The sequence below is a fragment of the Micropterus salmoides genome, unplaced genomic scaffold, assembly GCF_014851395.1.
Source record: "Micropterus salmoides isolate LMB-PRFRI ecotype aquatic unplaced genomic scaffold, ASM1485139v1 Ms_hic_scaffold_4, whole genome shotgun sequence".
NCBI classification, from domain to species: domain Eukaryota; kingdom Metazoa; phylum Chordata; class Actinopteri; order Centrarchiformes; family Centrarchidae; genus Micropterus; species Micropterus salmoides.
The window spans coordinates 32,202,154-32,345,174 of record NW_024043372.1 but is presented as its reverse complement, the minus strand read 5'-3'; the positions used below and the strand labels follow the sequence as shown (position 1 = coordinate 32,345,174).

General features: G+C 39.6%; 9 protein-coding genes and 2 long non-coding RNA genes across 19 annotated transcripts; 2 read left to right on the top strand and 9 right to left on the bottom strand.

Moving 5' to 3' along the window:
* Positions 1-316: 316 nt before the first annotated feature.
* Positions 317-9,497, bottom strand: LOC119885472 (SRSF protein kinase 3-like). Its single transcript, XM_038695516.1, has 15 exons — positions 9,397-9,497; positions 8,049-8,340; positions 7,861-7,969; positions 7,663-7,750; positions 6,238-6,325; positions 5,874-5,980; positions 5,587-5,752; positions 5,356-5,381; positions 5,183-5,239; positions 2,943-3,303; positions 2,647-2,744; positions 1,415-1,522; positions 1,231-1,300; positions 1,056-1,148; positions 317-785 (listed from the first exon to the last, which is right to left on the bottom strand). The coding sequence occupies exons 2-15, from the start codon at positions 8,278-8,280 to the stop codon at positions 601-603; spliced, it is 1,788 nt and encodes a 595-aa protein (XP_038551444.1). The 5' UTR covers positions 8,281-8,340; positions 9,397-9,497; the 3' UTR covers positions 317-600.
* A 755-nt stretch (positions 9,498-10,252) lies between these two features.
* ccdc120b (coiled-coil domain containing 120b) lies at positions 10,253-24,997 on the bottom strand. Of its 4 annotated transcripts, XM_038697352.1 has the most exons (12): positions 24,705-24,995; positions 21,224-21,346; positions 18,407-18,565; positions 18,222-18,321; positions 17,231-17,361; positions 16,507-16,608; positions 16,291-16,411; positions 16,041-16,100; positions 15,656-15,812; positions 15,426-15,527; positions 14,055-15,092; positions 10,253-12,627 (listed from the first exon to the last, which is right to left on the bottom strand). In XM_038697352.1, the coding sequence occupies exons 4-12, from the start codon at positions 18,268-18,270 to the stop codon at positions 12,531-12,533; spliced, it is 1,857 nt and encodes a 618-aa protein (XP_038553280.1). In that variant the 5' UTR covers positions 18,271-18,321; positions 18,407-18,565; positions 21,224-21,346; positions 24,705-24,995; the 3' UTR covers positions 10,253-12,530. The 4 variants fall into 4 exon arrangements, with proteins under 4 accessions (XP_038553280.1, XP_038553282.1, XP_038553278.1 ...); XM_038697354.1 differs by lacking the exon at positions 21,224-21,346 and having other exon boundaries at positions 15,656-15,809; positions 24,705-24,997; XM_038697350.1 differs by lacking the exon at positions 21,224-21,346.
* A 2,674-nt stretch (positions 24,998-27,671) lies between these two features.
* On the bottom strand, positions 27,672-48,266 carry LOC119886289. Of its 3 annotated transcripts, none has more exons than XM_038696929.1 (17): positions 47,801-48,266; positions 46,713-47,299; positions 46,138-46,278; positions 42,111-42,252; positions 41,743-42,029; positions 41,505-41,587; positions 41,337-41,380; positions 40,407-40,547; positions 40,228-40,308; positions 39,008-39,028; positions 38,811-38,903; positions 34,849-35,010; positions 34,572-34,751; positions 34,114-34,194; positions 33,952-34,029; positions 28,961-29,068; positions 27,672-28,866 (listed from the first exon to the last, which is right to left on the bottom strand). In XM_038696929.1, exons 2-17 carry the CDS (start codon positions 47,090-47,092, stop codon positions 28,393-28,395), a joined length of 2,496 nt encoding a protein of 831 aa, XP_038552857.1. In that variant the 5' UTR covers positions 47,093-47,299; positions 47,801-48,266; the 3' UTR covers positions 27,672-28,392. The 3 variants fall into 3 exon arrangements, with proteins under 3 accessions (XP_038552857.1, XP_038552855.1, XP_038552856.1); XM_038696927.1 differs by having other exon boundaries at positions 33,952-34,032; positions 47,801-48,264; XM_038696928.1 differs by having other exon boundaries at positions 33,952-34,032; positions 47,995-48,264.
* A 2,590-nt stretch (positions 48,267-50,856) lies between these two features.
* Positions 50,857-57,471, bottom strand: cxxc1b (CXXC finger protein 1b). Of its 2 annotated transcripts, none has more exons than XM_038697385.1 (14): positions 57,316-57,471; positions 56,227-56,342; positions 56,021-56,121; positions 55,772-55,905; positions 55,480-55,635; positions 54,952-55,095; positions 54,715-54,822; positions 54,392-54,570; positions 52,362-52,569; positions 52,136-52,246; positions 51,988-52,037; positions 51,812-51,908; positions 51,524-51,676; positions 50,857-51,253 (listed from the first exon to the last, which is right to left on the bottom strand). In XM_038697385.1, the coding sequence occupies exons 1-14, from the start codon at positions 57,316-57,318 to the stop codon at positions 51,107-51,109; spliced, it is 1,707 nt and encodes a 568-aa protein (XP_038553313.1). In that variant the 5' UTR covers positions 57,319-57,471; the 3' UTR covers positions 50,857-51,106. The 2 variants fall into 2 exon arrangements, with proteins under 2 accessions (XP_038553313.1, XP_038553314.1); XM_038697386.1 differs by having other exon boundaries at positions 55,480-55,629.
* Positions 57,472-59,911: 2,440 nt separating this feature from the next.
* On the bottom strand, positions 59,912-68,061 carry tfe3b (transcription factor binding to IGHM enhancer 3b). 2 transcript variants are annotated; one of them, XM_038696181.1, is made up of 9 exons: positions 67,904-68,061; positions 65,456-65,681; positions 65,123-65,347; positions 64,547-64,642; positions 63,677-63,788; positions 63,519-63,575; positions 63,277-63,352; positions 62,930-63,077; positions 59,912-62,124 (listed from the first exon to the last, which is right to left on the bottom strand). In XM_038696181.1, exons 2-9 carry the CDS (start codon positions 65,645-65,647, stop codon positions 61,660-61,662), a joined length of 1,371 nt encoding a protein of 456 aa, XP_038552109.1. In that variant the 5' UTR covers positions 65,648-65,681; positions 67,904-68,061; the 3' UTR covers positions 59,912-61,659. The 2 variants fall into 2 exon arrangements, with proteins under 2 accessions (XP_038552109.1, XP_038552110.1); XM_038696182.1 differs by lacking the exon at positions 67,904-68,061 and adding an exon at positions 67,109-67,275.
* Positions 68,062-68,432: 371 nt separating this feature from the next.
* LOC119885871 (guanine nucleotide-binding protein-like 3-like protein) lies at positions 68,433-75,835 on the bottom strand. The gene is given in 15 exon segments (XM_038696183.1): positions 68,433-68,533; positions 69,118-69,292; positions 69,393-69,559; positions 69,796-69,932; positions 70,023-70,165; positions 70,250-70,426; positions 70,503-70,594; positions 70,679-70,823; positions 70,940-71,043; positions 72,501-72,636; positions 73,041-73,124; positions 73,216-73,332; positions 73,433-73,543; positions 75,618-75,661; positions 75,755-75,835. Coding segments are annotated over 15 exon segments (1,713 nt in total). The 5' UTR covers positions 75,768-75,835; the 3' UTR covers positions 68,433-68,465.
* Positions 75,836-91,512: 15,677 nt separating this feature from the next.
* LOC119886729 (red-sensitive opsin-like) lies at positions 91,513-93,563 on the bottom strand. The gene is made up of 6 exons (XM_038697648.1): positions 93,425-93,563; positions 92,710-93,006; positions 92,431-92,599; positions 92,131-92,296; positions 91,797-92,036; positions 91,513-91,699 (listed from the first exon to the last, which is right to left on the bottom strand). The coding sequence occupies exons 1-6, from the start codon at positions 93,525-93,527 to the stop codon at positions 91,601-91,603; spliced, it is 1,074 nt and encodes a 357-aa protein (XP_038553576.1). The 5' UTR covers positions 93,528-93,563; the 3' UTR covers positions 91,513-91,600.
* Positions 93,564-99,633: 6,070 nt separating this feature from the next.
* Positions 99,634-103,709, top strand: LOC119886608. Of its 2 annotated transcripts, XR_005441524.1 has the most exons (3): positions 99,634-99,796; positions 103,136-103,256; positions 103,369-103,709. It is a non-coding gene; the product is annotated as an uncharacterized LOC119886608 (long non-coding RNA). The 2 variants fall into 2 exon arrangements; XR_005441523.1 differs by having other exon boundaries at positions 99,634-103,256.
* On the bottom strand, positions 103,151-105,020 carry LOC119886606 (red-sensitive opsin-like). Its single transcript, XM_038697453.1, has 6 exons — positions 104,905-105,020; positions 104,221-104,517; positions 103,935-104,103; positions 103,687-103,852; positions 103,353-103,592; positions 103,151-103,249 (listed from the first exon to the last, which is right to left on the bottom strand). Exons 1-6 carry the CDS (start codon positions 105,005-105,007, stop codon positions 103,151-103,153), a joined length of 1,074 nt encoding a protein of 357 aa, XP_038553381.1. The 5' UTR covers positions 105,008-105,020.
* A 6,443-nt stretch (positions 105,021-111,463) lies between these two features.
* Positions 111,464-114,721, top strand: LOC119886680. The gene is made up of 2 exons (XR_005441532.1): positions 111,464-113,038; positions 113,150-114,721. It is a non-coding gene; the product is annotated as an uncharacterized LOC119886680 (long non-coding RNA).
* A 23,018-nt stretch (positions 114,722-137,739) lies between these two features.
* Positions 137,740-140,759, bottom strand: LOC119885632 (blue-sensitive opsin-like). The gene is made up of 5 exons (XM_038695756.1): positions 140,381-140,759; positions 140,110-140,278; positions 139,863-140,028; positions 139,189-139,428; positions 137,740-137,918 (listed from the first exon to the last, which is right to left on the bottom strand). Exons 1-5 carry the CDS (start codon positions 140,757-140,759, stop codon positions 137,817-137,819), a joined length of 1,056 nt encoding a protein of 351 aa, XP_038551684.1. The 3' UTR covers positions 137,740-137,816.
* Positions 140,760-143,021: the final 2,262 nt, after the last annotated feature.

Below are 143,021 nucleotides of genomic sequence, written 5' to 3'. Positions count from 1 at the left end.
ATTTATTGAGTAAAGAATAAGTGGAATTTAATTTTAATTAGCATCAGTGAATTAATGTCATGTAATATGCGGAAATTAAAGGTTTTTTAAAAATGTATTATATTTAAGTTAAGGTTTACTTAAAATTAAATATTATTACCACTACTTAAAAAGTTTGAGGTAATCAGTTTCCACAAATATTTTTTAAGTATTCTGAACTTATCTGGGTTTACAGTGCAGATTGGTTTACCACTATTATTTCACTACTTAAACAAGCATTTCTTCAAGTTAAGGTCAAGTTAAGGTCTTGATTACGGTGACAGAAATAAAAATAAAAACAACCTTATGTCAGTTTATTGAAATTCAAGAATTTTCCAAAGAAAAACTTCTCTTTTGTCATTGATGTGCTTAATTTAGATAAGACTGCCATTAAAAGACCAAGAGACCCAACTGGGAGAAGGGTCGTCCTCAGGCTAAAACATTTTTATGAAAGCTGCACTCGTGATCCCAGCACCAGCCTACTACTGTAGATCCCACAGCTATGCGAGTCCCATGGCATGTGCGATGTGTCCAGGCCTGCTCCTGACCAGAGCTAGTCCACTGGGCTCTGAACTGGTAAGCCTAGGAGGTGATCCAGGGGTGTTTCAGACACTGGGCAGCTGTGGCTCTTTCCTCTGGCAGCAGCTCCAACATGGTCAGCAGAAACGAGCTGAACTGGACGGCTTCCTCCCGCAGCCACTCGTACTTATCCAGCAGGATCTCCAACAAACTCCATGGCTTCAGCTTTGAGATGTGTCGCAATTGTCCTGCACAGGATAAAAAGTCTACTTTTAGTGAATGAAAACTGTTTAAACATTGATGTTAACAAATACATTGTTAACATCAGGTTTTTAACTTATCTTAATTCTTCATGAAACAAAAAGTGTGACAATTTGAGTCACACTATAGGTTGTGACTAAAGACTCCAAATCTCAGATGCAGGCAATTTGCCCATATGATGAGCAAATACTAATTTAAAATAGTAATAAAAATAATAATAAAGATCACTATATTTGTAATAATTTCATGCATTTTACCTTTACGGTTGAAGTATTGTTTGGAATCTTTCCCTGAGAGTGCAAACTGGGAAGGAAGGGGTCCTAGCAGCTCAATGATGTGGGCAATGTGATCTGAAGGAACATGGGCAGATTTTGTATTACAAGCACATTTAGTTTGATCAAGGACAGAAGGGATGCAGCGAACAACACAAACCTTCCTCGCGGGAGAATGTGGCTCCAGATTGGGGGTCGAACAGATAGTCCCCTGTGGCCAGCTCAAAAGCCTAAAGTAACAATAAAATATGGCTGTGTGACAGAAATAGCAATGCAAAATATTTAGAAAAGAGAGCTGGGGGCAAAAAATCAAAAACACCCATCTATGCAGGTGCTCGGCTCACCATGCAGGCCGTGCTCCAGATGTCGGCTGGTGTGCCGTAGTCAGCACCGATCAGAACCTCCACAGAGCGGTACTGACACGTCTGGATGTCTTCAGTGAAGTGTTTGTGCTGATGACAAGAGAGATGAGATTTTAATGTTCCACTATTAAATGACCTCCATCTATGACTGTTAACAACGTTCTGGAAAAAAAGTGTAAATTTTACTACAACATCTTTAACTTAAATGAAATTACAGACTTTTTACTATTAAGTACACATATATGATAATATTAGCACAAATTATGTTGCTGTACAATATTATCTCAATAATTATAATATGTAGTTTTATATAATGCCTTAAAAACATGCCTTTAATTACAGTGAACAAGTAAAACAGATTTCAAATATCTAAGAACCACACATTGATGTGAGGCTGCACTTAATGCGCAGCAGCCTTTGAGTTAAATGCCAACATTGGCATGCTAACATGCTTACAGGGACAATGCTAATATGCAACATGTAACGTTAACCATGTTCACCGCCCCAGTTTAGTGTGTTAGCATGATAGCAAATGTGGCCGATGGGAATTTAAGTCTGTGGGTGTGGTGATGGTGCAATGGATGTGACCCATGCCTTCGGTGTGAGAGACCCAGGTTCAATCCCCCATCCACCTCTGTGTCCCTGAGCAAGACACTTAACCCCTAGTTGCTCCAGAGGCATGCGACCTCTGAAATATATGGCAAATGTAAGTCGCTTTGGATAAAAGCGTCAGCTAAAATTAATAAATGTATTTAAAATGTAAGTTGTTTTATGTCTGTAGCACTACCACTTTCACTGTTTTTGTATTTCTGTGTGCATATGGTGTTGGCTGCGTGTCTCACTGGAAACAGAGTCAAGTCGGATAAAGCATGTACTGTTTGTGGAAAATGGGGCTTTTTATGTGGAAATTTATAAAAAAAACTCTCAACAGGCCCCACCCATTTCTCGCTGAACAGAGTTTTTACTTTATTTTGATTCATCAAATCGTCACTTAGCTTGGTACATAACATATTTTCCAACATCTTGGCCAGTCAGCATTATTCTCACTATGTGTATTTTAATGCAAATAACAAATCAGATTAAAAAATGTTCTATTGTCAGAACAAATTATGCATTATGGATGCAGCCATGATGAATGGATGCACTTGCTGACTAGTTAGAACATGAAACAATTTAGTTGTAATTTTATAAATATTTCAGGTTAGTTTGCTTACCACCCAGCAGGCATTGCCCAGGTCAGCAATCTTGATTTGGATTTTATCCGCATTCTCAGGCTTTAGTAGGTCCAAAAGTACATCTGAGTCACTAACACCTAAAATACACAAAAGAATGTGATGGCTAAGAAGATCAGGATAAACTTGTGTGTAGGCCTACTGATGATGTTAGGTAAGAGTAAGTAAAAATTAACTTGTGTAAACACTCTAACAAAAGGTATAGATTTCCACAGGAAGAGGAACAAACTGCTGACATTGTAGTTCAGGAAAAAAGACACAAATGGTATGAGACTGACCACGGGGAGAAGATGGTGAAGGTGGAGGCGGCTCTTTGTCTGCAGTCTGATGTAATAACACTGATCTAGAGCCAGAGACAGGAGCATCTGTTTTGAGGTCTGGCAATGAGCAGATGGAGTCTCTGTGGCTGTGTGGAGTCGAGACCAGTGCATCTTCCAACAGCAGGGTCTGCCTCCTTAACGTGAGGTTAGGACCTGTGAGCTTAGAGTGACAGGTGGAGCTACCGGTGCTCGAAGTAGCATCAGAGAACGACACATGAAGTTTGTCTTTTCGGTTGTGGTCCGATGCACTCTCCTGTCCACGTCGACTCCTGTCTCTCCTCGTCAGCCTCTTAATTGGGCTCTTGGAGACTTTGCTGGACTAAAGGGGTCCAGTCAGTTGTGGGGAACAATAAGAGTAAAGCAATTCATCTGAAAAGAGCTCAAAGAATTATCACAACTTCTGCAAATCATGAAAATTAAAGCAACCCGGGGTAGGAATTGAAAATGTCTGACTTTGGTGTCCCCCAAGCAGCATAAAAAATATCCAACATAGTATTCACATATTAGAGATGTATTTATTTGTCAGCTAGATGCTTTTACCAACATTTAATACAGCGTTACTGAAATCTTAAAATTATAGCCATGCGTTACCTCACCAACTTTTCATTGTTTTTTCCCAATAGGTGTTTTCTCATGCATATTGTCTGTATTTACCATAAGCATGAGTTTTACATGAAATCCATGTATGAATATCTCAATAATAAATTGTGAAGGTGTTACCCTATACGCTGTAAAACAGTATGTTGCTAACAACAAGCTATACTGAAACCACGACAGTGGTTGTTGGAAGGACATCAAAATCTGTTCAGTTGTGTCCTCTTACAAAAACCTACAACAAGCAACCCCCTGACCCCACCCCCACGCTTTGAGCTATGGAAGCCTGTTAGTAACACAACCAGGGATAGGCAGTATATATGGTACATGTATATCAAATACGTATTTGAAATACAAAATGGCTTCATATTTTGTATCAAAATACTTCAGTGTTTTGTATTTTGTAGTTTAAAAATACTGTGAAATACTCTGTGAGAACTCTACATGATGACATCGTCAAAATGCTGCCTCTGATTGGTGCTTACGCTGTAATTTGCCCGGACGTGTTGAGATCAGAACAGAAAACTGACCTGAAGAAGAAGGTCAAGGCGAGAAACGTGTAAGAAGCCAGCTTTCCATCGATTTTGAGCATAAATTGTTACAAATCTTTACAGTTCCTGTTAAGTAACAGTTTGGTGTTTATTTCAGTAGCCTAGGTTTAATCATTTACCAATTTACGTAATGTTCTAACTATTTGACCTGAGTAGCAGCCCTCACACTTAAAGTCAGCTTGCTACCTTCAGCATCTGTTATGTTTTTGTTAGTATGCACAAACAAAGTGTTTCAGAGTTGTTGTACAAAATTACTTTATAATTCCACGAGGTGGTGTAACTTGTTAAATGCACACACTTGTGCCTTATTGTCATTAACAACGGCAGTAAACAACAGGTTGCCAACCCATCCACGACTCATGTTTTAGTAGCTCATGATACTGTGTAGGCCATTTGTTACCAAACACTAAATTATAACTAAAATAGGATACAATCGGGAATCATTAGCAAACTGTTGGTTAAACATGAAACTGTTGGTTACTTTAAAATGAATATTTAATCTGTTAACTGGTTGCATAATGTCAGATTTATCACATGACTTATGACGCAGAGAAAAGCTGTTGCTCTCAAACACTGGCCACTTAATCAGCTGAGTCAGTGTGCTGGGGAAGGGATAGATCAGACAGGCCGATTGAAGGTTTGCAAAGTGATTTCATGGTACCTTGGATAAGTTTTTTTAGTATTTGGAAATAAAAAGCAGTAGTTTATTTTGATACATGGCATGTCGGCTGTATTTTTTAGTTTATTTTTTATACCCTTAAAATAAGATAATGTTGTATCTTCTTTTAAAATACATTTTGATATACCTATTTGCCCATCCCTGGACACAAAAATACCACAACAGCAAATGTGAGCAAATATTCAACACGAGAGCATGTCACCACGCAAATTATAATCAGGCTATTTCAGTGTTTTTGTCCCTAGTTATTGTAACATATAAGAGCTGTCAAGTGCATAGGCTAGTAAGTATTTCTTTTTTTTCGTCTTTGTAGATGTTGTCAAGATGCAATTAAGAGGCTCAAGTGCAAAAGCAAATCACAACATCCATCTTACCCACTGGCCCAGAGTGTGGAAAACCCCAGTCAGCTTCCCCAACAGGTTGGACAAACTCTTAGGAAGTCATAGCAGATACGCGCAGGTCACAATGCAACCACAACAAAATAAAACTGTCCTAATAAAATGATTGAAATAATAATGGACAGAAGAATACATTTCAAGTTGCACACCTGTTTATCTCTGGAGCGTCTGTTCACTGGCAGGAAGTGTAAACATCAGCAGGGAACAGATGAGCAGATTGTGAAAATAAGTGAAAAGGCAACAGCAGAGTATATTTGCACTTAATCAAGAACACCTCCATCAGTGTGGAACTCGCAGGTGCCTGGGACTCATTTTTCTTTAATAATTGAATGTAGACATTAATGTGACATACATGTGATTGCTAGTGCAGCATCACTAACCCGAGGAGCTGGTGAAAGCAGAGGACACTGGAAGCTGCCACAGCTTGGTGTTGGCTGCCAGGTTTTGAATGTAAACCTCATCCACTCTGAGGAGGATGTTTTCTGGCTTGATGTCTGTGTGGATAATCTTGCATTTAGTGTGCAAGTAATCCAAACCCTGCAGAACCTGTGATAAGGAATGAAAACACAGTCACTGTCACTGCACCCCATGTCAATGAGGAGCATAACTAAAAGCTCAGTCAGTGGTGAAAGGAGGATTTAAGATGGAATAAAGGGTTGCACAGCACCTGTCTGATGATGCTCTTAACGCAGGGCAGGGGGAGGCCAGTGTAGTTAGATTTGACGATCCACCTCAGCAGCTGGTGGCCCAGCACCTCCAGAACCATGCACACATCTGGTGAGCAATTAAGGACCTTGTTTCTTACTGTATAGTTTATAATTATAGTTTAATATTATATAATTTCTGAGGTATTTGGAGAAGATAAACATTTTGACACAATTTCGCCTTAAAGTCCTTCCACTGTTGTATAAGGATGATGTCATCATGGTTGTATGTGTAGGCACACTTAACAGCAGATGATCAGAATACTTGATGGAAAATCAATACCTGCACCACTCAGATTAGGCAATGCTATTATATGTAAAGGATACGCTCTCCGTTCACTCCTGTGATCCTGAAGTCGTCAATGAGGTGCACGATCCTCTCACGCTTTAGATCTTTGGGGTCACTGTCCCTTACCTCATGGTCATATAGTAAACATATTACAGTATAAACAAAAACTGAAATGTATAACAAATAACTTCCTAACATCTTTAAAATGCAATGAAATGGCAACTATTTTGATTGATGATGATGAAAATAATATAAGCCACAGTGAGAGATGGTGGTGGTGTGTATTTAATTATAAAAAAATCATTGCAGATAGGCCGAGCAACTGGTGATATTACAAAACGTGAGAGCTGCCGGAGAGCTTTACACACAATATTATCTAGTATAAAACTCCTGCTATGACATTGACTCAAATTGCATTTTATGCCACCATTAACTCACATATACTGAACAAGGCTGGTCAAAATAAAAGCCCACTCGAAAATGGGAAGTTTTACTGCATTGGGGGGGCCAGGGGGTCGACAAACCAGTCAGTATCTAGTGTGACCACCATTTGCCTCACGCAGTGCAACACATCTCCTTCACATAGAGTTGATCAGGTTGTTGATTGTGGCCTGTGGAATGTTGGTCCACTCCCGTTCAATGGCTGTGCGAAGTTGCAGTCAGGTCGAGACCCCGATGTGGACGATGAGCATGCAGATGACCTTCCATGAGACGGTTCCTGACAGTCTGTGTAGAAATTCTTTGGTTATGCAAACCGATTGCTGCAGCAGCTGTCCGGGTAGCTGGTCTCAGACAATCTTGGAGGTGAAGATGCTGGATGTGGAGGTCCTGGGCTGGTGTGGTTACACGTGGTCTGTGGTTGTGAGGCTGGTTGGATATATTACCAAATTCTCTGAAACACCTTTGGAGACGGCTTATGGTAGAGGAATGAACATTCATTTCACGGGCAACAGCTCTGGTGGACATTCCTGCTGTCAGCATGCCAATTGCACACTCCCTCAAAACTTGCCACATCTGGGACATTGTCCTGTGTGATGGAACTGCATTTTTGAGTGGCCTTTTATTGTGGCCAGCCTAAGGCACACCTGTGCAATACCCATGCTGTCTGATCCGCATCTTGATATGCCGCACCTGTGAGGTGGATGGATTATCTTGGCAAAGGAGAAGTGCTCACCATATCAGATTTGACAGATATGTGAACAACATTTGAGAGAAATAGACCTTTTGTGTACCTAGAGAAAGTCTTAGATCTTTGAGTTCAGCTCATGATGAATGGGGGCAAAAAAGCATTGCGTTTATAATTTTGTTCACTGTATTAGTGAATCTTCTTGCTCCATAACCACCACAATAGAGGTTTTCTGTGCTAACAATACTCTTGTCAGGTCTACTACCTGTATATTGTACTACTGAAAACTATGCACATCTCTAAAAAAGCTTCTTAAAAGCAATGCAGTCACACTGACACATTTTAGAAGTTTGATCTCATCCAGGGCCGTCTCTGTGAATGTCTGAGCACTCTTCACCACCTTCAGAGCCACAAAACACCTCTTCCTGCGTGCAAACAAATATGACAGTTAGCTACTATTATGTTAATTATATCATCACTACATTTTGTTATTAATTTTTATAAGAAAAGTCAAATCGGTCAAACCCGTACTCACACCATATCCCAGCAGAGCCAAACAGTAGAGAAATGACCCCATCCCAACTTTTTAACCACTTGGTAACAGTCAACAAAAATCTCTCCAATCTCTACAGGGTAGTAACCACCTGCAACACAATGTAACGCCAACATCAAGGAAAAGGTCTCAACCAGTGTGTTGGAGTGTGGTGTTGGGGCGCTGCCTACCAATGCCATAGTCGGCAGGATTCTCCTGTTGCTCATCATAAGTTCCCAGAAGCTCAGGGGAATGAGGATGTGTCTGTACAGCTGGAGGACAGTGGGCAGGTTTGCTGCACGGGGAGGAAGGTTTAGGACTCACTGCTGTGTCTGGGGATGTGTGAGGGCTGGGTTTGACAGCTGGATTTGAAGAGCTGGCTGAATGGAGGGCTGATATAGCAGCAGCATATGAGGATGACATGATTACTGTAACCAGAGCCTGATGAGTTTGAGCACAGCTGAAGATGGGCCCAGATGACAGCTACAACAAAAATGCATTTGCATACTTTCAAAAATGGAGTTCTTCAATCATATGTCTCTGAAACAATAGTTCACTAGCTGTTTGTCTCTGGCAGCTAGTTTGTACTTTAAGTCACTGATTGCAAGAAGTTGTTTGCAATGACATTTCAGAGGGGTGAGTGAAATGTATGTTTATTTTTAGCTGGATGAGTGGCATGTCAACGTAAATAGCTCCTGACACTGCCCGGGCCGCAACAGAACTCGTCCCGATATTGCATGGACAACAACAGTGTGGGCACCACAGTTGTAAACATGGACGGCTGGCAAGTCAAATTAATTCAAGTTCATTCAGGGAGATTTGGCTAGAGCTATTGATTTGGTAAGACAGTAATAAGTGATTTAAAAAATACAGTCTTTCAGGCAGCTCTCACTGCACTCAGTAAGTGGTAAGGCAGCTTATTTTTGTGTGGTTGTACACTCTAATGGTACAGATGTCTACAAGAGAACAAGACATCTAACGTCAAATGAAAAATAGAAAATTGCCAAGTATTACAGGTACTTCAAAATAAAAGTCTAAAATTTGTACCAGCAGTACATCAGTCTTGGTTTCCATCATAAAAGTTTATACTGTTTACTGTTATTTCCATTGTACAGTGCATAACAGTTTGCTTGTTTGTTTGAATATGCATTGCTTGACATGCTAAAAATATTCAGTGCACATTTTGCCAGTCTTTTACATTTTTCTCATTGTATTAATAAAAAATCATAGTTCTGAGACAAAACCGTTGAGGAAAATAACGTAGGTTAATAACGTGCAGCTCGTTTTCACACAAGTGCAATATTTAGGTTCATTTGAACCAACTGTTTGATGACTTCCGGTCATTTTTGCTCAGTCAAACAGTTTTATTCTGAAGGTTTTTGCAGGAAGTCTAGTTTATTCTAGTGCTGAGCTATTTAAGTGCAGTACCCTACATGTTGTTGGCATCTCCTAACGATGAGACTTGGTAGTATAACAACTCAGTGAGTCTTATTCGCTCGTAATAAGTACTCAACAACATTAGAGGAGGAGCCTACTTACCCCTGTGTGTGATATATCCAGTTTTAATATCTGCAGCGTGGGAAATAAAATCAGCCTGGCATGAGTACCGCAAAGTCCCCCAGCCCGCGTGCTGTGCTCCTCACTGTGGTCCGTGTGACTGAAAAACACTCATGTCCAGGAATAGCAAGCTGCTGCTTCTGCTGCTGCTTCTGCTGCTGCACTGTGTTTCTAACATTTATCACCATGTTCTATTTCCAGCGGTGGTGACCTTCTCACCACCGCTGGAAATATCCCTTATCTCTTTTATAAAAATTATTTTATCTTTGACTTTCTTCTATAGGAAGAACCACAAAAAGTGCCATAACACGGAAGAGCAGTGTTAACTTCATCTTGTGTAGCAATATAACAGTTACACTGTACAAGATTTTTTTTTTGTGATATTGATCACAAATCATCATGAATCCAAAGAAAATTCATTTTAAACACTTTTTAAACAAGTGCTTCTGAAATTAGATTACCTCTTCTGAAGACTGTATGGGTGAGTACACTATCCCTGTTAGTTTGTTGCACCTGTTGTTATGGAACAACTTAAGACATTTATCATTTTTACTTGTACATAAAGTCCGGTGACATTATATAATTCCCAAAACTGGCCTTTTTCTTCGTAGGTTTTTGTTGGGGGCTTTGTTTGCCTTTATTACAGTGTAGACATGAAAGGATGTTTTTCTGTCAAGAGGCGAGATAACTGAAATTATTATTTTTTTTAATTAAATGTATTAGATGTATTAAAAACAAAAACAGAGTAAAGAATGAGAAACAAAAACACAGAAAACTGTACTGCTTCCACTATTACTGTATGTCTTACTATAAACAAAAAAATCTGAGACATTCTGTGTTGATTTGAACATGACACTTTATTAAGTAGAATGAATGCACAATCTCATACATACAGTATAGGACAGGCCTGTCTAGTCTTATTTCATATAGGCCTGGATATAAAGAGATGAGAGAAACAGAAAACAACTGCACTTAAAAATTAAAATTAAAATATTAAAATATTAACACATCACACTGCTGAAAAAATGTTTTTAACACACATTACCAGTTCTCACACTGATGAGAAAGAGCTACAGTAGATAGCTACAAAATGTTATAGGTTCATAAATAGAATATAGTTTGAATAAATTTGCTTCAGAGCTGAATTTAGCTCATTAATTTTCAACTTACATTACATTTTATGAAAAATACATTTATGACCCCCAGTGCACAGCAGTTTGGTCTTTGATTTTAGGCTTTAACCAGCTGGAAGAAGCAGTATGAAACTGGATACTGAGAGGACGTGAACACACCAGAAGAAACCAGGTAACATTCAACAGTGTGCTACAGTTTGTAACAAAGTAGAAAACAACATCACTTATGACAAACGTAAAGAATTACATTCAAATGAGTCCCAAGATGGCCAAAGATCAAGTACATTAAATGGAAAAAAATACTTTAAAAAAATATGTTAAGTTCTGTTTACACTAAGAGGACTTCAGTTATTATTCAGATTTTTCTGAAGTTTCCATTGTAGAACGCTATCAAGACTCTGGTTGCTAAATTATATCAGAATATATTTCACACATCACTACTCTGATTTTAAAAAATGTAAAGTTTTTACAAACAACACAAAACCATACACATGAAATGAGTTGAAATCATGACAAATACAAAAATCAGCCTGCATGAATTCTCATTACCAAATGTACTGGTGTGAGACCTGCTCACACCGTCATTCAAAACTGCAGCAGCCCTATTCTGTTCACACCACCAATCTCACTTTTTACAACCAATTAAATAGTGCTCACTTGGGGGTGGAATGAGTTGGGCAGGTTATTTTGATTAAATACATATTATGTGGTTAGTTTAAAAATTACATTGTTAGTACGGGAATAGAATATCAGCTTCAAACTCATCAGTACAATCCACACTATATACAGACTAACACTCAGATAGACCTTCAGTAGATGTTGACAAAACTCACTTTTCTTAATGTTTCCCAATTATAAACCCTGTCAAAACATTCCTATTGTCTGTCATCTCTCTTGGAGACACTTTTATAGGGAATTAAGGCTTAAGATGTTCATAAAGTGCTCCATACGACTTTCAAATCCTCCACAACTAAATACAGAAAAACTGATTTGATACGAGTAAATTATTGGCATATAGTCATGTGCTACTGCCATACAGCAGGTCTCACAACAACCCTCAAGTTTACCCTAAAACTGGTCTAATTATTCTGTCAAGGTCAGCACAGAGAAAGCCGCATGTATCAGCCAGCACCGAGCTGAATATAGAAAACAAATTGACAAATCTCAATATATATGACATCATTCCAAGTACCCTAATTTCATGACATCGTGAATTGCTTTCAATTTTTCCTTACAAGATTTTAATGCTAGCATTTCACATTATTAGAAAGTACTTTACTTTTCTCACCAGTGCCTAACCAATGCCTAAAACATTTAGGCACTCCTGCGTGCTACAACAGTACGCTACAGTTCATGGCCCTTCCTGTATCAAACGTGAAAAGTACAAATGGCTGCGAAATTAATGGCGGATGAAGACTGAAGCATGTTTCTGCATTTTACATAGTTTACATAGTAACACACATTCACCGGCATGTACTAATACTTTTGAAATGATGTGAGCTCATATAACATCTTTGTATATCATACGATTAATGAGCAATAAATTACCTCTTTAATATAACTGTTCTTTATATCACAGAAGATACAAAATAGTAATTTAGAGTTGTATATATTCTGTAAAAAATTATATCTCGGGAGACTTTTCAGGGCTATTAGCAAGGATTTTACTGCTCGTGTAGGACCAGAAATATATGAAGTACAGCATGACCAAGTTATTAGATACTGTATAAGTGGGATAAGTTATAACACGGGGAACTTGCCAAGGCCTTTTCACGCTGTACAGCTACAGTTTGTCATTTATTCCAGTCTCTTTCTGCTGAGGTTGCCGTGTTTTGCTTTGCTGTTGAGGTCACATTGTATCAACTTGACTGTGTGACTATGTGAGTCTTAGTGATGTGTGTGTGAGGCTACAGTGTTGTTGCTCATAAAATGTACTGTGTGTGTGTGTGTGTGTGTGTGTGTGTGTGTGTGTGTTCTGCTGCTTCAGACTAAGGTGCCTGGGTCTGCACTGGGTTCCTTTGGGGTCACCTCTTGCATCTGTGGCTGAGGAGTGTCCTGATAGAGAGAGAACTCCATCGACCTGTTGGGGACGAGCAAGACAAATCAATACAGCACTCCACAAACATGAAGCGGGAAGTGGAGGGTAAAACCACAGTAGGGACACATCTTCATGAAATAAAAAGTGTGAATCATGGTCAGAATATAACAGAGCGTGGACTGCTGTCTGTCACAAGCCACTTGAGAAAAATCAAGAAAGCCTATGAATAAGAAAACATGAGTGTTTTTGATCAGGAGACATCCGAGTGCCCGGATGTTGGCATGAGGCAGAAAGATGCAGGTAATGCTGACCACGCAAAATACAAACACAAACAACCACCATTGTAAAAGTCACAGGATGATAGATGGTTGGGAATAGAGTGAGAGTAATAGCACCATCCTCTGCTGGAAGGCTTGCTGCTAACCTCCAGTGAGAAAGATATTTAAAGAGGTCATATTATGCTCATTTTCAGGTTCATAATTTTATTTTGGGGTTGTACCAGAATAAGTTAAAATGGTTTAATTTTCAAAAAAATGTCATACTGCACATTGCTGCAGCACCTTTATTCACCCTGTGTGTTGAACACTCCGTTTTAGCTATCTAGTGAAGCATCTCACTTCTATTTGATCTTTGTCGGGAGTTGCACATGCAAAGTTACTACTGTTAGACTACTAGTCAATCAGAAGCAGAGTAGTGCGGCACATTTATTCTTTCTTTCACTTAACGTAAAAACGTAATGTTTTAACTGTGCACTGTCTCTGCATCCCAGTAATAACTTTACATTCATTGACTGCCTGGAGGGTATCTTATGTTATTTTAGATAGGATATTTTAATTTCATATTTAGGTCATTGAGGGTGTGCCACATTAGCCGCTAGGCGAGTGTTATGACACATGTTACATAGTAACATAGATAGGTTATGGAAGTAAAGTCTGGATTACAATCGAGCTGTTTTCAGGCAGTAATTTCTATGGGAGATGGTGACTCCCTTCTGGGTGGACTTCAGGCCTTTTCACTTTGCAAACTTATTACATGCATAACAATGATATATAACATAATAAAATATAAGGGGAAAAAGCCAAAAAGCATTATATGACCTGTTTAAGTGAATCTCAGTGTTAATACTGAAAGACTGACTGTATGTGCACACACATGCATGTTGGTATTTGCAGTTCAATAAAATGTATCTTTATGCAGAATCTATTCTAAAACATACAAACTGCCCCTTGAAATCAGACAAAAACACATCTCTTAAAAGTGACAGACCTAACCCGAAAACGTTTCTTGTGCTTTGAGTGCAATGTAACATAAAACAATGCACAATAATGAAAGAACATGTTCAGTTCCTTTAGGCTTGTTTGTTTTGCCAGTTATTATGATGTATGAGCGTGAATTCTTTCTCACAACACTGATGATTCCCACCTAGAGACAAACAGGTGTAAAAGAGACAAAGCAACAAGAATACTGACCTTCCATGCAGCGGGTGACCGTGAAAGCTGGCTGACTGGGGCATCTGAGACCTGTGGAGGTTGGCTGGTTCACCTTGAACAGACTGGGCCTGGTGCACTAGAGGGTGGGGGTGCGAGAGGCGAGATATCCCTGCCTCGTGGCCCTTTGAGGCAGCAGGAGGATAGCCGAGGGCGTTCCTCAGGTACCAGTCCCTCAGTCCCTCCAGAGCCAGGGCTTTATGCAAGCTTCGCGTTGAGTCCTCTGGGGTCGGGAGAGAGAACTGTGGGGGTCTGCGGCTGAAGGAGGGGCCAGACAGCTCGGTCTGGTAAGGATGTAGGTTGGGTATGGAGGATGTGGTGGTGCCAGAGGCAGGAAGGGGAGACTCGTACGCTGACAGCAGGATGGCATCCTGGGGATGTTGCTGCAAAGGAATAAAGGGTCCGCAAGATTTGGTTCTGGTGACTTTGACCCTGCGCAGCTCAGCTTGGGACCCTCGGAGGACCATGGGGCTGTAAGGTGGGGCAGCGCTAGGGAGGTGCACCTGGGAATGGGAAAAGCCATTCACATGGGGGGGTGCCGCCGCAGTCGAGGAACGAGGAGAGGACATGTCCTGCCAGATCCTGCCTGTGGACTGGTACAGGTGGTGCTGCATTTGCATCCTCTGCTGTTTCCCCCAGATATAGTCCATCAATAGCTCATTGTAGCCTCCACCAGCCCCTCTGCTGCCCATGGACAGACGCATTTTAGCTTGTTCCACAGAGCCATCAGCATGTCTCTCAGGGCTGCCCAGGTGAATGTGTCGCAGCTTGCCATCAGTCAGTGTCTCTGAGCTCTTGTAGGGCCCTCCTCTGGGAGGCATCCCGTTTCTCGGAGCAGGATCATCAGGGAGGCTCGACCGATCCAGCAGGGCCTCTGAGCTATTACTGCGCCTGGCCCGGGAGCTGTAAGGGCAGCCTCGGCGGTCAGAAGAAGAGCCCTCCTGGGCCAGTGGAATCATATAGGGCACATCCAGACTGCCCGACCACTGCTTCAACCCGTTACCACCCGACGCATCCGACCTAAGGCAGAGATTAGCGTAACAGCTTACATTAGGAGAGGACTCAGAGCAGCTGTGGATGTAGAGAAGTGATTAAAAGTAATTTTCCTCAAAACCATGTTACTGCATTTCACAGAAAATCACTTAAGAAGGGACAGTTTTTATGCTTAAAGACCAAACGATGAGCTCAAGCCCTCCCTGGTAGCTAAATATGACACTAATTGTTGTTCCAGCCCTGACTCTGTGTCTAAATTGAACTAAGCCATTAAGCCATTTCCAACCACTCAGTTATCACAGTGGGAGGGAGCCGTAGCTGTGCTGGATCAGACAGAAGCAGCACTGTATCACAGATTACCTGACGTGAACGCTGATTGGAGCAGTTCGGGCCAAGAGAGGAGTAGCGGGAACACTTCTACCCTCGACGTTAGATGCACTTCTTGGTAAAGAGTGAGTTGGGCTGTGAGAAGTAACACGAGAGGACATGGAAATTTAACATTTATCACCAGTACATGAAAACAATCGTGATTATATGTGTACACACACAGACACATCAAGCAGACAGCCCAGCTTGCAGTATCTAAGTACCTAACAGAGCTTGTTACAGAGTTGCGGCGTGTCCTCATCTCGTAGTAAATCTCAACTGGCGACAACTTCCTGCTGATCCTGTGGTCAGGGCTGCCCACAGTGAGCCGGGGCTGAGACAGAGAGCGCTGGTCAGCAGCCACACTGGGAGAAGACTCTTCTGGGAGAAGAAAAACAAAGACATGATCTTTTCATGAAGCCCACTCACAGATGACAAAAAAAGCTTACTTTCTTTTCCAGCACGACAAGCCAAGTGTGCTATTTTGGTTTACAACTGAAATGTGACTGCGCATTCTTACTCGGTGTCTTAACACCAGACGTGTGAGTGACGTATTTTTAATGTGAAAAATGCTGCAAATACACGACGTGAGTGTTTCATTTGACTCACCATTGTCATGGGATGTTGAATCTGACATGGAGCTTGTACTCTCTGACATGACAGTGTCCTCTGAAAGACAACAAACCATTCAGGTGACAGATGTTACAGCATGAAATTTTTTATCTTTGCAAAACATAAATGCAAAGCTAAGAGTTTTTTTTAAGAAGCATAAAATGTTAATGACAACACAGCTTTGTTTTTATTCACTTGTACTTGTTTTTTTTAAGTAGGTGTGGTTTTTGGTGCTTTGTAATCATACCTGTGTGACACCCCCGATGAACTGTCCTCTTGCTATTTGGGACATTTCGGCCTGATTCTGAGTTTCTGTACAGAGCACCAGTGAAGATGTCTTTCATCTGCTTTCTTTGGGCAGCCTCATCCTGCAGCCAGGGACAGCCAGTCGTGTTAGACCACAAGTACACACAGCGGTACATCTGCTGCGTAAACACAATTGATATTCAAGGTGTTGACTTACCTCTGCCTTGGCATTGGGCGCCAGGCCAAGTCTGCGCTGCACCACTGGGGGTTTCTCTCCCGTCTCCAGAGGGAAAACACGTGGCAACTTCCCAGTCAGCTCCTGCAGAGGACATTCATTAGCCCCCAGTAACTAAAATCCACCTTCTCAGTGGCCTGTCAGCTCTAACGTCTTACATAAAATGGAACCACTTAACAAATTACTTAAAGTTTCAATAAAACCAGCCTTTAAATAGTTGACTGCACTGAAATAGATATGCCAGAAATAATGGTTCTATCATGATTTAGCTCTAAAGCAGAAACAGAATAACTCTGCAGATGAGTAGTGCTTCAAACTGAATTAGCTACACTGAAAACGCAGCTAACTCAGAACAGAACAGAATGAGTCACTATGCATCCAACTGAAAACACAGGGATGTTTTAAACAGCTGTTAATGAAAAGCTGAGGCAGCTGTGGCTTCATTAAGACGTGCTGACAAGTTCTCTGGAGCAATCAAGTGTTATTATGCAGCCATTTTATAAGAGAAAAAAATATCACAGATTCAACAAGTTGCCTCTAAATTTACAGAATGTTAAAAATATGCTATAATCTGCAATATGCCTCTTCTTAGTAAAAACACAAAAAACAACAAACTGCAGTTGTCATCTAACACTTGAGGTGTATGGAGTGAGAATGTTGTACCCTGAGTCACGTATGTTTCAGAAGGGAAGTGAGAGCTACTCACTGCTTCCTGCAAACAGACTTGTTTGAGCTCTCCCACTCTGGTGTTGAGGAGAGCCTCCAGGGCCTGCTTCCTCTCTTGTAGAGCCGCAATCCTCTCAGCCTGCAGCTTGCTGTCCGGGCAGCCTTGAACATCTACACAGCATAGCACATTTTATGTATCAGAAAGACTGAACTAGAGTTAAAGGCCAGCAATATTCTATTTTCGGTTCATCCTACTAACAATACTACTAAGTATTGTCTGTGTATCCAAAGCCTGATGTATATTCCAGTCCCAAAACCATTAAAATCACAACAGTGAGTCACATTGTTGCACTGGGAGACGTGTTTCTTCGTTGCCTTATACATGGAAAATGTAGTTTTGTTGCACATACACCGTCCTGGCTGCTTAAATACTCATTAGAGCACAAATTGTGTTTTCATGCACAGCTAAAAACAGTCCACAAACAAATGCACTACTTACTAGTTTGAGTAAAGTTTACTAACAATGCCAAGCTGTTTCAGTACATTGATGAGAAATAATGAAACTTTATATTCTTGTTTTTAGTAGGAACCAGTTAGCTTGGGGCTGAAAGCCACAGACAGAATAGGAAAGTCAAAACGTTTTGAGAGACGGACTAACACTGTTAGTGTTAGAAAAATATAGAAAATGGCAGACTAAATTAAAAATGCTGTGCTTTAGTTTCTACTGTTTCACAATGGTTGCTTTGTAAAGTGTCTGTTTCTAACAACATGAAGTCTGCTCACAGGCACTGCTACTTGGTGCCCTGATAAGATTATCTGACAGCTGTGGTGACAGCACGTGAACAAACGGCCTTCACACATACAGCTGTTTTTTCAGCTGGCCGTTCCCTTGAGAAAAACACTTTTGTTTTCCTTCTATTTAACTGTCAGGGAAAAACCCCCACAAGCTGATAGATTTGCCAGGCCATTTCAGGCTCGTCCAGACACGAAAATGTCTGTCTTTGCACAGTGAGAAAGTCATTGTTACTCACCAGGAGCCCCCAAACCCATGGATGTGATCAGATGTCCTTTGACCTCCATGTGATGTAATTCTGGGGACTTTACAACTCACGCTCCCAGCAGGGCCCTCACCTGATGAAAAAGAAACAGAGATGTAACTGCTGCTGAGATGCATCAACAATATATATTCAGGCTTAGATGTTTTCTTCTCTCCAACCTTGCCGTATCAGCCATGTGTTTTCTTGAGGTGTAGAGCCAATGGTTGCATTTCTAGCAAGTCAGCAGCAGACGAGCATGGGCCTCTCCTAGATCAGATTACACCAGGTACCATCAGGGGGAGCCACTGCACCTCTGTTTAGGTGTCTAAAGCAGAACCCTTGAAAATGTGGGAAAAAATTACTAACACAACCTAAAAACTACATACAGTGACTTTCCCCTTGCTGAGTATCTAATGATTTATGCAGTAAAGAGAATCTATTGCCAGGAGCAGCTTCACTATAAACCATAAACACATAAAGCCATATTAAAAAAAATGCATTTAGCCGGTATTATGGAACATTTAGAAAATACTGAAAGTTCAAAAAAAGTCGGATCATAACTTAACATGCACCTTAAGGCATTCTGAAAGTGTGTAATACTCTAAAATTAGCTCTCAGATACAATTAGCAACCAATTCATTTGCAAAGAGAAGGAAAAACGAGACAGGATAAGTAAGATTAATAATGTATGGACAGAAATGGAGATGGAGAAACCAAAGTCTCAACAGCCACTAGTACAAAAGAGAGGGAGCCAGAGGAGTAGAGCCCGGAGCAAAGTGATGGAATAAATAACAGAGGTGAGGAAAAAATGCAATGTTCAGTGAAGCTTCCTTTTTGATGCTGTCATAAATATCAAGGTTTACATGAAATTCACTTTGCGTGAAATTATGTTTACTATATTTTATAGCTTCTACATAGCCTATCATATGGTCTGAGATAGTTCTACTGTGAAGAGGGGGGAAACAGTTGCCTAAAATTTAAAAAGATAACCTAAGACAAGAAATGCAGCCTTCACTCGCCTGTAGCAAGTGAGCAATGTTTCATGTGCACTTTTCCCCACATAATGGAGGTTCATTACAAACAAAGCCTCTCCCCTAATACCCAATAGAGACTTCCAAAAATAGCGCTAGCGTTTTCTGCCAAAAGCCTCTCACTTAACGCTGCTCACAAATCGCTGCCATAAACAAGCATCTTGCCAGTCGAGTAAATCATAAAGTGACTCCATTCAACCCACAAATCTAGATGGAAAGCCTCAAGGGCTGAATCAAAATTACCCGTCCAAAGTCTGCTTCTGCCAGCATCACATATTTCAAAACGAAACATTTATCTATCAGTTACTCTGAGCAGCTGTCTCAAAGCTCTGCGCACAACTGACCAGCGTTTTGCATTTTTGGGTCTGGAAGACACAGCGTCCTGTTTTCCTCATTCAAACAACGTAAAGAACGAGGCTCACTTTGTGTAAGGACACGCTTGAAATACTTGTACCGAGCTTGTGTTGGCTCCTGTCCTGGAACTGAACCAGTAACTGCTGTTTGCTCCTGTACGTGTGAAAACCCGCAGCATGCTTGACCTCCCATCGACAGACAAGTAGGAGCCCTTCGCACAAACAAGCGACAGAGTTACGACCGGCGCTCAGACAAAAGCTCATCACATGAATCCTGTTACACAAAACCGAGTCTGCAATTATTGAATTTTAAGTTAATCTAATATACTGAGAAGGACTTTCACCTGGGAATGTATGAGGCAGTGTCATGTCTGTTCTCTGTTGAACAGCAGTAAACCCACTGAGAGAAACACTGAGAGCAGACAGACAGAGACATTTGGTAGCTTATTCATCTGGATGGTCGCTGGGCAGCTGCATACTGGAGCCAAAAGGCTGCCATGCCTCTTAAGAATGGCTTTGTCCAGCAACCAAAACATTTGCTTGGAAACTCGGTGCTGTCCTTTTCACTCACTAAAATGTGCCCTTTATCTCTTTAGAAAACTAACAATCCTTTGACTTGAGCACTCTGGGTTAACTGATGTATCCTTTTTGCTAACTGATATAACACAGTCATTTAAATTATTACAATGTATCTTTTGGAGTAAAAAGTACACAGTTTTCTTACAAATGAAAAGTGAAATTCATTAGAGATAAAAACACACTTTGTTGTCTTCAACACACAGGGTTTTTGCTGCTACAACCCTACTTGGTCTGGAATGACCACTGAGCTAATGTAAACAAAGGTTAGTAAGTGCTGTGTACCTGACATTACTACCAGTTTGCTGACATAATCACTCTACATACTTATAGGGCAACACACACTTGTGACGTGTTGGAATACACTACTGTCCTATTTCCCAGTGTTGCTGCGCAACACCTCTCCAGAAAAACAGCAATTTTATCACGTTCAACACATCCTGAGTGCTGTACCTTAACACCTTATTCTGCGTGTAGCGTTCTGTGTGTGTGCTAGTGGCATCAGCTGACCTATGTGAAATAAGGTGATGCTGCACAAAACAGTTGGTGTGTGCTGCACTTCACACTATGTCTTAGCATTTACCATTATCCCTTAATTATTCGTTGTTTGGCAGAGGTTTCACACCAGGTTACACTTAGGTAGGTTTTACTTTAGTGTAACCTACAGTGCATCCATTTGATGAAAGCTCTTACATTTGCTATTCTGGTATGTCTTTCTGTGGAAAAGTTTTACAACAATAGTTGTTGCTATTTGTTTAGAATAAAGACGAAATTAGAAGCAAATGTTAATAACTAAACAGAGAAACAGAACTGACAGGAAGAAAAAGAAAAAACTGGAAATGTTTAAAAACTGGCAACACAATATGAGCCTCAATTTCTGACATGACACCCCCACCCCCCAAAAAAAGAAATACAAACAAAAAAACACATCATGCCACTACTCCAGGGTTAGCTCAGGTATCACTTTACGACAAGGGCAAATCAATCAACTGCAACAGGTAACCATTAACCAGTATGAGTCTAACAAATAACACACCTGAGGGGATCAGGGTTCTCACTGGCTGAAGTGAAGCGCAAACTGCTTAAACATCTGGTGTACAGATGTGTGCAGAGGTGCAGGTACAACAACACAAGACTGCATCACATTCCAGAGAGAAGCCTGCAGGAGAGATGGCAGGACAATGAAGAATCAGATAAACTGAGTCACAGAGAGCGGCATCAAAAGAGAAACCATAGGAGCAATGAGCACAAGAGATACGAATGCAACACGATCCTCAAACACATGTTGACTTAGCATGTGTAGGGGTATGAGGGACGGGAATTGTGGGAACCATGTTGATTAAAACATGAGCTGCGTGAGAGTGAGCTGCCCCTGTGCAGCGTGCATCACACGAATGCAAATCAGCAAGGAGTTTAATATTCAAGTCCGACAAGCTAAAGCCTGTAAGGTAGGTCCAATCCTACCGTGTCCGCACACAAGGAACTGCACTGCTCTCTCGTCAGCTTAGAAGTCATACATATTAAATTGCAACATTCATAGCAAAGCTAAATTACCACAGCAGCAGTTTTATATGCAGTTTTGTCTTGATACATACGATGCCTCCCAGCCCTAAAAGAGATTCATTCTCTCTGCTGTCTGCTTTTATCTGGCCCAAGAGTCCCGGGAACAGGCTACTGATGTCAACCGCATTTATATAACAGAGGTATTCATGACTTACAGTACCGCTTGTCTTAATATGTAACAGCAGATGTATATGCAACAAGCTTGTATCTGTTGCCAGTGGCAACGGATGCACAAAATGTTTGTGAGTCTCTTTCAGCAGACATTATAGAGCAGCTGAGATGTGAAAGAGCAGCTGAAACATCACCTCCAGCTCTCCACAGACAGGTGAGGCTGGCAGCCCTCATGTTGACTGTTGGTGTTGACACAGCTGTTGCTGTTGTGAACTTACATGGTAACCAGAGCAGAGTTACAACTATACGGCTCCTGCCCGAGGAGTGCGAAGGTCCGGAAAAGGTCTCTGAGGAGTCCAAACTAGACCGAAAGTGTAGTATTGTAATATCCATGATCAAATGTTGCATGGTTGGCTCTCACAATGCCTTCAGTGACATGCCATGACACTTCGGTGTTTTTTCTTGACGCGTCCGACCTCTGAGCCTCGCTTTGTACGAGTAATAACAGTAATGTGACCTTTATCTGCACGCTCTCCCGGCCATTCACCATCACACCCCAACCAAGGATGTTGTATGGCCATTGTTTACTTGTAATGATAAGGATGGGGAATAGAAACGTCAACAGCCAAATGGTTTTAACCTCTGCATAAAAAAAAAAAGATCAGTCAGCTGATTCAGTGCAGAGGATTTACTGAACTACCTCCACATGACCAGCCCAAGCCAAAGAACTGTGGAGGGCTTATGGGAGGTAAGGTGACCCCCCCCCCCCCATGCTAATATGGTCTCTTCTTGTACTCTCTATATCCATGAAATATTGATTTATAACACGCTTATCGGCACACAGCAGCTTAGCTCGGACTCAAAATTTCTCCTTCCCGGCCTTGACACTCACCTTTGCACGTTTGACACAAGTACCGCGGGTGAAACAAAGCAATCTTGGTGATTGGTATCCACCTGGATTCTGCTAAGCTGAGGTGGGGGGAGTAATAAAGAAAGGAATGCGGCTCTAACGCCCGAGGGGATTATTCCTATGCATTTTCCCTTTGCTCTGTAACACCTGGAGGGATTTCTGTACAGTGTGTACTCCAAAGTCGTTTTCATGTTCCACTGTGGCTGTAATCTGCCTTGTTTGGTTTTGGAGGGAGTTCAGGGCTGCTTATGATGTGCAGCCACAGCCATATGCTTACATTCATTACTACACATGCATAACAGCCTGATCTGATTCTTTTGTGCTTTTGTGGCTGTAGAAATGTGGGGGAATCTTATCCGTGACGCTACTGCTCTGGTGTATTTTCGACACTTGATAAGGTCTGGGATTTGATTCCCTGAGCTCACACACTTCACACCAAGACACTTTGCACGAAGCCAAAAGCATATTTTTCATTTTAAATCCAGGCAAATGCACAAGTAACAGGGTTTGCTGAAAGGTCCTGGATCCAGATCAGGGGGCGAGTGTGTGACTTTTCACACACCCCGCTAAACCTGCATGTTTGTCAATCGCTACTGATCCAGATGCTTAAACCATGTCAATCCATGTCTTAAGGGCATTATAAAAGGAACAGTGTCACCTTGATGTTACAAAATAGCAAAAGAATACCATTGTGTTTGCACCAATCTGGGTCAAGGTCCGATTCCATGGTGTTTCAGTGGATTGTAACACTCAAAGTAGCATGAAGAACCACAGGCAGTGCTTTACAGAAAAGTAGAGTGATATCCTACCAATTTGAAGATAACAGTGAACAGAGATGGGAGAAAACAGACACCAACATGTGTCAAAATCCCCCTGAACAAGATTAAACCAAGCATGAATTGTCTCCTAGTTTCAATCTGCAATAAAACAGCTAAACTAAACCTCTTTGCAAATGGCCTAATGGTCCAATAATTCAAACCCCTTGTAAATACAAGAACTTGAAAATAGGAACGATCAGCACTTTAGAAAACGCTTGGCAGCAAAGTGGAAAATCCTCTTCTGAAAACAGAGAGGTGTTTCCCAGATACACCAAAAGGTGGATTAACAGTGAAACACCCTAAAGGCACTGACTGACCCCACACAACCCATTTGGGTGAGTTTTTTCAGATCCAGACAGACATCCGTGTTCAGGAATCTGTTCATAATAGGGCTTTAACACTGCTGCATGAGAACAAGCAGTATTTATAAAATGAGAACAGTGGAACCGATGAGGCCCAGCAGACAGCAGTAGCAGCGTGCTTCTGCCTATTTTGCTCCATAAAGATGCAGTAACAGGGAGAAGTTGTGTATTCCCTAGAAGCATGACACAGATTTTTACTCCTTTACTGCTTCCCGTTTCAATTCACGCAGATGCTGTTGCAATCCCGGCATTTCCTGCCTTTTAATTAATGTGCCACACAAACAATATGTTTACAGGGGATGGAATACAACACACGCGCACATGATGGAGACATTTTGGACTTCAGTTCATGCTGGTCCTTGGTATTTCATTTACAGGCGTGTTATTTAGAGCATAAAAGCATATGTGTTCCCACATTAAGCCCGGCTTCTGGGGCTGCTACAGCAGTCACTCTGCATCTGCATAGTTGTTGTAGACGGCAACGCCGGCTGATAGCGAAATACCGGACTCACTAATAGAAGCAATAACATATCGCAGGTGTGTCACTGACTGACACGATGACAAACCCGGTTTTTACGTTAAGGCACATGCACGTCCAAATAATAAATAAAATAGCACATAACGTATTGCGGTAGGCTATCCTATGTAGGCCAAGCTATTTTCTTTATAGAGAATATAGGTTGTGTTGAAGGCTATTCATTAATACGCCCAGTTAGGATGAGAAGGACATCTTGGAGCAGAATCCTCTCTTACCAGAGAGCATGACCGATGCCTTCCGAGGTCTCCGTGGTCCTCTGTAGCAAAACCAAGCCGAGAAAAAACATTCCTGCGTGAGACCAGAGGGCAAAATCCTCCCAAGAAGAGAGCTTCAATTAATTAAACGTGCGGTAATTCGTAATACACGAAAAAAAGCCCCTCGTTCATGGTGGCTTCGTATCCCAATTGTAATTCAGCAGCAGCCTCGCGACCTCCGCTGTGTCGGAGCCCTGCGCATCTCAGCAGACCTGCTTTCAGAAAGAAGAAAGCTTTCCCTTCTGCGCCGGATGAAAACCCTCTATTTTACACAGCCAACTGACTCAACACTGTCACGGCAATGATGCCCCTCCCAGATGTTACATGCCTTCAATGTGCGCCAGTTAATCCTGACACAAACATTGTTAACCAGTTGTTGCATAGGCACGCGCGCAATAACGCTGAATAGGGAAAAAAACAACAACAAAAATTGGAATTCTTCTCCTAGACTATGAAATTATTCTGCGAGGATCATTTTTAAAACAGTCGGCCTATATTTTCAGTCAATGTGCGGGACCTTCTAATCCAGTCAAAACAGCTAAAACCCACATGTGTATAAAACTAACAGTAGGCTACTATTAGTGAATTGTGACTAATCTAAGATACCATGTCCAAAATGGTGAAAACTAGCCAGTGGGCTAAAAGAACACTGGCACATTTACAGAAATGTTTATGTGTGTTGTCCTTATAAATAAAGATAATTGACTAAATATATCTATTAAATTCAACGAGTAAAGAAGATTATTTGGAAATTTAAAAATTCTATTTAAAAACAACTTAAAAACTTTAACAACTGCTATCCGTAATAGCATTCACAATAAAAGCCTTGTTCAAATGAAACATAAGCTAACTTTTAGTGTTTGATTATTTAACATTAACATTTTAGGCTCAAATGGAGCCTTTCCTTTTGTTTAAAAGAACACCAATGTATAACTACCAATAGGCCTATACATAACAAGCTAATGTATGTCAGTGGTTCTTATACTTTTCAAGGACCCCTAAACTGACACAAGACCAAGGCCCCCATTTGAAAAGATTTTGTCCCAGGGTCCCCCATCTGATAGGATTTTAACTTTTACAATGTTTTATTACAGAAAGTGTATAAAACCCATTAAGTAGTCATACATTCTGTCATTTTGTTACTTATGGATGGAATTATAACAAAAATAAACCATTCCCCTTTTTGCTAGGGACCCCTTGGAAACCCCTCAAGGACCCTTGGGGGTCCCCAGACCCTACTTTGAGAACTACTGCTGGAAATCAACTAAACTGATATGCTCAGATATGCTTCACTTCAAACACACAGACCTTGGTGGACCACAGATAGAAGTCTCTGAAGCAATATAAAATATCAGTTTGGCTTAATTTAAAGGCATTGGCTGTGGTTCCCACTGAATCAGTGCTTAAAATTAAAACCCATAACTCAACCAACAAGTAAAATCACTGTTGATGGTCACTGGAACGTGATCAGGCTCAGTCTACTGTAGTCCCATCACATCATATACTCCAAAAAATAATGGTTATATAGCTAGATATACCCATGAAGTAGCAGCTCTGGTCATATGTATGACTATCACTTAAAACCTGAGTAAGAGAACACTATAACTATTACTACTACTACACTCATTATTCTCAGTGTGTGTGTGTGTGTTTCAGGTGTAGTCAGGGCCAACAGATATATTTAATAACTGCAATTAAAAGCAACTCCGCAAAAAAATGTTTATTTGCACACTGCCTTCAGAAAGACAGACAGACAATGTTTTCATTCCAAGACTAAATAATAATATATATTTTTAAAAGAATATTTAACTGATCCCAAACATTTCAAAATATTCACAGTTACTTGAGGAAACCAAACAAACAAAAATAAAATCTGATATGGAGAGGGGGACGGGAGAAAAACTTACATCATTTAAACTGAATCAATCAAAAGGTTTAAAATACAATACCAACAGAGGTTTCACACACTTCTACCAACCTAATAAAGGTCATCCTATGTGCGTTTTGGCCACATTACCAGTTTCATATGAGGATATAATTATGGAAAATACACTGAACAAGCATACTAAAAGAACTGTACATACTCTGAACTCGGTATTGTTCAGTTTCAAGCATGTCAAATCTGCCAATCAAGCTCATGTCTTGTGAGCCCCAAAACGATGATGAATGTGGAAAAGAATCTCTAGGGTTTCTGCTAGAAATACTGTCTAGGGGAGTAATTTGAAAATAAATGTAATAAAGCTTTTTTACGTTTGTTAGTTGTAAAATGTTAATTTGTTTTTAAATGTGCAGCTTTACTGCATTGAAATTACAGTGCTTTTTAAAAAGTATTCTACCCCCTGCTCATGTCATTTTTAAAACCCTGTGTCAGAGTGGATGTAATTAGACTTCTTACAATGGTAATGTTAGAGAGAACTGACATCTGGACCCCAGGACAGTAACATTACTGATTTTTCACCCATCTGACCACAGAACCCTCATTAACTTGAGTCTCCCACGTCTTCTAGGAGTCATCACAGATGTCCTGAAGTTATGTTTGTTTGTTTTTTTAAAAAGTGGCTTTCTCTTTGCATCTCAGGCATGAAGCTGCAACTGTTAAAGCAACAGTTGTCTGAACACTGTTTCCCAACTCAGCCATGGAGCCATGTAGGTCATCATGACTGACCTTTGGGCTCCATGGGATATTCTGTGTCCTAAAAAAGGTTCTATTATCCTTCTCAATTGGGTTTTTCCAGTTACATTAAGATACACAAGTCATATTAGATACAGGTTATCTATATTCAACCCATTGTAGGAAACCAATTATTTCCCTTCCCCTAATGATTTACGTGTGTCATAGTAAAAGGGGTACTCACCCCCGCCCCTTTTTTGTTTTGCTAGTTTTATTTTTTCCACTAATATTTTATTCAAAAAGCATAAGTCTACAGGGAAGTGAATACATTTTTTTTATATAAAACAGTGAAATCTGTCTAATGAAATCAGGGTCTGGTATACAAGGCATATTTCACAATCTCCTTTTTCCATTCCTGCACCTACCAATTCACTTAAATGCTACGAGTCAAGCAAACACTAAGAAATCCACCACAGCTCCTGCAGTGATCATTTTACATCATTTACTATGAATTATTTTGTCCAAAAGTCTTCTGGTTTACTCTATTAAATAGTGTACACATCATACATGTAGCATGGCAACACTGTTGGCATGTTAAGATGCAGAACATATAACAACATTTTTGGGCTGAAAGAGACATCATTTGGGGTTAAATGACCACTCAAAAAGTGTAGTAACGGTGAGAGGGCGAGGGTCGTAGATTCCTCAAGTAAAGGTGTGAATCAACCAACCGCACACTAACCACACAGTGGACTAACAGAATTCAGCTCTACCCATCCCACTGCCCAAAATCGGACACAACAGTTAGCAGAAAATCCATTCACCAAAAAAACATCTGAGAAGAAACACGTCTGGATTATAATGTCACAGCACCGGGAATGCCTTTGGTGATTCTTCAAATAATCAAATCATACTACTACAGTCCAGAGGTAAATCTGTAAAACATCCTTTATCACCACCAAAAGAAAGACAGAAAGAAAAAGAAGAAAATGGGTGGTCTCCATTGCGGCCACAGATTTCCTTCTCTCTCTGCTGAAGCTAAAGTCCTTGCAGCGCTCTGCAGTTAGTACAGATGTTCACTTTCCTCTTAACCAAGAAATCACATGTTGACGCCCGCTCGAGTATGAGTGGGTCTTCATTCGATAATGGATCTTTGGGGGGCAGTCCCTGGCACACAACGTACTTCTCCAGCCCCAAGAGCAGGTCGACCACCTCAGTCACCGAGGTTAAGCACGCTGGGTGCTTGTCGTACAGCGGGTGGGTGGGGAGCAGCGGCTGCTTTTGGACGGTGACCTGATAGCAGAAGCCTGGGTCGATCAGCACCATGGTGTCAGTCATGCCCGACTGTTTAGAGCACTGGATGAGCTGCAGCTGCGGGCCCTCCACCATTATGGCATACCACAGGATTGGCAGTACAGAGGAGCGCAAAGAGTGGAGCAGTTTCATTAGCTGGTTTTCAATGTCCGCACCACTCCCTGCTGGGTTATCAGCCAAACTGAAGATCTGTGTGATCTGCAGAGAGCGACAGAACGGCAACAAGTGCACAAAAGGTTTAGCATTATTTGTGGCTATTCAGACATCTATAAAGTCTCAGCAGGACACTTACCATGGGCAACTCCTCTTCTTCTTCCTCCTCCTCTTCCTCTTCCTCAACATGCTTCTGACCATCTCTACCTGCGTGGCATTTCTCTGCATTCCATCTGCTGAGCTGGTCCTGGTTTAAGAAGGGTAAACTCATGAGCTCAACTAAGCTAAGCTCATTGTATCAAATCATCTTTAAGCTTCAGTTTAAACATGTGTGTCTATTGTTTGGATTATTAGAACATGGAGCGGGCACTACATGCTCACACTCAGCTGCCAATGTATTACTGTAGGCAGACTGAGCTCAAACTAATACAGTCAAATACAGCAGTCCTGCAATATGACCCACCTTCAGGAAGGTTATAAAGTTCAAGATGTAGTTTTTAGTATTCTGTTTACCTTTATCAGGCATGCGACCGGCAAAGGGCAAAAAAGCAGGAAAATATACTGAGACCACCCGACACCCCGATTAAACTGGCGGCGGAGCGAACATAGAAGGTAAAGCAGGAACCATGACAGTAAATTATTTAATGGATGTGTTGCAGTGGGAATCAAAGACAAGGGTCTAATCCACTGCCCCATCGCAACCTCTATAATAATTATTATTTTGTATTAATTTTTACCAAACTTCAACAGCTAAATGTGCAACATGAAACATGAAATAATTGAGTCTATAACTAAATAATGTAACTACTAACTTTCAAATTAGTTCAGTTGAAGTTAATAGATGATTTTTAATGAATAAGAGACAGCAGCAAAGGTTGTTGCCTGTTTAAGACCTGGTGGCCTGACTGTTAAAGAAACACTTATATTCTTCAGGAAACTCAAACAGCTGATCAGTCTCTATCTGTTGATAGACTGTAGGAAAAAGTTTGGCATTTCAACTCTAGCAGCGGGCGGGCGTGTGCGTGAGACGACAACGACCGCGACGGTTTAACGGGATCGCGCCAGTCACACAGAAGCCATTGCCATGGTTACCTCGCGAAGCACTTGTTTGCCTGTCTGTTGATGAGGAGCGCGGAGCGACCCGTGTAAAAAGGCCTTATATAGCCTAAACCTTGTCACAACCATTCACAAGAAATTAATTAATAACGTGCCAAAGCCTTTAACATAAGGACGACTTAAAAAGCAACCATTCACACAGCAAAGTGTATAGGCTACATGAGTGATCAATAGACAACAAGACATAGCTTCTAACAAGCAATAATCAAAACATTCCCAATTTATCTGATCCTTATTGTCAACTCAGTGTTGGGCAAGTTCCTCAGAAATAATATTACCTACTAGTTACTTAGCATAGGCTATAGACCTACTGCTTAGAAAAGTAATATTAGCTACTCTACTCAGGCCCACTACTGGGTGATGGCCTAATATAACGCCACTCTCTCCCAATGAGTCCAAGCATCACTGGCAGCAGCGGCCGGAGTTTCTCTCGGAGTTTCACGTTGCTGTGTTGCTTCAGCTGATGCTTCAATTAGCCTAAGTATAAATGTAGAACTGTTCGTGGCTGAAAACTTTTGCTGGTCGCACAAAGTGTACAACGGGCGACAATGTTCTTTGCATCTATGACTGTGACACAGTAATGGCAATGACGTTACTTACAGCTGTCGAAAATACCAGTTGTCCTTTAGCTTCTTGGCTAACAGCTGACTTTAACAACATAAGGTCCGGTGCCGCTGAGCTGCAGCGCGGTCATGTCAGGGATGATGCGTTCAGTAGCGCACCGTTACTTGGATTAGTAACTGTAATAATACAACTGTTTTGGAAATAGTAATCCGTTACATTACTCTTTACTGGGATAAGTAATTTTGCAGTAGGCCTACTGCTGCCCAACATGTTACATACCACTGATGCGTGAGAGCGCCTGTGGTACATACTGCGCAGGTGTGGAATTGGCAGCTGAGCGTAAACGAACATCCTTGATACTTAGAAAGGAAGAAAACTTCACACACGTCAACCTAGATCCTTTCCATTTCACTAATCCAGGTTCTCTTTTTTTATTTTTATTATTATTATTATTATTATTATTACAGATCTGCGTGATTCACGTGCATCACATTTTCAGGTCGGAAAATCCGGAATTCCGGATTAATCCGTAAAAATCACATCCCTGCTTTATTGATATAAATGGGGTGGACAAAATATTGAACACCTCTCAGTGTAGCACAACATAATTCAGCAACACTAGAAATCATAACCTTCAAGGTGACCATACAGTTCAGTCAAAACCTCTTTAAAATAGTTTAATTTTAACCTTCATGAAAGGACAATTTACTGCAGGGCTTTCATAGAAGACTGCATTAGCTTTGGTTAGGTGTACCTAATAAACTGGCAACTGAATATATGTCAGCATATTATATCATATTAAATAATTCTTTAGTGTATAGGAAGATGTTTGCAAATATGTGACGAGCTGACATTTGCCATCTTGTATCAACAATAAGCTACGTCATAGATTGCTAAAGCTTGGCATCTCAGCAGCCACTGAGGTAACAGAAGAGTAACCAGCTTAGATGTGCAACAGCTGACTTGGGCATGAAGCATTGCAGAGATTCAAGTTATGGGACAGCAGTCAGAACAGAAAGAGAATGAAGAGCAGAGAAGATCGAGATGATTTACAGGCATTTGCTAGCCACTGAGCAGCAAGCAAGCAGGGGCTTAATCAGCATGAAGTGGGTTTGGTATTGGGCGAGGTTGGATCTTTGGCCAATAGATTTTTTGTTGCTCAATTTAAAATCCCCAAACTAAGTGTCTTTATATGTGCCTCATCAGCATTCAAGACACAGTATACGTGACACAAATACTAAACCATCAGTACTTGCAATAGAACCAGTAAAATGAGGCTTAATTCACAGACTTCCTGCACACCATACTAAACAACATAAAGACAGCAGCACAATTTTGGAGAAATGTGTATAAAGTTATGCACAAGACATCTATTGCAGAGTATTTTTATATGATGGAATGGTGCAGCCTGAAAACAAAGCATGTAGTCTTGGGCTTACATATGTCACTCATTTTTACATTTAGCTTCAAAGACAAAATGCCAGCAAACAGATACAGAATATGCATGACAGTCCCCCTGAACTCAACTACTTAAAAGGTGGGGTGCGATTCTAATCCAATACACGTCTTTGTTAAGGTGAATATGTAAGGTGGTATGTGTGTGTGAGCGAGGAAAAAAAAATCTGATGTGTGTACACAGCCCTGGCTCTGTAAATGGGAAAACAAACAATGTGGCTCGGACCGAGCCATACAACACTGTTCTAACCGTGCCCACCATGATTTTTGTTTCAGGTAATGTTAAATTGACTTGCTCTTCCTTTCTAGACATGCTGTTGTTGTGATGTCTGAAGCAATTTTCCTGGCTCTGGGAAACCGTCTCGTCTCTCTGCACGTTAGCTTCGCAGCACTAACTGTAGTGAAAGGTTTGCTAGACCAAAAACTAGCTAATGTTAGTTACATTACTGTATTGCTGTTCGCGCCATATAATGGTATTGGATTTCTCCAGAATAGCGCACCTCACCTTTCAGCGTCGGCCGATGGCCGTGCTGTTCAGACTACACAACTTGCCGTCTTGTGACGGGAGTCTTGAAGTTGTTGTGGCGTTCACACTACGACTGATGACTGATAGTAGACAGGGGGTCACACACTACACGAGTGACAGCGGCTGTGTCACCCGAAGGCTGGTCTCCAAACCACAAGAAAACACATGTGAAATGTGAAACGGAAAATGAAGCGAACCTTCACATTAAACAGCTGTTGTTTGTCATTATAAAGATAGCATTTATAAAGACAAAGAATCTGGGTGAAAGAATGGATTAGCACATGCAGGTAGCAGGAACTGTCTGAGCTACAGAGAGGTGAGTAAAAAATGTTCTGCAGTGAAAAGTAACTGCCTGCTCTGCCAGCTGCCTGCCCTCATTGGCTGGATGTGGACATCGAGTCGGCCGACTCCCCGAGATATTTGGCTGGCTGGCGTCTGCGATGTGCCCGACATGCGTCTGGGAGCCGTTTTGATGTGTCGTTGAGTAGTTCACACATAACGACATGCGACCGCCGATCGATCGCCGATTTACCTCTGATCCCAGCCTGACGGTCGCCGAGCTCACCGACCGGCAAATCGGCCTAAAAATTGTGTAGTGTGAACTTGGCTTAAGGCTCAAAAAACGCAGTGACTGACTGTGTCATGACGCATCAGATATTGACCACGAGAACGAATTAAAGAAAAGCTCAGAAGAGAGGGGTGTCAGGCAAACAGCCTCGCAGTGATTTGCATCTGTGTTGTGGAGATTAAATTATCATTTGGGGGTGGCCTGGTGTCAAGTGGTTAAGATGCGTACCATATAATTGAAAACATACCCAGTGTGATTTTGTCCGGCTTAGTTGCATGTCATACATCCTCTTTATGTCTCCTGTCTGTTTCCACCTACTGTCAAACTGTTCAATGGAAAATAAATGCCCCGAAAAACTGTCACACTTAAGTTCTGTCGCATCGACATGCCAACAAGAGAGCATAGGAGGGGGGGAGGAGCAGCACTCCAACTTGAGACAAGACAACACAAATAGACACAAGCGTACCCATGCAAAAAGATTCATCAACCATGAATGGAACATTTGGGTACAGATTGCATTGCCATAGATTGGTTAACATCCTGGTCAAACAGAGTTGGAACCAGGCCTGAATTCATCACACTGAGCCACAGACCAAAGAACAGCATGACCACGGGTTCAGAAGGAAACGGACATTAAGGTAACAGGAGTGTAAACAGGATGCCAAGATGACTCATGATCAGTCAGGTTTAGTGCTAATAAGCATTGGGCAGCAAGAATGTGCACACAATCAGCCAGAAAACTGCAACTACCTACTAAAGAGCGGTGGGACACCTCAAGCAAAAGGCTCCTGAACTTGAAACATAGAGACACTACTAGCAATCACAAAATGCATTTTTGACCTAATGGAGAAAAATAGTGCATTATTACTAAAACAAATATGAAGGAAGAATGTAAACTTACTAGTTCAGAGCTGTGGTGGCTGATGTGAGAGATTCTGTCAAGGAGTCCGTTCCGCTGGTCGAAATCCAACTGATTCAACTGCTGAAAGACAAAGTCAAGTTGACATTCTGCTTGGTGAGCTAAGCGGTGACGTGACATGTAGATAATAATCTGTTTTCAAACCTGCATAGATGATTGGTGGTGTCTTAAATTCAGCTCATAGGGATATTTACTACCACTGGGAGGCTCGGAGCTCCAGTTCATCTACAACAGAGAAACATAAGCACCGTAAATAAAATTAAATAAAACAGAAATTCTACCTTAACTTTCTAGTATAAATGAGTTTTCAGGGGCGGCTGTGAAGACGGTGGTTCGATCCCCGGCTCCCCATGTCTGCATACCGAAGTATCCTCGGGCAAGATTCTGAACCCCCAATGTGTATTTCTGTTTCTGATGGCAGAGGCACCTTAGCCTCAGTGTGTGAATGTGATCTGAAAGACTAGAAAGGTGCTAAGAAGCACAGACCATTCACCATTTGTTGAGATTTTATCTGCAGGAGAATGCAACTGTCTTCAACACTACCGCTGCATGCAAAAAGAAAACATAAGAAGAAGTGAAGGCCAAAGGCTGTGGTAACTCACTGCTTGAAAGTTGCTGTCATCATCTTCATTGTCAGTGAAGTCTAAGCCAGACTGCGATCCTTTGTTTTTCTTTAAATTTGACTTTCGGCTATATGTGTAGTGAGGTCTAGGCCTGCCGGGCAGCATCGAGCCATCTGGCCCATAGTCACCTTGTCCCATCTGGAAAGGCAGCAAGTGTCTCTGACAAAAATAAGCAGAGAGATATTTCACAACTACAACACTACTTCATCATTAATGCAAGAAACAACAAATTAGTTCAGAATTGGTAGGATCTTACCATCGCCTGTCTCTGACACTGACGTAGTCGACACTTCTGCCTCTTCTTGTTACTGCCTCCAAACTTGGGTTTGTCTATACAGAAATCGCATGTGCCACAGTCTTTCCTGCAGAGACAGGCTTTACATTCTCCACAGGATCGTCGCTTCCGCTTCTTATGCCACTGAAAAAAAGAATAAGAGAATTTAGCACAGAACCCCTCGAAAACGAGAGGGTGCATCAGAGGGGTTTATCCTAATAAATAAATTTGAATTAAATACAGCAGGGCATTATGTAACAATCAAATGATTTACATGTTTGAAATATATAGGTGGAAGGGGCGTTATAGTGAAATGTTGTCTGTTATCAAATTTAAAACCCTTCAAAATAAGTCTTCTAAACCTTTGAAAAAAATGGAATTCAAGTATATGATACAGAGGAAAGACCACACACGCACACGGGGAAATTAAGAATGCCAAACAATCTCTTTGAGTTAAAGCAACGTCATGTAAGATTGTTTTTTTTGGTGCAACTTGGTGCCCCAACCGTTCAAGACGGTCTAACTGCAGACCTCCACTGTGAAGTCGCTTCCGGTGCAGGCTCCACTGTCAGGACAGGAAATACACTCAAAAAATACAAAATAAAACTGTGCGATTTGACAGGAAACGCATTCAAAAATTATAAATTAAATGATGTAGACACTTATGGGAGAAGGGATTTTGTCGCTGACTTCTATTTAATTAATCATTCAACATTGTAAGGGAAAACTAGTAGGCTAATTCCTTAAATATAGCATACTGATTTGAGCCTATTCTACTTAGCACTTAACATGCCAGTGTAGCAACAAAGCAAACTGTATGTCGTTTCAATAATTTAACTAATAACAGTATATATTTTTTATTTTTTATTTTTATAGGCACTATTTATTTATTCTGTGAAAATAACTCCGTCTAGCTTAACGTTAACTCCGTCCATAAAGCTAGCCAAATCAATTCACAGAAAAACAGGACGTCATTGATTAAGAGTGTAACTTAGCCTCTGTTCCAGTCTTCTTAAAACAAATAAATAAATAAATAAAAAACACCACACACTTCTCATTAATAATCTCCCTTTGAGGTGTAATATACTATGGCATTTTACTCAGCTGAATTGCTGAACTGTGGGCACTGGACTACAGTTATAATCTGAGTTTTGTGGGGGTCTGTAATATAACGAATGCTACTGGCAGATAATAAATAATTAAATAATAGCTTGAGCCGAGACAGACAGAGAGACTTTTATTGCTCATTACATGGTCCAACACTTTTCTCACACAAACCGCAGCCCCAGATGTCTGCGATACTGCAACAAAGTTTAAGTTTCAAAAGCCTGAAATAAACCAACAAAGACTACTGCTCAAGGAGACACCGCAAATACGCCCTTTATGGTATCATATTAATTATTAGTCATTATGACATTTATGCGGTGTGCAGCATTTGGAAAACTTGTTTATTTTAGTGTTTATCTTATTAATGTAAATAATAACTTGAATGAAAATAAATTTGTGATTAAAAATAATGGTTGCTGGTAAATTCATTAGTGACCCCCACAGACGCGTGATTTTACTGTTTCCATAAGAGCTCAGACCCTCCTTATGGGAGCTGAACTCCCACGTAACTAGAACCCTGCTGGACTCTATGGACTACCAAACTGTAACATCTGTAAAAATGAACACACATGCAATACAACATGTATACCTGTATCGATAGTTCTGTAAATATCCTAAATATCCACTTCTTAAAAATGAATAGAGACACTTCCACTTTACTGTAAGACGTGCAGAGTAGCGAAACAACCGAGAATGCATCACGTTACGTCCTGCAGGGGACGTAAAAAAAACAGTTTATTTATGGTTATTTCCTGTCCTGACAGTGGAGCTGACTTGAGAGTGGAGCCTGCAGCGGAAGCGACTCCACAGCGGAGGTCTGCAGTTAGACCCCTCAATTCAGAGTGAAATTCACCGCTGTTGTTCAACATCCAGTAAGTGCCCAACACAGGACATAATAATATTACTTCCTGAAACTTGGGTGGCAAGCTAGCCAACAAAGCTAGACAGCAACCAACGTAAGAGCACTTAAAGTATCGTTACTAATGCCCAAGAGTGTTATCTAGTAGGGCTGGACGATATGGCCAAAAATGTTATCACCATGTCATACCAAATGTCAAATCATTATTTCTTTCAAGTTTAAAGGCTGATTTTAGCTCCTGAGTGAAAATTAAAGAAACCAGATGATTAATTGTGTGGTTAAACTTTTCTTTATGGTCAGAACGTGACAAACACTTGATGCCAGACAGTGGATCAACTCATATCTCTGAGGTAGAACATTCAAAACCATTATGATAAAATCTTTTTTTCAAAAAATATGATTATTAATTATTTTTCAGCCCCTTTTCCTCAACAAAATAAATGTCTTAATAGAAAAATTAAGTGCTAATTCATTTGTGGTCCAAATGAACTCAATCAAACATTTATTGACACTATATTGAACATTTGTTATTGTTATTGAGGAAAATTGTATTGCGATAATTATCATTATTGTTTTATTGCCAAGCCCTATTATCTAGTAAGTTTGCTAACATCAACTAAAGATTTATGGCTAGAACCTCTGATTCTGAACCTCTTTTTTGACAACTTTGCTGACACAGCCAAACATTAAGCAAGCGCAACACAAGACACAGCAAGCCAGCTAATACATTACTACCAACAGCAAGAGGGCCAGCTTACGCCAACGAGTAACAGCCTCGATATTTACTCTTGGTCACTCTCATTTTTTTTCTTCCTCTCTTTCTTCGATAATGTCTTCTTTGGTCTCTTCGCAGCCTCTGCCATAATATCCATACTGAGAATCCCGAGCTACCTTCTTCCAAAGAACTTAAGATTGTACTTTATATACTTTTTGCTTCTTCTCATAGCTTGCGTGCTAAAGAGATTTGTTGGTGTGATGTGGCACTGTAAAGCATTACGCTGTCGTCACGATACAAATCCTGCCCGGGATTTCAATCTTACACAGTGCCAAAGCAAGTGTACCCGGCCTGGAATAACAACGACAGTGATGCTATTCACCTATTACAAGTCAGTGAACCATCAAAAGTATTTGAAGCTGTTAATTTAAGATAAAATGACTACATAATGTTGCTTTTATGTGACAAATGTAACATAAGTTTTTTTTCGATGAGACAGTAAGTGTGTTTCCATCCGTCTGATTTTATGCGCATTGTCCATTTGTTCCACTGAAGACACAAAAACATCAGCTGTGTGGGGCGATGAGGAGACTGTACCTTCCTCACATTAACACATGAAACAAATATGAATGCCATCACATTTTCCACATTGTTTTCCATCATTTCAGGTTGGCTGGCGCTCTTTTTATCATGGCCAAAAGCCACGTTTCGACCAAAGGAACTATACCCCAGAAATAGGAACCTTTGGAGGAACTCACTGCGTTTCCACCAAAGGGACCAGGGTCTTACAGCGAACAGCTCATGGAGTTTTGCTAAATACTGAGTCCGAATTTGTTGTTTTAAGTTTTCATCAGTTAGGAAGTTTTTACACAGAGCCGAAGTCGGTCTCCTCTTCTCCAAAACAAGCGGAACAGCTGATTACAGCAGGTAATAAAGCTTGTTAAACATCAAGTTCCTCCGACGCTCAGGCGGACACAGACGTGAGTGCAGCTGATCTGCATCTCTTGTCTAATTTGCTTAATCTTAGCAGGTCTTTAGACCACGGTGGAAACGCACACAACAATGGGCTGAAGTTCCTTGAAAAGAGATCCACGTACTTTTGGTGGAAACCTGGCTATACAGAGCAAACAAACAAACAGCAAAAAGGTGCTTCAGATGTGCTTTGACAAGTTTCTATGAATGTTTTCATAAAAGTCACCGTTGACAAATAGATAATGTTTGAGTCTGTCACTTTAGGCAATCACATTTTTTTTTTAAACTCACATCGTCGTCATCGTCCGTCGACATGTCATCCTCATCATCAACGTCCACATTAACTGAGAAGTTCTCTGTGTCGCTGCTTTTGAGACTCGGGTGCTGTGTGAATAAAATAGTCAGTGAGAGCAGGAAAAGGCCACAGCAGTAATATTGGAAATTATAAATGCAGACACATAATTTGGTCTCGTACTATGAAACGTTACCTGTGAGTCTGTAACTTCACTCTGTAAAATAAAATTGCTGTTGTTAGAACTTACATGAATTCAATGAATCATTTGGTGTTAAAAGCCACGATGCATGATTACACTGTTGACACTGCAATTACAACCCGTGCCATACAGTGTGCACAGTCTGTATTTAAATGTGGACAATTTGGAACGAGTGAAACAAGTCTGACCGCGACTGTAAAACACATTTTTGGCCTACAGTCATTTTATACAAAAGATTTGCACTTCTATAAACAGCCAACAATGAATATTAACTTAAAGAGGTCATATTATGCTTTTTGGCTTTTTCTCTCTCCTTTATTGAGTTATATACCTTTTTTTGTGCATATAATAGGTTTGCAAAGTGAAAAAGCCCAAAGTCCAGCCCAAAGGGAGTTCCCAGCTCCCACAGAAAACTCTACTCTGAACTGCCTGAAAATAGCTGGTTTGTAGTCTAGCCATTTCCCTTTGATCCCTGTGATGACACAGCAAAAGACATGCCCTCAAAAACAACGGTGGAAAAACTCTCTGAGCTGCAGTACACAGTGACAAGACGTCTGCCTGCTGCCTCTCTTCTGCCTTCCAAACATTAACTACCCTCCAGGCAGTCAGTGGAAAATAAAGTTGTTACTATGGCGTAGAGACAGAGCTCACGTAACACTTGGATGAAACTAACAACTATGGATGAAAGAAACATTTGTTATAGATTAATAACTCACCACTCTGAAACTCTTGCTCCAGTCCATGTTGCTAAGCTGGTCAGGGGATATACAGCTGCACCGAAGCCGTGTTTCCCAGCTTCTCACGACCTGCCCTACTCTGCTTCTGACTGGCTAGTAGTCCTTAAGTAGGAACTGCGCATGTACAATTCCCAACAAAGATCTTGTAGAGGTAAGATGTATCGCTCCATAGCTAAAACAAAGCGTTCAACACAGAGGGTGAAAAGAGGAGCTGCAGCAATGTGCAGTTTGACAAGAAAATATGGTGTTTTTTGAAAATTAAAATATGTAAACCTGTTCTGGTACAACCCCTAGATAAAATTTTGTACCTGAAAAAGAGCATAATATGACCTCTTTAATAACCAAGCAGTGGAAATCATGCTTGAAAAGCTTTAAATATGCCTTCGAAAGAATTGTTATTATAACCGGTGGGAAGATCTACAAGTAAAAATGTACCAAGACATGTACATTTGAGCGGATTATACAAGCTTTTATTACCTGGAAACTCATGCTGTCATCATATGGTTCAGTAATGTCATTATACGGCCTCTGCTGCATGAAGCCTCCACTTCCAGGGCCCTGATGGAACACACATGGTGGAAAAAGCCCGAATGCAAAAGTGACATAACAAACAAAAGGCATTAAAATAAATAACTGTCGTGTTCCTGGCAGCTTACCTTGCGAATAGGACATATACATTTCCGTTTCCGGCATATGCGTTTCCGAGACTCGGGGCTCTGCAGTCCATGCTTGCAGTTTGCACACTGCCCGCAGTTCACTGTGTTGTGGCATCCCACGCACTGTCCACAAGGAATCCACTACAGGTGACATGAACACAAACAGAAAAGCAGATTTGTTTATTCTAATGTACATGTCTCATTTGTAGGGCTGTATATAACGATTCTTTTTCAATTTGATTAATCTAACGACTAATTTTGTGTATACCAAAGAAAAAAAGTTGCCTATTACTCGATTAACATACCAATTTATCCTAAATAAATATCAAAAACATGTCCAATCAATATTTTATTCATGTGTTGAGATAATAACAACAGACATTAATTAGGCTACTTGACTTCAAACTTTAAATGTTTCTGACATGGATTTATTTCAATATTGAGTAATCCAGTATGATAAGCAAATGTATTTCTGCTTCAGTGTGGGTCAAAGAAAACAACTGAAACGATTCACAGACTCTGCAGACAGTCACAGATTGTGTGTAATGTTAGAATCAGCTGTTATTCTCTCTCATATATAGCTGTTAAATAAACAGAAAATATGAAACGGCCGAACGTTAGATGACACACGGTGTAATGTTCTGTTACCATGACGGTTTATTTGTGTCTCTAAGAGAGAGGGAGTGGAATACGTTGCACATTAATCCTGCCAATATAATTAACAGTTAATTCATAATCTTTATCTTCTCTTAATTATAATACTTAACATACATTGTTTCTAATTGTTGGCTACATGATAAATAGAAGGCTTCAAATAGAACCCGTGATCGGACCAATACTGCTTCCGAGCCTTGACTAAAGATTTGTCTAGTGAACGAGGATAAAAGGTAGCTCTCGATTCACACAGCGCACTGATAGACAACACTTTACCTTTCTGAAACGAATCATCGGATGCTCTTTTGTCTTCGAGGCAGCTGAAATTCAAAACAAATAAACGTAGGATGAGTACACCTTTGTAAAATAATTTTCACGATTTTTGTCCTGGTTTGTTTTTGCCTCAGAACCATTCAGACATTTCACACTCAAAAACCAACATACCCCAACAGGTGGGACAGCAGGGCCTCTTCCTTTGTTTGTCATACCATGTGCCTGTGAAGGAAATATTACATTTGGCACAGACCCTGCAGAAGAAAGTGATAATGCTCAGCCCATGTGCATATAACAACATTTCACCACAAACAAACCCTTTTGACTGAATGGAAATACTCAACTGTTTTATTTATTACAGTTCCATTATTGAAAATTGAACTATGAACTGAAGTAATAATGGACTCACAGAGTGCTGTCTTCTGACCCAATTTCTCCATTTATGGAGGGAAGCAGGGCCGGCCTGGATGACGAGGGAAGGGGAATTTTAATTTTATCTTCGGCATGTGGATCCTCTTTGCGAGACTCTTGGTTTTGAGTTCCCATTGTACTGTGCATGGACACATATGTCTGGTTGGAGTGGAGGTTTTTGGGCCCCAGATTGAGGGTGAGTCTGTGGTGGGAGTCTGGGGTGTCAGCTCCATCCCCTCTGTCAATCCAGCTGGACTCTGAGGAAGAACGCTCCCGGATCTTTCTCTGATGGACGACAAAGTGAGGAAAACTAACTGCTGAGACCGTCACATCTTAAATCTTTAAACTGCTAAAAGAGGTCAATACCTTCGCTCTGCTTCGAACTCTTATGGGTGGTGCTTCGCCATCGAGGAACTTTCCGGTCTTGTACTCAAAGGTTGACAAGTCAAGAAACCCCTCCATCACTGAAATCAGTTCTACTCTGCTTCTCACTCGATCACCCCTCGGACTGCGGAGAAAAATAGCGATAACAAAAAAGGCTGGATGTCACCCGCTAAAACTATAACATCCAGTCACATGCTTCAGCATCTTCAGTCCTAATGGCAGTTAGGAAAAAAAATGCATTTATTCATCTATTTCTGAAATTATCAGCACGAGGAATGTGTTTCTGTTTGTAGTAGTCACTTAAAATTGATTTTCTAAAATGTTTCACCCCCCTGTTAGAAGCAACTAATTTCTGCACCGCTGCTGTCATGGTAACGCAACATTAGACCATGTGTCATCTAATGGTCGGCCGTTTATATTTTCTGTTCAGTTCAACGGCCACGCTTAAACTGACTTCTACTATTTTTTTTGATTCGGCATCTGACTAATAAGGTCTGTTATTATTATTAATATCATCAGCAGCAGTGATGGCATATTAAAATCAGTCTATTATCATTATTCTAATGTGCTTTATGTGTCTCTGTTTAAGGATGATTGAATAAAATAATGAAATTAATAATGAAATAAAATATTTCATTATTAATGAGACAAGTTTTTGATATTTATTTTGGATAAAATTGTTATATTATTCAAGTAATAAAAAGTCATCTTTAGAATAATCACAAAATTTAGATTAATTGATTTGAAACACTTGCTAGGTGCATCCCTAAAAGAACCAAGTGGAGGTAGGAGTGTAAATAGTACAAGAGTCAAAGGAGTGGCAGGATGTAGTTAAAAACTAGTGCAATCTCAACAGTTTAACTACTTTCAACACAACATTGTTGACCGCAAAATAAATACAGTATGATGAAGTATGCTCTGCCCCACACTATAATTTCTGTTATTGTTGAAGCAAACTGCTTTTTACTATATAATCAACAGGGGTAGGTGGTTTTGTAAGATGAGTAAGAAAACCATATTTAATTTTCTTTTTACTCTTATAATAATTCCATATCGACTTATTTTTATTTTATAAGTTTGTGTTACTTTGTATTTCTCACTTATGTAAGTATTTATGGACAGACCAGAAGAATCCCGGAATCTGGTATCACCAAGCTAGCAGAGCAAGCTGGCTAAGTGACCAGGCCCTGTATGACAGAAGTACACAGCTAAAACAAAGAGCTGATGAAGAAATAGCCAAGCGTCAGGGAGAAGTGATATCCCCACATATCATTGTAATATCCACAAGAAATGAAGTGTTGCAGATTTTATACAAATTTTCACACAAACCTCTGGTTCATTGTAGAGAAAATTGTTCTGCTTTTATTTTATGCAATAAATATAATGAAATAAACATAAGATATATTTATAAAGAAGAGGCTACTTTTCCCCCCTTTTCTGTAACTGTATGTGGGGATGAGGGTCAACAGGGTACGACTGTAAAACAGTGGTCCCTTAAGCCAAAGGTTGGGAACCGGTGTTTCCCCACATAAACAATTTACTTGGGCGAGACGCCCAGGTACATTTGGTGTAACATTTTAGCATTTTGCAGAGAAACACAGAGACATTATTTGGTATTTTGTTACAAGAGGCGGACAAGTTGAAAATTTTACAAGCATGGACAGGTAAAGCAGCAGTGAATAGTGAACACACCAGTGCAGATGTCCCTCGGTACTACGTTGGTTTCGATTGTTTCAATAGCCTACGTCATTAACAAGCCTTCTACATGCAGCGCACCTGCTGCTTTAAAAACTGGATCGCAGGTGGAAAAATCCGAAAGATGACTTCTGTCTTTTCAGCGACTTTATGAAGCACACTGCTGATGGAGAAAGTCAGCAGAGCTGACACATGCAGGGAGAGAGAGACAGCGCACATGTGGGGGGAAAAAAGAGACCCTAAGGGAAAAGGTAGGTGAGCTGATTCAAGTAGGGAGTAAACACTAAAAAGCTAAAATAAGAATGAAGTAGAATTAAAATGGTGAAACAAAAAACAAATAAAAATCTACCCCGCTAACACAGGCCAAGACCTGTGGCCTGAACAATTTCAACTTCATCCAAGATAAAAGAAAAAGAATTTCCCTTTAAAATAACACATCTAGGTTATGTATTTGAATCAAAGCAAATATATTATTTGCAAAGACAACGTAAAACACTGATGATCATAAAGTGTATATATTAAATACATGAACATAAAAGAACATACAGGTCATCCTGTCATGCAGATGCTAGGCTTATATAACCAGGGTTGTTTTTGTGAGAGAAAATATGAGACCAACCAGAAACATCCAATCCAATCAGGAGGAGCTAAGTATGAGAGGTACATAAACTGATGCCGGGAGAAATGTTGTTTTCTGAATCCAGACCCTTCATATATCAGATTTGTATTGACGCAATTTGAAGAATAAAGCATCTTATACCTCAGAAATGTCTTCTGTTTCTCTGTGTTTGGTTCCTACAAACCAGTGGCCTGTACTACAAAGGGAGTTCAACCTACTCGGAGTTAACAAATTCAGGGTTGACAAACTCTGACCGCCTACACTGGAGTTAAACAGTACTACAAAGGTGAATAAGATGTTGTTTAGTTGAGTCCGTGTTAACCCAGTGTTAACTTCATTGGAGTTGGTGCGCGTTCACATAAAAGAGGTTTGTTCGGCCGTGCAGGCAGAGTGTTTTTGCAACTCGCATGCACCGTATTTTCCCCAGAAGACTGCATGTTGGTAGTGTCAGGAAATTATGAATGTAAAGACACGTTAACGGCTAAATCTAATATTGTGGCGGCTGACAAAGCCAGGGAGGCTTGTTGGCATCGCATTGAGTAAATTTGTAGCCTAATTATCTTCACAGTGTTCTTATTGTAGTTCAAATCTCTATTATGTATTTTATGGGCTCTTCTTTTATGTGTAAGATGATTAAGATGTTAAGGTACAACTGCACATGAGGTCCATTGTAATAGAAAAAAGGAGAGGGTCAATAATCGTAGAGAAAATCTAATTTCTAAGATTAATCTACAAGTAAAAAACTTGACTATTCTTTGACATTATAGTCACACATTTATGAGAGAAACTTCACTTTGCAAGGCTGCAACAACACACACACACACACACACACACACCCACCCCTGCCGTGTAGTAGGGCCTGTGTATGCATTGGAAAGTTATATTACTTTGCAATCTGACTAGCAGTGAGGAAATACTCCTGAGTTTAGCCCACAATCACTATCATGCACCTTAAAAGATTTTGTCTTGGATTGGGTGTATTCAGAAGAAAACAGTGTGATTTTCAATTTTTTGTGACATTAATTTCAGGGAATTTCCGATTTTTCTTATTGTAAATTTCACACTTTCATCAAGGATCTTTTTTTCCCCCTCTGTTATTAACCCTCACCCTGGCTCCCTATTTTTTGGACATGTAAAATAGTCTATCTAAATATGGAGAATTCAATTAGCTATAGTCTACAGATGGGCTACATCTAAGAAACTATCCCGTTAATTAATTAAGATTTCTCTCTAAAATCACTGAGGCTGCAGGGCTCGCTGTCTGAACGTAATGCTGTTGTGTTCAGAACTTCATTGCAACCGCAGTGGAACAAATCAGGATGAAATCTAAACATATTTTATGAAGTGGCATGGATTAATATCCTACTTCTTATCATTAACACTGAGTACCGATGCGGTGTGTAGTCCACGTGCAGGATAACCTCGAGTTAACCATGAACAAAACTTGCTTGGAGCAGTTTAGAGATGTGGCGTAAATTGCCATGGCAACAGACCTCAGGTAACACCTATCCACCTTTCGTAGTACGGATTAACCGGAAAGTTACACCCAACGTCACAAAGTTACTCATGAAGTTACCTGGATAAGCCAGTTACCTCGCTTCGTAGTACAGGCCACAGGTAGTGGTGATTTATTTACTTACACTTATTGAAGGTTAAACAAGAAGAAAATTAAGCACGACACTATCCAGTATTTACCTCATGTAATACACATCCTTCTGTCCCATGCTACTACCGGAGCGCCGAACAACTTCTTTGCGTTTCCAACCCTCTCCAAGTATTGGCCAGTCAACCCATCCTTCATCAGGATGTGAACGCTTACGGCGGGGAACCTGAAGCCTGGATATAACAGAGGAAATGGGAATTATTCATGTTAGAAATCTGTATAACCCATGGCAAAAAAAAAGTACACAGGAAGCCATCCTAGAAAATGTTAATATGCTAAGCTATGTGAGTTAATTTTCTTTCAATAGATTGAGGCACAAAGTTACCTGCAGGTTTTAGATGGGATGATTATTTAAACAAATACAAAGACATTCAAAATCATTGGCAGTTCCTCAGAATTGATAAAGATCATTATGTGGCCCTTGTGCCTGGGCATGGCCATAAAAATCTAAATGTAATCCAAAGATAATGCTGCTCAGTGTCCAGACTACGGTACGGCATATAAAGGCTCTGCAGACAACCAAAACGTTGAATGAACATCTTATGTGACAGCATACTGCACTATTTTTACATGACAGACTTGAGTAAAACAACATTATTCAACCTACTGATAAATCTTGGTCAAGTTCTTCTCGGTGCCCAACACACTCTCACTCCTTTCACTTTCCCCTGCCAGGCTTTCTTCCTCTGCATCATTCCTATCAAGGCTATTGGCATCATCATCCTCCTCAAGTGGCTCAAACCAGTCAACAGGAGGCTCGCCACCAGTGGCCTTAGCTTCCATTGCCTCTCCCGGAATTTCCTCTACTGGATCTGAGCTAGGATTTTCCTTCATACAGAGTCTGTCTGAGGGTGCCAAAGGCTCCAGTGCTGGTGCTGCCTCAGAGGCGTTTTCTGCTTCACTGGTCTTCTTCTCTGTGCTTTGTCCCACATCTTCTTCCACAGGCTCTTGGCCAGGGGCCGCGTTCTCAAGTAGTTCCTCGTTCATTCCTGCACCAATTTAGGCGACAAATGGTCCAACGTGTTTCTCTGGAGACAAATAAGATACCCTCTACAATCGATCCTGGATACCATTCACAGTGGTGTATTTTCGCATTGTCCGTCGTGGATGTATTAGTTAGCCCTTGACCTTGGTTTGGGAAGGAGGCTGAGCTGTCAGGGTGATTGACAGTTGCTCACTTTTTCATCACTGCACCTGGGGGAAAAGAGAACGTTGTTTAGGACCAGAGTTCTAACACGCCGATGTACAGTTCAGTATGTTAACGGTTAACCTAGCTTAATGGATATGTTACTGTAAGGTGTTGTTAGCTTAAAACAACGAGCTACTCGATAGTAACGTGACTTAACGAGCAGACATTCACGTATGGTTAACACATCATTTAAAATTATTAACCACGCAAACTAACTGACGTTACAAACACGGGATGCATGCCCCGATCTAGATGGAAAGCTTCCGTAAATACATAGCTACCGCATTTCCACGGCCAGTTAGCTAACGTTACCGTTACCACTGGTATGTGGCGTTAGCCAGCAAACACAACGTTAGCGACACTAGCTAACCTCAACTGCTGAAAGTGCGGTTACTGCTGAAAGTGCTCCGATTGTCGGATGTTGCTGCCGATTATTTCTTAATACGTAGTTACGTAGACATACTACATAAAACAAGCAGTGCAATGTCAATAAAGTTACTACTTACGTTAGGTTAGCTGGAGCGTGAACACTGAAACTCAATAGCAGCAGTAACGTTAGCCACCGTTAGCTATAACGTTAGCGTCCCCCCCATCTAATGTTAATGTTGTGCCTAAATTATTCCTCTGAGTTAGCAGTTGTGTATCGCTACTACTTTACAAATAATGGCGGTGAGGTGCACCTACAAACACACACACACACCTTTAAAGTAGGGCTCCCCAGATGCTTGGCACTCTGGTCACAATAGGCACCGCTTCACTTTACGAGATAGTGCTGACGTAGCTAGCCACCGCGCATCAATAACGAAAACGGCGGCGGGGCCAACGATTAAAAGAACAGGGTCTGTCTGCAGTCTCGCAGGCTATACAACACACCCACTTCACCACCATACGACACGTCCCCTGATATAACTTCCTACTTTGACTAACCTTAACCTTGTTTTAACCCAAACTATGACCTTTTCCTAACCAAGTCGACGACGCTGAAATCAGCTACCGATTCACAGCTTCCGATTCGGCAGTTAAGGGAAAGTTAATTTACATTACGTTTTTTTGCACCTCTTACTGCTGTGAAAGCTGTTTGGCATTTTAGGCAAAGCCTTAACGCTATCTGAAACACTTTTTTAGACTTGGAAAAAACGTTATTTTATTTGTGAAAATGAAAAAGGGAGATTTATCTGTTGTTGGGGGTTTTTTTGCTTGTAGACCACATCAGACCTGGTCCAGATACAAAACCACTATGCCTAGAGCTCTCAAATCTGAACTAGATTGTCCCAGAGACACGTTTCTTTAAAACATATTTTCAGATTTGTGAAACCTTTATTCAATTTGTGAAAATAACGTTACTTAAAAGGGCGATTTATCTGCTTTTTTGTATGTAGACCACATTAGACCAGGTCCACATATAAAAAAACACTGTACCTAGAGTTTTCAGATCTGGACTAGATTATTCCACAGACGCTAACGTTTCAATCAAACATAAGTTTCAGATTTGTGAAAACTTTTTCTTTTTGTGATAATACTATAAAGGCGATTTAACCATTAGAGTTCTCAAATCTGGACTTTGCCTAAAATGCCGAACAGCTTTCACAGCAGTAAGAGGTGCAAAAAACGGACAACAGTCGCTCAGCAAGGTAATTTAACTTTCACTTAAGTTCCCCTTAACTGCCGAATCGGAAGCTCACTTCAGCGTAGTGTACTTCTGATACTTTTCGGCGCTTGACCAAACTGCGTCTGAAACTTTCTTCGTTTCACAAACAAATGCTACTGACTTGGTCCCTAATTTACAAGCACAACTTCACTCCCCATAGGTTTTATATCTGGAACAACAGATATATTTTGTATAAAAACAAATCTGTTTTTTTTTTTCAACAGTGATATGACAATAATATTTTACTTGTAAATCAATTATTTAACCAGCGTGGTCAACTTTATAACTACATTGAATTTATTCATCACCATGGTATCCCTGTTTCACCAAAGGACTTCTCCATCGTCTTCGATGCGATACCTTCAGCTGTCATCTCACTTTTCAAAGGTTTTAATGGATTTGATGATCCCCCAACACTGGTGGTTGTGAAAGAAACAACTGTTGGGAATATATGTTTTTCACTGCAACCTAAAAGTAAGAACAAGGCCATTCGTCAACTTTTTCAACAGGACATTAGGAGTACACCCGCTGCTGTATCATATTGGTCTTCATTTGTTGGAGAGATTTGTTGGGAAAAAGTTTGGCTTTTGCCACACAAGTTTTTTTTAACCTACAAAGTCAAAGAGATCTCATTCAAAATGCTTCACAGATCTTATCCCACTAACGGTTACCTGCAAAAACTGAAAAAGGACTTGGACATCAGCTGTACTTTCTGTGGAGAACTCAATGAAACACTGGTGCATTTATTTTGGTCTTTCCCACATACCAAGAAACTTTGGAGTAAAGTTTCTCTATTTATTTTTGTCCATATTTACCCTCAATTTGCATTGCGGTGGGAAAATGTATTGTTTGGATTCACTAAACATGACAAAAAATTATATTCAGAATATTATGTGATCAATTTACTTATTATTTTAACTAAATTTTATTTGCACAAGTCAAAATTCTTAAAAAAGAAACCAAGCTTTTTGGAGCTTGCTGCTAACATTAAGCACTATGTTCTTTCAATATCCAAGTGTAAAAACAAAAAAGCTGTTAAATCATATGGCCTCTGTAAGCTTTACAAGATATTTAATTTTTTTTTTTTGCTTTTGTTAAAATTATACTTTTTTTCCATAACCCTTGACCTCCCTGGCCTATTTGTGATATGTCCATAGACTTTACCGATGTACAGAAGATGTTGTTTTCCTTCTGTATATCCTAATTTTGAATAAAGTTTTTTGAAAAAAAAATTCAGTCAATGGATTCAGTCAAATCCATGGATGCTTCTGACCCCGCTTACAGATTAAACAACACATAGGCTACTTCTCATTAACAAATACAACACAAACATTTCATTCAAACATTCTTTAGGAGAGAGAAGTAAGATGAGGAATAGCGTACACAAAAGTAAAAACTAGGGAGTGATTTCTCTCTTCCTGCCAGCACCATCTTTATTAATATGCTTCATCTTTGTTGTTTAAGTGTGCTGCTTTCACGGGGTATTAGAAAGTGAGCACATGAGACCGCTGGGAGCATCGTGTTTGTCTGTAATCATAATTGATGGATAATCCCGGGGTTGTCTTGGCAGCGCATGGATTAGAAACCATTATATGCAATTAAAATTAACAATGTTTTATGTAAAATCATAGTTTGGCTCTTTATGTAAACAATATTGTATGTCTCTAAAGCACAGGTTTTGGTCAGAGAAGCATACATTTAGGAGGTGCACTTGAAGGAAACCGTGCTTATTCAAATGAAACACAATTAACTCACTCTTAAATATAAGTTGGCTTACATTAATAGTTTTATTATCTGTTGGAGAAAGTAAAAAAAAAAAAGACAAACTGACCTTTGTGTAAAGGGTAAATGAAAGTAACATAGAACAACATACTATATATAGTATACTTTACACACACACATACATCGCCTGGAGCATGTTTGAGGTGTTTATTTAGAGCCATCATACCAAAAACAGCAGTTTTCAATCAGCAGTAGTTCATCTACCACAGTCAGGAAAAATATGGATCCATTTACCTTTTATAGTTTAGTATCATACAAAGATAAAAAAAATTCTAGTTATAAAATCATCCACATGGATGTTATTGTTCTACAAGTTTAAATCTTCAACACTCAAATCTCACGTTATGTACAGTGTTCGACAGACTGATGCAGACTAGGTCGACTACCTATCCTTGTTGCACCGCAGATCGGTTGTCAGCGGGTCGTGCTGAATGGTTTGGTGCAACATCAGAGCGAGAAGGCCAGCTCTGTTGGTCATAGCAGTCCTGACGTTACGCTCCTGTTCAAAGAGCTCGTCCAACTTGTACCACTGTGGGTGAAAAAATAAACCCGTTAGAAGAATAGATTTAATCTTTAAAATCACTCACTCGTGGGTTGAGGACTACAATGCATTTCCTTTGAATATATCTAATTTCAGATAGGAGATATCAACAGAGACTCTTCCTAATCTGATCGGACAGATGCAAATTTCACCAAATGTGAGACTTTTGACGTTCCAAGTTGTAATTCCGCAGAAGGTCCAGGAAATGTCACAAGTTTGGTCACTAAAAACAAACTACAGTCTCAAAGTTTGACTTACCACCCTCACTCGTTCCAAGTCCACCTCTGCTCTCCTGAGCTTTTCCCAGTTGTAATGTTTGTTGCATTTCCTTTTAGAGACCCTGCAGTAATCTCCCGTCAGCTCAAACACATTCTTCACCAGAGGACACCCACACACCTCATCCACTGGGACCTAGTCACCGAACAAAAGAAAACAAATAATCGCCACACAAACGCTACTTGATGAATAGTTCAAGTTTTATATAGTGAGTAGGTAGTTTTTTTGTGAAACATGAGTTTTATAAGTGGCTGAGGGGCTTCCACTGACCTTAGGATCTCTGGAATGCTCTGGACACAAAACCTGAAGCCTCTTACAATATGTTTTGCTTTGGGGATTGTACACATCGCAGAAGAGTCTGGTTGCTCTGTGGGACAAAAACATTGTTGTTGAAGCAACTGAACTAGGGGAAATAGTTGCACACGTTGAGTGTTTGCTTTTCTTACCCTTCTATTCTTGTAGGGTACATAGAACCAAAGGAGGTCTGACTCTCATACTGCCAAGATAATCAGTGGAGAAAGAAATGTTGCAGACATAAGGTTCTGTTCATGCTTAAATCTGGTGATTAGAAGCAGAAACAAGAAAAATAATTACCTTTGCGTAACATCTCTCCATATGTCTCAGTGCCACTTTTGGATTGATGGGATGACTACAAGACACACAGAAAATCTGCAGGTCTGTGTCCTCGCTATCACCTTCATTCACCTGCAAACGACCAGAGCAAAATTAAAGTTCACCCTGACACACAGGGATCTATTGCGTTACAACAGAACAAGCCGCGCAACTGAATAAACAAGCGCGCAGACTTCTGCCAGCTCACCTCCTCGTCCTGCTGAACCGCCTGCTGCTTGGCCTTAGCGATGATGCCTTCCAGTTCGTGGAAGCGTCGCTCCATCTCTGTAAGGCGGAGCCGGGCGTTCTGCTGTTCCCGACGGATGCGCTCCAGCTGCTTCTTACCATGCTCCTCAGCGATGCATGGACTCTGCTGCCACTGCTGTATGCGCTGAGGGAGGATCTCATAGATCCGGCTGTGGATGAAAATTCACGCAGATTAACGCATTTTAAGGCTAAAAAAAGAACAACATGCTCAGGATTTCCCTTTGATCCTCATTTAGAAAGCTGAGAGGAAAAGCCTCAGAGAAACTATCCATAAAACACTTCAACAAGGAGATAGACAAAGGCAGAAGTAGAATAAATAAATAGTGATAGTTATTCTTTTCAAATTGTGAGCTTAAAAATAAGTTCATGTCCATAAGTTCCCAACAGAAGCATACATCATACTAATAAATCACACAATATATAAGAAATCAAAAAACTGCACCATTTTAACCAGCATGTAATTATTTTACCACTAGGTGGAGCAATAGCACTATCATTTGAATACAAACAGCCATAAGAAAGCAGTTTTTGACCATGACCTTTACTATGGGACCTTATTTCGGAAAAATATATGTACGGTAGTCAATGGCGAGACACTTATTTTTTGATCCTGTTTGAACTGTGTCCTGAATTACATATATGATGTCTGTCAATTTTAAAAGATACTTTTGTCCGTCAAGAAAGTTGCAGTTGGTCGTAAATCAGTAAAGTTAAGGCTTGCGCAGACTACACGACTTTCAGCGTCGGCCGACTTGCCGTCTTGTGACGGGAGTCTTGATGTCGTTGTGACGTTCACACAACGTGACTGATCGGTGATGGGGGGTCACACAATACAGGAGCTGACAGCGGCTGCGTCACTCGAATATACATTACCAACATGTTAATGTGGTAATGCTAGCTAACGTTCATTGCTTGGTTGCTGCTAGCTAGATAACTTAGCTATGTTCCACGCAGAAATCTCTCTCACCAGATGTGTTTAATCCAACAACTTTCGGGCACTGTATCTAGGGCTGGGCGATTTGGCCAAAAATGTTTTCATGATAAAAAGAAAAAATGTCATACCATTCGACATCGATGATTATCACGATAAATGTCAAATCATTATTTCTTTGAAGTTTAAAGGCTGATTTTTGCTCCTGAGTGAAAATTAAAGAAACCAGATGATTAACTGTGTGATTAAACTTTTCTTTATGGTCAGAATGTGACAAACACTTGATGCCAAACTGTGGGTCACTTCACAAGTCTGAGGTAGAACATTCAAAACCATTATGATAAAAATCTTTTTTCAAAAAATACGATTAGTAAATGTTTTTTTCAGCCCCTTTTCCTCAACAAAATAAATATCTTAATACAAAACTTAAGTGCTAATTCGTTTGTGGTCCAAATTAATTCAAACATTTGTTGACGATATATTGAACATTTGTTATTGAAGAAAATGATATTGCCATTATTATTGTTTTATTGCTCAGCCTTAATTGTATCACATCATCTTATGTCAGTTCTTTGACGTTAGCTTCAGTCATTGAGAGAAAAAGTTAAGATGTCACATTCACAACTTTGTAATTTTGTAATTATGTATTTTCACAGTCTTTTACTTCGACAGTTGTACATCAAACTGCGGCTTTCTTTACCTTGAAATGTATATTTTAAACTGACCATTATCATGTGTGTAATTCAGAGCACAATTCAAACAGGATCAAAAAATTAGTCGTCTCTTGCCACTGACTACCGTACATATTTTTTCTGAAGTAAGGTCCTATGGTGGTCCACCAGAAGGGGAGGGACTTAGGCTCTCTATTGAACAGAGGTCTGTCGAGAAAAAACTAAAACGAGCAAATAAATGAAAACATCTACGCTATTTAAATTCACTTGAGATGTTGGTTTTGTTTGTTCTAATCAGGCGTCTGGAATACAGTAACTACGCTAATAGAAGTACACCAATGCATGAATGGTGAAAGGAAGAGATCTTACTTGGCAGCTAACTTCATGCCACAGTCCTCAGAGCAGTACTTGGAGTTGGATCTAGCTGCCTCCACACAGCTTGGCCCCAGACACTGACGCTGCCCTCCGTTATCCCGGAGGTCGCCCTTCTCACTGTATCTAGTTCTGTCTTTGTGCTTCTGCTTCTGTTTGTGCCGTCGTGACTCCTTCTGTATGGTTTAAAAAGACGGGGTAATAGACAGGATGTTACCATGTGAGTGTTACTACCATTTACCATGTTGACACCTGGCAGCCTCAATAAATAAATAAATAAATAAATAAATAAATAATTTCTATGAGGAAACAAGTCTTACTTTCTTGTCAAACTTCTTTTCTCGTCTCTTGACGTGCTTCACCTTCACAGCTTTCTTACGCATGACAGGACTAAAAGGTGGCTCATCGTCGTCGTCACTAGCCCACACCTGGGTGAGAGGAGAGCAAAACAAATGGCTCAACATACAGTTTCTGATCAGATGTTTTAGCTGCAGATTGAGTGCATCTAAAATTATTGGGGTTTTTTTGCGACATTATGATGTCAAATGTTCTGCTACCATGTTGCTGTCAAGTCCCGCTGCCTTGTATTGCTGGTAGAGATCCGCCTCACTGTCGTAGTCGTCGGAGTACCGTCTCCGTCTGTGGTAGTTGTCCCTCCTTTCTTGCAAAGACATTTCCTCATCCTTCACGCGGAGCATTTTCTGTACAAAACAACAAGCGGCACATTTCCAGAGTAGCCACAAGGGACTGCACAAATACATCAGCGATCAGGGAGTGCTAGTCGCTTCAACATCATAAAAAGATGGATCTTTAAGTGTCACATTAAAAACGACTTTGTGTTTTTGAACTGGTACCAAGATACTATATGAATTGTTATTATTACAGAGTAACATTTCAGTAAAAGAAGTTTAAATGAATTGACAAGTTAAAAAGGTACAACTTTCAAGATCTTTAAATATACAATCAGTCAAACAAAGGTGAAAATGTAAAATATACAAAATGACCAGGGCAGAAATGTTAGATATTCTTCTACACTTCAGTGGTATAATCTTTTTGAAAACAAAAACAACAATAAAGCGACTTACCCTGGCTCGAACCTCGCATTGCCTAAACCTGCACTTCTGTCTGATTTTGTTGGGACCTCCAAACTTCTTCATGTCCTTGCAGAAGTCACACTGAGCACAGTCCTCAGTCCTTCTGCAGGGCTCACATTCCCCACACATTCGGACGGACCGCTTTACCTCAGGAAAATCAGACAATGGACAATGAGAGCCTTTGCAGCCGAAGAAATGTGCATTGTTTTGCACGCTACATATTCACCTAATACTTCAGATATTGCAGTCAAACCTAAGTATTTAGGTCAGAAGCCTAACTTACTTTAGATCCACGCCGCCTTTCACTCTTATAGTCTGGAGTACTTGGGGTGCTGTACTGTGTTTCTCTGTCAGCCTCCGCTTCCTTCTCGCGGCTTTTCTTTGATCTATACTTTATTTCCAGTGTAGGGTTTTTATCTGGTGACAGGGAGAATAACACAACAATGTCTTGTTTTTTTTGCTGATTTGTGTTATATTTAAATATTCAATGGCACTCTTAAATGCTCTGCTAAAAGAAGGTTTTTCTCATCACCTCTGCATCTCATGCAGTACCATTCTCGGATTGCCTTCGCCTTCTTCTCGGTGATGTTAATGCAGTGGCCATGGAACCACTCATTACAGTTATCGCAGCCACTGTCAGCGGGAGAAGCAAATTAAGGAATTAATGTTTGAGCATTGTTGCATCCATATCAAGTAATGGAGTAATTAAAACAAACAGCATTGGTGTTGAGAAATTACATCATGAAGCAGTTGATGTCTGGTTTCCGGCAGATACAGTACAGTGGTGCGTTCTCCCCCTCCATACTGCTGGTCTCAGGCCCAGGTATAGGGTCAATGTCAGACATTTCGCTGTCCTGAAAAGTACAATACAATCACAAACCACATTATGGCTGATGGAAATATATCGTTACTTATTATAAATGCTCAGCTGCACTGCAGGACATTATTTTCAAGGAGAGCTGCAGGCTTCATGTGTGTTTCTAAAGTACCTGCTGTGCTTGGAAGCTAGCCACTAGGCATTTTAGTTTGCAGAGTATCTCTGCTGTAAGTCTGCTGCCCAGTATCTGGGAATTGTTCCTACCTTGATCACTGCATGGAATTCCCCCAACAACGAGTTCAGCTGTGTTTACTCAGTACACTGTCCCCAATGCACTACATAAAAACCGACCATTCTTTGCTTTCACAACCAATTCCACTCCCGCTCCTACATTTTTAACAGTATAAGGACCAATACGTGGGCAACATTAGAAACTAAGCTTAAAGCAGAAGTTAGATTTTAGCTAACGTCGTTCAATTAAACCACGATTTCCCATGATGCAGTTACGGTCCCTGTTATTTAATGTTCGCTAGCTATATCATCATTAGCTTGTGATGAAAGATAAGTTGAAGTTTTGAAATGCAGCTAATGTTCAAAATATAACAAGGTGGCCAGCTAACCAGCAGCCACAGTAAAATGCAAACTCCCAGTAATGTTAACAGCTGCTTTGTTTGAACACAAACATGCAGAAAGTTCACTTATGTGTCTAACGTTAAGTTAGCTCGCATAGCAGTCAGTTAGCATGAGCTAAACTAACATTTAGCTTACAGTTAACGTTTTCCAGCTAGCTTACTTTGCTGTACCACACAACACAATGTTATCAAAACAAATACAACGTTACATTTAACGTTATACTATTCTGCACTAACATGACTTATATTTAAACCGGATTTAAACGATATAACTTAAGTTGGATCACAACATGCTCCTGTGGTCGTGTAACCTATTAGTCGGCCAAATTAAGGCTAACTTCGCCAAATCAATTCCAAAGATATACAAGATTTACATACCATTATGTCAGATCTGTACAGTCTTCGGTTGTTCTGCAAATATAGCTAAAAGATACACCGCGAAACACTGAGCTTATTAGCTCGACAGCTAACGCTATGTTACGGTTTACACGGACGTAACATCGCTCACAATCGGCTAAACTCGGTACTATCCGTAAGAAAGTCTTGTTCTGTGGTGGCACGTTAACATCCAATGCTGCACTATTGCCACCTGTTGTATTTCTTAGAAATTGCGTTTCTTAAAATCAGAAAATACACCGACAAATCATTTAGAGGACTCATGTCATATTGTCCCCTGTAGAGCAATATGTAGAATATATATATATTATAATATAGCTTTACTTTTAAACATGCAAATACTCGCTTATATTAGATACTATTGCCTACTAGATGTAGAACGCCTGTCAAAATAAGCAATATTTATACAACCATTCTTGTTCTTGTTCCTGCCTGTACACACCATGGTACACACTCACAGAAACACACTGAGACAGAGACTGAGACAGAGACTGAGACAGGGAGGGAGGGAGAGAGAGAGAGAGAGAGAGAGAGAGAGAGAGAGAGAGAGAGAGCCTGTGAGATGCAGTTACACCTCTACTGCTGAAAGCTGACAAGTCATTGAAGGATGCATCTGTGATTAAGTCTGCATGCTGCATCGCGTCACGAAAAGTAAGTACATACAATATGTTTCTTACATTGTACAGAGAGAAATAAGGACAGTTGGCTTTGTGGACTCCTGTACATTGCAGTAATGGATCACGTAAAATGTGTTCAGGATTCAATGGCTGTGGCTATTGATCCCATTCATCAGACGAACTGAAATGAAATGTATTGAATGTAAATCAATTTGATTTGACTCATACAATTTGACACAATGCTGCATTATACCGTATTTTACATCCCTTGTATAGGCCTATCCTCAACCAATTACGGTATACATAACAGTTATTTGTTAAACAAATAGTTAAAAATGTGTCTGAAATACTTCACAAAACTGAACTATATGTGTTTTCCTGTTTTTTCTGCACATACGAAAAAATCACATAAGGTAAGTATTACTTCAAAATATGAATTATTAATGAAAAGTAAAATAAAGATCCTACATTCTCATATAGCTGTCAGGATATCCATGTGCCGCCTTTCATCTCCATTATAAATGTTTCCAAAGAGGTGATTAATAATAGATTAACTTCTCTGCTATTTCCAAGATGTCCACTCATCACTAACAGCTACGAAACCTCAGCTACAGATGTGACTCTGGATCTGTGGTACGTACAGAGACAGATGAGGTTTAATTCGACATAAGTAAACAATTTCAGTTTAGGAAGAGAAAAGATGTAAAAATGAAAGCATTACAAGTGATCTTATTCTGAATTTATATTATGCTCAGGGAAATTAAATTTTAGAATTTTTCTCTGAGGTGAACAGGTCCAGGTTCACAATTTTAGTTTCTCTTGTCCTCCCTTATAGCTAAAAGACTGAAGTAGATCATATATTTAAGTATATGGATGCCAAACTGAATTCTACAGATATGAATGAAAAGATGGATGGAAATGACGACAAAGCAAAGTCCCATGACTCACTAGCCAGTGCTTCAAAGTTGGCTATTTTACCTGACAGCTCCATCACAGGTCAAACAGGTATGTGTGCAGAGGGTTATTGTAGATAATGAACTGCGGTTGTTCAGAAAAGCTGGACTTTCCTCTCCTCCTGTCTTACAGGATCTTTGACTGAAGTCACTAGTTTTTCAGAGCAGCTCTCCACAGAGGAGCCTGAATTATCTTCAACTGACATCTCTGTGAATGTCTTCCCAAATAAAACAACAGGTACCTTAACCTATGAATTCTATATTAATGTCTGGTTCCATTGAAGGCAGTTTTTGTGAAGATTCGCAGTTTACTATTTTGTTTTTTTACATCTGGTGCAGAAGCCTCTATTGAAACCAACTTGCATAATAACCCAGAAGGTGGAGTGACCAGAGCAGTATCCATCTGTAACCCATGCTCTGTGGACAAAGACCAGCCACAGCCTCTATGTGCCGTGCAGCCACCCACCATGGAGGCATGCACAGTCTATGAACTGAGTCAGTCCTTCACATCGATCAAAAACCAAGAAAGCCTCAAAACCTCTACGGCCCACACTGAGCCGGATGGTGACGGTAAGAACACAAACCGATGGTGTACTCCTTCCTTCTTGATCTCCTCTTTCTTCAAAGCGTTTTCCTTGAATTGAAGCTTCCCTCTTTTCTTGCTCACTTCCTTTCCTTCCCTGAGACCTTTGTGCTGCAATCCTTTTGGCCTGCCTCTTCTGCCATCCACTGGACTGCTTCTTGGCCACGGTGAGAGGGTGTAATGAGTGCGTTTGGTCGCTGTGCTCCTCCCTGTGCGGCTGCGAGCCCGCCACCCTGCAGTCTCTCCTGGACGTCACCCACCACTGTGACCTCTGCGGGTGTCTGGGTGTTCGCTGCTTCCTGTGCGACTGTCCCGTCTGCGACATCTGCCTTCAGGCTACAGAGTGTCTGGACCTCGCTATGGAAATCTCTCAAATGCTTTACCACTAACGCTTGCTGCCAGCAAATAACCACACCCAGACGTGAACCAATGGAAATCATTTATTTGTTAAAATCTTCCAAGCCAACTTGCAGGGACAAGACACTAATGCTACCAGTTTATGGTTAACAGTCAATGTTAGCACTCAAATATAAGTCAGGGTAAGACATGTCTAATTTTGTGTATGAGCAGAGAAAGCTGACCGTGGGTACTTATGGGACTAAGAAGCACGGAGCTGTGGAGCAGAGCTGAAAAACAAAGTTTGAACAGGAGAGGACACCATAAAATCACTGTAACCACCAAAAAGTACAGACATTTTTGGCTGCTTTAACTAATTCTGTTTTTTTGTTACAACAGCTCAAAGAATAGTTAAGTATATCAATAACATGGAGGTTGTGAGGAAAACAAATACTGTGCGTCAGTGTTAAAAAAAAAAAAAACTACACTTATGCAAGTACTTTTTTCATTAACTGTACATAATATCGTGTTAGGCATTTGACAAATGAAACGCCTTTCTTAAGCTTGTGGCTGTCTTCTAGAATAATAATTGCATTGCAGGTTTCACACAACAAACAGTTATACCTTATTATTACAGAGGTGAGGCTAGTGGTTGGTTTAAAAGAAGGCCAGAGCCCCCAGAATTCATACTATAATGAGCAATAACACATTATTAGATATATCGCTTTTGATCGTCAAAAAACAAAAAACAAAAGCCATAATCTTGGTAGAACATGCTAACTGGTAAAATCACTCAGTGACCACCGAGGTTAATGGAGACAAACAATCACTCACAACAAAGATTATAGTCAAGAGAGACTACTTATCAAACTATCATTCAGGTATAAAAAAAAAAAAACAATATGTAATGAACGGTTACTGTTGTAAAAAGGATAAAATTGTTCTGCATTTCTTATTCTGTCTCACGTTTCCATTGACTGAGTGAATATATTAAAAAATACAACACTGATTTGTACTTTGTAGCTACTCTGGAAGAAGTCCTGCTTTGGCTAACTAGCTGCAGCAGCAAGTGATTTTCCACTGCTTAAATTTTATTACAAATACATGCAACCTGGGCATTAGCTGTCCACTGTGTGTAGTAGTAATAAAAACAGACAAAAGCTCTCAGAAAATGCATAGACTGCCAAAAATAAGGTGCAATAAAATTGCTCAAAATAAAATATTCTTATATACAATATGCAGTAAATATTTCACAATGTGCCAATTCACTTTACATAGATCCCTTCTGTAGCTGCTGGTGAAACAAAACCCAACACGGAGGAGCATGCGGCTGCTATTAATGAACCCTGATTCCAGTCAGTTGAGAAAACACACAAAAAACTAAATATACTGGCTGTTGGCATCTCTTGTTCAGTTTGTTATGCCAATGTTGTGAAAAATAAACCTCACAGCTTTCTTCCCTATAAACGGGCACATGATAAATTCAGACAAACTGTATATCCCTCTTAAACCTTAAAAACTATGTAAGAATGTATTATTTCTTAATGCTAAGTCCATGCCTCTATTATACCATATTCCATTTAATAAGATTGCATTTATAAACCCAGGCATAATCTTCTGACTCCAGCTCCAAACAGGAAACAATAATAATTAGGTCTTTATGGCAAACAAATTCAAGAACTTACTTTCTCCTGATTTATGTTAGTTTTGATCTTCATGTTAGCTATTTTTGCTTTTCTACGTTCTACAGTCCTATCAATAGACTCATTAAAGGACAGACTGCACTTCCTGACATTCTTGTCCCTGCAGACAGTCTCTGACCGCCACACAGAGCTCATCACAAGTCCTCGTCCATATCAAAGCTGCTCCTGCGACTGCTGGTTTTAGAGGCACCTGGTGACAAAGGAGAAAACAGCGGCTCAGCCACCCTCTCTGGAGACAGGGTGCACCCGTCGTCCATGAGAATGTCTCCTAAGCCCACGTCAGGGTAGAGTGCTGATGCGGAGGTGTCGTCTAGCTCGGCAAAGCTCAGGCTGCCCAGGTCCAGGGGGCTGCTGATGGTGACTCCCGCGGGAGAGTCCGAGGAGGGCGGGGACAGGAAGGAGGCTGGCAGAGGCTGTCCAATGGCTACCGCGCTCAGACTGAGCAGATTCTGGGAGGAGGCTCCTCCTGCACAGGGAGGCAGAGCCTGGCCGCTCTGTGGGACAGGCTGCTGCTGGAGCAGGGAGGGATCTGAGATCAGACCAGATGAAATGCTGGTGGATGCGGGGAGGCCGTGGAGCCGTGCCTGCATTTCCAGCTCCTGCAAAGAACAGCAGCACATTTATACATACAGACGCCATGTCCTGGAACACTCAGGAGCTGTTTACGCACTTTGCATGTGAAAAGAAGTTTCCCTACAATAAACATTGCTTTAACATAGTCAATCTTAGCTTTGTCACCTGAATGCACATTTCTTGTACTGAAATATCTCCTTCTTTGTGGCTGATTGTCAGCCACAAAGCCCTGTTACTAACTCAAATCTCACTTAGTGGACATTCTTGTAAACAAATGTGGTTTTGTTTATTTCTTTTTTTTCTACATTTGAAAGAATGAACAAACTGTTTTCATAGGTTAGAGATCTTCTTCTTTTTCTTCTTTCTACTTTACTGGTACATCGCTATTTTATGGTGCATAACTGTGACCAAATGTACATGACAGCATGACAACCTCTTTCATTCAATAAGACGTGGCAGATTGTGAGGTAAATTTAAGTAACTTATAGATATTTAAGGATCAAAACATGCAACGTGTGCATGGAGGCAGGCTTACTGCATGCTAACTTTAGCAGCAATATCTTAGTTAAACAGGTTTTTACAACACAAAACAGATTCCCACACATCTGCTTATCTCTGCAGAACTGTGTATCACCTTTGCCCGTGGAGTGCATGTGCATGCTTGCATTTGCTGGTCGGGCACGAGGAACAAGCAATTTGGGGACCCACCTTCAGCAGTCCACGATGTGCATTTATGGTATGTAGCCAAACTTAACTACCACAACAAGTCGAACTATACATAGCTGTTGTATTTTAAGCATTAGATAACACAGCTGACCAACAAATACTGACCTGGATGCGTAACATTAGGCTGTGGTTTGCTTGCTCCAGCTTTTTCTGACGTATCTCGACATCCTTGGCTCTGTGCTGCTCCTTCTGTAATTTCCGGATGTAGTCTACAGAAGCTTTCAGAATGGTGCCTTTATTCCAACGCATCTCACTGTCATCATTGTGATATCAGTAAATATATATAGTAGATGCAGTGAGAGAAGGAAACACAACAACAGAAAAAACAAGGTTACATTTTCTACTACACAACAGTTGCAACGACTAAGTTCTACTGTACAAATACAACTTTGTGTTTATTTAGTGATTCTGCAAACAAAAATGATGTTCCTGAAAAATCCGACACAACTTACGGGTCACTTGACTTGGGTATCAGAGTACCCAGCTCCTTTATACGGTCATTGATGTTGAATCTCCGCCTCCTCTCAACTGTAGAGAAGCAAGAACGACCGGGCAGAGATTATTTTATATGCATGGACATGAGATGAAACAAAAGGCAGAAGAGCAAAACCTTGCAGTTAAGATGTTGGGATTTTGAATTCAATGCGATTCAAGGTGCATGAGCACAAAATGGTTGAAATAAATCTCGACTTACTGAGGTTATGGTTGTCTTTCTTCTGCCTTTCTTTCATTAGTGCTTTGGCATCTGTATCTGAAAGACAAATTCATCAGTGTTTCATACAATGAAACATTATCAAAATAATTAAAAGTTCTCCAAAAGTCAAGATTGTTTATCAAAGTAAGTTGCTCTACCAGTAATTTCCCTTTTAATTTTTGGAAGATCAGCAGGGCAGGAGTTGCTGACAGTGAGAGTAGGCGCTGCCATTCCAGGGCTATGGTATACATCCAACAGATTTCCTGGGAGCTACGGGAATAGAACATGTTGTCATAAATGCTCAAATTGCCACAAACCGAGAAGCAAATATGTAAAAAAGGAGGCCTTCCCCATTCCTACTTGTAAGTTAAGAGCGACTGGTTCCTCATGCTCAATATCGAATCAAAGCTGGTTTCTGTGGCATCACATAAATGCTGCTACATGTTGCACAGTGCAGTTATTACAATTATATATTTCAAATTACAACTTAGCAGTACAATAACAACAACAGCTAAAGCACAAAATCCAACCATTTATATGAAATTCTTGCACATTAAAGCTGAATAACAACACCTGGTGCTAAGTCAAAAATCACACAAAGCATTTACCTCACTGTGCTTCTTTTTCTTTTCCTCCAACAGCATCACCATAATCCTCATTTTTTTGTTTTTCCACCAAACTTGGTAAAGCTCTTTCTATCAGACAAATTACTTGTTAACCTGCCAGCTGCTATGCACATTTTAATGCACTTTGTCTCTCTTCTCCTGGTCTTGTATCCTCTAATAGCTTTGCCCCGCCCAGGCAGCACTTTTGTGACGAATGGTAACTCAGTGCCAAAAGTGTATATTTACTCCTACGACTTCAGAATTCCACACATAAAAGATATTCTCAGAAAAGAGTATAAAAGTCATTGGGTTAGACCTGCCTTAAATCTACTATGTGACTGTACATTTAGAGAAGAACCTGTGAACTTTAGGGGAAACTTTTAAAAGGAAGTATTCACGGTTAAATAAATACAATGTTCATACCGTGCTAGGCAACTGAAGACCTGAGTCAATCAACGTAATGATGTCGTCATTAAAACTGGATTCAAGACTAATGATGTCATCGATAACATCGTCAATCTAGATGAAGCAGATGAGAGAAAGTCAGTAAAGCACTCAGGGATAAAGTGTGAAAGTAATCATGTATGTATTTGAATAGTGTGCTTTGTAATTTAAAACTCTGTGAAGGCTGAATGCCAACACTAAACATTTTAACCTATGTTACAGTTTTAAAGAGGCCTGATTTTAAACAGAGTGTGCTGGCTTGGTTAAACTGGAAGTGCAGTATTTCACATCTTATTGTGACAACAGGCCGACAAGGGTACGATGACAAAAGGCATGCATCATCACAGTGGGACCTTCGGGCACATCATTGCAGAGTAAACAAAAAGTAATTAAGCTCAGAGTGAGCAGAAGGTTAGACATTTAACTTCTCCAAAAATGTGATGTAACTTTGCAGGAAGGCAACTACTGACTGGATTGTGTAATGTGCTGTGCCAGCAAACCAAACCCACACACAAGGACTTAAACCACTGGCAGGAAAGTAGGAATTTCCCATACTTCCTCCTTGTTGGATCCGATGTTAAGCAGAGCCATAGGACTGTTAGGGGCACTGCTGGCAGTAGCAGCAACTTCTGGGGCAGAACTGGACTGCTGCACAGGGGACGCACCCAGGGTCTGAGTAACAGCCATGTTGCCCAGAGTGGTGGAGAGGTACTGCTTCACCTGTTGCCTCTGTGCCTGCTGGATGTGGTACTTGGTGGGGTTCTCCAAGTGGGTCTGTACCTGGTCATTTAAAGGGTTGTTAATTGCTAACATTCTGACATAATCAGACTTCACTAAATAAAAGAACTGAAGAACAGAAATACGATTATAAAAACAGGACACTCTTACTTTCAGCACCTCCACCGGCACCTGTGCTGGAGGGGGACGGGCTGCATTTGGGGGCAAAGTGACAGAGATGGCTGGAGTGGGGTCAGAGGTCCGGAGCTGAGAGGCAGAGGCCTGCTGCTGGGCCTCACGTCTCTCCTGCTCCTGGGCTTGTTCTCGCATCAGCTGCTGCCGCAGCAACACACGTGACGACATGGCTGGAGAGAGGGATCCAGATCTAGGGATGGAGCTGGAAAACAAACACAGAACAGGGGACCATTAGATACCAACACCTGAATGGACGGAGAAAGATAATGTCGTGCAGTGTAAGAATTTACAGTTGCCATATTAGGTGAGTGATTATTATAAAGCAAGCCACAAAGCTCTTTCAGGCTTACATTTACTATATTTAATTGTTTTCTGCATAAATTGAGGAGCTATGGGAACATTCTTTGTAAGCTCAATTATTTTGCCTGGAAGGTATTCTGAATTTGAGACTTCTGACAGTGTGACCAAGATCAACGGCTCAACATCCTGCATTTTAAAATGGTTTTCCGCACCACCTGCTCTACTGATCCTCTAGAAACCTGGCTATCAAACTGCTCAAGACTGTGGGCGACACGTCTCCGTTTGTGTGTTATCACCGACAATGTGGAAGAGATAGCTCATCCGGCCGTCCTGAATGCTGCCTTCTCCTTTAAACAAAAGTGTCACTATGTCAGATCAATCAGATAGTAGTGTAACAATACACGTATTCAAGCATTACAAACCGAACAATATGGTGGACTAATTCTGTTGCATTTGGAAAATTAAATAGAGCTTAAATATTGTGAAATATAATGTTCTCAGCGCTCAACAAGGCAGCCCAAATGATGTAACAGGTAATGTGCTGCCTGCAATTAAGGAATCTTGCTCAAGGAGTGCCTTTTTCACCTACGTGACATTGCAAAAATCAGGCACATCCGCTCTCAAAATGATGCAGAAAGACTAGTCTGAATAAGTCCCTTAAGACTCTCCAGTTAATCCTGAATACTGCGGCATGTGTACTGACACAAACCCGAAAGAGAGATCAACTTGTCCAAATGTAGAATGAGAGCTAGAGCTTTTAGCTATCAAGCTCCTCTCCTGTGGAACCAGGTCCCAGTTTGGGTTCAGGAGGCAGACACCATCTCCACATTTAAGAGTAGGCTTAAGACTTTCCTCTTTGATAAAGCTTATAGTTAGGGCTGGCTCAGGTGAGTCCTGAACCATCCCTTAGTTATGCTGCTATAGGCCTAGACTGCTGTGAGACTTCCCATGATGCACCGAGCTCCTCTCCCCTCCTTTCCATATGTATGCATTCTTATCCCATTAATGCATTTTACTAGCTCTACTTCTTCCCTCTCCTGTACTTTTGTTCGGTCTCGTCCCTCTCCTCTTATTGCTTTCCGCTTCCAAAGCTGTGGGGTTTGGATTTATGTTTGAAAACCACCTACTGACCCCATGTTCCTGCTCGACCAACACAGTTAATTATATTTAGTCTGATTACTATTGCCATTATTATAGGTTTTTTTTTTTTAAATGTTACTAAGACTCGAACAGCTGGTTCCATTATCTAATGCAGTTTTGCCTCTTTCTATTCCAAAGCCTTCCTCTGACATATGGTGTGGTATTATCAAGACCTCTTCCGTGACTTACATAAAAGCCAGCTCAACCTTAAGTCCGCATCGATCTTCAATACCTTGAACCGTCTTCTACATCCTCAGCAGTGTAGACTTAGGACACTACCTTTAACCAGGCTACGAGCAACTTACTTCTTACACAATCGTGCATTTCTTAAAGTGTCCGAGTACACTCAGATTTCTGACTTCGCACACAGTGACTTCGCGTTAGCAAAACACGTGGTTCCATGTTGAGTACATGTCTACAGGGGGCACAGGTGGCGGGCAGTACTGCTTCATCCTCTGGGTGAGAGGTGGGGAAATAAGTTGACAGCGGTCGTTGTTTCTTGTGACAGCCACACCAACAGTGTACAAAAAAGGGTGACTTAACGTTACTTCATGTTCTGTTAATTTCTGGGTAGTTTTCTGAGCCATTTAGATAGCATCGACTGGTTACCTTACTTTTAGCTCTTATCGTAATCTCTATTTTTGGACTACGCTAATCTTGAAACGTGAGTTCACTTGACAGCTCGGTGCTGCTGAGGGCCCACATTACCGCGCTGTGGTGTGGATCCACAAACAAAGCTATCGTGTACACAGTAGACGCGTGACATTGGCTTTTCAGAGACATGTCATCCGCCAGCTGGGAAGAGGTTAACGTTAGCTATTTCTGTTGAAAACATTAGTGTTTCAGCAGTACCATAACACACAGGCACAGCGAAGTAAAAATAGGAAGTTGCAGTTTAGCTAGCTAGCTAATATCCGTTACTTGCCCACAAAGCTAATGCTACCTAGCTTGATTACTCTAAAATAAGTTAAGATAAAACCGTACTTTGGCAGTAGATTTGTTTAACGTAATCACAGCCATTTACGCCCGAAGTCCTCCGTTTTCTTGGCCATTTTAGAGTCGGTGAATACAAGTTCCTCAACAGTGGCTAGCCACGGTCCTAAACAGCGTTGTTTACGTTGGGCCGACGGGCTGAGGTCATCAGACGCAGGTTACCCGGAACTTGTTGACAGCTAGGAGCTTCCTGAACTTTCGAATCGGCCTTCGTGTTGCAGTTTAACCTGACATTAAGTCCTTATTTGCTCTCTAGTTAAAGTGCAATTTACACATAGCTCCTACATAAGTTCAAAGGGCCCTGCGGTGCAAACTATACAAAACAATAATTTGTATTAAAAGCAAAACTTGTCCAATGGTTGTAAAAAACAGTGGCTGGGCAGGAATATACTCTACCTTATGAAAACAACCATAAAACCATAAAAGACTGAATCATTTTTACAAGGGTCATAAGAAGCTTAAGTTTTGCATTTGGATCAGAATACTGTAGCAACATCTAATAAAGACAAAGCACGTCATCTATTCTTTAAATATTTTATTTCAATACATTTACTCAAATATCTGAAAATGAGAAGTCCATGGCAGATGTCAAGGTGTCTGAGAGTTTGGTGGCAATTTTGTCTGCATTTGGGAAAAAAAAAAAGAAAAAAGACATGTTTCAATTCTTTTGCATGATTAAATATAATATAATAATAATCCTTATTTGTAGAGCACTTTTTAAAAACAAGTTACAAAGTGCTTTAACAAGTATAAATAATCTGTGTCAGGTGGAAACATTACTCCCAAAAGAAGCCTCCCTGTGTGATAACATTATATTACTGATGCACATGTTTTAACCATCAGCTGCATATGGTATACAAAATAAACATTATGTAAGAATAGAACCTTTTACGCGGAATAGACGTTTCTGTTGCATAAGGCCACATATCAGGCCCACTTAGCCACTTTAACACTGGCGTATAATATCCCCACTATGAACTGATGAAGCCTATCTTGAACACTTTCTTTTTTAACTTTTGCTTCAATCAAAACTGAGTAAAATGAGGCCTGTTTGACAAAACTAACATGACGTTAATGTTATTTTACTTTTCCCTAGATTAGGAAAAAATACATTCTTATGAAATCATAGCATGAACACAACTCAGATAAAATGATAATAACAATATTTAAAACAATATTTGACTGAGACTGATATTTATACAAACCAGCTCTTTTCTGTTGCTTTTTCCTGTTCTTCCTGGCAGCCAGGAGTGCCTGGCCCTGCTGTAGAGGATCTATGTTAAAGATATCCTTTAAACCTGGAGCCCTGGATGCAGCATCATTTGCAGGGGAGTCGGTCTTTGATTTCTGAGATTTTATCTCCACTGTCATCGGTCCAAACTAGGACACAAAGTTAATTTAAGAACCACATTTTACAGATATAAAGTAACTTACTGTCATTCAGTAAACACTTAGTTGTAAGGATTGCACTGTTTCACACCTCTGGGTCCTGGTCATCCTCCATAGATTCAGTTTCATCTTTAAATTCTGGCTCTTCCAAAGACCCCCCTACCATTTCCAGGTCAGAAGTTGGTTCACCCAGGCCACCTTGTGTCATTCCAGTGGTTTCCATGCAGAATCCCATTTGGATATCGGGACAAGATGACCCTGAAACACAGCAAACAGAAAATCTAACTCTTGAGCAATGACTTTGAGTATAATCTGAAAAAAAACAAGGAAATCTTAGGAGCCCCAGCCTTCCTATCCCCACCAAAAAAGTGTCTACTGAATGTACTTCAACAACATTTAACTATCCTAGGTCTGTGGATTATGCTGAATAACTAGGACACTGTTTCAAGATACAACTTTTTTTGTGATTTGGGTGGAATGACCCTTTATTTTACCTGCAAGAACCTCCTGATTTCCTTTTTCCAGCTCATCCCAGTCAAAAGCTTTACCCATCTCCGTAACAATCTCAGCGCTGACGTGCGTGGGCAGAGTGTGGGTCTCTGGAGGGTGCGTGAAGTAGCTGATCCTTCCCCTAAAGAACATAACATGCAGAAATTAACAGTGTTAAAAACACTGGCTGATTGTCATTTGTAAAACTTCCAAAATCATCATTTTTACCCACCCTGTCCAGTCCATTAACACACTCTTAGCAGCTTTGTCAGTGTCAGGCAGTCCTCCTTTTCTTAGTTTGCCTTGACGTCGAGCAAGCAATGCCAAGAACTCCAGAGCTGTGTGAAAGTCTTGAACTCCGTAGTGCTCCATGATCTGCACATCCAGCAAAATTACTGGAATGGCAGCGTGACACAATCAAGCAACATGCAAAAAGATTGTAAGAATGACATGACATACCTGCGCCTTGTTGCAGCGTCGAAGGATGGCTTCAACAGGTGGAAAGGGATCCACAAGCTGTTCGATTTTCACACAGTTACGAAGTATCATTGCTGCATCAGTCGTTGAGGTTGCCATGACAATGCCTGGGCAATCTAGTAGCTTAATGTGTTTATCCAAATGAACCTCTGAAGGCACCTGAAATTCATCAACACCATCAGCAAGACTAATAAAAACAAGCAGGATTTCACAGGATCAGCAACTTCCTATATACTTACTTGGTGACACCAGGAGTGGCTCCAACACTACACGCTCGTGCCCGTTTCAAACTGTTGATCAAACTACTCTTCCCCACGTTAGGAAAACCTACAGGAGTGACAACATGATTTAACTTTGGACAACTGTGCATTATACATAGAGAGAACCATTACTGATGTGATGTTTGCTTACCTACAACACCTACAGTGATGGCCGTCTTTATGTCTAGGTTGCGGCAGTAGTTGCCGAGTAGCTTCATCAAACAATCTGCACCGACACAAGCACTAGTGCTAAGAAGCTCTGTGGTGGCTTGCGTCACTGGTACATTACTGCGTTTCTGTCCATGGCATGAGACAGAGGAGAAAACTGTTTAGTGTTTATGTGAAATGATGTTATTCTATAGCTTTAATTATTTTAATCTCAATTAGCATTTTAGAAGATTTTACTTCATACCAAGTTCTTAGTCTGTTGCTGAGTAGATGCTTTGAAAGCCACAGTAGGGAACTCATTACGAAGATATTTAATCCACTTTTCCACAATTTCCTTTGACACCAAATCTGTAATCACAGTAATTGATATTACTGAATATGGTTGTGCCTACTTTCTATAACGAATAACGACAGTTCCCAAAAGATACACAGTACTGTGGAAAGGTTTAAGGCAGATGTGGAAAAAAAATGCTGTAAAGTAAGAGTGCAAAAACAAACATGTTAATAGATTATATTTATAAATTAACAAAATGTAAACTGAGTAAATCTAAATTAAATTACTTTTAGTTGCCTTCAAAACAGCATCAGTTCAGGTACACTAGCACAAAGTCAGGGATTTTGTAGGCATATCGTCAGGTGTACGATTAAACAATTATACCAAACAGGTGCTCTTGATCACTTGTTTGGTATGATTTGTATAACCTATAGGTTGAACCACACTCATTAACTGAAACAGTTGTGTAGGAGGAATACAACTGGGTCAAACTCGGCTAACAAGGTGAGGCTGCTGAGGACAGTTTACTGTCAAAAGTCATATACCTGACTGAGCACCGCAAAAACAAGACACAAGGTAGTATTACTACATCAGCGAGGTATCTCCCAGACAGACCAATGTTTCCAGATGTGCTGTAAATGCTCTTTTGAAGGAGGACACATCACGCTTACTTCTCTTTGCAATCGGAAGATGTCCAGCAGTGAACCCAAAGGTACACCTATCTACAGTCCGGAGAAGTCTGCTCAGAAGTCACCTTCATGGAAGACTTGGGGTTAACAGCCATACCTCCGACAGTGTTTCCCACAGGATTTTAAGAGACTGTCGAGTCGGGTGCCAAAGTGTGTGAGCATGCGAGCTTACAGAAGCGCCAACAAAACAATGTTAGGTCTGTAATGTTATTAGGAAATGTGTAAAAAAATAAAATAAAATAAAAAATAATAATAATAATTCTGTTCATTTTGAAACTATGGCGGAACAAATTAGACTGTGGCCGGCCGCCATGGTCTCGTTAATTAATGGGAAACACTGTCCGACTTGGAAACAAAGCCAAGTGACTCAACTATGCATAAAACACAGGAACTGGGGTGCAGAAAACTGGCAGCAGGTGCTCTGGGCTGATGAGTGAAACACTTTATATTTGGCTGTAGCATGCAGTTTGTTCATTGAAGAGCTGGAGAACAGTACAAGAATGAATAACTGCAGGCAACAGTTAAAAATGGTGGTGGTTCCTTGCAAGTTTGGTGCCATGTATTCACCATGCAATAGCGTCAGGGAGGTATCTGCTTGGGCCTAAATGTATTCTGTGGCATGACAATGAGCGAGAGAGTCCTGTGGGTGATGGTATGGCCTCCACAGATCCTAGAATAACTGATGGCAAAGAGCGGTAACAACAAATGTTGATTTGGTTTACATTTTTCTTCTGTTCATTCACTTTGGACATGTCAACATATTTTTGAAAGCATTTTTCCACACCTGCCTAAAACATTTTGCTCAGTACTGTACTTTTTAAAGTTGTATTTATCCAACTTACCAATTTTATTCAGCACTAAAACTATTTTCTTGTTCGTTCCACTTTGAATGACAGCCTGCTCCACCTGGGGACATCTGCAGCCAAGAGGGTCACGTGCATCCAAAACCTCCAAAATCACATCTGAGGCCTCCACTACCTTTAAAAAAAAAAAAAAAAAACATGTTTTTAAAACACAGTGTTCATGTTACAATGTTAACAGGAAACTAAGGTCTTTTTGAAATAAAAGCCCAATCATACAGTATAGGAGAAACACATGTTCTATTATGTTTCTAATATAGGTGAAGGCAAGATATAGAAAGTAGATTGTACCATGTTTTTACTGAAGACTGAGATATTTAATCCACCATGTGAGAGTAAATGCATTTACTAAAAGGCAATTACCTTATTTGTGGTAGCGGCGTCATTAAATAACTATTCTCCAACATTCATGTGTTTTAAATGGGTTCTAAAATTGCAGAGTGACACATCTATGTATAGGCCTCTAAAATTGTAATCATCAGATATGGGCCAGTCTGTGGCATGTATGGAGCAGGTATATACCTTTTTAAATTCTCTGTAATATGCCTTTCTTGAATTCTCATTTTCAAAATTAACATGCTTCTCCAAACTCAGCATCTCTGTCTCCTGTAAACAGAGAAGGAAACAGACATCACTACAACAGCAACTTTAATACTATGCAGTGATATTAACTGCCACAAAATAGGCTGACATTTACCCTCTGCTCAAACTCTCTCTGTCGCTGCAGGATGTCATCCTGAAAGCTTTTCAAATTCCTCCTCTTCATCAGCTCTCGTTCTCTAGAGGTTTTCTGCTTTTCCTGGAGTTCCTGAAGCTAAAATGAAAGATGTGTTTTGAGAGACTGTTTGACCTCAAACAAAATATCAGCACTGTAGCCTTAAATATGAGTGTGGGGAAGACTTTCAAATGTTCACCCTCTTTTTCCTGATTTCTTCTGGGTTTCTGTGGTCTTTAACATGCTGCCCGGATGATTGCTGTGAATTCTTTGTCCGCCCTGAAGCACCACCCTTTCCTCCATCTGCAGTCTACAGACAAGAAAACACGCCAAACATATTGTAAAAAAAAAATGTTTTAAAACACTCAATGTATCACCACATTTGTGAAATTAAAAAAGGAAACTTACACATTTAACTGATTAAACAATACAAATTCTAATCACCAATTCTGTAGTGCAACAGATCTGTACCGGACCTTCTCTGCTAAGTGTGTGTGCTTTAGCATGTGATATCGTTTCCATATACTCAGTATATATTTGACATTATCTGATCTTAATTGTACAGTTGTACAATGGCAAAAAAATGGTCCTACAGTAAAGAGAGATTGTACTGCATCAGTGATCTATTATTGTTTAAATCACAGATACATGGTCCTGAAAGCCACGAGGCTTGTCTGTAGGGTTGCCAACAGTTCCGTATTAGCCGGGATGTCCCTTATATAAGGCCTAATTGAGGTGTCCTATACGTGACCTCTCTTGTTCTGTTTTTTCACTACTACGCTCAGGGTGCGAACTACGGGGGAGCCAGGGGCAGCTCCTCTTCATAAGACATCAGCTCCGCTAAAAGCATGATTTGTGATATTTCTTTGGGGGGGGGGGGGGGGGGGGGGCTCTAAAATATTGACAGCATGCTTTATTGACAGATCCCTAAGATCCCTATATTTATCTATCATCATGTATCATGCAGAGCAGAGAAAACAATCACCGACTGTCCGCAGCGGGCCAGTCGCTCCGCAATCTCCTGTCCCTCGCCCTGTACACTCCACCGCCCCACTCCTTCTCCAGTACAGGTTGTGTCACTATTAGGACCAATGCGCTGTGAACGGTTCGTGATCGTTCCCTCTGGCTGGATGAATATTATGCATAATCCATGCACTACTGCAGCTGGGGGCTCTCCACAGTGCCACGCGACTTTCTAAATTCTACACTCTCATGGAGAAAATAAAAGGTCAGGTCATAAACACAGCCGCAGCTATTATTATAATAATAATTATCATCATCATTATAATAATAAGACAAACATACCTGATACTTTTACAGTCATCCCCAGGCCTACATGCTTGCAGCTATTAATGATTCTGCAGTAAGAATCACAGTCTGTCGTAACACAGATTTTTCTGATGAGTGCGGTGCAAGTTACTTGACTATTATGAAGATAGTGATGAAACTGCAAATGGTATTCATCAAGTTCTGATTAACTGACTGAAAAAGCATTAACTGGAAATCAAACACATTAAGTAAATATGTTCTTTTTAGTTTGTCATATGTACATGAAGGGGATAACCTTTTCTAAACCTACAGTGCAAGAGTCACAAGTGTTAAGTATTAGACAAATAGTAAAGATAACAGGTAGTGGTTTAATTAAAGGGCTGTGTTAAATGTACCTGCTGTAAATAACTATTATTAAAGCTACCAAATATTCAATTAAAAGATTAGCTATCATTATAACAAATTGCTTTAAACAATACACTGTATATTCACACAAAACCATTCCCGCACTGCTGCAGCAGGCTACCTTTTGTCCCTTATTTCATAGTGACAAAGTTGGCAACACTACTTGTATGTAATGTTACACTATTTATTTATTGTACTCAAGGACTCGCTGAGGGGAAAACTTTACTTGAGTGAAGCTGGATAGATGTTTCTCGTTAAGAGCTCATTTCGTGATGTACTGTACTTGCATACAATTCTCAAGAATGCAAGAATAAAAGTCCATAAACACACCGAGGCCCCGACAAATGCTTTGTCCGTAGAGGGGCCTGGCCAATGCACCAGTCTGTGCCACTGACACTGTGTAAGCATCCATCACAATATCCCTTAACATGGAGCTGGACGATACATCAGTGTATTCCTGCTTACGTTACCTTCAAGGATTTGGGTTGCCCTGACATCAGACTATGATATTTTTTTGAAAGTAAAGGATGAACTAAGTTAACTGTTAGAAACACAGAGTTGGGAACGCAACACTGTTTTAACTTGGACAGACCATAGCCTTAGACAGTAAAAAAGAAGGGACAGACACAGAAAAGCAAATGACAGCCGAGGTGCTCGTAGCTCCAGCATTAACGCGAGGACCCACAGGCAGCAGGCCGAGTAGCGCCTACCTTACATTTTCCGAGGAAACCGAGACGTTTGGCTCGTTTTTGTTCTGTAAAATGTAAGAAACGACAGAAACCATTAACGTCATCTACAGTTATTTAGAGAGTGAACACATTCAGTCCATGCCGAGCAAAATACGTACTAGCTTTCGACATAGCTTCACCCAAGTAGTCTTCTCTGACTTCACGTGTGTGGGAAGAGGGTAGACACGCGCACACAATGACGTCACCCACAACATCCGGCTGAATGCCAAAATAAAAGAGAGTTTAACAATAAATAAATAAAAGAAAGTTTAGAAATGCGGTTTCCCAAACTAGCCAGGAGTTGCAGGACCTCGAATCCATCTATATATAAAGCTGTTCACACGCACACACACAAAACAACAATTTCTGGCACTGGCAACAAAGTATTGAAAATTCTCTGGGATGTACCAAATGTGTCAGTCCATCCAGAATCCTACATCTTTTTTTTTTATTCACATATTTTGTATAAACACATCTTATTTATTTTACTCATTATCAGGATAGCTACATAAAAAATCTAATAAATAAATGTATTTCTACAGCAGCAACAGTAATTTTTACAACAAGAAAGTCTCTATATCAGAATCAGAATTATTGGCAGGTACATTTTTACGTAGGAGGAATTTGCCTTGGTATAAGGTATAAATTGGTGCTTACGGTACACATGAACATAAATATAAATATATAAAAAGTAAGGACATCAAAAAGTATAAGACAGTTGAGCGTTGTTGTAAAGTGTGGGGTCAGGAGTGTGTGTGCATGTGTGTGTGTGTGTTTGGGGAGGAGAGCATGACAGTCAGTGTGGCGACCTGGGCCTTGTTGAGGAAGCCCACTGCAATCAGAAAGAAGCTGTTTCTGTGGTGAGAGGTTTTGGTCCTGATGGACCCGCAGTCTCCTGCCAGAGGGGAGTGTCTGAAACAGTTCGTGTGTAGGGTGGGAGGGGTCAGCCACAATCTTTCCTGCATGCCTCAGAGTCCTGGAGTCGTACAGGTCCTGAAGAGATGGAAGGTGACAACCAACCCCTTTCTCTGCAGACAGAATGATACGCTACAGCCTGCCCTAGTCCCTGGTGGTGGCAGCAGCTTACCAGACCAGATGATACCACCATCCTTGCTGCAAGAAGTACATCCTCTGCTGGGCTATTTAGGGTTAGGCCAGGGAGGTGATGTTTAGCTCCCGCCTGAGGTCCTGGGAGATGATGGTGCCCAGGAAGCAGAAGGAGTCCACAGTGGTGACTGCATAGTCATCCAAGATGATGGGGTGATAGGATGATACGCTGGGGCTGCGCTCTTTCTAAAATCTCCAGACTGTTCTGGCTGCACCAGGTCACCAGATGGTCGATCTCCCACCTGTAGGTGGACTCATCCTCACCAGAGATGAGCCCAATGAGCGTGGTGTAGTCTGCAAACTTCAGGAGCTTGACAGACTGGTGACTGGAGGTGCAGTTGTTGGTGTACAGGGAAAAGAGCAGAGGGTGAGGAACATAGCCCTGAGGGGAACCGGTGCTGATGGCCCTGGAGTCAGAGACATGTTTTCCCAGCTTCATGTGCTGCTTCCTGTCCGTCAGGAAGTCTGTGATCCGCCTGCAGGTGGAGTCAGGCAAGCTCAGCTGAGAGAGCTTGTCCTGCAGCATGGCTGAGATGATGGTGTTGAAAGCAGAGCTGAATCCACAAACAGGATCCTGGCGTAGGTTCCTGGGCAGTCCAGGTGCTGGAGGATGTAGTGAAGGGCCATGTTTACTGCATCATCTACAGACATGTTGGCTCTGTGGGCGAACTGCAGGGGTCCAGGAGTGGGTCTGTGATGGATTTTAGGTGGGACAACACAAGGCACTAAAAAGACTTCATAACCACAGATCTCAGGGCAACAGGTCTGTAGTCGTTTAGTCCTGTGGTCCTTGCTTTTTGGTTTGTTTTTTTGGGGGACAGGGATGATGGTGGAAGCTTTAAAGTATGCTGGCACATGGCAGTGTATACTGTATATACTATACAGTATACATAGTGTACCCCCTCCCACTGTACACAGAGATACTAGAATTACTAGACGTGGACGTGGGGAGTGGCCCATGAGAATGCCCACAGGGCTCAGGATTTTGTGCTATGCCCCTTGGCTCCATGTGTGCGTTTGTGTAGTAGCTCACAGAGAGTGGACTTTTCATGATTTCAACACAATTATTGTTCACAATGTAACGTTAGCAAATCACGGACAAATAAATTAAGTAGTGAGTGTAGAGGCAGATTTTTGTTTAAACTGTGCAATATTTAGCAAGTATATACTGTAGTCATTACTGTGTGGCCCACTCGGTGTAAATAAATGAAAAATATAAATAATATATAAACAGATGCAAGTTCTAAAAGAATAATAGAACTGTAACAACTTGGCAGATATTTACATATGCATTCCTCCAGGTTTGTGTTGTGCAGACATATTACAGGGGGAGAGGATTTGTATTTACATAGTTCAGTGCCCGTGGGCCTATGTGACGCCTCCCTGTGCTTTATTTGTTTAAAATGCGCGACTCACATTTCACCTACAGCAGTGGTCAAGAGGCGCCTGCTGGCCAAATTAATTAAAGCTGCTAAGTTCAGTGTTTTGCTCTGAATTGCCTTTTGTTGTATTTTATATACAATGACATGAATGCTGAAATATATGCGTGGTAGAGGGTTTGGTGTCCTCCCCCAGTACATTTTGTTCAACAAACACATAATTTCCTGCATTTGGTGAATTTTCGGCAACAATTTCTGCATTTCCTGCATCAATTTATGGTGGAAATGTTTTTATTTATATTAAAGGAAACACAAAACTCATGGCAGGTGACAATTCAAAATCTAAACCCCTAACAGAATCTAATGCAGTGCAGCTCTTAGTCATTCTGTGTTGCTTTCAGTTCTCCTGTCGATCAACTTTTCTCATCCCTGCTGAGTCAGCACATATCCAGTCCAACTTTAGATCATATTTTGCACTGGTACAAGAGCTGGCTTCTCTTATTGACCAGGATTACAAGAGCTGCTAACACTGGTTGATTAATGTTAACATTAGCCTACTGTAGCTAGTTTGCCAAGCAAAAACGTCAGATAGTGTGAGTGTGACAGCTATTCAATGCTGCAACAAAGAATATATGATGCCTTTAAAAGCAAGAGCAAATCATTCACAGTAACTTGTTTAGTGACAGTATGTGAGCACACAGCTAGACAAACCTGGGGCCTGTACCACGAAGCGAGTTCAACATTCACCCCGGCTGATAACTGTACGTTATCTGGTTTCACTAACCCTAACAATCGGGATCGGGATTAGCTGTCCCACAAAGCTGATTATCAATTTGGTAAGTCAACCCAGGATTTCCCAATCTAGCCGTGAGCACGGTCACATAAAAGAGGCGGTGTTAGCAGCAGATGACCAGATGTCCACTTGCAGCAGAGCTTCATATTTTACAAATGAAGAGCAAACTGTGATATTACAGAAATACGACTAAGTAGCACAGCTGCAGCTGACACATGAGACACATGATCGCTGACAGTCTGAATGCCTAAATGAACAGGAGTAATACATAATAATGCCTTGATTTGATTGATGTGTGCTTATGTCGTCTATGAAAATAATTTTAGCCTTATTCCTTCAGCTTGGCTGTGTGTCGACACTTCCACATAAAAGACTTATCAAGCAGTAAATAACTTTCCTCTTCCATGTACATAGCAAGTTAAAGTTGCTCTTGCTAGAACTGAAAATGCAATATTTCCTTATTCTCGGGGTTAACAAACTCAGCAGTGGCTCCTGTGGAGCTGAGAGGCTGACAGACAGCAGGACCTGTTAATATCGTTAGGTCTCCATATAAGGGCACAGCTTAAGTTACATTCATCTGAAAATATAAAGACAATGAACAACATTAATCATTTGACAATCTCACAGAGATAAGAATCATAGTTCGATAGCTAACATTGTCTCACCTTCTTATCAATGTCCCCATAATCCCCAGACCTGCTGCAATGACAGATGCAGTGAGTGGGAATCGATCCTGGGTCTCCAACACCAAAAGGAAAGAGCATTAACCACTGTACTACCATTCCTCGAACATGTATTCATACTCTAACTCGCACAAACATAAATACTCACCTAGCACATATATATACATACTCAGTTTGCACATATATTCATACTTATTCTCAGTGTGTGGACTATACGATAGCCTTCGGGGAGATCACTGTGATTGTTACTGCTGTATCATTAATAGCTGCAATCATGTAGGCCTGGGGCTGGCTGTGAAAGTATCAGGCATTTTGCTACAATTAGGATACACTTCACACAACAGCTGCAGCTTTGAGACCTGACCTTTCTCTGTGAGAGGGAAGAATTTAGAAAGTTGCTTGACCCTGTGGGGAGCCCCCAGCTGCAGTAGTACATGGATCATGCGTAATATTCATCCAGCCAGAGGGAACAATCACGAACCGTTCACAGCATATCGGTCGTACTAGAGTCACAATCCGTACCGGAGAGGGAGTGGGACGGTGGCGCATACAGGGCCAGGGGCAGGAGATCGTTCTCTCTGGCAGGATGAAGTCTGACGCTCCTGATTTTACGCATGGATCCATGATCTATTTTAGAGACCCTCAAAATATCACAAATCGTGGCTTTTAGGGGAGCCTGTAGTTCGCACCCTGCTTAACCTCGCTTACATCCATAACCTTGCGCATTTATACATACTAATCTTGCGCATACATACATACTTAAAAATGATAGTATGTATGTATGTGCATGACAGTATGTAAATATGTGCAAGCGAAATATTCAGTTTGGCGTAGTCGGCTTCAAAAATGAGAATAGCCTAATCCATTTAACACACTTAAAAGTGTTTCAAACATTGTTCTAAATGAACTTCATAAAGCAACAACATGACAAATCCATTCATGCTATTAAAATGTGCTCCAATTGTGGTTGAAAGACTGAAAATTAACATTTAGGCAGTGGTGGAAGAAGTACTCAATTTTCATGCTTAAGTAAAAGTACAGATACCACACAAAAAATGTTACTCACGTAAAAGTCATCCAGTATAAACCTACTCAAGTAAAAGTAAAAAAGTACCTGGTTTTAAAAATACTTAAGAAAATCAAAAGTACTACACATTAAAATCTATTGATCTTACAAAAAGCAACCTATCTTTTTAAATTCACTCAAGACACGTTTGAAAACAGCATTATAAGTTGTAGCGAATGACAATCACAACACTGACACACTTGTGATCAGGCAGAAATCTCACCACAAACATGTTAACTTCAGCACCGCCGATAAAGTGCAACTCAAAGTCCCAAACAGGGCAAGACTAGCTTCAGTTTTTAGATGTTTATATAGCAAAATTCAACCCGGCTACGTTACCAATCTGTCACAAACTGGCTGTCACTAAGTCAGTCCTCATAAAGTCTGTTAAGACTGAGGGCCAATCTGCTGGGTCATTTGTTGGAGCAGCAACTGTTCCATTAGGGTCTGAGCTGCTTGTTATCTGATGCTGGCTGTGCTCGTACTGGCTGAGGCTGCCAGTATGTTACATGGGTCTGTGGGACCTGCTAAAGACGTCTGGACTGGGTCTGTGCTCGTACTGGGTGAGGCTTGATGTGGATCAACTGTGCTTGTACTGACTGATGATCCAGCATCTCTACTGACAAACTTCAGCATAGCTCCTGTAAATTATAGATATCTTCTATATGTCAGCTACATCAGGCCCATTAAAACGGGTCCTCCAGGTTTCCTTCAATACATTTTCAAATATAAAAAACTATTTATAACATGACTTGGCTGAATATGTGATGGTTATTATTTACTGAGATGTGGATCCATATTGCCCAGTTTGTCCAGCTAATCAACATTTTGAAAGTCAATGTGAATCCACTGCTTCCCATCTTGTATTAGTCCAAAGTAGTAACTACACCTTGACTGAGAGACTGTCTTGTTTTTAAATGATGTATGAGGAGTGCCATCACATCTGTGTCTGGACTGGTCCCACAGATGTTTCTTGCTGGAATGCATGAGTTTAATTACGCACATGTGCATATAAACGCATTTTTGCAATGCGGTTATATTTTCCGAGCTGCAGTATATATACACCGTGGCTCGTTGGCGTTTATCAAAGTAATAAAGAGTTGTATTTCACTCATTGTTCAGTCACAGTCTGGCAAGCAACCAATACACAACAGACAAGAGATGTGCTGCTCAGCTGGTTAGCAGGACGGACAGAAAGAGGGATTCACTGAAGCTGCACATGAACATTAGCTTACTGTTATCTGCGCCAAGTCGGCTTTATCATTTGTTTTTCAATGCTTCTCCACTCAGGTGCGCTACGAGGTCTCCTGCAGAATGTAACAGAGTAAAAAGTTGATATTTGGCTTAGAAATGTAGCAAAGTGAAAGTAAAAAGTTGCAACAACTAAAAATACTCAAGTAAAGTACAGATACTGAAAAATATATAAGTACTTAAGTACTTGTACTTTGTTACTGTCCACCACTGAATGGAGGAAATTGAGTCCTTATTGCTTAACATTTTCTAGGGGGAGCATGATTATTGACTTGGCTGCCTATGTATAATGGTAAAACTTAGTTTGGCTGCTGAAATTTTTAAACAATTCTTGAAGATTGTGGAGTAATGAACCCAACCCCTCCGATGGACTTTTTAAGACTGGGCATGGGAGGTGGGGTTTGGGGGGGGATGTCATGATGAAATGTAAAAGCTGGAGCAAATCTAAGTAGCTGCTAGCCGACCAATCTTCCTTGTGTTGTTAGTCAAACAAAAGTATTAATCAAGCATAAAATGCTGCAAGGAAGCCTTTTTCAGTTTTGTGTTCTTTTCAACACATCTAGAGTGTCGAAATGTTTTAAACCCATCGAGGAGCAATGTGGTAATTCGGACCCTCAAAGGGACCTAGGAGAAAAAACAAAAGTTTAGAATCTCATGTGGTCTCACAAGTTCACATTGTCTTATTTTGTACGGTACTGGAGGCAAGGGCAGCAAAAACCTGTTTTCCCCACTCTTCTGCCATTCTGATCTCAGGAGGTCCTCAGCAGTCAGCTTGTCAGATGGAACCTCCTTGGGTGACTGGGGCTTCACATCTGATTTTTGCTTTTATACATCTGTCTATGCTTCAGACTCCTGATAGGATTAGGTCACAATCAAATTACAAGTGCTTTAACACTTTGCGTTAAAGCAATAAACGTATTTTGCACTGTGATTAAAACTAATCAGTTAATTAGGCTAAGACACAAACAGGAACCTATTTGTGAGCTGATATCCGTCTGCTCAATTCAAATGTGGAACAGCTAAAACACCTTTGAAGTGTTGAGCCTTTAATTTTATTTGTTTCTTTCTGCAGAGTCCAGTTTTGACATATTTATTAGATTTGTGACAGTTGAATGAGAGCTCACCACAACACAAACATTTTATTTTATGAATTTTGTATGAAGAGGCTGCCTCTCTTTTACAGGAAGGCCCTGATCACATTCACATTGTTACACATTCACACCTGGAAGCTGCTGGCCACTAAGCAGCTCCACTGGAGCTGTTGGGGTTATGGACCTTGCTCAAGGGCACCTCAGAGGTAAATGAGGCAGGGCAAGCACTGCTTGGTTTACTTTCCACACCCAGATTTTATCCTACCGATCCGGGGATTGAACCGGCAACCACCAGATTTGTCTGTGTCTCAGGTGTGAGGCAAGTAACACACTTTTTATTCTTCATAGAACAGGGCACACTGCAAGCAAAGTCACAGGGGAGAATGCCTAATACCCACAGGGAAATACTTTCGTCACTGTTTGGTCCTATCAGATCTTGGGCTATGGTCCAACATGGGTTAAAAAAAACATTTATAAAAATAATTAAATGAAACATCCTGGTGGTGATCCAGGAAGAAGAAAAAAAGACTTGGTCATTTACAGTCATAGTCAAACATAACATTTAATTGCTATGTTTAGTCTAAATAAAATGAAAGCTGTGTGCATCCAAAGCTATTTAGGGGATACCCAAATTTGTTCCACTCTCGCAAATTAATTAGTGTCTTTAGTGTCTTTTTGGTTACCCAGACTCAGTCATAATTTCAATCACTTTGCAGTGATAATCTAAATGCCTTTACAAAGCTGCATAAAGTTTTTTTATGAGTGAAACTACATCCTGCTAATGTTGGATCAAATATCTGAAGAAAATGTACAAAACAGGTAACGTTTAATGTATTTCAATACTACACAAGTTTTTCTCAGTTGCTAAGACACCTTTAATGACACTGGAATCCACTTGATCTTCATCATCACCTTCTAAGCACAGCAGAAGTCTTCTTTTGCAAACACTTTTACATTTGTTCACAAATTCACACCCTTTTTCAAACATAGATCTCACAGAAAGACCCAAACTCTATTGGATCAACTGTGAACAAAAGTAAAACATACAAACACAGAACTATGCCACCTCGTTGTTGCTGTTTGCAAGCATGGATCAAAGATGCCAAAGGCACATAAGAGTAAGAGGCATCACAGAGGGGCCCAAATGGACTAAATGGAATGTTTAGTATTTCTGTTTTATTAAAAGATTTTGGGGTTTTTTTTGTGCCTTTATTTGTGACAGAACAGATGAGACATGACATCAAAGGTTCATGGGTCGGACTTGAACCCCGGCGGCTGCTGTAAGTACATGGGGCCCGTGTTCTAGCAGTGAGCAACCAGCTGAAAGTTTAATATTTCACCCCATATTTTGTTGTTTGGATATTTCCTTTGGTCCTTTATTTTTATTGACAGAATTCAGCATTTCTGAGTTTGAAAAGTATGGGCGCACTGATGTGGTACAATAAATGTTTTTGTGTTTCTGAATTCTTTATTGGTTCTTTGGTGAGGAAAGAATGCACGCTAAATATATTTGACAGCTAGCTACTAGTTATTTTGCAGATTAATGTATTATCCAAAATATATATGATTTGTAGATGTATGTATGATGATTTGTAAATAGAAAACATTTATAGATTAAACAGTACATAAAGTTGTTCATTATGCATAGTCTTTTCTGAATGCCTGAACACTAACAGTGATTCTTGAATCACTATTTCTGAAATCATAACATAACACAAAACATTGAGCAAATGTGATAAACTGAATGCATGTTCCTGATTGACCTCAGTTTGTAATTCAGTAATATACTTATAATATACTAGCAAAACTGTCAACATTGGAATGCATTTTGCTACACTAGTTTGCCAATTGGCATTCAACAGGCATGTGAAAACACTTTTAGATAAACACTGCAAAACATTGCATGTGGTGGGGGGGGGGGGGGGGATGAAATTTTAAGGCCAAACCCACAAAGAAGGTGAAATGAAGCCAAAGTGTTTCCTTTTTTTCCCTTCCTGGTTTTCTTCTACTGAGCTTTTGTTTGAGGAGTTTTACAGTAGAACATTTTAAGAAAATATTTCAGCTGAGGTCAGAGAACATTACAATAAGAACTAAGCAGTGAGAATGTGTGGCTTCAGGAAGTGAGATGTTTCCGGAGAATCACAAAGCTTGTCTATTAGAAACAAGATGTTTCACTTGGTTTTATTTTCAGTTTTTTGCATTGAATCATTTTAGGGTTAAAAAGTTATATACTGTAGATCAAGAATCAGTGTTACAAAGAGAGAACACTTGTTTTCAAAACAGCAAATTGTATGTAGTCATGACATAAATGTGTCCGGGCTCGGATGCACAGGAGAGTGGAGAGGAGGAACAATCGTGCTAAGGCACGGTACAAGGCAACCGAAATAAAAAAGGTGATCAAAGGTCAAAGTTCAGAAAAATTTAGCTGTTTGTGTAATGTTTGCTGTTCGATTTTATAGGATAATTTCTCGAAATTGGTACAGAAAATTTTTCCACATTTGTGCCAGTGATAAGTTGAAGACGTTATATTTACTCCTTTGGCAGACACTGTTATCCAAAGCAACTTACATTTGAGCAACAACAAACAAGCAATACGGCATCAATACAGTAAGAGGTCTACAAGTGAAAATAGATACTAGTAAGAGCAGCAATAAATACTAGTAAAAGCTAATAGCACCACTGGGGTAAATACAATGTTAGGGGGTTAGAGGTGTCATACGAGAAAGTGTTCCCGTAAGAGATGAGTTTTCAAGAGCTTCTTGAAGTGATAGAGGGACACTCCTGCTCTGAGGACGTGTGGTAGCTTGTTTCACTATTGTGGTGTCACAGATGAGAACAGCTGGGACTGAGATTGCTTTGTGTGAAGGGATGGCAGAGCCAGGCGGCGTTCGGAGGAGCGTAGTGCCTGAGAAGGACCGTAAGCTTGTATTTTGGGGTTTAGGTAGATGATGGGTGCAGGATCCAGTAGTCACTCTGTATGCAAGCATTAGTGACTTGCATTTGATGGAGGCCACGGGGAGCCAAAGGAGGTTGCTGAGTAATGCAGTGAAATGAGTCTTTTTGGGCTGACTGCTGCATTCTGAACCATTTGTAGGGGTTTCAACGCACAAGCTGGAAGACCTACTAGGAGGGCATTGCGATAGGGCCTGATTTTTCTTTATGTTGTATAGAGCAAAGCAGCACGACCGAGAGACAGCAGCAACATGGTCTAAGAAGGACAGCTGGTCATCAATCACGACATCCAAGTTTCTCACCACCCTGGTTAGAGTGATTGTTGAGGAGCCAATTTGTAGTTTGATGTTATGTACTGTTATGTAGACAGTTCCTGGTTAACACAGGCAGTGATGCCATTAACTGGCCCTCGTCCAGACCTTAATCCAATTGAAAACTTCTGTTATGTATTAGTGCATCCAACGTTGCCAAGTAGTATCACTGACTGTCCAGGAGCTCACTCAGGCCCTAATCCAACTCTGGGAGGAGATCCCTCAGGACTCTAGATGTTGTGAGAAATGCAGACAGGCATGTAGGTAGTAAAGATTTTGAACTTTTGAACTATTTCGTTCATCAAGATCTGTGTGAATAATGTCTCCCCTTACCTCATTGTGTATTTTATTATTGTATTTTATTATTTCTTTTTGTTCATAAAGGAACAGAAAGAAGATGCACATTTTGTGTTTATTATTATTGTTACTATTATTATCATTATTATTTTTACTGGTATCATTATATTTATTTCTTTATTTATTTGGGTTCATCTGAACACTAACAACATCACAGAAAACTAGTTCAGGTATCTTTTAGGACTTTTGAATCGCTCATGGTGGGCGTCTTTCCTCTGACCAGTAGCGAGCAGAGTGGCAATTGCTCATTGAATAAGACACATGCCTTTGGTGTGAGATTCCCAGGGTTGGTTCCCACTGCAACACATCCACTACTGTGTCCCTAAGCAAGACACTTAACCCCAAGTTGCTCCGGAGGCATGCGACCTCTGATATACACTCACCTAAAGGATTATTAGGAACACCATACTAATACTGTGTTTGACCCCCTTTCGCCTTCAGAACTGCCTTAATTCTACGTGGCATTGATTCAACAAGGTGCTGAAAGCATTCTTTAGAAATGTTGGCCCATATTGATAGGATAGCATCTTGCAGTTGATGGAGATTTGTGGGATGCACATCCAGGGCACGAAGCTCCCGTTCCACCACATCCCAAAGATGCTCTATTGGGTTGAGATCTGGTGACTGTGGGGGCCATTTTAGTACAGTGAACTCATTGTCATGTTCAAGAAACCAATTTCAAATGATTCGAGCTTTGTGACATGGTGCATTATCCTGCTGGAAGTAGCCATCAGAGGATGGGTACATGGTGGCCATAAAGGGATGGACATGGTCAGAAACAATGCTCAGTTGGCACTGGCACTAGGGGCCTAAAGTGTGCCAAGAAAACATCCCCCACACCATTACACCACCACCAGCAGCCTGCACAGTGGTAACAAGGCATGATGGATCCATGTTCTCATTCTGTTTACGCTAAATTCTGACTCTAACATCTGAATGTCTCAACAGAAATCGAGACTCATCAGACCAGGCAACATTTTTCCAGTCTTCAGCTGTCCAATTTTGGTGAGCTCTTGCAAATTGTAGCCTCTTTTTCCTATTTGTAGTGGAGATGTACCCGGTGGGGTCTTCTCCTGTTGTAGCCCATCCGCCTCAAGGTTGTGCGTGTTGTGGCTTCACAAATGTTTGCTGCATACCTCGGTTGTAACGAGTGGTTATTTCAGTCAAAGTTGCTCTTCTATCAGCTTGAATCAGTCGGCCCATTCTCCTCTGACCTCTAGCATCAACAAGGCATTTTCGCCCACAGGACTGCCGCATACTGGATGTTTTTCCCTTTTCACACCATTCTTTGTAAACCCTAGAAATGGTTGCGCGGGAAAATCCCAGTAACTGAGCAGATTGTGAAATACTCAGACCGGCCCGTCTGGCACCAACAACCATGCCACGCTCAAAATTGCTTAAATCACATTTCTTTCCCATTCTGACATTCAGTTTGGAGTTCAGGAGATGACCAGGACCACACCCCTAAATGCATTGAAGCAACTGCCATGTGATTGGTTGATTAGATAATAGCATTAATGAGAAATTGAACAGGTGTTCCTAATAATCCTTTAGGTGAGTGTACATAGCACATGGTGAAAAGCATCAGCTAAATGTTAAGCAAATGTAGTTCTGTGTCTCTGCATCTCTTGCTTGAGACATCTTTGTTCTGTTTGGGGCTCTCTCACTATTCCAAGATGCTCCCATCTGTAGTGAGTGTGAGCTGCACTGAAATAAAAAATTTGTGTGGATTCGTGGTGAGATTTATGCACTGTAAAAAAAAAAATCTGTAATTTTAAAATTTCATTCCTTTTTATTTCAGTTTTTTCTTGTATTTTTGAAATACATGAAAAAATCAGAAAATTGCTAAATTAAACTGTGAATTTACATGTCTATGTAAAATAACATGAAAAACCTGTAGCTGTGATTAACCATAACATTTATGTTATTTTAACATAAAGTTTTTTTTGACATAAATAAACTGTTGCAATACATTCAGGAATTTCCAGTATTTTCATGAATATTATTTTTATTTAAAGAAAAAACTGTTAAAAATAAGTTTAATACTGTGAAAACATTTCTTAAACTTGATACAATTAGTAACAGTTAACCATAACAAAAAACATTTGTTCTGTAAATTGACATAGATTTTCTTATTAATTGACAAATATCCTTTAATTATGGATATTTGGAAAACAGACATTTACATTTAGCTGACGCTTTTATCTAAAGCAACTTGAGGTTGCACGTGGATGGGTCACAGTGGGGGATTGAACCCAGGTCTCTCACACCAAAGGCATGTGTCTTATCCATTGCGCCAACACCACCCAACAGACCTTTTAAAGTACTACCACAAAACAAAAGTCACACATCTGATACTATTTACAGACCATTTATTCAGTTCCATGCTCACAACAAATAAGCCACACAAGTCAAACATTTCAGTGTAAAGAATTGTTCTCCTGAAACAACAGTAGTTTAGTTTTTATATACCTTATTGATGACATTTTCAGATCTATTCATTAGAAACCTAATTGGGTCAAATTAAAGAATATTTTGGATACTGTTAGACACAGCTCCAAGATTGGGTCGCTCTCAGGAGCTCAGTGAATTCAAGCTTGGTACCTGTGCAATAAGTCCATTTGTTAAATTTCCTTACTACTAAATATTCCAAGGTCAACTGTTAGTGGTTTTATAAATATATTATTTAAGTAAGTGGAAGTGATTTGGAACAACAGAAACTCAGCCTTGAAGTGGTAGGCCACATAAAATCACAGAGTGGAGTCGGCGCCTCTGAAGAAGCTGCCAACTTTCTGCAGTCAAGAGCTACAGACCTCCTTCAGATAGCTCTAGAAGAGTGCGTAGAGAGCTTCATGGAATGGGTTTCCATGGCCGAGCAGCTGCATCCAAGCCTTACATCACCAAATGCAATGCAAAGCGTCGGATACATGGTGAAAAGCACGGCGCCACCAGTGGAGACGTGTTCTCTGGAGTGACGAATCACGCTTCTCTGTCTGGCAATCTGATGGATAAGTTTGGGTTTGGCGGTTGCCAAGAGAATGGTACTGGCCTGACTGCATTGTGCCAAGTGTGTAAAGGTGTGCTTTTCAGGGGTTGGGCTTAGCCCCCTAGTTCCAGTGAAAGGAACTGTTAATGCTGCAGCATACCAAAACATTTTGGACAATTTCATGCTCCCAGCTTTGTGGAAACAGTTTGGGAATGGCCCCTTCCTGTTCCAACATGACTGCGCACCAGTGCACAAAGCAAGGTCCATAAAGAGATGAATAAGCGAGTTTGGTGTGGAGAACTTGACTGGTCTGCACAGTCCTGACCCCAACCCGGTAGAACACCATTGGGATGAATTAGAGCGGAGACTGCGAGCCAGGCCTTCTCATCCAACATCTGTCCCTGACCTCACAAATGCCCTTCTAGAAGAATGGTCCAAAAGTCCAATGAACCCATACACAAAGCGGATTACCAGTTTTAGAACAGTATTTTGACAGTATTTTTTTTTTATTAAAGGAAAATCTAGTAGAAAATCTAGTATTTTTGCAAATTTTTACAATATATATTGATTGCATTAACAAGATTTTTATGTGAAATTCTATAATAAAACTCAATTAAAAGCAGCACTCTACTATAAATTTTAAGCCTGATTATTTGTATTATAGCAGTGTTCAACTATATTTAAAGGTAATTTAATTGTTTTTACAGGTGTATATGTTCTTATTTAAACAATAAAAGCCCCAAAAATTGCACAAGATTTTATGTAAAATTAAAGTAAATATTACCATATTTTTACGAGTGGGTTATTTACTGTTATTTTACGGTATTTCTCTGGCGTCCCAGCTGCCAGGATATTTCCGTTTTTTCACCTTTTTTTTTTTAAACAGTGTGCCTGATCAGAAGTGTTTTCATTTAGTTTCGATTTTTGGGGATATCAGATCAGATTTTTAGGTGCCATGTGCACATTTGAAGAGATTGCTTGCCCAAACAAAAGACACAAAAAGGAGAGAAGACTAAATCATGTGTGTTGACTGAACAAGGATGATATTAAATGAGAAAAGTTCAGCTACAGGAGAAACATGTATATTAAATAAAGACATTTCCACCATAAATTGATGCAGAAAAAGCATAAATTGGTAGAGATAATGTCACCAAAATGCAGGAAATGTTTATGTCTCAAATTTTCCTTGGGGAGAACCCCCAATTGATTAGATGATGGTTGTTATTATGTTATAACTATTAGTTGCAAAAAAAATAATAATAATAATACATTTAGACTATGTAAATGCTGAGTCAACTGTCTGGTACAGATTTAGGAAGGTGAAGATTATATTGTAGACTTACCGTGGTGGTGTGGGGGGTGCAATGTGGTCTGGGTAACGCCTCCAGTGTTTCAAGATCCTAACAACACCCCTGTTGACCATTAAGTGCTGTGTAAATAACAACAGACAGATTGTTTTCTGTTGTCAAAATCATGCAGTCTATTTCTGCCAACTCCCAGGGGGAGGATAGAGAGAATCTGGAAGCGCTGTCTTGGGCTTCTAACTGTCGGTATTAATGCCGAATACAATAGTACTTTTGAATATGTACGTGAGTGATAGTATGTCAACCCCTGTGGTTTGTTCTTTTGCTCAGTTCTACTAAAAAAGACATCTACGAAGATGAACAATCTGGAGTTGCTCCATAACTAATTAATAGTAGTTTCTTAACACTTTAAAATGTTTAAAAGGTGTCTTATTAAACAGTTACATTAACACCACTGCAAAGAAAAAGGTTCTAATGGTATCTAAGGATCTCTGCACAAGTAAATAAAATCCCCAAAAGAAAAAAAACAGGTATAATTATTTTTTTGCTTTATGTATTTATTTATTTTTTTGCTTTTCCATTTGCCAGAAAGCTATACTTCTTTACTAAAAAAAAAAGAAACAAGTATTTGCTGTACAAATTACAATGGCTCTCAGTTTTTTTCCAAAAGGGAGAACATGGAGGTCTATGCAGGAGACACAGAGGAGACCTCTGTCTTTGATGTGGATACTTCAGAGCCATCCTCCCCTTCTTTGCCAAAGAGCTGCATGATGCATGATCGGAACTGTAAGGTACAGAATAAGAAAGCATTTTAAAAATATATAAACCAAACATGTTTGATTTAGATGTGATTAATGTGGCAAGGATACCGCTGTGCCCACCTGTCGGTTCATGAAGATATAGATGACTGGGTTCCAGATAGTGGCGCTTTTGGCAAAGTATGCAGGCATGGCGGCAGCCAGAGGATGGAAGGGATACCCGGGGTAAGCCGTGCCAAAGCAGACGAAAAAGGTGTAAGGTCCCCAGCAGAAACAATATGCAAAGATCATGACAACAACCATCCTGGAAACTTCTCTCTCAGCTTTCTGTGTTGACTCTGATTCCTTCTGCTGCATGGCAACCTGCGGTCGACAATCCAACACAGTGTGAGATTCTGCCAGACTGTGGTCTATACCAGGCTATATAAAGTACAGAACTGCAGGTAAGATAACTTACAGCACGGACAGCCATCCAGACTGCAAGGTAGCAAAAGACGATGACACCCAGAGGAATGATACAACATGTTATCATAAGAACAATCATGTAGGATACACATCCAGGATCTTCATTTCCACTGAATACATCAGGTCCACAGGAAGTCTTCAGTCCATGAGGCCAGTACCTGATGCAAGAAAACGTTTAGTTTACATTCCTACTGATTAGTGGGTTAAAATCAAGGGCAACTGGACTTGGTTGAAGATACTCAAAGACATTTCATCTCCCTATCTTTTTTGAAGATATAAAACACCAGGCTACCTGCTCCATCCGAAGAGGGGGGGGGCACAACAGAGTGCCGACCAGACCCAGGTGAACACTATTCCACCAATGGCCCACTTTTCATCAAACTTGACATTTCCAAAAGGTTTGCACACAACTATCCATCTCTCCCATGAGATGACAGTCAATGACCAAAGACCAGCGATGCCTGTGTAAGAAATCAGGATCCTCAGTAAATGTGTTTATTCACATCCTGATTAGGTATATCATTACACAATGGTCTCAAACACTTTTCCATCAAAGATGGAAAACACTTACCACAAGTTGCGACAGTGAAGCCCTCAAACTTGCACATTGGGTGTCCCAGAATGAAGTAGCCAAAAAACTGGTTGCATATACTGATGTTGCTGGCAATAAGTGTCTCAAGAAGATCAGCAATGGCAAGATTGACCAAGATCCAGTTCAGAGGGTGACGGAGTTTCTTGAACTTTGCTGTGGCCACCAAGACCAGACCATTGGTGAAGGTTGATAAGACGACCACACAACACATCCAGAGTGTTGAAATGTTGTAAACCCATCGAGGAGCAATGTGGTAATTGGGACCCTCAAAGGGACCTAGGAGAAAAAACAAAACAAACAATCTCACATAAAGTCAAAGTTTAGAATCTCATGTGGTCTCACAAGTTCACATTGTCTTATTTTGTACAGTATTGGAAGCAAGACAGTAGACTACTTGCTCATAGTTATTATTTTCTATACAATACTGTACATTTTATGAGACTTGGTCTCAAATTTGGTCTCTATGGTCAATATGTTCCTGAACAGTAGCTGACAGTCAGCTTATGTTGGTTTTATTATTTACAGATATAATAATAAGCAAAAAAGCTCATTACCTCACTCAGAATTCCAAAATTCTATTTTTAAATTGTAAACACGAATTAAGAAAAACAGTTTTTGCAGTGCCTCATATAATTAGCATCCCATCATATTTCTAATGCATTCTAGGTAAATAAATTAAATGAAAATACTGTACCTCTGGTATTATTGCTGTTTGTGTAAGTAAACATAGATTCCCTTGTTGTTTCTTCATGGTGGCGCCGAGCAGCAAAAACCTGTTTTCCCCACTCTTCTGCCATTCTCTTCTCAGGAGGTCCTCAGCAGTCAGCTTGTCACTTGGAACCTCCTTAGGTGACTGGTGCTACACATCTGATTTTGGCTTTTATACTTATGCTTCACAGACTCTTGATAGGATTAGGTCACAATCAAATTACAGTCAAAGTGTGCTGCTTGGCAGTAATTCTCAGCGTTAAAGCAATAAACTTATTTTGTTCTGTAATTAAAACTAATCACTTAATTAGGCTAAGGCACAAAATAGGATAAGATGATTCTTGTCTGCGTTTGGTTGTCCGTCTGCTAAATGGATATGTGGAAAGGCTATAACACCGTTGATGTGGATAAGCTAAAAAAGATATAAGCGAACCATAATTTTTATTTGTTTCCTGCTGCTTCCTCCGGTTTTATCAATTTATTAGATGTGTAAAGATGTAGAAATGAGAGTTCACCCCAACACAAACATTTATTTTTCTGAATGCTTCTTTTTGTATGAAGAGGAAATCTGGACTGTAAACAATACAAATGTAGCCATTACCTAACATTTAAGTGCACAGACCTTGGCAGGTATGCAGATGAACCTTGGTAGACACATGAGGCCAAGCAAGTCTTATGGTTAGGGTCAGTTAAGTTCCACAGATTTGACTGAGGTTGTCTCAGGTGATGACATGAGGGAAGTAAGACACCTTTAATTCCTCATAGAATAGGGCACACTGCAGGCAAAGTCACATGGCAGAATGCCTAATACCTAAGAGGAAGATTTTTGTCTCTATCAAATCTTTGGTGGTTAGGCTTAAACAAGATTATAAGTAAATGTGACATCCTAGTGGTGACACAGGAACAAGAAAAAGTTGCCTGTCATTTACAGTCATAGTGAAACTTTCTAACATTACATTGCTGGCATTAGTTTATATATTTGCAGTGCGGCAGCTGTGTCCAGCAAAAGCTGTTTAGAGGATAAGAGGAGTGATTACCAGAATTTTTCCACTCTTCCAAACTTACTTAGTGTCTTTAATTTCATCAAATTTTTTAGTTACCCAGCCTTTTGTCTCCAATTCTGCATGACGTTTTTATGAAACCACAGCCAGCTAATGTTATCAAGTATGTGGGACAAGTGAAAGGACTTATTCTTAAAAGGTTACATTTGAGGAGTTTCAATACCACCTGCTTACAGAAAAAGAAATGCTGCTTCAAATTTATTTGTCCACATTTAGGAACCAACCCAGTAATTCATTAATTCTCAGGCTGGCCAATTACCTTTTTGAGGTCAAGCCTATGGTCACATGCATGCATATTCAGTCATGGCCAAATATATTGTCACCTCTGCATGTCTGTCACATAATATACTATTTCTTCCAGAAATTTGTTGCATCTACAAATGCCTGGATATTCTTATGTTTATTTATTTTGTTTGCATTGGAACAACACGAATAAAGTAGAGAAAAAAAAGCCATCAATGAGTTTCTTAAACCTCTTTGCAAGAATTTTGGACCACTGTTTTCTTTTCTTTAAAGGCTTCATTTCGTTTTCTCAAAACAGAAGAATAATGTGCTTTATCAAAAAGCTCTATTTTAGTCTCATCTGTCCACAGGACATTCTCCCAGAAGGATTTTGGCTTTTTCAGGGACGTTTTGGCAAACTCCACTCTGGCTTTTATGTTCTGTGTCAGCCGCCACCTGGGTCTGCCAGTCAGCCTGAATTTGTTTGTAGGTTGATAGAGGCGCTTTATCCACTACTCAAACAATCCTTCGTTCCTTCACGGAGATTAGCTGCAGTGCCATGGGCTGTAGACCTCTTCACAGTGTTGCACACAGTGGATGAAAGGGACATTAAGATCTCTAGAGATGCACTTGTAGCCTTGAGATTGTCAGTGCTTTTCCAAAACTTAGGTTCTCAAATACTCAGCCACCTCAACACACAGACACATAACACAAAGTTTAAGTCAACCTTTCTCCATTTTAACTGGTTGTATGTGTGATTTCTATATTGCTAGGATGTGCGAAATGCTGCCGGTGAGTTTAATTACAAATTAAAGGAGCATCACATGCTTAAAATACAATGATTTCTGAAGATTTTTTAAAGGTACCACTAATTTTGTCCAGTCCATTTTTGGAGTTCTGTGTGGAAGGTCTCAGATTTGGCTCTTTTTGTGCATCTACAATGTAAAATAATTAAATAAATAAACCAAAGTAATAAAATACCAAAGTATTTGTTATTGCAACAATTTTCTGGGAGAAGTAGTCAATTACGTGACAGACATACGGGGGTGCCCAAATATTTGGCAATGACTGGCAGGCTGTACAATACGGCACTATGATATAAAGTAGGCTAGAATTATACAGCATAATTTGTTTATTGTCTAAGATCATCACTTGCTGCTAAAATCTTCTAAGGAAAAAATAACAGCAGTCTATGGGCTTTACACACACTGATGACAGTTATCTCATCTGTCAGCTGTCATCAGTCATCTGTAATGAATGAACTCAATCCGAAACACATAAATGGATTAAGTGCCTGTACCTTTCCTTAACTTCTTGGTCTCAAACTTGGCAATAAAATCCTGGTAATCCAGCTTGGATGCAAGATGAATTCAACTGACAGAAGGGCAACCTACTTAGTCTGTCCTGATACATGGGGTGTGCAAATAGTTTAATTAGTTTCAACTTAGAAAACCTGTATTCGCCTGATGCCACCATCACTTGGTCAATAGGATGCTGAGCGCAAACTTATAGCTGGGGTAAGTTCCTTCAGTCCTTTTGAGGAAACGAAGAGCATTCATGAAAAATATGTTTTTGCAGTGGTTCTAATTAAAGTACCCTGTTATATGTATACGTTTGACTTACTCGTACTTCACGTGAGTATGTGAATTTTCTACTTTAAGTCATTTTAAATTAAATTAAATTATGTTTTACTCCACTATTTGAGAGCTAGTAGTAAGTAATTATTTTGCAGATTAATATATTACACAAATGTAGGACATGATTTGTTTTGAAAATAGAATGCATATATATAGATTCAACTATCCAACAGTTTGTATAATTGATATTAACTCCACCTTAACCTGACACAACTTTAAAAAGTTGCTTACATGTTAAAGCATCATTTTCAGTTCAATATTCCAATAATAGGCTTTATTCCATTGGATTCAGTAACAGGCCTATATTTTCTTTTGTTTTTGCCAACTTTTTTTGAAAAGCATGCATGAGGTATTCCAGTTAAGGTAATAACAGTTTTTGGTCAGAGTACATTGCATCAGAACAAAGCAGTGAAAATGTTCTGGTATTACATATGTCTGGGCCATATGCGGGCTTAAAAATGATGTTGTCACTTGTTCAACCCCTTTTCACCCCTCGTTACATGCAGGTTCTGAAATCAGCACCGGTGTTATGCCGAGTTTTGCCTGCCTGCCCAGAATTGCATTGCACCTCCAAATAATGCTTTTAAACGCTGTAATATTCTTTGTGGGCTTCAACAATGGTGATAAATGATTCGAAGTATATATTTTATGAACGTTTAGAGTCTTTAATATTTTAATACACTTTGTAGAAGTACCATTCCTTGACATTCAGTAAATATATGTGGTGATAATGCTGTTTCATCAATGAGCACAGCAAAGTGTCTGAGAAGGACCCAAAGAGGTGGATGCATAATTCGGCAGATCAAATTTTGTAGGCTACCTGCCAAGATTTGCATCCACCTCTTTTCTCAGCATAAATGACCGTGAGGTGCATGCAATTCTCGGCAGACAGGCAGAATTCGGCACAACACCGCCAACAAGCTAAATGCATCTTAACTGTTGGCAACGATGGTTGATATCTAGCGCCAAGACACATGTAGTAAGGATAGCGTATTGTAGTGATTGGCGCATGCGCCTGCACACCCACCTGACTGGGGAATCTCTGTGGTGGCGTTGTAAACAAACTCACCAGTGGAAGAGGCACGGTCCGTCCTGAGTGACAGATTAGTTTGCCAGCAGCACACCGCGGACTCCGGGAGGTAAGATTTTGTCGGAGAATCTATCAAGTTTGTCGTTTTGACCAAGACTTATCACTTGGTTTTATTTTATAAATCTTTGTTGTTGAAACTTTTTTGTTTGCTTGCTGGGATTCAGAAGAGGAGGTATTTGTTGGTATTTGGATTATTGTGGAGATTTGAACGGATATAAGGACTGAGATTGGTAGTGGAACTATGGGTTTTATATTGAGCACTCACTGTAGAGCCCACAATGTGGGGAACTTACGTTTTTGTCTCTGTAGGTACCTTTTAAATACCTGGTTGTTAGAAATTGTTAAACATGGTGAAGTGATTGTCATGTACTAAAAGACATGGGTCATTTGTGCATGCAAACATGCATGTAGGCCCAATCTTTTTGAGTTGGTTAAATATATTGAAAATTGATTGACAACATTTTTCTTTTTACATGAAATGATGCCAAAATGAGCTAATTGTTATTCCTTCGTTTAGTATACATATTTCAATTTTAACAACAAAAAATTTTTGTTGCGTTTTTGCCATATAATTTTGGACAGACATTTGTGCTTTAAATAATTTTGGGGATTCTGTAACTTTTCATGAAGCACCATCATCAAATTAACATTTCAATTTGTCCATTTGGTTTCTAATTAAATTCCTACAAAACTGCTGACAGTCCATCAGCCTCAGCTGTACTTTGTTAAATGCAAACAAAAGAACTTAAAAGCCATATACTGTGCTTCCATTGCAAGATGGTGAAATCATGCTGTAAAGAAAATGTTATGTTGTTTTCTTCATATTGGCACTGAGCTTAATTGATGCACCTCAGATGTAAGTTCTGTCATGAAAAGGTTTTATGCATTTGGAAATTATAATTTCTTAATATTGTTTTAGCGTTTATCCAGTGAATAATAAAATGTATTGAATTTCATAAAGAATTAACTCAGTTTCACTTAACATTTTACTTAGGACAAAAGAAGGTACTTTTGAGAGTAGCAGCTGTCATAGCAGTGTGTTTTGGCACCCACAGCAATCTGGATCATGCAGGTGAAGCTTTCCAATTTCGCAGATCAAATAAGATTAGAGGGACACCTCAGGCTTTCCCACTAAATTGATTGGCTCAGTTACCTTTGGCATGACCTAAAATGTCTCCGTGACAGTTCACATAAGGAACAGCAGCGATGTTTCAGTGCTTGTCTCAAGTGCAGTTCCCTCAAAGGAAACCGCCTCACAGATTTGTTAAGACCCCAAATACTATATTGTTTTGGGGGGGATTTTTTACACCTCTTGACTCCTACTTCCATGTGGTGCTTTGATGTTTTGAAGGTAGATCTGGAATTCCCCTAGTTCTGAACTATTCATGTTTGTTAAAAGCTCACTACTAACAGAAATCAGATTTGCTTCCGACTGCCAACAGGAATCTCCATAACTAGTTTTCACACTTGTACATGTGTAAGTGTTGTTATTACCAGAAGCTTCTTGTTGTCTCTTTTCTTTACTCTCCAGCACAGATAACTCCTGATGGCCAAAATCTCAGAAGCATGCAAATAATTCTTGCCTAAAATGAATGTGATGCGTGTTTGTCCGCCAGCTATGAACTCTTTTGGAATTTAATTTTTGTAACACACAGAAGACAATCCACAAATGTATACTATGATTCACAAATATTTCACTATTCACAAATGTCTATTTTTACATTGTCTTGTGCAAAATCATATCCACAAAAATACAGAGAAATGTCAGTTTTTACACTTTTGAGGATCACTTTGTGTCTATTTGTTACCTCTATATGTTATGTTTGTGACTTCCATTTTACGCATTTGTGGAATTTTGTCCAATGTGTACCGCAGAGAACTGTAAAAAGATTTACACAAATTTCTCACTACTCAAAGCATGTATTTTTACATTTGTTCTATGTGAAATCACATCCACAAAAATACAGTGCCATTTGCAAATATGCACAATTTAATCTGTACATGCATATTTTTATTTCACATACAAATATATTATATATATTATATTATATTTATATTTATAAACTTTGTGGGCCCAATTCTACACACAAACTGTTTTTACAGATTTGCAGAGTGCTTCCTGTTAATTTTTAGGCCATGTTACATTTGTAACCTCCTTTCATCCTATCTGTGAATTAGGAAGCAGTTTACTAGCTGCACCAGCAGGGGGACACAGGAGTTGACAGGATGTCCACTGCACTACTCAGCGTCATGCTCATCTGTAGGAGACAACAAGGAAATGGACTGTAGCCCGGTTTCAGCTAAACCAGCTCCTGACCCTGGACTGGGTTCATCCTTGTCATCTGCAGGTAAGTCTGCTGTACAGTTTGCTAACTGAGTGTAACCGGCGGTGAGTTATTTGTGTTACGTTAACCCACGTTACATAACAAGCTCACATTAGTTCATGTCGAGAGATTGTATGGATTTCACAATAATTGGTCATTCACTCTACAACTGGAATTAAAGTTGCAAGCAGTGTTGGATGGGGGGAGGTCGGGAGACATTCCTCTCAATTATCATGCGTTTCAAAACGGTCATGAGTTAATCGTGACTTCCTGTGTCCCCAGTGTGACACTAGTGAACACCTGCTAATTATATGTTGTGTACCAGTACGTTAAGTGTGGATGACTTTGTGAAAATGCCATACATCAAATTGTTTTTGTCACAAAGGGCTTACTTCCTGTTGCCAGCATGTGATGCTTCAGGGTGTGACCCCTATCAAACATTTGAAATTTGGTAGCAATATGATTATGTGCATTGAAGTAACAAAAACTTCCTGTTTGATGGCAAATAATCGAAAAATTTAGTAGTAGTATCTAATCAGTTGTTACTAGTAAAACGGGAATAGTTACTAGTAGCTAATGGAATAGTTACTAGTAACTAATAAATAAGTACTAGTAGATTACAAATAGCAACTCGTAAGTTTAAAGGAATAAATGTTAAAATGGCTTGCCATAGTTCTACCATATATTACTGAGCCTTTTCCCTTCTGTGTCCCTCAGCAGCACCGTGGCCTCATTCTGTCCAAGCTGATACTGCACTCTACATAGTATTGTATTTACTATTGAATACTTTATCACTGTATGCGTCTGAAAATTGTTTTTGTAGAATACAGTCTTGTATTAGGTTGCTACTAAAGTTGTACCGTATGCATTAATTTATGTTCAAATTATGTTACACCTTCTTGTCAGAGCTGTTACAAAAAGTTGAAAATCTACGGAAGCCCTAAGCAGCCATCCATTCAAATATTTTTGTACTCCGTATTCACGTGATAACGAGATTATTATGTCGATTTCTCGAGATAGCAAGTGTTGTTTTCTTGTGATAACGGGATAACTATTTTGAGATCTCGAGATACTTCAGTAAAAAGCTGTATTCTATAAAGACCACTCAGGAATACTGCATTTCAATTACAATATATTTTGATGTGAAATAATCACATACTTTGATGTGAAATTTAAATACAAAAATACAATCGGTACAACCAGTTTCAAAACATCAGTTCCTACAAGTAACTCACCACAGGTAACACTCAGTTAGCAAACTGCACAGCAGACCAGATGAGCATGACCCTGGGTAGTGCAGTGAATGTTGCTGTCTCCCCCTGCTGGTGCAGCTAGTAAACTGCTCTCAAACTCAAACAAAACAGATATCTTTTTACAGATCTTAGTGGAAGACACTGGACAAGATTCCATAGATGTGTGAAAAGGAACTAACAACTGTTACCTGACATGCAAATTAACAGGAAGCAATCTGCAAATGTGTAAAAACTGGCACAGGGTTAACACTGCTAATACAAAGTTAGAAACGTGTAGAAAACCGGCACTGCACAGCAGACTCTCACAGCAGACAGCAGAACTAGAAATGACCAGATACTGAGTCTTGAGCGCTCAGATCAATATGAGATCAACATGATCTTTGTGCTGGTTGAAACCATGCAAAAGTCATTCTTCTACAGTTGTTCTACAGATGAGGATGACAGTAGGTAACTTTTAGTTTAGTGGAAAATCCAACTCATGAGAGAGGTCATGTTGCTGCTGACACCTGCTGGTGTAGCTTTTAAACTCCCTCATACTTAAAGATATCTTTTTACAGATTTCAGCCCTACACATTGGATAAAATTCCACAAATGCATAAAAGGGAAGTCACAAATGCAACGTTAACAGGAAGTGATCCATAAATGTGAAAAAAATGTTTTGTATGTAGAAATGGATCCACAAATGCCTACCACTTTGTATGTGAAATTTAAAAAAAGTAAGAGTATATTGTGCATATTTGCAAATCACACTGTATTTTTGTGGATATGATTTTACACAAATCCATGTTTGTGGGTAGTGTGAGATTTGTCTACAGATTTCCACAGGAAACATTGGACAAAATTCCACAATGTGTAAAAGGAAAGTCACAAATGTGCAAAAACTGTTAATGGGTACAAATCACTTTTTTGTGGACAGGATTTTACACAACACAATTGTAAAAATACGTATTTGTGGATCATAGTACACATTTGTGGATTGTCTTCTGGGGGTTACAAATAATAAATTCCAATAAAATCATCCATACCAAAGCTATTTAGTGAATCAGATGAGTGTATACCTGAATTTGTTCCACTCATGCAAACTTAAGTTGTCACAAACCAGTTGTGACCCCTGTCCAGTGACAGCTGGTGTTTTTAGAGCTGTTGGGCAGGGTCTCTGGGTCCCTGGGCTGGTGCTCCCACACAGTAGGCTAATCTTCATTCGCGCAGCTTCCCTGCATTACTGACAATCACCAACTTTACTTAAGATCAGGCCAGCTTTCCAGTCCCCGCCCGATCATTGTTTCATTTGAGTATGCTCATGCGTCATCCACCTTGTCTGTCATTTCAAAACCTGCTAGTTCCAATATCTGTTCTGATTGACTGTTGTCTTGTTGAACACAGGTAAATGTACATATTCTTAACAGGTCACATTTGAAAGGATTTTAACACCAAACACCCAATAGTCATTCCAAAAAAAAAAGAAATGTCGCTTGAAATATACTAGTCAACATTTAAGAACTAATCCTTCTCTTTTCAAAATAGAATTAGGCTTTTAGGTCAACCCTAACCCTAGTCTGGATCTATGGCAGTCTGTACAATACAGTACTATTGTACATTGTCTAAAATTGTTGCTATAGTCTTTCAAAGTAAAAAATAACTTAACTAAACTGTGGGCTTCACACACATTGTCATCTCATCAATAAAACCATCTGTTATCTGTAATTCAAAGAAAGCAGACAGACTCAGTCCAGTGCACATAAATGGATTAAGTGCACATCCCTTTCACTGCATGTTACATTGTGAAAATGTCTAAGTTAACAGAGAGATTGTTTCCTATTCCAGCACCCCCCACCCCCCACCCCCAGTGATAAGCAAAATGTTTATGGTTCTAAAGGTATAACGATTTCTTCATCAGTACTTATAAAAATCACCAAAAGACAACTTTTAATATGATTGATTTTTTTAATGTTCATCTGAAAAAAATACCAGATATAATGATTAATTGCTTTATGTTTTTTTTTTTGTTTTTCCATTTGCCAGAAAGCTATATTTACTAAAAAAAGAAGAAGAAAGAAACAACAACTATTTACTGTACAAATTAAAATGGTTCTCAGTTTTTTTCCAAAAGGGAGAACATGGAGGTTTATGCAGGAGACACAGAGGAGACCTCTGTCTTTGATGTGGATACTTCAGAGCCATCATCTGCTTCTTTGCCAAAGAGCTGCATGATGCATGATCGGAACTATAAGGTACAGAATAAGAAAACATTTTTAAAATATAAACCAAACACATTTGATGTAGATATAGAAATGTGATCACTGTGACAATGAGACTGCTGTGCCCACCTGTCGGTTCATGAAGACATAGATGACTGGGTTCCAGATGGTGGCGCTCTTGGCAAAGTATGCAGGCATGGAAGCAGCCAGAGGATGGAAGGCATACCCAGGATTAGCCGCAGCAAAGCAGGCGAAAAAGGTGTAAGGTCCCCAGCAGAAACAATATGCAAAGATCATGATAACAACCATCCTGGAAACTTCTCTCTCAGCTTTCTGTGTTGACTCTGATTCCTTCTGCTGCATGGCAACCTGCGGTCGACAATCCAACACAGTGTGAGATTCTGCCAGACTGTGGTCTATACCAGGCTATATAAAGTACAGAACTGCAGGTAAGATAACTTACAGCACGGATAGCCATCCAGACTGCAAGGTAGCAAAAGATGATGATAGCCAGAGGAATGAAACAACATGTAATCATAAGAACAATCATGTAGGACTGGACTCCAGGATCTTCACTTCCACTGAATACATCAGGTCCACAGGAAGTCTTCAGTCCATGAGGCCAGTACCTGATGCAAGAAAATGTTTGGTTTACATTCCCACTGATAAATTCACAACTCAGGTTTTGGAAGATATAAAACACCAGGCTACCTGCTCCATCCGAAGACGGGGGGAGCACACCAGATTGCCGACCAGACCCAGGAGAACACTATTCCACCTGTGGCCCACTTTTCATCAAACTTGACATTTCCAAAAGGTTTGCACACAACTATCCATCTCTCCCATGAGATGATAGTCAGAGACCAAAGACCAGTGATGCCTGTGTAAGAAATCAGGATACTCAGTAAATGTGTTTATTCACACCCTGATAATTAATGTCTTGACAAACTGTTCCTAAATACTTTAACATCAAAGATGAAAAACTGTGAACACTTACCGCAAGTTGCGACGGTGAAGCCCTCAAAGACGCACATTGGGTGTCCCAGAATAAAGTAGCCAAAAAACTGGTTGCATACACTGATGGTGCTGGCAAGAAGTGTCTCTGCGAGATCAGCAACGGCAAGATTGACCAAGATCCAGTTCAGAGGGTGACGGAGTTTCTTGAACTTTGCTGTGGCCACCAAGACCAGACCATTGGTGACGGTTGATAAGACGACCACACAAAACATCCAGAATGTTGCGAGGTTGTAAGTCCACCGAGGAGCAATGTGGTAATTGGGACCCTCAAAGGGATCTGGGGAAAAAACAAAACAAACAGTCTCAAGTGGCACAATTTAGAATCTCATGTGGTCTCACAAGTTCACATTGTCTTATTAGGTATTGGAAGCAAGACAATACACTACTTCCTCATAGTTAAATAAGACCAGATAATTGTTATAATTTTGGATACAATACTGTACATTTACAGTATTGACAGACAGTTAAACTTGGTCTTTTGGAAAATGAGAATTTATATTATTCAATGGTGTAAAGTGCAAAAATATGCAGATGTCCTAAATCTAGTTTAAAAAAGGAAAACAAAAATTGGCAAAAGATGTTCATGAGATAATTAGCATGCCCATCATATTATTCATGCATTCTCTGTAGAAAAGAAAGAAAAAATTAAATAACAATACTGTACCTCTGGTATTATTGCTGTTTGTGTAAGCAAAGGCATTTCCTCTTGTTGTTTCTTCATTATGGCGCCGGGCAGCAAATACCTGTTTTCCCCACTCTTCTGCCATTCTGATCTTAGGAGGAGGTCCTCAGCAGTCAGCCTTTCTTGTCACTTGGAACCTCCTTAGGTGACTGGTGCTTCACATGTGATTTTAGCTTTTATACTTATGCTTCACAGAGTCCTGAAAGGATTAGGTCACAATCAAATTACAGTCAAGGTGTGCTGCTTGGCAGTAATCCTTAGCGGTAAAGCAGTAAACGTAATTTGTACTGTAATTAAAGCTAATCAGTTAATTAGGTTAAGGCAAAAAATAGAATAGGTTGAATCCTGTTTGCGAGCGGATGTCTATCTGCTCAATTAAAATGTGGAATAGCTAAAACACCTTTGGTGTAGATAAGCTGCAACAGCTTTGACAAAGTGTTGAGCCTTTATTTTTATTTGTTTCCTGCTGCAGTATTTAGTTTTATCTTTTTATTAGATCTGTGACTGTGTTGAATGAGAGCTTACCACAACACAAACAATATTCTTTCTAATTTTGTATAAAAAGAAATTTGGACCATTAATAACCTTTAAGAACTGTGAACAGGACTTGACAGGTATGCAGATAAACCTTGGTAGACACAAAAGGGCAAGCAAGTCTTAGGCCCCATCCACACTACTCCGTTTTAGTTTAAAAACAGAGAATTAATACGAATATGATGTCCGTCCATACCAGCGTTTTAGCTGCGTTTTAGAGTTGATCTCCGTCTATGTTAAAATGACTGACAACGCACGTCGAGTGGCCATTCACATAAACTGGGCAGGCACGTGCCGGTGTAAACATGAAGCAGATAGTCTATTCCGTTGTTACAGATTTTGGCAAAATAATAAAGTACTACAGACAAAGAACCATACCAGATTTTATTTTTCATGGACCAATAAGCTGGGACTGTTACTGAATGGGAGTTGTTGCAAAGTAAATACGGTCACGTACACAGTACAAGTGTAGGCAGATGAGTATTATTTGCACAGTACGGAATATTTCAATAGAAATACCAAGTGAAAAACTCATTGTGTGTCTGCTTTGCATGACTTATAAGACCCAATCAGAGAGCCAAGTGTGAGCATCTGCGTCATCGTTTCCTGTCCTCACTAAAACACCCTCTGGAGTTTCAAAACGAAAAACGGGGTCGGCAGCGTTTTCATACTTCTCCGTTTTAGGTCTTCGTTTTCGCCGTTTTAGTCTGGACAGGAGGTGCAAACATAGCAAAACGTCTCCGTTTTAAAACGAAAAGGCAGTAGTATGGATGGGGCCTTAATTGGAGCTTAATTGGAAAGTGAAAATTCCAGTTATTCAGCTGTGATAGTTTCAGGTGATGATGTGAGGTAATTAAGATACCTTTAATTCCTTCAGTAACAGGGAACCCTGCAGGGAAAGTCACAGGAAAGAGGTGACTTGAATCACTGTTGTCTGATAAGATTAAATGATTCAAGAAAATGAGCCTCTTAGGCCTATGGTTAGACAGGGGCTTAAATAACATTTATAAACAATATTATAGTAAATAAGTAAATGAGACTTCCTGGTGGTGATACAGGAATAAGAAAAAGTAATTTGTCATTTACAGTCATAGTCTTGTAAAATTACATGGCTGCATTTGTCCAAAATATTTCAGTGCAACAGCTGTGTCCATCCAAATCTGTTTAGGGGATAAGAGGAGTGATTACCGGAATTTCTTCTGCCCTTGCAAACATAATTAGTGTCTTTAATGTCTCCTAATATTAGTTTCCCAGTCTTTTGTGCTTTTTCATGAGTGCAACCACAGTCAGTTAATATTAAATCAGATATATTAGGCAAGTAAATTAATATATTCTTAACAGATTAAGTTTGAGGGGTTTTAATACCACAAACTTAAAATCCATTATAGAGAAAGAAACACCACTATAAAGTCCAATTATTTAACAGAATGTCTAACCTCATCACTTGTTACAGTAGTCTTTCAAAAGAAAAAAATCAACAGTAAAAACTATGGGCTTTACACACACTGATGACATCTCATCTCATCTGTCAACTGTCATCACTCATTTGTAACTCAAACAAATGAGATAAACTCAATCCGAAACACATAAATGGATTATGTTTAAGTCTCTCTTGGCCACAAACTCAGCGATGAAATCCTTGTAATCCAGTCTGAATGCAACTTCTTTCAAATGATAGTCTGTCCTGCGACATGGAGGTGCACAAATAGTTTTTAATTACTTTCAGCTTTAGAAAGCTTTTTTTGTCCAATGCCAACGATACTGAGTAGTCAATAGGATCCTGAGTGCAAACTGAGTGCAAAGTTGCGGAATTACTTCAATCCTTTTGAGCAAATGATGAACATCGTCATAAAAAATTCTCTATATATAAAAAGCTTCAGGATTGCAGACCAGGCTCGAGGCCCACACGTCACACAGGTTCTGATTCAAGTAGCCTGTAATACGTGCAAGTTTGAGGTCCTTGTACGGTGTGTGGTCCTTTTACGTGAGTATGTTCATTTTATGCTACTAAATACTTTTTATTCATTGCAAATTGAATTAAACAATTAGTTTTTACTCCACTAAATATATTTAACAGATAAATATATTACTCAAAATAGATATCATATAGAATGCATATTTATAGATTAAACTTTGAAATTTTTTGTATAGTTAATATAAACACCAGCAAAAAAATTAAAAGTTACTTACATGTTAAAGTATCATTTACAGTATTCCAATGATAGGCTATTTTGCATTGATTTCAGTAACACTTTAGTTTATTTAATATATAATATTATTATTTAATATTCACAAGGTATCAATAAAAAAACTAATTGTGTAACTCTACTGAGACAAATAGAAGGGTTTACCTTCTTATAGTTGTAAAATGTCAATGATTTTAAAATGATGATACAATACAGGGAACAGTAGTTAATTAAGGAGCTAAATACACAACTTCACTCACAGACAAACTTAAGTGATGTGTATTGGACAATATAAAATGTAAAGAATAGTGGTTTTTGCCAACTTATTTTTACCCAGTATGTTTATATTAAATAATTACAGGGAAAGGACCACTTTAGTCCGCATACCTGTAACTACACTGTAATTACAATGAAAAGAGGGTAAACAAAAGACTACAGTATTTTAAAGCCCACATTGCTCAAACTTAGATGGTAATATGAAAGCTTTCTCACACATTTTCACTGCTTTGTTTTGATTGTAACCAAAAAGAATCATTACCTCGGCTGGAATTCATCAGGCATGCTTCAAAAACATACACAGAGTAATTTTGTTTAAGGTCATCCTTGAATATAAATTTTTTAAAACCTTTTGAAACAAATTGCCTCGTTTCTGTAAATACCCAGTAACAAGTAAATGCGCAAATGTAAATTATAGAAATAATTTCACACCACTATTGATATGGGTGGCAGCACAACAATGGCATAGTGATGCAGTTTCAGCTGGAACCATAAAAAGTCTGTATGATATCTGGTGAGTACAACAAAACACATAACCAGTAGCCAAAAGCGGTACTCAAGTAAAAGTACTGTTACCTTGCAAAACATGTACTCAAGTAGAAGTAAAAGTTGTCATCATTTACTAAAAAAATACTTGAGTAGCAAGTAACTTAGTGAGTAACTTAAGAAAAAAAAAAAAACATGGGTCTTTTCCCCCCAAGTCTTTTATTTGACGTGGATGTGACTAAAATTATTTCAGATGGTAAAGAAGTGAACATACACTTGTATTTATTTTTGACGAAATGACAAATCACCATCTCCTGATTAGATAACCCGCCACATTTACACCAGACAATATTCCCTGTATGTATCCATCAAGTGTGATTACAAAATATTGAATTAATATTATAGTTAGTTCTCCAATAAGTAAAAATAAATAAATAAATCATTTTCTTGTTATCTCCGATATTAAATTATGATTTGGCAAACAAATCAAATTAGGAGATAATGCTGTGATGTTTCATAGTTTATTGCCTATTAAATACAGGTTTGTTCACCTCTTCACTTTTACCTGAGGAGGATCATCTCTGGTTGAAACATTACATCAGTCACATCCACATGAAATAAGAGTAGTTTGTCTTTATTGTGTGTGCATAATTTCGTCTGTTTTCAACAGACTACACCAATGAGCATAACTAATGCAGACTGCTTGTACACTGTTAGCTTGATTATTTCCATTAAGGCTTTTAAGCATGATATACTGCGTGTAGCCATTTATTTTTAAAATATTAGCATTAACACAACAGACACTGCTCTCTGTCAGCTCAGTGTCAGCACGCTGTAGCCTACTGACTTCACAACCAACCTGCTTTCTCGGTTCCTTGGAGCGGCCACTATTCTGTGAAGTGAAGAAATCAGGTCGGATGCATGCTCACGATTCTCTTGCCTACTAATTCTGAACGATACACACAGCAACAACACTGCAGCTAACACAATTGAGTCAGCTAAAACCATAAAACGACCGGCTCCCAGCACAACACAAACTCTACATAAGGAGAAAATACAACAAAAGGTTTTATGTGCTGAAGCCAAAGTTTTTATTTTAGCCTGCAACTAATGATTATTTTCAATATGGATCTGCTGATTATTTTCTCCATTAATCGATTTTCTAAATTGTGAAAATAGTGAGAAATGCCGTCACAATTACCCAGAGCCCAAAGTAACACCTTCACAATGCTTGCTATGTATAACCAAGCTCAAAAAAAGTTCAAAATTATTACAAAAAAAATTTAATTTAAAGATTAATTTAAAAAACTATTTTAAAGGAAAAGCCTCCCTGTGTCTCCACAGGTGCTCCAGCTTCCTCTCAGAGTCCAAAGACATGCAGGTTTATTGGTGACTCTAAATTGTCCTAGGTGTGAGCATGAGTGTGAATTGTTGTTTGTCTATGTGTTGTCCCTGCGATGGACAGGTGACCTGTCCAGGGTGTCCCCAATGCCAGCTGGGATTGGTTCCAGCCCCCCATGACCTTGCACACCGGATATGCGGTTGACGATGAGTTTGGGTTAAGTGAAAAGGAAAAGCAGCATCTTTTTTCCATGAAAAATGTCTTAGTAATGTTGCAAGTTAATTTCAGTGTCACTCTAATATTCATTTCAGTTGTACTTGTGAAAAATGTTGGGTAGTTTAATTTATTACAAAACATAATTTAGTGAATCTTCATATGTTTTGCCTGTAAAAAATATTAATTGGTTAAGTAACTGTAACTAAAATTGTCAGATAAATATAGTGAGGTAAAAAGTACAAAATTGCCCTTGCCCCTGCGATGTATTGGAGTAGAAGTAGACAGTGGCATGAAAATAAAATTGTCAAGTAACGTACAAGTACCTGAAATATGTACAATACTAAAGTAAATGTACTTTGTTAGTGATAATTAGTAAATGGCCATTTTACTAGAGGGTACTTTTGAAGAATACAGCCGTCATAGCACCCACAGCAACTTGGATAATGCAGGTGAAGCTTTCCCATGTCACAAACCAAATGAGATTAGAGGGGCCCCTCCGGTTGTTCCACTAAATTGATTGGCTCAATTAGCTCTGACATGCCCGAAAACGTCTCCAGAATGACAGTTCACTTAAGGGACAGCAGTGGTTTACCAAAGCTGGATAATGGTTTAATCCGGTGTATCAGTGCTTTTCTCAAGCGCACGTCCATCAAAGGAAACCGCGTCACAGGTTTGTCAAGACCTCAGTGTGGGACTTCCAATGAGGAAAAGGATATCTGACAACAAGAAATCTGTCAACTTTTCCTCTATTGTCCTTTGTTTCCACATTTCTTTATGTAAGTAAGTGCTTAAAGAGGTGGTATTATGCTCATTTTCAGGTTCAAAATCCTATTTAGGGGTTGTACCAGAACCAGAAAAAAAAACACCTTTTTCTTCACACTGCACATTGCTGCAGCTCCTCTTTTCACCCTGTATTGAAGGCTTCGTTTTAGCTATGGAGTGATACATCTTGTCTCTAAATGATCTTTGTTGGGAGTTGCAAATGCACAGTTCCTAGTTAAGGACTACTAGCCAATCAAAAGCAGAGAAGGGCAGGTCAGTTAGAAGCCAGTAAACAGCTTTGATTCAGCTATAGGCTACATGTTGCCAACCAGTTTATATGAGGAGCATTTAGCTTTCATCCCTGAAGGATGAAAGTGAAGCAGCTGGACTACAAACGAGCTGTTTTCAGGCAGTTCAGAGCAGAGCTTTCTGTGGGAGATGGGAACTCCCTTTGGGCTGGACTTTGGGCTTTTTCACTTTGCACACCTGTTACATGCACAAAAAAGGTATATAACTCAATAAAGGAGAGGGAAAAAGCAAATAACCCATAATACCACCTCTTTAAGTGTAGAACAATTTTTGAGGTCGTGTGAAGTAGTCTGTAAGGCAGACTTTTCTTATTTTCGTATAAATTTACATTGCTTCCAAGATGGGTTTTGTTTTCACCCCTTGTAATGGAAATTAACTCCTACTTCAAGAGTAGTCCTGTGTTTTGAAGGTAGATCTGGAATTCCGCTAGTTCTGAACTATTCATGTTTGGTAAAAGCTCACTACTAGCAGAACTCAGATTTGCTTCCAACTGCCAACAGGAATCTTCATTACTGTTTTACACACTTCTACATGTGTAGTGAAAGTTTATTATTCTTGTGAAGTGAACTGAACCCACCTTTGCTATTCATATGGTCTTTTGTGTTCACTTCACCTCAGGTAATAATCCTAATCTCAGATTAGTGTGTTATATGTGTATTTTGTTGAGTGTTGTTGGAATGACTAGAATCTTCTTGTTTTCTCTTTGCTTTTCTCTACAGCACAGATAACTCCTGATGGCCAAAAACCCAGAAGCAAGCGAATAATTCTTGCCTAAAAATGAAAATTAATTCATTTGTTGTATTCAAAGATATGTGCATGTTTGCCAAAATTCCCTCTAAACTCTTCAAGGCAAAGTCTATAAACCAGTTAACCATGTACCCTCAACCAACACATTCTCACTCCTGACTCGTCACATATTGACACTTGGTCAAGACCCCTTGGTGTCGCTTTTAACCGCCCTGGGTACCCCTTTAGCGTTTTTCGATGTTCGAGGCTCCGAGGTCAAGTTAGCAACGGTTAAAAACATTAAATGTGCCACGTCAGGTTAGACTCCAACTACCTTCTTACTCAGTCTTTTCAGTTAAATATCATACCTTTACTTTTCAAAAGTGACACTACAGGGCTTTCCACACTGCGTTGATCTATCACGCAATGGGGATCCCCAGTGCGTCACAAACTGACGCTGACAGGTCTTAACAATGAGTCTATATGTAACAAGTTGGGAGTGAGAAAGGGTTGCCTTCGACAGTGCCTGCAACAGTGTGGTCAGCAGATAAGAATTACTGAAAGCCTGGATTAAATCTGAGACTGGGTCACTGTCTAAAACTGGCATAATTTGAGGCTCAGTTATCATGAAATGTGACCATACAAATGTGAGGTACATTTACATTCAGATTGAAATGGTTTAAGGTGTGGATTGAGAATCAGTAACTATAGATCTATTGTTACAAATAAACCTTTTTCAGTACCAGGGCACAGTCACCCAAACCTAGCTACTGTCCATAATACTATGTCAACACCCCGTGTTGATGTTTTTTTGGTCAGTTCTACTAGAGAACTTCTAGCCCATATAGTTTCTTTTAAATGTCTAAAAGGCATCTTACTAAACACATTACCAACAATGATGAGGAAAATGGTCAAGGTTCTAATAGCACATTTTGATCTCTGCACTGGCAGTTATATAAAAATCACCAAAAGAAAATGTTTAATATGCTTGTTTTTTTTAATGTTCATCTGGAAAAAAAGACCAGATATAATGATTAATTTTCTTTATATATTTTTTGATTTTCCATTTGCCAGAAAGCTATATTTACTAAAAAAAAAAAAAGAAACAACAAGTATTTACTGTACAAATTAAAATGGTTCTCAGTTTTTTTCCAAAAGGGAGAACATGGAGGTTTATGCAGGAGACACAGAGGAGACCTCTGTCTTTGATGTGGATACTTCAGAGCCATCATCTGCTTCTTTGCCAAAGAGCTGCATGATGCATGATCGGAACTATAAGGTACAGAATAAGAAAACATTTAAAAATATAAACCAAACACATTTGATGTAGATATAGAAATGTGATCACTGTGACAATGAGATTGCTGTGCCCACCTGTCGGTTCATGAAGACATAGATGACTGGGTTCCAGATGGTGGCGCTCTTGGCAAAGTATGCAGGCATGGAAGCAGCCAGAGGATGGAAGGCATACCCAGGATTAGCCGCAGCAAAGCAGGCGAAAAAGGTGTAAGGTCCCCAGCAGAAACAATATGCAAAGATCATGATAACAACCATCCTGGAAACTTCTCTCTCAGCTTTCTGTGTTGACTCTGATTCCTTCTGCTGCATGGCAACCTGCGGTCGACAATCCAACACAGTGTGAGATTCTGCCAGACTGTGGTCTATACCAGGCTATATAAAGTACAGAACTGCAGGTAAGATAACTTACAGCACGGATAGCCATCCAGACTGCAAGGTAGCAAAAGATGATGATAGCCAGAGGAATGAAACAACATGTAATCATAAGAACAATCATGTAGGACTGGACTCCAGGATCTTCACTTCCACTGAATACATCAGGTCCACAGGAAGTCTTCAGTCCATGAGGCCAGTACCTGATGCAAGAAAATGTTTGGTTTACATTCCCACTGATAAATTCACAACTCAGGTTTTGGAAGATATAAAACACCAGGCTACCTGCTCCATCCGAAGACGGGGGGAGCACACCAGATTGCCGACCAGACCCAGGAGAACACTATTCCACCTGTGGCCCACTTTTCATCAAACTTGACATTTCCAAAAGGTTTGCACACAACTATCCATCTCTCCCATGAGATGATAGTCAGAGACCAAAGACCAGTGATGCCTGTGTAAGAAATCAGGATACTCAGTAAATGTGTTTATTCACACCCTGATAATTAATGTCTTGACAAACTGTTCCTAAATACTTTAACATCAAAGATGAAAAACTGTGAACACTTACCGCAAGTTGCGACGGTGAAGCCCTCAAAGACGCACATTGGGTGTCCCAGAATGAAGTAGCCAAAAAACTGGTTGCATACACTGATGGTGCTGGCAAGAAGTGTCTCTGCGAGATCAGCAATGGCAAGATTGACCAAGATCCAGTTCAGAGGGTGACGGAGTTTCTTGAACTTTGCTGTGGCCACCAAGACCAGACCATTGGTGACGGTTGATAAGACGACCACACAAAACATCCAGAATGTTGCGAGGTTGTAAGTCCACCGAGGAGCAATGTGGTAATTGGGACCCTCAAAGGGATCTGGGGAAAAAGCAACAATGTCATACATAGTCTCACAATTTAGAACTGTACAAAATTATTTTGTAAGATATTGAAAGCCACACAGTAGACTACTTCCACATACTTAAATGAGGTAAAACAATTGCTGTAATTTTGTATACGCCACTGTACACTTTTGTTTTGAGTTGGCTCACAAATTTGAAAATGAGAAATTCATATTATTCACGTTTGAAATGTAAAAATATACAGTATGTTAACAGAATTCCAAAGTCCATTTTGTAAAAAAAAGCTGGCAAAAGTTTTCACTCTGACTGAAAGTCTTGCCAGACTTATTAATGACATTCTTTGTGGTAGTTCCTTTCATTTGTTGCAGTCTCTCATATAATTAACATGCCCAACATATTATTCATCCATCCTGTATAAAAATGAAATGACAATACTGTACCTCTGGTATTATTGCTGTTTGTGTAAGAAAAGGCATTTCCTCTTGTTGTTTCTTCATTATGGCGCCGGGCAGCAAATACCTGTTTTCCCCACTCTTCTGCCATTGTGATTTTAGGAGGAGGTCCTCAGCAGTCAGCCTTTCTTGTCACTTGGAACCTCCCTAGGTGACTGGTGCTTCACATCTGATTGTAGCTTTTATACTTAATGCTTCACAGACTCCTGACAGGATTAGATCACAATGAAATGACAGCAGTAGTTTGCTGCTTGGCAGTGATTTTCAGGGACAAGCCTTAGCAAATGTATTTTGAACGGTAATTAAAACTATCAGCCAATTAGGTTAAGACACAAAGGTTAAATAGACACAAAATGCCAATTGATCTAGTTGGAAAGCGGATGTCCGTCCACTCCATTAAAATGGGGATTAGCTGTGAGACCTTTGACCAACACCGAATTGTCATTATGGGCCATCATTTGCCTCCATGGAATCCTGGTGTAACCAATATCTTTTTTTTTTTCTTTTTTTTGGCAACTATAGCAGTGCAGAAATGAATAAGCAATAAAGAAACTCCGTATCAAATGATAGCTTCAAAGCAAGTGTTTATTTTATAATACTTTGAGATGCAGAGTAATAATTCTACATTGGGACATTTAATATAAAGAATTGCACCAGTTGCATAATAGTAAGTTAATTTGGGAAATTTAAACAAACACAGCAGAATTGTGCGAATCATTTATGTTCATTTTATGATCATGTTTGATGGTATTGTCCTGATTAAGTTTATGTGGTGGACATGAGAGGGCAGCCAAGTCTTAAAGCAGCTTAAAAGGTGGTGATCCACGAACATATAATGGCTACAGTTGCAGTTGACATGTGAGGGAGGTAAGACAACTTTAATCCCTCCGGAATCACAGGTCAATTCAGAACATGGGATTTTTCAACAATCCCTTGATCCTACAACTCACGTCATAGTCCTTATGGCAAAGTCAAAGTGGAGAGGGTAATGCTCCCTGAGTTATGGAATGACTTAAAAAGTAAAACACTTTCAGAAGGATGGTGTGATTAATTACAGTTGGCTAAAATAACAGTTAACAAAGTAAGCTTGAATATTGCACACAGTAGAGTGCAGATATCCACCAGACCTGTTATCAGCAAATGGTGTATATATTGTATTGAGATGTATCATTTTACACAAATGTCATTGAGAAAAAAAACGCTAGTGTGCTTGCTCTATGGGCCACTCGATCTGGGTAATTTTATACCAATACAATAAAATAAACCGACATTAAGGCAGTGTAGCGGTGAAAAAGACATTTTTACATTATGCGTCCAAAATCTTATTGCTGTTTATTAATTGCTTTCATTTACTCCAAAGCAAAGGTTTGATTTGCTTATGGCAAAAATCTGATCATGACAGTGTTAATATAAGCTTGAAGCAGTTTTACAAACTGTGAGGTTTCAGTAGGGGTTTTGTTGTGAATTTCAGGTATATGAAGGCCTACGTATATGCTGTGCACAGATTTCTTAGTAAAGTGACAGTGGGTGACAGCTGTGTCTGTCCAAAGCTCTTCAGATAGTGTAATGTTAGGGAATAAGGGCAGTAGGTGATTAGGGAAATTCACATCACATTCTGACTTCCTTTTGTCATAGTCATGACAGCCAGTGATAGACTAGTGATCGCTCTTGCATTCTACTGTTCTAAAGTCCTCAGTATGTACTTAAAAAGAAATGCAATCTATTATCACACAGTGTTTACACAGAGACTGACCACTGTGTAGAAACGTGAAAGTAGGTCAGATAGCTCTTGTCTCTTAAGCTCTCATTTCTAACTGTTCACACAACCAGGGATGGGAGGATTACTTTAATCCAGTACAATTACTAATTACTTCTTAAAAATGTAATCAGTAACGTAATCCAAGTACCACAAAATAAAAGTAATGTAACCTGATTACTTTTAGTTACTTTTGGTTTACTTACAATACCAAATACCCAAATAAAGACAAGAGCGTATCAAAGATGCCTTGTCTGCTCAGTGGATATCTACAGAAACAATTACATGCAGTGGGTGATTAAAACTGCTCAGAAGATCATTGGTACCCATCTCCTGAGCATCAGTGTTATCGGTGAGGTGAGGTACCTATGCAGAGCCCAAAGGATAATAAAGGACAGTACCCACCCAGCCACAGACTGTTCACTCTGATGTCTTCTGGGAAGAGATATAGAAGTTTCAGCTGCCGCACCACCAGACTGCAGAGCAGCTTTTTCCCCTAGCTATCACACTCTTAAAGTAAGTAAGTAAGTAAGTAAAGTTTATTTGTATATTCACAATAACATGTAATACAATACAACAAATTAAAATACAATGCATAAGAAAATTTAAAAACAAAAGGAAAAACATAGAACAAAATCCCTCATCTAACTAAAAGCCTGCTTGAATAGCAGAGTCTTCAGTTGCTTTTTAAAAGAATCGACAGAATTCACACAACTTAGAAAGGGAGACAATGCATTCCACAGCCTAGGTGCCACTGCTTGGAATGATCGATCCCCTCTGTTTTTAAAATGAGTGTGGGGTGTGGGGAACCACTAACAACCTCTGACCTGATGACCTCAAACTACGGGTCAGAGTATGAAGCTGTATTAACTCAGAGATGTAGGGAGGAACTTGACCATGCAGGGCTCTAAAAGTAAGGACCAGGATTTTAAATTGAATTCTATACTGGACTGGTGGCCAGTGAAGTGATGCTAAAACAGGTGTGATGTGCGCTCTTTTGTTAATGTGAGTTAACAACAGAGTTCTGAACAGCCTGGAGATGGTAACGCTCATTCTTGCTCAAACAAGTAAAAAGGCTGTTACAGTAATCTTAACGAGAGGAAATAAAAGCATGAATGATCATCTCCAACTCACCCTTTGACACCAGTGTTCTTAATTTGGAAATATTTCTCAGTTGGAAGAATCAGTTTCTGACTTATTGTTTAGAGTGGTACTCTAAGGACATCGCTGAATCAAAAACAACACCTAAGCTCCTGAGGCTCTGCTGACGAGCCTAAGTCATCAATATGCTGCTTTATCTGAGGGATGCTACTTTCAGGGGCGATAATTAGTGTTTCTGTTATCTCTGAGTTCAGAAGCAAGACATTGTCACATAACCACTGTTTGATACTGGTCAAACAGTTAATTAAAGACAATTTATGGAACTCAGTTTCCTTGAACGAGCAGTACAGTTGAATATTATTTACATACATTGTAAGATATTCACTGAATTGACTAATAATCTGTTCTAGAGGAAATATATACAAAAGGAACAGGATGGGTCCCAAGACAGAACCCTGAGGTACCCCACACGACAACCCTGCAGTGCCAGGCATGATCTGATTCACATAAACACTAAAACTTCTACCAGAAAGGTAGGATGAAAACCATTTAAACTCAGGGTGCAAATTATACAATCACAACCGGGGGGTTAACGTTTTTCCAAGTCCTAAAGGATTCTCAGTACAGCGCAGGTGTGTGCATCAGTGAAATCTTACAATACTTACAATATCCTTGCTTATTTAATTAATATATGCTGTCTGTGGATGATGATAAACCAAATTCATCATACCAGTTGATGGGTTCCTATACCACACAACAACTTCTGTAGTCAGAGGTCACCAAGTATTCTAGGGCAAAACTGCAAGAAAGTCAGACCTGCACACACATCAACAGGCCATCATGACCGCTCAAAACAGACCCACTTGATGCTGAACCAGAACCAAAGACACTATCATAAAAAAAAGGCTCTAATTCCTATCCTTTCAAGTTACTCTTTTTAGCAAATATCTCCTTTCCTCTCGCTCATGTTGATTGTGAATGAAATAATAATAAATAATAAAGCAGTAGTCATTCATTGTTGGGGAACTGGGAATTGTGGGGAAAAAAACAGAGTACAGTCTACACCTCTTCTATATGAAAAGTGCAATGACATGACTTTTGTTATGAATTGGCGCTATATAAAAATAACTGAATACATCTGAAATAACAAACCTGGATTTTAACATTTACCTGGGCAGGTAAAACTCCTGAATTCCAGAGTGAAAACAAATGCTATGATTATTGTAAAAACACTCACAAAAGACTTACAATAAAATAATAAACTCTATATTGATGTCAAACTGTATCTCTACCATAACTAATCCTCAATTTCAGTACTCATGCCTAAGCACCAGTATTAACTAACAATTACATAAAATATTAAATGACATAATGATAATGAAATGATAGAGTGGACTATCAGCTAGCTAACATCAGATAGCTCATTTTAAGTAAAAGAAATGCTAAATACGAAACTCTGAAGGTAGGAGAGTTGTGTATTAAACAAGCTAGATAGTTAGCGTGTGATGCAGTGGAACAGCAGCAGCTGTGAGTGACGCAGCCAGACAAGACCTTCAACTACAGTCAACGTTAGGAAATGGTATGGTCCATTTTAGGGGTGTCAAGGGGTTCAAGATTCTTAAGTATAAGGCATAAATATATTGAAATATTTACAATTACCTCTTTTGGTCAGAACCTCAGAATCCCAAGACCCATTCTATCACAGTTGTTTGGAGAGGCAGTCTGCACGGCCATGGAAGTGAATGGAACACCTGACTTCAATGATTTAGAGGGGTGTCCCAATACTTTTGTGTATTTAGCGGTTTTGGATTTCAATATTCATAGAAGACTGGACTATTTGCATTGGAAGAGGTCTGCGCTCTCCAGGTGCCCTTCAAATTTCCCAGGTTTTTAAGTTGTCCATGATTTTAAAACTGCATCAATCCAGTGTACAGCTAATTTACAAAACAAATGTTTTGAAATAATTCCACTTTGATGTTTTTATCTCTTATCCTTATCTAATGTTGATGATCTTTAATTGTACACAGTTGGCTATTTTAGTAGAATGATTCGTCTAAATCCAAATAGGTCAGGATGTAGTAACCGTGCTCTGCCAGATGGGTCAGAAATTACAACTTTTTAAAGCTATATAGATAAAAACACAATGCTAATTATCCTATAGCATAAATTGGTAGCTGCATACTTAAAAATACATCATTCAAGACATTAGGAAAATGACCTGGTTGAAATTAAACATTTTTTTAAGTGGTCAATCAGTTTTATCAGTGAATGTTTATATTTCTTCAGAATATCTAATTATGCAGGGGCATGCAAAGTCAGTTAAGGACATTGACACATTTTAAAATAGTCCCCTCCCACACTTTCTGTATACCCTTTAGGAGGCAAGGATGTCAGCTACGTATTCTGGCGCTAACCCTCTGTGAGGCTTAAAATGAACATTAAAATAGATTCAGACAACATTCAAATGGATTCAGACAACTGTCCTGGAAGGCTTTCATAGTAATGACGGATGTGATGCACGGATCAGCTCTAAAATTATTTGAGTCCTCATGCAAAATTATTAACAAATTATTTTCTCAGATTTCCCCCTGTAGCGGTCTTTGCAGCACCTCCATAATCATATGTAAACTATAGCCTACCAGTAAACGCAATCAACTTAAATGAAGGCTCCCAGTTAAAAGAGACGCTGTGCTCCTTTACGCATGAGGCACAGCAGCCTAACGTCATTGAATATTAAAATCTCCAGACATGCCAAAAGGATTGGTCAGGATCTAATATTAATTCATGTTCTGTGTTCTTCTTCACATGCAAAAGGTCTCACACACAGTCCAGGTTCATACATTGAAACTAACTAACTAGTAAAGCAGCTGTCTTCCTGATCAATCCTGAGCTCTATTAGAGCATCTAAATTATTTCAGAAGCTACATTTTAATGCTAAAATTATGTTTCCTCAGGATAGTTTCCTTTGTCTGTCCTGTCAAGTTGTGACTAAATTTTTTGGTTTTGCTGCTTAAATGTCCCACAACATTTGCTGTGACTTTACTGTGCAAATAGGCAGGTTTAAAATGACAACAGACCTCTCTAATCATGAAAGGAAATCGTAAAAGGAAACAATCGTATATCAGTACACAATGAAGTAATCACCTGGAAAGCTACAAGGACCGGTAGAGGTGGAAATCTGAGAAAATAATTTGTTAATAATTTTGCATGAGGACTCAAATAATGTTGGAGCTGATCCGTGCATCACAGTAATTCAGCTGCTATAATAGTGTCAAAATGAGTGCAAACAGCTGCTGACGTCAAATTACTAGGCTGTAATATCAACCAAAGCATTCAGCAAGGATCTGCTGTTTTTTACGTTGTCATATAGAAATATTAATGCCCACTATGTAGTCTACACATGTCATTCCACCTGTATAGTCCTGTGATCAATGTTGGGAAAGTAACTTTCTAAATGTTACCAATTACCAATTGAAGTTACTCGCTTGAAAATGAAATAGTAGTGTAGTGTAGTGTATTTCACTTACTTTTTCAAAATAATGAAACTTATTAAATTTGATTACTTTTCAACATTTCTGATGATTTTTTTTCACAGTTCACCATTTTCAAAAGACAGCTTGAAAGACAGTTTAACTGGCAGGCAGGCAGTGCTGCAAACTCAAACATAAGAACCATTTTCTCCAGTTCCAATCAGAATGGCATCAAACTTTACTAAATGGCAGTGGCTGGAAATGGCAGAGGAAGACATTGGGCACATGAAAGACATGCAAAGCAATAAAATGAATATTATTCAACATAGAAAATATTCAGATTTAACCCCCAATGTAATCATGATTACATCATACACCTTTTTCTTCTTAGTAACTGTAAAGAATTAAAGTTGCATTTATTTTGTAATTAAATTATATAACAAAATTACATGTAATTAGTTACTCCATAACACAGCCTGTGACAGTTACAGGCTACATTTAAGATACATTTAAGCTCCTGTGTTATTTCTTACAGGTACTGATTTCACTCTCACCAAGCAGAGGGCTGAGATGATATTCTGCTTAAGGCAAAAGTTTCTGGGTCTCTATGTAGTGAATGATAGCAGAGACATTTTAGAGGAGACACACCACTCAATCACATCCTCAGTACAACTCTATGGGAAAGCCCATAAAGGCAAAGATTGCGGTTATCCTGCCCCTCCCACTAGAAAGGCAACTGCTGCTTTTAACAGCCAAAGCGGGAAACATGTTTCAGCCAATCCTATGGTTCCACTGACATAAGGGTCTGTTATTTTTTATTGCCGGTCGGGAAAAAATGCTTTTTAAACCTTATTTTGGGGCAAAGTTGGGGCAAAGTTGTCAAACTCTTTTCTTTACTGCTGATTCTATTCATGTAGTTTTTATGTCGTGGTGCAGTTCTGGCTTTCTCCTTATTCATTCAGATAGGAGCCTGGTCATGTTACTCCGAAACAGCTGCCCGTAGGTATTGCCAATATGGCGGTCAAGTGGCATGACTTGCCTATAAGGACTTTGATGATAGCAAACATTGCTAGGGTCCTTTCCACTTTACTGAAATCGAAGCTGCCATAAATTTAATTTTCCGTTACACCCCTAACACATGATGTGAAGATTAATAGGCCTATACCAAGATTATCCTGTCACATTTGCACTACCTGATCATAACTCTTATTTTATGCAGTTTTAGTAGCCTAAGCCAAGAAGTGAAGGAGAAAGACCATGATGAACAGCTAGCTGCGGCCCAATGCAGTCAGGCAAGTACCACTGATAGTGTGTTCTTCACCCAACCATAGTGCTGTGCCCACTTTCCGGTTCAAGCCTTCACAGAATTATTGTAAATAAGCTCTATTAAAGAAACAAAAAATCTGGATCTCACTAATTTCGAAAACCTGGTTACGGCCCTGGACAGAAGTTCTAAACCCTTTTCTTCACCCCTGCACACCTGGCCAATCACTGCTTGAAGTGAATCTGGGCTGAAAGTTACAACCCTCCCAAATCTACCGCGGTAAGTTTAACATAGCATGCCTCATATTGAAAGACTGGAGGATCCCTGTAAGAAGTGAGCAGCTGAAAACAATTTTCAAGCCAAATAATGTATTACCCCCAAAGATCAACACTACTACAGTGATGGCTACGTGAGAAAAAAGTCATCGTCTGGCTAAGCCAGTCAGAGGCAAAGTAGAGTGGGTCATGCCTTTGCCATAGTAGGATTCTCAAATTTGCTAACAGGTCAGGGTAAGGTCAGGAGGCTAGCAGGCTGGTTGCAAGCAGACAAGCATAGGAGGTACTGGAGAAATCCAGGAAGAAGAACAGCTTGCTCTGTCCTTTCCTGTAGAGGGCCTCAGTCCAGTCCAGTTTTTGTTGAGTTGCACTCCAAGGAACTTGTGTCTACCTTGGTTTCCCTGTGTTGAGTTGGAGGTGGTTGCTGTCACAGAAACCAATGGAGCTCTCAAGTAGGTCTCTGTACTCTTCCAATTCAACTCCAACATCCATGGAGGAGTTGTCCGAGAACCTCTGTAGGTGGCTCGTTCCCCAGTTGAAGCCAATTTCAGAGGTGTAGAGAGTGAACAGAAATGGTGACAGCACTGTAATGGTCAAAGTACATGATTCTCACAGTGCTGTGTGGCTTCTCAGGCTGGGTGTAAGCTCTGTGAAGCTGGCAGATCATGACACCCCGATGTGGTTGGTGTGTAAAACAAAGCCAGCTACGGTGATGATACTGTGGGTTTTAAGCTATACTTTCCCCAATAAAATCACTGCTGCTGCTCAGGGTCACTACTCGTCCAGAGCTGCTCTTTGCTACCTGAGTGTCTATGCAGAGCTGCCGAAACCAATAGTCCAGGGTGTGTCAATCTGTTTTTTTTTTTCAAACTTGGTGTGGTCATGTGGACATTGAGAATGACAGCTTCAGTACTGCGTTTATCTCTCTGTTAGATTCCATTGGCTTCTCTCAGAGTGTTCATGAACCGACTCACTGTTTTAACCACACCCTTGACCTTGTTCTGGTATATGGTATTGAAATTGAACATTTAATAGTGTTCCCACAGAATCCCTCTTTATCTGACCACTGTTTGATGACTTTTGAGTTTGTATTGCTGAACTACACACCATTGGGCAAAATTTTTTATACAAGATGTCTGTCTGATAGTGCTGTAGCTAAATTTAAGGATGCGATTCCATCAGCTCTAAATTCATTATCAAGTCACAAAGTAACGGAGGACTCCTATGCTAATTCCATATTAAAACAAAGAGGGTTAGCTCCATGGTATAATACTGAAACTCGCAAATTAAAGCAAATATCGCGGAAACTTGTGAGGAATTGGCGTTTCACCAAACTGGAAAATTCTTGTTTAATCTGGCAAGATAGTCTTAAAACGTATAGGAAGGCCTTCCGTAATGCCAGAGCAGCGTACTACTCGTCATTAATAGAGGAAAATAGGAACAACCCCAGGTTTCTTTTCAGCACTGTAGTCAGGCTGACAGAGAGTCACAGCTCTATTGAGCCAAGTACTCCCATAGCTCTCAGTAGTTATGACTTCATGAGCTTCTTTAACTATAATATTCTAACTATTAGAAACAAAATTCACCAAGACCTGCCCTCGACTGGCACCAACTTATCTCTAAACTCTTAGAGACCTTAGAAACAGCTGTAGAACCAGATATATGTTTAGACTGCTTTGCTTCCCTCAATCTTTACCAACTAACTTCAATAATTTCTTCATCTAAACCATCAACCTGCCTCTTAGACCCCATCCCGACTAGGCTGCATAAAGAAGTTTTACCCCTAGTTAGCACTTCTATACTAGATATGATCTATCTATCTATCTTTATGGTTATGTACCACAGTACTTTAAAGTAGCTGTAATTAAACCTCTTCTGAAAAAGCCCAAACTTGATCCGGATGTTTTAGCCAACTATAGACCTATATCTAACCTTCCACTTCTCTCTAAGATCCTGGAGAAAGCAGTTGCTAAACAGCTGTGTGACTTTCTACAGAGCAATAGTTTATTTGAGGATTTTCAGTCAGGATTTAGAGTCATCATAGCACAGAGACAGCACTGGTGAAAATTACTAATGACCTCCTTATTGCATCAGACAAAGGACTTGTCTCTGTACTGGTTTTACTAGATCTTAGTGCTGCATTTGATACCATTGACCATCAGATCCTATTACAGAGACTGGAACATTTCATTGGCATTAAAGGAACCGCTCTAAGCTGGTTTAAGTCCTATTTATCAGATCGATTTCAGTTTGTACATGTTAACGATGAGTCCTCCATGCACGCCAAAGTTAGTCATGGAGTTCCACAAGGATCTGTCCTCAGACCAATCCTCTTCACTTTATATATGCTTCCTTTAGGCAATATTATCAGGAAATATTCCATAAACTTTCATTGTTATGCAGATGATACTCAGTTATATCTATCGATCAAGCCAGATGAAACTAATCAGTTAGCTAAACTTCAAATGTGCCTTCAGGATGTTAAAACCTGGATGACCTGTAATTTTCTAATGTTAAACTCAGATAAAACTGAAGTTATTGTTCTGGGGCCTAAGCACCTCCGTGACGCATTATCTACAAATATAGTTTCCCTTGATGGCATCGCTGTGGCCTCCAGCACCACTGTGAGGAATCTTGGAGTTATCTTTGATCAGGACATGTCGTTTAAGTCTCACATTAAGCAAGTTTCAAGGACCGCCTTTTTTCACCTACGTAATATTGAGAAAATTAGGAACATCCTGTCTAAAAATGATGCAGAAAAACTAGTCCATGCATTTGTTACTTCTAGGCTGGATTACTGCAATTCCTTATTATCAGGCTGCTCCAAAAAGTCCGTTAAGACTCTTCAGCTGATCCAGAATGCTGCAGCTCGTGTTCTGACAGGAACCAGGAAAAGAGATCATATTTCTCCTGTCTTAGCTTCTTTGCATTGGCTTCCAGTAAAATCCAGAATAGAATTTAAAATCATTCTTCTTACCTACAAAGCTCTTAATGGTCAGGCACCATTTTATCTTAAAGAGCTCATAGTACCTTACTACCCCACCAGAGCACTGCGCTCCCAGAATGCAGGGTTACTTGTGGTTCCTAGAGTCTCCAAAAGTAGTCTAGGAGCCAGAGCGTTCAGCTATCAAGCTCCTCTCCTGTGGAACCAGGTTCCATTTTGGGTTCAGGAGGCAGACACCATCTTCACATTTAAGAGTAGGCTCAAGACTTTCCTCTTTGATAAAGCTTATAGTTAGGGCTGGCTCAGGTGAGTCCTGAACCATCCCTTAGTTAGGCCGCTATAGGCCTAGACTGCATAGTCCTATTGTTATTATTCTTATAATTAACATTACGATTATTATCATAAGCATTACTCTATATATCTGTACCATTTTTCATTTAGTCTATATCAACATCACCTTTACTGTCTGTACATCTGTGTGTATATTGTGTAGGCTGCCTCCCTCCCCTCTCTCTCTCCTTCCATCCCTCACTCTCTTTCTTTCTGTTCCTCTTTTCCCCTCTCTGTCTCTCTCTCTCTCTCTCTCTCTCTTTCTCTCTCCCTCCCCTTCACCCCCAACCGGTCGAGGCAGATGGCCGCCCACCCTGAGCCATGGTTCTGCTCGAGGTTTCTGCCTCTAAAAAGGAAATTTTTCCTTGCCTCTGTCGCCTAGTGCTTGCTCTTGCTGGAAATTGTTGGGCTTCTGTAAATAACATCATAGAGTACGGTCTAGACCTGCTCTTTTATGAAAAGCGCTGTGAGATAACTGTTGTCGTGATTTGGCGCTATATAAATAAAATTGAATTGAACTGAATTGAATAGAGATAATTATTCATTGATCCTTTGTGTCTGAAGCTGAGGGAGACATGATACTGTGTAACATTTAAATGTAAGGGCAAAAATGCACTTTTCAAAGAAACAGTGCATAAAAGTGGTAACTTTAACAAGATTTTGAATCTGACATACAGGTTTACTGTTTAGAAAAAAAATATGTGAACTTTCTTGATACCGGCGTATCAGTAAAGTGAGTTTTCCACCAAATTCACTGCCATGGGCAGAGAATTTAGCAGGGACATCTCCCTACTAATACCACTTAATTGTCCCTAGAAATAATATTCATCCAGATATATTATTCTTCAATACATGTTCATTGGTAAATTATTGTCCCATTCACTCCAACTCAAGATGTTTGTTCACAAACCAATGGGTGACATCACAGTGGCTGCGTCCACTTCTTTTGCACAGTCTATAGTTTGACCTAACATTAGTAGCTCTGACCGTCTTTTTGTAGATGCTGGGGAAGTCTGGGAGTGGGAGTGGCCTTGGAAGTTAGAGAAATTCTGGTTATTTCGAGCAAAAAGCAATACCACAGCCCTTTTTCTGTTTTCTCTTACTTAGTGCCTGGGACTGTCCAATAAAGGCAAATTGCCAAAATGTTATGTTGTAAAAAATGGAGAAAAAAAACACAACATACACCATTTCACACATATAATCTGGTATTTTTGAAACAGAAATAGATTATGCTTACCTCACGTCACCACACAACCTGAATGTAATATGATCATGTGGAAATTTGCAAGTTCATTATTTTAGGTTGTTTGCCAATTTTACTGAGCATGCATTACTTGTTTTTTCTACACACCTATCCACTATATGTTCTTCTACAGTATAAATTGTATGAACAGTTAAATGAGTGTGTCTTTGACTATTCAACTGAGGCACTGAAAATCAGTCATGTGCAATGGATCCTAGTACTGTACATAAATGACCTTACTCTAATGCAATTCAAAAATCTCTTCATCTGCATAGTAGTGTGTAGAGAAGTATTTGAGGCAGCCCTGATTGAGGGTCTATTATCTATTGCCATACACATTCATTATAATGTTGTTCAAAACAGAAATTCCCTGCATTGCCTGGGCAAGAGCCTCTGTACCAGGCAACCATAACATTGATAAAACTGACACTATATGAATTTATCTCACTTAAAGCATTGAAAGGTAACAGCTGTTGTAACAGTGTCTCTATTCTTGGTGTTGAACCTTTAATCACAGCCTAGTTGATTCCATGAAATGCAGGTGAAGATTTCTCATGCCCCAGCTAACCAAAGTAGATTATACGGACAACGTAGGTTCTTCCACTAAACAGATTAACACACTAGGCCTAACTACTTCTGACATGTTCATTCCTTAACACTTTAATCTCTCCGGAACAACAGTTTACTTCAGGTGAAAGCAGAGGTTAGCAAAAAGCTGCTATAGTGGTTTATTTAATCAGTTGATTCTGTGTCCACTTCTTGCAAAGGTATAGCTGGCAGATTTGATAAAAACCTTCATGTGGGACAAGGACTGCACATCAAGAAGGACAAGGACTGATCCAGAAACTAAAGACATCTGTAAACTTCTATTTTCCTTTATTTACAAATATATCTCTATTCATGTTAGTAGCTAACTTTACTGAATGTTAGGTTACCAATGTTTCTGAAGTAGGTTAATATTGCTTTAAACAGCTTAAATGCTATATATTTTTTAATGTAAAGTTAACTAATGTCTTGCTTTCAGTATGTTAATGTAAATTGCTGGTTAATGTTTTTTTCTTTTACTCTTTACTCCTGCTTCCATAGGATGCTATGATGTTTCGAGAGTAGATCTGGAATTCCGCTAGTTCTGAACTATTCGTGTTTGGTAAAAGTTCACTACTAGCAGAACTCAGATTTGCTTCCGACTACCGACAGGAAAGAAAGGGGACCACTGGTTTATAGACTCGCTGTCTGAATAGCAGGTGTTCTACATGTGTAGTGAGAGTTACTCCACATTAATAATTACACTGGCGTGAACTGAACAGAGTCCCCTTTTGCTACTCATATGGTCTCGTGTTCACTTCACATCAGGTAATAATCCCATTCTCAGATTTGTGTGCATATGTTGTTGAGGGATGTTTAAATGACTAAAATATTCTTGTTTTCCATTTGCTTTTCCCTGCAGCACAGATAACTCTTAATGACCTATGGTCAGTGGTATTTGTAAGTATTGATTTGGCTGAATGATTTTCATCTTTTCTCAGCAACATGCAAGGCAGACATGTAACCATGTTTAGTTTCAATAATATAATAATAATAATAATTTAAAAACATATAAAACTACAAATAGAAGCACAAAGCCCTCCATAATTGTTGTTTCAATATAGCTTTATGTTTGGATTTATTGTATGAATTGTATTTATGTGTGTAGGCCTATGCCCTTTCAGTGATGAACATACAGGCAACAGTTGGTGACAGTACTGAGGAAGATCTTTCTGAACCTATTTTTTCTGTGAGAGGTTTTAAATAGGCCTATCTTAGATAAGAGTTTTCACAAAGTGAAATGTAAACAGTATTATTCAGATTGAGATCATGACTTTCCCCCTTATTTTGCAGATGATTCACATACACTTTAATCTATGTCAACAAATGGACTTGTGTGAGTGCCCACACAGAGGTCAATGGGTAATCCCATTCAGTGAACCCTCTTTAGCTTATTGTCTTAAATGGTGACACTTTATTTTATGATACACTAATAAGATTTAACAAGTCAGACTTACATTCGACAAAGTTACAAATGTTCTTAGACAGACAAACACTGTTATACCCTTATTTGATACTATACACAGAGACCTAAATTATGCTGCAATTAGAAACCACATGTAATGTAAATTTACTATTTACTACTACTACTAACACTATTATACCAAATTACACTGTAATTAGAAAAATAGGAGATCCTAATACACAATTAGACATCATTTTACAAGTGGTCATGGTCTAATTAGAAAATTAAATACAAATTCCTATCAGATTCTAAATATGCTACAATTAGACATACCTTACTACACAATTATGCTATAATTAGACAACACAGGCTGTAATTAGACAAATGTGATGCCATATCAGGCATAATAGTCAGACAAAACACTTAGCTCAGAGGACAATACATTTATTAGGCCTTATTTAACATTGTGCTGTCTGTCTAAAGGGTCATTTGTTGCTCATTAGAAGAAAACTGTCAAACCATTAATCAGGTCACATTGGTCACTGATTGACCCTCGCAGCCTGGAAGTTCTCTGGAGGTCCGTGGAGTTTATAGGTAGTAATATACAGTCTATATGCTTAGTGCTGTACCCTCATACCAATTAAGACATCAGACCATTTAATGCTATGTCCATCCCCAGTAACAATCTGGAAGCTGCCAGGACATTACATCTTTATTTCCCACTTTCAGACCCTTTGAGACTTGGGTATTGAGAAACATTACAACAGAACGGCACCGTAAACTAAAGCGAAATCCATCTTTATTCCCACTTTATTAATAAGGGGTGATTTGCAACACATTACAAAAAAACTGTGCCATCAAATCACATGACATAATAAACCTGTGGATTTTCATGTGAGGTATGTGGGTGATGGGAGCCTACCACAAAGGTGAGATAGCAGCTGCTTTGCACTGCAGATGCTGAGCGGCCAGTCTCTGCGGAAGGCAAAGATGGACCAGTCCCTGTAGAAGGTTTAACAAAAAACCATGCGCTAAGTAATGTTTTCTATTTGAACAGTAGTTGTACATAGTACCTCTCTCACACATATACCAGCTGGCAGGCTAAGTTAATGTAAACTTACTGTCTTTGTCAAACTAACATTGATGCTCCGTTTAACCTTGATAACAGCTGCAATAAACATTTGTTTTTGAAAAGTTATTAATTTGACTTATTTGTTTAATATGTTCAACTTTAGCTACACTGAGCTGTATTTGCCTACCTTCTGCTTCTGCTTCACCATCGCTTAATTGCATACCCAAATGCAATCTTCTTATTGAACTGGAGTCCTCATTTCTATGAGCCCGATATGGCAAGCCGTTTATTTAGCTAGACTGGATATTCATTACTGATATCTGCAACATCATTTTGAGTAGTCAAAGCTCTAATTCGAGATATCTGTCAAAGCTTAAATTTTTGATGTCTGTAGGACTATTTACATTTTTACAGTTACATTTACAGTTCAGTTGCAGATATCCGCAATGTGAATTGCAGATATCGGCAACTGATCATTAACTAGTTGTAATTTTGTAATGTTTCAGATTTTTATAATTGAAGTCTGCCTAATCATAATTTCACTTTTATTAATGTACATTGTCCTTCTGAGGCATCTTAAATTAAGTTTTAACTGGTCAGATTTACATTATAGATATCTCAAACTGTAGATATCTTTAACGTTCATTTTGCGTAGTCAAAATGTAATTACAGATATCTTGAATTAGAATTTTGACTAGGAATATTACTACATTGCAGACATATGTAGTTATGTAATGTTATTTCCGGATAGTCAAACTTAGCTAATTAATGTTAAAACAGCTTGCCATAGCCAGTGGGGGTCGAACACATTCAACTCCCTCCTGAGGCCCCTTTAATTATAATTTCAGTCTTTATGCTAATGCTATAATTCCCTGTGTATTTGTAGAATATTGTGTTGTAAATAAAGTTTTTCTTTAAATCACGGGCTTCTCTCATGTCCACACATGTGGTATAAATTAGGCAGGAATAAGTATGCCTAGGACCATACAGAAAGGTTTTTTGTTTTTTTCCCCTCCATTTATTTTGCATAATACAAAACCAACAATTCTAGCCCCTTAGGACAAAAACATAGTCCATAGTACATAAAAAATAAGGTGCAAGTTACAAGTGCACTACACAAACAGCTAGAAAATAGGAAAGGAATAAACAAATGATCAAAACATTACTGGAAAGGAAAAAATTAAAAGTAAAAAATAAGTTTCCATTTTAACCTCTGGTTGGGGTCCAATTAAATGACAAAACTAACAAAAGTGTATAAAGTAATATAGCCTTCTTGGAATTAACTATCTTCATTGAATTGCAGCCGGAAGTTATTGTGGTCCCCTGACTCCAGGGACTAAAGTTGACCTTAATATGCCCATAGGTGGCGCTGTTATTGCACATCAAAGACCCAAATCCCATTGACGTACATTCATTTTATATCTCCATAACCACAAGTCCGATTGATACCAACTTTGTGTCATATGTTCCCCATGGGCCTCTGATGACACCTGACAAATTTGGTACAATTCGGCTAATAGGTGGCGCTCTAATCGAAGCTCAAATACCGTGGGAAAATCCTATTCATTTGAAAGGCATTTTGAGCCAAAAGACATTTTGCCTCATAACTACTGCACAGTAGGCTATATCGCACATTTATAAACCTTATGTCTACGTGTTTGGGGGATGCTGCCAAATCGTATGGGATAGGATACACGTCCATGCCATTATGGGTTTTTTTGCTACATCGCCACAACTGAAAAACCTATTTTAATGAACTCCTCTAAAACCGCAAATCCAATCGGCACCAAACTTGCCATGGACATTCTCTGGATGAAGCTGATAAAAGTTAGCGCTCCCCAGAGTGATACGCGAAACACTGTTGAATTATAACATTTCATGCAATTCTGACAATAGGTGGCACGGTTTTAGGTTTTGACCTATCCTGTTACATATATTGCAAGTTAGTATATCCTTGGTCTTTAAATTATGCTATAGCTGGTCACTAATTGTGTAGGATATGTGTTGCTCATATGCATATCATATTCAGATCTTAATGAATACATGATTAATTTTTGTTACATCTTGCAATGCCTTACTAATGTACGATAAAATAATTTAGTTAAATTATTTATGGTTGCATTGTCAGCAAAAATGTGTGTGTGTTCTTCTGCCAAGTTAACTTCTGAACTCTGCTGGGTAAAGCTCTTAAGTCTGGTGAGTAAACTACTTGTGAACCACCAACAATGTACGCAAGAATATCTGACAGACTGGATTGAATCTGTGTCTGGGTGTGTGTTTCCATAAGAGTAGTGGCTCTCAAAATGGGATCCGGGGACCCCCAGGGGTTCTTGAGGGAGTTCCAAGGGGTCACCAGAAAAAAAAAGCAAAAGATTGTTTCTTTTCACTGTAATTCCATCCATACGTAACACAATGATAGAACGTATGACTATTTTGGTCATGGGTTTCATACGTTTTCTGTAATAAAACATCTAAAAGTCAAAATCCTACCAGATGGGCAATCCTGGGACAAAATCTTATCAAATGGGGGTCCATGGTCCAATCGGTCAGTTTATGGTTCCTTGACATAGTTTGAGAACTACTGCACAGAGGGTTCAAAAGTAATGAATATATGTATAAAAAATAAAATATAGTCATTGCTGTACGATCATAAAAAATGACACCCTTGACAGTGGTGGACAGTAACCAAGCACATTTACAAGTACTGTACTTGTTAGAGGTATTTGTACTTTACTTGAGAATTTTCTTTTCATGGCATTTCTACTTCTACTCCACTACATCTCAGCTTCATTTACTAGTTACTTTACAAAGGAAGATCTTTACACAAAAAACATATGAAGTGTTTAAAGTAAGTGGTTTGTTATAAATTAAACTACCCACAGTTTATACAAGTAAAGCTTGTATATTAGTTGACTGACAGAAATTTTATTGGCAACTATTTTGATAATCATTTAAGCCAGTTTTTCTGTAATAATATTTCATGGTCACAGCTTCACAAATGTGAAGATTTGCTCTTTTTCCTTTTAATTATTTTAATGTATTAATCATTTTAAGATTTAGATTGACAAAACAAACCTTGTGATGGTGTCGGGCTCTGTGCAATTGTGACAAAGGTTTTTACAACCGATTAATGGAGAAAATTATCGGCAGATTAATCCATTAAGAAAAATGTCTGATACAAAATATTTCAACCTCACCCAGTACAACAGTAAAATCTTGCTTTTATATTAATGCATGGGTAATAATAATCTCATGAAATAATATATAATATCACAGTCACAGTAGACATGTGCAGTGATTATACTTACATATTTTTACTTAACTAACATTTTCAATGCAGTACTTTTGCAGTGAGGTATTAGTACTTTTACTTAAAGAAAGGATCTAAATACTTCCTCCAGCACTGTCCCTTGATAGTAAACTCACATGCGTTCTGTTCAAGTACAGCACACATGGTTGAGTGCTTTTTGAGGTTTTAAAGTAGTCTATGGCGCCATCTGTAGGCTGAATGTTGGACTTGTTACACCACAGTGACATCTAATACTTTGTATTTAACTGTCGATCCATCTATTATTTATAACCTCTTATCTTTAGATAATGCAGAATAAAATGGTGGACAATAGCAACTTTGCCAGATGGACAGATGGGGTTCAAATGGGAGGGCGGAGTAGATGCACACTCTCCTAATGGAATTTTTATTTAACCATTTATTATTTTAGACAAATTGAGATAAGTTTAGATAAGGACTTGGTACAAGTTCCTGTTGCAGGTTAAAGTGTTTGCATTGTGCAGTATACTGATAGGAGAAAACAAAAAAATCTGTTGCTAAGGTAAATATATTTAAATGCACAATGGATCATTCTCTCTGGAGATACATACCATAACAATATATCTGGTGACGTAGTTATGAGAGTGATTTTGTTTGTCTATATAATCCAAAAAAACTCTATAATGCATATCAGGTTTGCTCTCTGAGACTGGAGCAAGGCTTAATATGTTTTGAAAGCCACCATTAGAGGGCACCATTGTCACTTGTCAGTCATAACTTCCAATGAAATGTGTTCTTTTTTTGGATGTCACTCTAAAACCATCAGTTCAGTCAAGTGAGTACAAAGTTTTCCTCCTGTCTGCAAATAGCTTAGAGTGAATACTTACAAGGAACCAACCTGTTTATTAAGGAGAATGTAGATATCAGGGTTGTAGACTGTGGAGGCTTTAGACAGACAGGAGGGGTAGATGCCAGTGTCAGGTCAAGAGGCTGCCCACGATGACAACCCACAAAGCAGCAGAGCAGGAAACCACCCAGGTCACCTCCCTCTCTGCATTCTGGGTGGAGACATACAAGTACATATATCAACCCAAACCCAGAAGAGACATATTGCCTACTGATTCATGAAAAGCAGCTGCGAGTAGCGGAAAACAATGGCAAAGAAAGGGATAGACAACCAGAAGAGGAAAATCGACTAATTATTAAACTTGGTCCACAGGAGCACCGCATGTCCACTGGAGAGATAGACAACAAATTACTAGTGCAGGTACCCCTCTGGTGGTTGTGTATATGTATATTTGGAATTAGGAAGAGCAGCTAAGTGATACTCGATATCCTTACAAGAGCTCTTAAAAGAGTGGAAAATATTTGTACTAAAAGTCACTTGCAGTGTTACAGAAGTTGTAGTTTCCTGAGAATGATTGGATTAATGTACTAACTATTAAAAATATAATAATACAACTGTAATGTGTTTGGTCTTCATACGTACTCCATCCAACCAGAGTTAAGACAAGTTCCCGGTGATGACAAGCCATCTCTCAAATGCTACCATGGCACGAGACCACAGGCTAATTATACCTGGAACAAGACAGAACAGAATGAAAGACTTATACTACATAAAAAGTATATAATACCATGACTGAACCACACAGCATTCATAATAGATTGTTCAGTCATGGGAAGAAGTGAGAGCGTGTTATTTTTTTCTGACAATAAAATCCCATCACAACACACATAAGGAGAACTCTTGTACATTTAAAATCTTGGGCTTTATGGTAATATTATGTGATATAAATCACTCCCTCTACAGTAGCATTGTATTTAACTACCCTTTTATTTAGTAGAACTTGCATTATTAACTCTTTAGCAACAAGAGTTACTGTAAATTGTTTCATTTTGCACCCCAGGCTGGATTATAGACGAGGCCAGTGGGGCCAGTGCCAGTCTGAGAGTTTTTATCTCCCACAACAGGAAAACCTGTGATGACCTTTAATGGGGTAGCACACAGTCTTATGCTAGCTATGCTGTGGAGCGCCATGTGCTACGTCTCCAAAACAGTCTTTTGATGTAACTATAACTATTTCCCACATCCATGTCCCAAGTATTACTGCATGCATATTTCTAAACATTAATCTCTTAAATAAAACATCTGAAAAATATGAATTTAGGAGCCTCGTCTTCTGATCAAAGTTTTCAGACAGCTTTCAAAATGGCCACCAGCAAGCAGGAACATATACCCATATCTCAGTATGCAATTGTCCAAAATGACACGAGGTGTGTAGTTATTAGCAAAGCAAAACAACCCCTGACACACCGGAGACAGCCTCACACAACATGCTGAAAACTCAGATAAACTCCCACTGCAAAAAGTCCTGGGAGGGCTATAATCTGTCAAACACAACTCTTATGAATGGACTCAAGTCATTTTGAGGCAGAAAAAACCCTTTCAGTCAAGAAGCAGAGGCTGCAATCATCCTCCTCTCTGGTGTCCTACACCTCTTCCTTCAGATTTTTCTGGATCCAATGTTCCAAAACTCAATGAACTGACTCTGGCCCTTTTATCCATCTTTTGAAGGTTCTGATTGGTGTTTTATCAATTATGACTCTTTGTGTTATGGTTACCACCTATATTAGCGTGCTAAATGAGCTCAAGCTGTGCTGACTTGAGTGAACAATAGTCAGTGCTTTCTCAATGACCACATGGTGTAGGCAATGAGAAAAACTGTTTGAAAAATGTTTTGATATTTTAGTTCAATAGCCTGGTTATGGTGTTTAAGCAATTGAGGAAAAACTGTATTACTAGTTTTTGTACTATTGTTTTGAATTTATCTCACCAGTGTGTAAAACTGTGTTGTAGTGTGTGTGTTTTTGAGGTGTGTTATGTCTGAGGGCAAAGTTTGATTTTTCCGCAAGATTGAATGGTTTTGAGTGGAGACCTTCATTTTGACTTGAAATGAAGTTTAGTGATGGTCTGAAAATAGGATGTTTGGGGAATTGGGTAAGAAATTGTGCATTTGTGTTTAGAGTTTTGAGAAAAAGAGGCATAATTATAAGAAATGTGTTTAAGCAATCAACAAAAAATGTAGTAATGTTGCTTGTGATTCTCCCCTTCAAAAACCTTTTCACATGATGAACATGGAAGAAATAACAAATGTAAACATTTGCATGTTTTTTATTCCTTAGTGTGCTGTACACACCAAACAAAAGATTATTCCGCCCCAGCGTCCTGTCTTTGGTCTGGGACAGGCCAGAGATTGTTGTTCTCCTCCACCTCTTTCTGCACCTCATCTTCCTCCTCCTTCTCCCACCCTTCCTTACTCCTCCTCCCTATACCTCCTCCACCTCCTCCTCCTCTGCCCTTCTCTTTTATTTTCAAGGATAGTGATAATGTTGCACAATAGGGTCTACAAAGTCTTCATGTGCTGGGTGTATTAGTTCTTTATGAGGCTGCATTCCTTTTGCAGGCATAGAGAGATGTAGATGTCTTCTCTGAATTTTTTATGAATTTTTTGCAGAGCCTTTTTGTCAGCTGCTGAGCTGTTATTACAACATGAATAAACCGTAAGTTACGACACTCTTAATTGTGCAATGGTAAAAAGACACCAGAAGCTGTTGTGACATGTTGATCCTTTCTGAGAGAGAAAAGTCACAGCTTTTTTTTTGGTATAATGTTATTGAAAGCTGTAATCCACAAACAATGTTGCTGTTCCAGCTGAAGCAGTGGAGGGTGGAGGGCAGTGGAAATGGCGCTTTGTCTGTTGATCTGTTGGATCTGTATGCATACAGGTGAGGGTCTAGAGTGAGAGGGAGAGCAGCCTTAATTTACTCGAAGGCCAGCCTTTCCAGGCACCTCATGATTAATTAGTTAATGCCACTAGCCAGTAATCATTAATGTAGTCTGCTTTAGAACTGGCACCATGGTGGATATCTTCAGGCTGGTGGGGACAGTGCACTTTGAAAGGGATTGGTTAATGATATTTGTAAATATTTAAGCTAGCTCTGCCGCACAGTCACTGAGAACCCGTCCTGCAACAACATCTGGGCCAGCTGCTTTTCCATACATTGATATTTCAGAGTGTTCCAAATATTAGTTAACAGTAAAATAAAATGATCTGCCTGTCACCACAGTGGGATTTTGAATTTCTCTATGAAGAATCTGTAAACATCGGTGAATGTGTTATTTTCCAGTGTCAACAACATACCGACACCATAAACATGTTTGTATTTTTTTTATTATTTTTCACTTTGCAGATTATTTATCATTTTCTTCTTGACAACATTGCATTTGTATATTTTCACATGATGAAACACTGGTACATATATTGTTATTTACAATTCACATCATTAGTGGCAAGTCTTGATGTTTAGTCTAAGCAGGCCCAACTTTGGAGACTTCAGTCACTGATTGTGTTGATGAGGATTCCTCCTCACCTCCACCCATCCCCAGCATCGTCATCATGCATGAACGGAACTGAATGGGAAAAAAAGATCATTGATGTAGTTAAAATTTACGCTGATTCTGCAGAGCAGTCAGTCATCAAAACAACAAAAACTCTCTGCAAAGTCTGGCATTTAGCTCCTTATTCTTACCCATTTATATTTATCATCATGCATGTAGAAAACTGAGAGAAAAATCTAAATGTAGCCACTATGTGTAGCCATATTAGCACCTAAATATCTAAATATACACATAGCAGCTTTGATTTACATCACAGTGCTGGAAAAGTGTATAAATAATGGTGTAACATGTCTTGTTATTATGATATCAAAATGTTGCAGTAGTGAGCAATACTCAAATTAATACAAGACACAATGGTCTCAAAGATTCTGCACATCAAGTCATTTTTTGAGTTAATGTATAAGCAAAGGAAAAAACATTATGATGATGTAACATAAAATGTTGCATTCACGCACCTCAGACTGAACTGTCGGCATAAGATAATAAAAGGTACTTTATTGCTACCGCACATGCTGTACATGCAGAATCTGATACACAGACACTGACATTGGCTGTGCATGAAATACGCAGGAAATGTACTGTATACTAGATAAGCAAGAATATAGAGTATTTGGCATAACCTCCCCAAATGGTTTGCATCTTTTCAGACTGTCCAGTGGCAGTTCTAGTACCACATTGTTGGATTGTTTTGTTTTCAATTTCCATATGCTTTTCAGTAAATTCACTTCTGAGAATGTTTAAGGTGAGAAATCAACTGTGTATATTTCGAATATTGGCATTTTTTTACAAAAAGTGCCTGATCTCTAGACGGCTGTCCCTCCAACTTGCTGCCTTAACCCCAGTTGGGCACCTCTGCGGACACCCTTTGGACCCACAGCCACTGCCGGCAAAGAGCCAGTTATCACCAGACAATCATTCAGCCGTCTTTGCCAACCCCAAGCCTGAACCCCAGCCAGCCAACTCCCAGTCAGATCTTTAGTCAACTCTGCTCCTGCTGTGCTCTCCAGGGTTTGGTCTGTCCTGCTCCCTTCCCTGACTCTCAGACGTTGACTATTGCTGAGGCTAGTCCTGCTCTCCAGCCACCTAGAACTATGGCTGGATCATTGTCGTTGCCAAGTGTTCCTTGCACCGACTGTGACAAACTATCTCAGCACATTTTCAGCCCCAAAATGCTGGTGTACCATATCAGTTTCTTTTAACAGTTGTCCCGCACACTTTTTTGTAACAAAGTAGAAAGTGCATACCTTGTCACATTAGTAATTCATTGCAACATTTAACTGACCTGTTTATTGAAGACGACATAGATAATTGGGTTGTAGACTGCAGAGGCCTTTGAGAAGCAGGAAGGTATGGTGGCCAGCCTCAGGTCAAAGTATTGGCCACGGTTATTCACAACCCAAAGAGCAAAGGAGGCATAAGGCAACCAGCACACCAAAAATCCCATCACCATGAGGACGACCATCCTGGTCACCTCCCTCTCTGCTTTCTGGGTGGAGACAGACTCAGCTTGGGCCTTGGCTGCCTGTTGAGGAAAAGAGGTGAGTTAAAGTCAAAGACTTATATTACTCTAGCAGCCAGTAGTGCAGTGACTACACGTGTGTACCTGTAGTATAACCTGATACATTCATTTAGTTTGCATTTTGATCTTAGAAATCTGAACCATGCCTGTCAGAGCCATGTCTTTATTAATGGCACATTAAGGATTGACTCAAATCAATTGAAATAATTTTTCTCACAGTCTTAAGCCATGTCAGTCGGATGGTATATTTGTACTGATAAACTCTGGCTTTGATTAGACAAAAAATGATGTGTGTTCAAAAATAAATGTTACTCAATCTGAAGATTACTTTTTTTGCGTCACATGTGGAAAATCTGTCTTTTCAGAACCTCTTCAGTAAACCATAGTAACAATATTTGAGCTTTGTGCTTGTGGGTTTTGTGATTTTTTTGCCTCACCATTTTCATTGTAATGAGCAGCTGGCTGTAGCAGAAGACAATGGTGGTGAAGGGAACAGCAAAGCAGAAGCCAAAAAGGAAGATCACGTAGGATTCATTGTTGTATTTGTTGTTTGTGGTGTACCAGTCAGGACCACAGGAGCACTGCAGGCCTTCTGGGATGTACCTGGAGAGATATTAAATAAACTGTACATGGCAGCTTTGCAGTATAACCAGTGCAAATGTAAGGGTGTGTGAGGATACTAACCTGCTCCATCCGAACAGTGGAGGAGCTGAGGCGATCAGTCCAAACACCCAGGTGAATGCGCAGCAGGCTAAAGCATGGTCAGGCTTGAAAATAAAGTTACCCATTGGCTTACATATGACAAGCCATCTTTCAAAAGCTATCACTGCAAGAGACCACAGGCCTACCATACCTGGAATGACAAAGACAGTCAATTAAAAACCCTGTCTCTTAATAGAAAGGCATGCTCAAATGGAACAAGTTTATTGATTTGAAACAGAAGCTTAAATCTTACCACCAAGTGTAGCCATGAAACCTTCAATCTTGCACGCTAGTGCTCCGAAGATAAAATATCTGCTTGAAAAGGAGCAGAAGGCCGTGAAGGAGCCCACACAGGACACGAGAAGGTTTGCCATGGCCAAGTTAACCAGGATGTAGTTGAGGTGGGACCGGAGCTTCTTGTATTGGACAGTGCATGCAATGGTGAGGGTGTTAATGCCAGTGCCAACCACAAATATGAAGAACATGAATCCTGCCATGGAGTAGAAGGTTGCCGAGTTCCCCAAGTGGTCCTGAGGAACCAGAAAAGGACTGAGCGACGTGATGTTGTTGGTTTCCAGATGAATGGGTATCCAGAAGTCCTCTGGCAGCTCCATGCCACGATTTGCCCTCATTTTATATGACTATTGATCACAATTGTTATATATAAGTTTTATGAGGCAAACATGAAGTCTACTGTGAAGTCTGCGTCCCTTAAGTTTCTGATGTCAATCTTTTGTGGAGGACTGACTTTTATAAAGCCCCCCAGGATGCCATTCATCCCCATTAAAAGGTTAATTGATTCTATAATTGATTGATTGAATTAGGTTTGCATTAATTGGTGTAAGCTGTTTAGCAATTTCTCCTTCTGTCTGTGCTTCCAAGGAGATTACAGACAGGATATTTAAAACATTGTGGCACACAGCTCTGACATTATAGATTGGGTGAATGGTTGAGGAACTTCAAAGTTTGGTTCTTTGTAGAAACGTTAACTATTGGTATCTGAATGAAGAAAAACATGCACACACACATAAGGATGCATGTACATGTATAAATGTGTCCACAGTGCACCTGTGTATATATGTGTGAGCACTTGTTTTGAAGATCAAAACATGGTTAAACAGGATAATCCTATTTTCTTAAGGAAGACTGCAGGAGGTCTTTGTCTGCTAATCTAATCTGTGGCATGTAGTAATCCACTCTGATGGTTTAAAAGCTTTATTCCCTTTTTTTATTTTGCCTTCTTTCCTGAGCTTAAAGGGTGCATAAGACGTTGCACACAGTGTGCTCTTGCATGTTGCAGTGAATATGCTCCTTACAACACATTATCAGTAAATTATCTGAAATATACAGTCAGAACCAGGGAATGTATTGTTTTGCAGTGTTAACAGACACCACATACAGGTCTGAAATTTTTTGTTTTGTTTCTTACTTGAAAACAGTGCGAACATTTGTTTACATGTCACAAATCAGAAGTGAAAGAGAAGTCAGCAGTCTGGATAATCTGTGTATTGTTCGTTCTTTCATTATTTCATCTCAAAACCAAATCAGAAAAACCAAGTAGTTTTTTTGTTTTAAAACCAAAATGGAAAACAAAAAAAACAGACATCTGTTTTGTTTTTCTGTTTTAACATAACTGAAAACAAAGGAGCTGCGTTTTGTTCTATCTTTGACCGGTGCTGTATCCCTACATCCCGTTCTCACTCCCCGACTCCTCAAATATGGCATGGTCAAGGCCTATATGGTCAAGGCTGATCTGAAGCAGCTGGTTACCTGAGCGATCTAAGAAAATACCCTAATATGTTTATCAAGGTTTTTTTTCTGTAGGGTACGGCCAGGGTGAACTACGGGGGAGCCTGGGGGAGCTTTACTCCTCTTAATAAGACATGAGCTCCCATGAAAACATGATTTGTGATATTTTGGGGGTCTCTAAAATATCAACAATATGCTATTTTTGCCATTCATTTCTATTTTTCTGTGACCTATAATCATGGATCATGCGTAAATCAGTAGCAGGCTTCATCCAGCCAGAGGGATCGCCCGCTCCCTCTCCGGTGGTAGACCTAATAGGAGTTGTGTTGCCAGTGGAACTGGCGCACTGGACACTCAGTGGTCGTTCCCTCTGGCTGGATGAAGTCTGACGCTGATAATCCATGTGCGGTGAAAACCACTAATAAAATTGAGTAGATATAACTGAAATTCTAAGTAAATATAGCTAGAAACAATACTATTAATCAACAAAACAAATATGCAACATTTATTTATAACATATATATAACATTATATTTACTCTTTATCTCCAGGAGTACAATCTGGTTACTTTACAAAAAGACAATATAAATTACAAACAAACATCATATGTAACAATGACCACACTATAAACAGTAAGCTCAACTCTGCATATTAGTAAGCTGTCACTCAAAAATGGGTAAAATGCACCAAGGTACAATTGGCCTTTGAATTAACTGAAAGTCCAGTGTGTAGAGATATTTGCAAAATATGGTAGAAATGGAATATGATATTCACAAGTATGTTTTCATTAGTGTATAATCACCTATAATGAGCCTTTTTATGTGTACAGACGGCAAGTCATGTTTCTACAGTAGTGCAGAACGGACAGACCAAAGACTGGCTCTAGGTTGGGCCAAGTGTGTAGGAGAAACTACGGTGGCAGTGAAACTTCAGAAAATGGGAAGACCCGCTCTAGAGTCATTGTTTGGTTTGGTCTGTTCAGGGCTACTGTAGTAACATGGTGGACGCTGCATGCAGTCTATAGGGAAAAAAAGACAATTTTAGGTACACCTTGACCAATCTACTGCTTTACTATAAAGTCTACTTTTATGATGCATTTAAGAGTTGTTGTTTTAGCATTGAGGTCATAGCTAGAGATGGTGTTG

Bases quoted from the DNA above. Each gene is read 5' to 3' on its own strand.
- LOC119885472 (XM_038695516.1), bottom strand. From the start codon at position 8,280: ATGTCATCCTCATATGCTGCTGCTATATCAGCCCTCCATTCAGCCAGC. The intron at 7,970-8,048 runs GTAGGCAGCGCC...ATTGTGTTGCAG, and splicing joins TCCTGCCGACTATGGCATTG to GTGGTTACTACCCTGTAGAG. The intron at 1,523-2,646 runs GTAAGCAAACTA...TCTTGTCATCAG, and splicing joins TGGGCAATGCCTGCTGGGTG to CACAAACACTTCACTGAAGA.
- ccdc120b (XM_038697352.1), bottom strand. From the start codon at position 18,270: ATGGAGGTCAAAGGACATCTGATCACATCCATGGGTTTGGGGGCTCCT. The intron at 17,362-18,221 runs GTGAGTAACAAT...TATGCTGTGTAG, and splicing joins CATGGGTTTGGGGGCTCCTG to ATGTTCAAGGCTGCCCGGAC. The intron at 15,528-15,655 runs GTACTTAGATAC...TACTTCTCACAG, and splicing joins TCTGTAACAAGCTCTGTTAG to CCCAACTCACTCTTTACCAA.
- LOC119886289 (XM_038696927.1), bottom strand. From the start codon at position 47,092: ATGAACGAGGAACTACTTGAGAACGCGGCCCCTGGCCAAGAGCCTGTG. The intron at 34,195-34,571 runs GTGAGTTACCAC...TCTCTGTTGTAG, and splicing joins ATGACAGCAACTTTCAAGCA to ATGAACTGGAGCTCCGAGCC. The intron at 34,033-34,113 runs GTTTGAAAACAG...TTTGTCTTTCAG, and splicing joins ACCACCAATCATCTATGCAG to CAGTTGAATCAGTTGGATTT.
- cxxc1b (XM_038697385.1), bottom strand. The intron at 55,096-55,479 runs GTAAGTCGCTTT...TGTTTTGTACAG, and splicing joins AATGCGAGGTTCGAGCCAGG to AAAATGCTCCGCGTGAAGGA. The intron at 54,823-54,951 runs GTAGCAGAACAT...CCTCTCACCCAG, and splicing joins CGGGACTTGACAGCAACATG to GTGTGGGCTAGTGACGACGA.
- tfe3b (XM_038696181.1), bottom strand. From the start codon at position 65,647: ATGTCGTCACGTGTGTTGCTGCGGCAGCAGCTGATGCGAGAACAAGCC. The intron at 63,789-64,546 runs GTATGAACATTG...CTATTCCCGTAG, and splicing joins GTCTTCAGTTGCCTAGCACG to CTCCCAGGAAATCTGTTGGA. The intron at 63,078-63,276 runs GTAAGTTGTGTC...CAATGATGACAG, and splicing joins ATACCCAAGTCAAGTGACCC to TGAGATGCGTTGGAATAAAG.
- LOC119886729 (XM_038697648.1), bottom strand. From the start codon at position 93,527: ATGGCAGAAGAGTGGGGAAAACAGGTTTTTGCTGCTCGGCGCCACCAT. The intron at 93,007-93,424 runs GTACAGTATTTT...TTTTTCTCCTAG, and splicing joins AAACAGCAATAATACCAGAG to GTCCCTTTGAGGGTCCCAAT. The intron at 92,037-92,130 runs GTAAGTTATCTT...TGTCGACCGCAG, and splicing joins TCTGGATGGCTGTCCGTGCT to GTTGCCATGCAGCAGAAGGA.
- LOC119886606 (XM_038697453.1), bottom strand. From the start codon at position 105,007: ATGGCAGAAGAGTGGGGAAAACAGGTATTTGCTGCCCGGCGCCATAAT. The intron at 104,518-104,904 runs GTACAGTATTGT...TTTTTTCCCCAG, and splicing joins AAACAGCAATAATACCAGAG to ATCCCTTTGAGGGTCCCAAT. The intron at 104,104-104,220 runs GTAAGTGTTCAC...TTTCTTACACAG, and splicing joins CTTCACCGTCGCAACTTGCG to GCATCACTGGTCTTTGGTCT.
- LOC119885632 (XM_038695756.1), bottom strand. From the start codon at position 140,759: ATGAGGGCAAATCGTGGCATGGAGCTGCCAGAGGACTTCTGGATACCC. The intron at 140,029-140,109 runs GTTAGTATCCTC...ATATCTCTCCAG, and splicing joins CCACTGTTCGGATGGAGCAG to GTACATCCCAGAAGGCCTGC. The intron at 139,429-139,862 runs GTGAGGCAAAAA...TTTCCTCAACAG, and splicing joins TGCTCATTACAATGAAAATG to GCAGCCAAGGCCCAAGCTGA.